This window comes from Ostrea edulis, chromosome 1, assembly GCF_947568905.1.
Source record: "Ostrea edulis chromosome 1, xbOstEdul1.1, whole genome shotgun sequence".
Lineage (NCBI taxonomy): Eukaryota > Metazoa > Mollusca > Bivalvia > Ostreida > Ostreidae > Ostrea > Ostrea edulis.
Genome location: NC_079164.1, coordinates 104889101 through 105033279, shown reverse-complemented (window position 1 = coordinate 105033279; position 144179 = coordinate 104889101). Strand labels below are relative to the sequence as shown.

At 35.8% G+C, this 144179-nt stretch overlaps 4 protein-coding genes across 17 annotated transcripts in view; 2 read left to right on the top strand and 2 right to left on the bottom strand.

Annotated features, from left to right (window-relative positions):
- LOC125668040 (chromodomain-helicase-DNA-binding protein 8-like) overlaps positions 1-22466 on the bottom strand; it is a 40639-nt gene extending 18173 nt beyond the window's left edge. For all 11 annotated transcript variants that reach the window (XM_056153151.1, XM_056153156.1, XM_056153154.1 and 8 more), the window contains exons 1-25: positions 22356-22466; positions 17906-20033; positions 17170-17795; positions 16972-17089; positions 15735-15863; positions 15302-15376; positions 15014-15096; positions 14334-14454; positions 13969-14190; positions 11702-12018; positions 11297-11528; positions 10357-10518; positions 9007-9087; positions 8630-8789; positions 8017-8224; positions 6750-6945; positions 6422-6583; positions 4936-5115; positions 4695-4805; positions 2249-2517; positions 1930-2017; positions 1720-1822; positions 1332-1500; positions 220-312; positions 18-118 (exon numbers count right to left, since the gene is read on the bottom strand). In XM_056153151.1, coding sequence (XP_056009126.1) covers positions 18-118; positions 220-312; positions 1332-1500; positions 1720-1822; positions 1930-2017; positions 2249-2517; positions 4695-4805; positions 4936-5115; positions 6422-6583; positions 6750-6945; positions 8017-8224; positions 8630-8789; positions 9007-9087; positions 10357-10518; positions 11297-11528; positions 11702-12018; positions 13969-14190; positions 14334-14454; positions 15014-15096; positions 15302-15376; positions 15735-15863; positions 16972-17089; positions 17170-17795; positions 17906-19927 — 6028 coding nt within the window. In that variant the 5' untranslated portion in view covers positions 19928-20033; positions 22356-22466. The remainder of the gene's footprint in view (positions 1-17; positions 119-219; positions 313-1331; positions 1501-1719; positions 1823-1929; positions 2018-2248; positions 2518-4694; positions 4806-4935; positions 5116-6421; positions 6584-6749; positions 6946-8016; positions 8225-8629; positions 8790-9006; positions 9088-10356; positions 10519-11296; positions 11529-11701; positions 12019-13968; positions 14191-14333; positions 14455-15013; positions 15097-15301; positions 15377-15734; positions 15864-16971; positions 17090-17169; positions 17796-17905; positions 20034-22355) is intronic.
- A 9882-nt stretch (positions 22467-32348) lies between these two features.
- LOC125668247 (pleckstrin homology domain-containing family G member 4B-like) lies at positions 32349-77978 on the bottom strand. 4 transcript variants are annotated; one of them, XM_048902121.2, is made up of 24 exons: positions 77576-77978; positions 71300-71482; positions 63968-64409; positions 57190-57372; positions 51811-51934; positions 51276-51375; positions 50848-50952; positions 50642-50758; positions 50181-50431; positions 49394-49532; positions 46198-46320; positions 42134-42328; positions 40706-41589; positions 39743-39904; positions 37058-37307; positions 36388-36477; positions 36058-36201; positions 35872-35949; positions 34973-35146; positions 34497-34674; positions 34281-34400; positions 33772-33948; positions 33204-33340; positions 32349-33099 (listed from the first exon to the last, which is right to left on the bottom strand). In XM_048902121.2, the coding sequence occupies exons 1-24, from the start codon at positions 77711-77713 to the stop codon at positions 33094-33096; spliced, it is 4500 nt and encodes a 1499-aa protein (XP_048758078.2). In that variant the 5' UTR covers positions 77714-77978; the 3' UTR covers positions 32349-33093. The 4 variants fall into 4 exon arrangements, with proteins under 4 accessions (XP_048758078.2, XP_048758067.2, XP_048758111.2 ...); XM_048902110.2 differs by lacking the exons at positions 63968-64409; positions 71300-71482; positions 77576-77978 and adding an exon at positions 58692-63070; XM_048902154.2 differs by lacking the exons at positions 63968-64409; positions 71300-71482; positions 77576-77978 and adding an exon at positions 58414-58431.
- A 35028-nt stretch (positions 77979-113006) lies between these two features.
- LOC125668267 (GTP-binding protein GEM-like) lies at positions 113007-115360 on the top strand. Its single transcript, XM_048902166.2, has 4 exons — positions 113007-113546; positions 113658-113746; positions 114460-114643; positions 114783-115360. Exons 1-4 carry the CDS (start codon positions 113099-113101, stop codon positions 115037-115039), a joined length of 978 nt encoding a protein of 325 aa, XP_048758123.2. The 5' UTR covers positions 113007-113098; the 3' UTR covers positions 115040-115360.
- A 26650-nt stretch (positions 115361-142010) lies between these two features.
- LOC130051302 (GTP-binding protein GEM-like) overlaps positions 142011-144179 on the top strand; it is a 3448-nt gene continuing 1279 nt past the window's right edge. Inside the window, exons 1-2 of the mRNA XM_056153149.1 lie at positions 142011-142542; positions 143340-143428. Of these exons, the coding sequence (XP_056009124.1) occupies positions 142107-142542; positions 143340-143428 (525 nt within the window). The 5' untranslated portion in view covers positions 142011-142106. The remainder of the gene's footprint in view (positions 142543-143339; positions 143429-144179) is intronic.

Here is a 144179-nt window from a genome sequence, read left to right as displayed (position 1 = left end):
TCTAGACTTGCCCTTACCATGCTTGTATACCCCAATCAGTAACGACTTGTCTGCTTCCTCATCCCACCAAGCAGTGGGTGGATCTCCGTCAGGGTCAGCCTGGGGTATCTCTATTTCACTGTAAAATTCTCAACATATTGAGCATGCAAATACTGAATACTTAAAATTGTTTATAGAAATGCAATTCCTAGGTAAAAGAATACACCCACTGTTACATACCTTGCCGTTAATCCCTGAGAAACTTTATCCGTGGCTTCAGAACCTATGATTTCTTCTTTCAGGTAGTATAATAATCTAACTCTGAGCAGCACTCTAGAAAAAAGAAAAAATGTAAATATTCAAACATATGTACAAACAATTATTGTTCCTAAAAATGTAGCCAACATGGACAGTTTACTCTTGGGCTACTTTAAGCATGTTTATCATGTTAAACTCCACAAGGTCTTTATCCTTAGTGTAATCTGAAAGTGCCCTAATAGTGCAAATGGAATGACTAAAGTATATAAATAAGTTTTTTCCCCTCACTAAATTGTCTGGCAAGCAAGAATCAGATTTCAAAAACTGCAATAATGCAAGATATGGACATAGTGTATTGCAGTACACAGATATATACAACTACACCTAAAACAATCTCCCGAATCCTGGTTAATAATACTTATCTCCCTTTACGCAATGTAACATTAATGACACTCTCTGCTATATTAACTGTAAAATTCGTGAGAAATGTTCTTTAAAGTAGAAAAAGTGGCACTAGGGGCAATAAACCCTACTACACTACACCTGATGATTTACATTTGTACTTATCTATCCCTTCAAAAGGGTAGGAGGAGTTAGACTAATTAAGTCCCACCTCCAACAGTGTAGGAGGAGTTAGACTAATTAAGTCCCACCTCCAACAGTGTAGGAGGAGTTAGACTAATTAAGTCCTATCTCCAACAGTATAGGAGGAGTTAGACTAATTAAGTCCCACCTCCAACAGTGTAGGAGGAATTAGACTAATTATGTCCCACCTACAACAGTGTAGGAGGAGTTAAGACTAATTAAGTCCCACCTCCAACAGTGTAGGAGGAGTTAGACTAAGTCCCACCTACATGTACTACAGCAGAAGGACCCAATCAAGACTGATCAATTTTCTGGCTTGTGAAATTAACTTTCTGATTTGCAATTTAAATCAAGACAAAAAGCACCCAGGGAAGAAACCTTTCTGTTCAGGAAGTGATCTTACTTGTTAGCATGTCTGTGTAAATGTTTCTAGTAGACTGTGTCTTGTAAACTTACTTGTTAGCATGTCTGTGTAAATGTTTCTAGTAGACTGCGTCTCGTAAACTTACTTGTTAGCATGTCTGTGTAAATGCTTCCGGTAGCCTGAGTCTCGTAAAACTACCTCCGGATCACAATTTTTCATTTTGTTATACTTAAACAGCTCACAACTGCTCTCCACCTTCCCCTCCTTTTTCTTGTTCTTGCCTTTCCTCCCTCTTGGTACAGGGGCAGATAATCCTACAATACATTACTCTGTTTTAGAAAATATGACACAACATATCAATTAGCTATAAATCTATTTACCACGTGTATCAAAAGAAATTAATAGTAAATTTAAACCCATTTATGGCTTCCATCAAAATTATATAACAGAATAAACTCTAGAACATTAGATTCTTGTACATGCATGAAGCCTCACTCAGCAAATGCATACCAGTCCCGAGAAAGAGAACTCACCTGAGTGGTTTTTCAGAGATCCATCGCTTGAGGGCGAGATCAAGTCCCAAATGAACTCTTTAATCTTTTCATCTCCCTTGTATTGTTGTAATGAATAAATCAGCTGTAAAGGAAATTAAAAGTACCTTTCTTACTATTAAATTCTTTTTTAAGTCAAGCAACTTTTGATTTTTTTTTTTTTTTTTTTTTTTTTTTTTTTATAAATCTTACCAATGCTCTTGAAATTGTCTCCACATCTTTCTCGACTAACATCTTCTTAAATTTTCCATGGGAAAGAATATCTCTCCATCTTCCCCACCTGTTAAAGAGCAAAATCTTAACAATGAAAAACAGCATTTTTGAAGTTGATATTTTTGTCAGCGTAAAGAAACTATCCTCAGTGATTTTGATGCAAGTTTGGTTTGTTTGATTAGGGTTTTAAGCTGAAACGGTGATATATCGGTTCTGAAGTTTAATCACTGTACAGTTTTGGATGCAAGTACATGTACATTTACATGAAAACACTTTAAAACCAGCAAAAACTCCTTACCCAAAGACTAGAAGGTTTTTCTCCACTTTGAAACAGTCCGATCTTCCATATCCCTCAGCATCATCTGCATCATAATCATCATCTGAGCCTCGTCTTCTTCTGCCTGGTCTTCCTCGCTTTTTCATCCCACTCCGTGTTTTGCGAGACTCATCGTCCTCGTCATCGCTATTACTGGAGGAGTCTAGCTCCGACATCTCCATCACGCCGTCATCATTTCCGTATCGAGTAGTCTGCTTCCTCTGCCTTGGTTCTTGTATAATCAGCTCGTTCTGCAAAAAAGCATGCCGTGAAACTTGTTTATTACAAATAGAAATAAAGTGAATTCATGGGATAGCTTTTTTAAAAAATACAGGGCATAATTATAATGCCAACATACAATCATGGAAATGAATTGCTAACAGTACCAATACAAGAACTTTGTGAGTCTATTACTGTCTAATGGTGTCTCTACATGAAAATAAAAAAACCAATGACACACTGTATACAGAAATCTGTTATACATATGTACATTGTACATCTGAATGCCATTAGGAAGATATGCAATTACCTTTGCCTACATTTTTTATGTACATGTATATTAATAAACAATAAGAAATTTGAACGGTGTTGTGTTTTCTTCATCTGTTAAATTAGGGCTATTCCAGAAATAAATGCATGGGGGGGGGGGGGGGGGGGGGGGGGGGGGGTCGGTAGGCACCTTTTGTATATACCAAGCACCCATAAAAAAAAATAAAAAATTACCCCAAAACTCATTTTACAATGACCCATCTAATAAAAAAAAAAACTAACCAGACCCACCACAAAAATATTTTTAAAAATGAAAACGGTACAAATCTCTCGAGGTTTTCGGGACAAACATTCTAGACAATGACGCGGTAATGCCTGTGCGACATTGTATCACAGTAGTTCTGAAGAAACGATGTCACATCAACAATCAAAGACATCTATGGCGGGAATGTTGGAAAGATTGGGAGTCCAAACGGTGTTATTATCATGAAATGGGTATGGATATGTTTTTCCACGAATTGTTCGTCTTCTAATGGAGCCTGCGCCCGGAGGCCTCTATATCACCATCACACCGACTGATAAATATAACGCATCGGTACCCTCGTATAAATCAACTAAGGTTTGCCTATTTTTATTAGAAAACGGAATACCTATTGGTTTCAAAATATTCCAAAAATCGATGCACTGTAAACTGTAATAATCTACAGAACAGAGTTCGCCGCCATCACATCCAAAGGGACCCTACTAAACGCGCCTCTAATTTGAAGAGTGCCGTAATGGAAAGTTATGCGCCGCAAAGAGCGACAACTCAAATAGTTCTATGTTACTTCCGATTTCCGATTTCGAAAGCACGTTTTCAATTTTCCCTCCCACGTTTTGTAACCAACACGACAAGAACGACAATAAAAATATTCTGAAAACTCAACACCCACGTGGCACAAAATAAAACAATAGAAACTACCCACTACCCATAATAAATATTTTTTTAACAGTCCAACCACGGACCAATTAAAATATGAAAAAATACGACCACCCACACAAAAAAATATCATTTGCCGCCCGACCCCCCCATTTGATCATTTCTGGAACAGCCCTTACTCAATATCTCCAACACAACAAAATTTCCCAAAATACAGTAAATCTTAAGGACCACAGAAATTCAGCATAAGCAGGATTTATTTTTAACTGAAGATATCTTAAACAACTTTACCTTAAATAATAATAATCAACAATGACATATCAAAATTTAGACATCCTGCAACCTTTTGTAAAATGAAATAATTCATTTTACATTTTCACAAAACTTAATAAAAGGTTTTTCCTGACACTTAGTAAAACTTTGTTTCCTTCATTTTGACCACAGTTCCGTATTAGGAAGTGTTTACTCCCCAGTGACAGCTAATGCTTCTTTAAATTGACGGATCACATAAGGAGCTCTTAATCTCCTTGCTGCCTAACATAACAAAGCCATTGGGACATAATATTTTATTTCCTTCCTTTGATATTTTTTAATTTTCAAGATCAAAGATATTTCAGACACTACTGTCTTTTTAATAAATGTATGCTATTTTAAATCTGCTGGTGGAGGGAGGGGAGACCTGGAGTCAAGATGTATATACTTGAAAATCAATAACAATCTGCAACTTTTTTTTTTTTTTTTTAAATCTCAACTATGAAAATCCAAAGGAATTTCCTTTCCATTATTTATCATGAAAATATTGAGCATCAATTTGTCAATGTCTTTAAATTTTACCTTTAGACTCCCTTCAATCAATCATCTGTCCATCAATATTTAAAATAATGACTTTTATATAAGGTGGAATGCATAAAAAATACTTTTCTTGTTCAATTCTCTTTTACATTCATTACAGTAAATGTACAAATCATGTTTCCAGAGTTTTGCAATGGTTGACAACAAACTTCAGGTTCATGCACGTACCTTGTGTTTGAGACCCTCCACATCAACATCTGCTTTCTTGGCCCACTTCTGCCAGAAATTTGGATCATTGATGTCAATATCAGTTCTGGTGCCTGACATAGAGAAGCTTGCCTGCAACACAAAAATCAGATATCCTACTACAATGATCCCCAACAAGACATTTCATGATACCTGAACGCTAAGACTAAAACATTAACATACACCAAGTCATCAGTGATACAATCTTCTGACGTATAATTACCTTGGCAAAGGTTGATCCCTTTCCTTCAGATTCGATCTGGATAACCTGAGTACGGCGTTGGAGAATCTGATCAATGTCTTCTTCACAGAATTCATCCCCAGCCTTGTCATCATCCATCAATGCTCCATAGGCTCCTTTACGTAACAACTCCTCTATCTCCTTCTTTGACATCTGAGCTTGCTGCAAATAAAGTTCAAATCCTTTTTCAATAAACAGTCTAAACTGGTATCTATAAGGTAACTGATTTCTAATAACACATGCCTTGCAACTTTTTTTCTCTTTCTGAAATTCATGCATATGCACTTTTTAATTTGCTTTCATTTTTTGCATGTTTAAAAAAAAGTGCGCACAGTAAACCACTTCCACTGATGAATTTTCATGAAAATGGAAATAATTCTCTTTCCTTAAATTTATAATCAAAGAAAAATTTCCCAGTATTGTATATCATTGTATCATCTATACAAGAAATTGGTGCAATATGAAGGAGTAGGTAGGATAAGGGCCTTATGTGGTCCCTATTTTAAAAAGTCAGCATAGACATAGACAAAACTAGATCATCATTAGTAAACTAGATCATGTCTATCTCAAAATCAGTAGTTTTAACATGACATATTCAAAGTTCACAGGAAGGTCAAAAAGTGCATACAAATTTCAAGATCCCTCATTTTGGCAAAAATTTGACAAGTTAGGGAGCATATGTTGCTTCAGAACGAGCACACACTTGCCTACCACTATAACTTTGCGGTGTACACTAGTATCCACTACAATTTTGTTATAAAAACAGTACACAAACAATGTTAGGATGTTTTCCAAACCAAATTATAAATTTTTCAAAAAAACATACCATTTTCTTCCTGAAACTCTCGAGTTTGCAAAAACCTATGATAATCCTCAGGCTTTAGTCACTTTGCATGTACATTAATGATAATATATTTCTACTAAGGCTATCATGTTGAAACAAGGTTTCACAATTCTGTTTTGGAATCTGAGTGAAAGGATGGGGGCCTAGCTTTCTCCATTTCATTCAGAAGGTATTGTTGGTTCATCTTTTTTATGACAGCAAATTTGTTGTCTTTGGGGCATCATGACACGACATACTACTGTCTGTACGGATTTAGTGTTACTCGTTCTCGTGGTTTAAAGTTTCAAATAGTTTGAAGCATAATCAATTTTTTTTTTATCTATACATGCATGTAAATCTTTAGTCCAAGGAAATGATTACTTAAGACTTGGATCTACAAAATTTGTTCCAAGAATAACTTCGGGCCCATCTTAGATGTGGTTTGTGTTAAGTTTAGTTCAAATTCAGCAAGCAGTACAGAAGGTTAAATATCTGAATAGTAAAACTAATGAAAACACACATAACACAGATCAACATGGATCTTTTGGCTCCTCTGACCTAAATATCTGATGTAAATATAATTGTATCAGTGGTCAGAAAATATTTTAAGCCTAAACTTGTTAATTTGAAACAAACACAACTTACTGGTGCAGTCTTATCTGAACCCATGGATTGCAAGACAGCTTTGTCCAGACCCAGCTTCAGAGAAGCCTTGTCAAACATTTCTCTCTCATAAGAGTTTCTTGTCACCAGACGGTAAACTTTGACTTCTTTTGTTTGTCCAATTCTATGACAACGGGCCTGAGCCTAAATTTAAAGAAAGCAATCATTCATTTACACATTGCCATGGACATTGTGAATGTGATTACATGGTATAAGTGATTAACTGACTAAAACAGTTAAATGATAAATGTAAAACTTCAATCCTAAGGCATAAACACACAGTGTGAAATGTGAAAGCTCATAAACTTACCTGTAAATCATTCTGAGGATTCCAATCCGAGTCATATATAATGACTGTATCAGCAGCTGTCAAGTTAATTCCCAGACCTCCAGCTCTGGTACACAGCAGGAAGACAAACCGGTCAGATTCTGGTTTAGAGAATCGATCAATGGCCTCTTGTCGGAGTTTTCCACAAATTCTACCATCCAAACGTTCAAACAGGTATCTGTGAACAGGCAAGTATTATATTATGTGTAAAATTCTTCTATACATTTCTTTATGTATTGTTCAGATGTAATTCTGCATCAGTTTCACCAAAATCATCAAACATGCAACAGACAGGAATACATGTATATATGAGTTGTAATTGTCATCATTTACAGAAGTTCATCTGAAACACGAAGGTATTTATTCTGGTTTAGAGAATCGATCAATGGCCTCTTGTCGTAGTTTCCCACAAATTCTACCATCCAAACGTTCAAACAGGTACAGTCAAACCTGTATTAAGAGACGGTCCAATGGAGAATGGAATAAAGGTCACATATGACAGGTGGTCTCTTAATACAAGTTGCCTATTTTCCGCAGTTAATGGATAAAATTTCGCAAATAATTTGTACAATGGAGAAAATGACTACATGTATATGGAATTTATCATTAAGAATATCAAGTACGGTTTTAATAGTTGTAAAATAAAATTAATAATACTGTGGTTAAAAATCTAGAATACAATGTGTTGTATCATAATTTACTATTCATCAAAAATTACATTTAATCTCTTTAAGAAGGATAAACTTTGCATGCATTTCATATTACACATTTACATGAGATTTAAAATTCATTTATGAGCTGCATGTAAATTTTCTAATGTATTGTTCAGATGTAATTCTGCATCAGTTTCACCAAAATCATCAAACATGCAACAGACAGGAATACATGTATATATGAGTTGGCTTGTAATTGTCATCATTTACAGAAGTTCATCTGAAACACGAAGGTATTTATAGTCTCAGAGATAATCCATTAAACTTCAGTTCCTCATTCTAAGCATAGATCTATATCAGGGTCTTCTCTTCTAATCACTTTATTAGGAATTACAAATTCAACTTTAATTTTTGCTAGAGCCTGAGGACGTGTCCGTGGACTTTCAGCTTTTAACTTTACTACATCCAAATTCAGTTTGCTGTGTCAAGGTCACAGATTCCTGCATTTCAGAGAAACCTGTATTGTCTCCCAATAACTGAAAAGACATTTTAGTACTTTATGCTTGAACATAATCCAAATTGAAAGAAATACTTACTGTCTGTTTACTAGATAATCCTCTAAAATGTCCAGGACTCGGATCATCTGAGAGAAGATCAGGACTTTGTGTCCCCCCTGCTTGAGTTTGGGGAGCAGCTTGTCCAGTAGCACCATCTTCCCGGATGACTGCACCATGAGATGGAACACACTCTCAAGATCACTTCCCTTTGTTTCCTTACTCTCATTTAGAATTTTGTCCTCAGCACCTGCAATATATCAAATTCATACAATTCAATTAAACATTTATTCTACAAAATTAAGAAATGTAGAATCACTTAATGGGATCAAATTATAGAAAGAGCAGCACATTCATCAGGTCTTGATTCTGAAGTTGAACAGCTGCTGCTCCTCTTAGTAGTTTTTCTATTGTTCACGGAAGATATGAATTCATGGATTTCTCCACACACCATATCAAGAAAGTAACATGAGTTAAACCCCCATGAAAACGAATTGATTTTACAGTTCACAATAATTTTGCTGTACATGTTTTATTCTAAAGACATATGCTGTAAATCTGCTGTATCTCTTGTTTATTCTACTTCAGTGTATATTTCCAACAACCTTCTTTACTATCAGCATTACATTATCACAGAATGATAACGAAACCTCACCTTTTATAAGATATGGGTGATTACAACACTTCCTCAACTCCATCATGGTATTAAGCAGGTTTGGAACATTAGCAGAAGAGCCCGTGCCTTTCGACAAGAACGTAAAGTTGCGCTCCAAAATTGCACGATAATATTTCTTCTGAATGTTTGTTAATTCCACCTACAAGAATCATTTTAAAATTCTCAGCAAATTCTACAAGATGATCCAGACAGCATGCATCTGATGCACAAGCATCATATCAATTCAAATAAAGCTGTAATTTCAAAAATCTTACAAACTTGTGTGTTACCCTCAATTATAGTCTTAATTTTTAATTTTTGTCAGTTTCAGGTTTGAAGCCCATCTTCCAAAAGCATGGGAGACTTGAATTCTTTACCTCTACAATGGTTTCCTCTTTGGCAGCCAGATTCTTTTCCACATCTTCCTTCAATCTTCTCAACATCATTGGTTTCAGGATCTGTAAAATACAAAAATACATGTCAAGTGTTAAGTGTGAAGACTTCTGGTACATATAAATTACTACAAAAGAAGACTGTGGAAGACAACATATCTCCACTTCATTACACAGGATGAGTAATGACATGCACTGAACAAACTGTATTTATAAAACACAAGAAAAGACCTCCATAGATGGAGGAGAGCACGAGTTAACATATTCATTTTCAGCAATTATTACAAAATATACAGGTAATGTAACAATTTAAAAGACATACATGCAAGTCCCTTCTCCAGTAAATCAGATATAAGCTTTTTTCAAATAGGAGATAAGTTTGTTCAGTGGTGAGCCACAATCATAAACTATGCCCTATGGGTTTGCGGTTCTGCCAAATTTTCTTTTAAAAAGAATACTCCCCATGTTTCTATGTAAATATTGAATCTCTCTTTTGGCCTATTCCCAGCCCGGGTGTTGTGATGTGAACAGGCCTATTCCCAGCCAGGGGGTTGTGATGTGAACAGGCCTATTCCCAGCCCGGGGGTTGTGATGTGAACAGGCCTATTCCCAGCCCGGGGGTTGTGATGTGAACAGGCCTATTTCCAGCCCAGGGGTTGTTATGTGAACAGGCCTATTCCCAGCCTGGGAGTTGTGATGTGAACAGGCCTATTCCCAGCCTGGGAGTTGTGATGTGAACAGGCCTATTTCCAGCCCGGGGGTTGTGATGTGAACAGGCCTATTCCTGGCCTGGGATGTGAACAAACTTAAATCTACATAACATGAATATTTCTGCATATCAACCTAACAAATTTCATTGTTGTGCTCTAAATCAGATTCTTGAGTAAAACTGCATTTAAATACAAAGCAATTTTTCTCTCTCTATCATCAAAGATGACCTTGAACAGTGTGAGCAGCATATCAGAAATAATTCATAGATTTATGTGAGTATCCTATACCTTTCATAAAGGATATATGAATAGCAATGTATTGAAAAGATTTGCTGACATCCCTATACAATTGTTCAAAGTATAGTGACTGCGTTTATAGTTCTTCTGTAGAAAAAAATATTAAAAATTCCGTTCTTTGTTCACAGATGCTGTCCAACTTATAATAGACGCCAATAGATCACACCAGTCTTTAAAGTGACATAAAAATGCAAGGTGAAAACATGGCCATATACCGAATAATGACCCATTGTCAACGATAAGGTCATAGGTGGGACATGATGGTATATGACAAGTTACCTTCTGGTGATGACCTGTTTTGAGAGATAAAGACATTGTCCTGACTTACAGCTTTCAGTTTTTCCACTTGATTATCTGTTTTGAGTTCTCCAAATTCTGCCATAAAGGCCTGAGTCGACTTGAATCTCTCTGGTTCCAGAAAGCTGAGGAGGCTGTGCAGTTCTTCTGTGTTGTTTTGTAGAGGAGTGCCAGATAACAGTACCTGGTGTTCCTAAAATCAACAAAGAGGAAACCGATACATGAATATAAAGACAAATCAATCACTAGGAAACTGACGAGTCAGAAACGGCCCCGCGAGGGTGCCTCATGGCAGGATGAAAGTCTTCCCAAGGAAACACAAGTGCTTGTGTGCCATACAAAGTGTTGATAGGCAGACAGAAATCTGAAACTTTACAGTGGTATGCCTAATCCAAACATTACCTTTGAATTCTATAAATATCTTATCAAGTAATCTCAAGTTATTGCATGTCATACAAAATGCTAAAATCTTAACATTAAACAAGATGTGTTTGGGAATACAATGTTGCCACTACAAGGCGGCAAAGTAATTCTAGCACCCAAAGAAAGGTCAAGAAATACACATGTGAAATATGAAAGCTCTATCACCATCCATTCAAAAGTTATGGCCAAGTTTTTGTATACAAATAGACTACCAAACAGATCAAAACTGATTAGGAGGCATAATTTTTTAAAATTTGAATCCTTTTAACTCTGTAAAGACAAAGCTGATAATCTGAAAATTGAAAGGAGTCTTCCTCTGCCTAATCTAAGTGATATGTATAAAATTTATGAAAATCTTCCCAAGAAACTAAAGTTACTGCATGCCATAGAAAGTGCTGACAGACAGTGATTAATATAGGCCACTTGTCTATGGCACGGCTTCAACAATATGACGAATCTTCTTATATGTATCATATGAAATACTAACACCCCCCCCCCCAAAAAAAAACCCCAACTGTTATATCAATTTGAAGAAAATAAGTCCTTACACAATCAAACATTCTTAATCCTTCCATTAACTTGCACTTTGCATTCTTCAGTCGATGAGCCTCATCAATAATCACCACTCTCCATTCGATGTCACTCAGTAGCTCACAATCAGAAATAATGACTTCGTAAGTTGTAATCAGAGCATGGAATTTAAACACATTCGGGATTCGTTGTCCTTTTCCATCTTTGTAAAACATTTCATAGGCCTGCAGCATGTTACGACTAGTAGAACTGTAAAAACAAAGCAAAACAAAAGTATGAATGCATTAATCTTATATTTATAATATTCTTCATCATTGGTATCAATAAACTTTTCATTTTATACCCAAGCATGTATCTATTCCACAGCAGTTTCTTTTCAAATCATATTCTTCACAGAAATTCATCTGATCTACAACGCCTACCTTCCATGGTACACAATGGCATTGATGTCTGTCCAAGTATCAAACTCTCTCTCCCAGTTTCCGAGTGTAGACAGTGGGACAACCACTAGAAACGGCCCTTTTATTCCAAACAACATGAGTTCGTTGAGGAAGGTGATACTTTGAATGGTCTTTCCCAGACCCATTTCGTCAGCAAGAATACAATTTTGGTGATTGTGCCAGCTGAACATCAGCCAATTCACTCCCTCCAGCTGATAGTCTCGCAAAGAGTTGCTATTTCTATACTCTCTGGAGCACTCCAGTTTCACCCACTCTTCTGGGGCACCTCTGGCTTTTATCTACAAATTAATCAAAAACTGTGCATTTTCTGAAGGTCGATCGATGAAACAAGAGGTGTACATTGCTCAACTGGGCACATATATTCCCCAACGTAGATCTTTAAACCCTCAGCAATATTTGGTCTTTACCTCAAGGACTATGATGTGAATTTTTTTTAATATACTGTACATAACGAGTCTTGCATATTTATTGTGTCCTTGTATTTCTTGACAGGACAATTTTTAAACAATTTCTCTACAATATATGTAGACCTAAAATGCTTATTAAAACAGTGTCACTTGTGACTAGAAAATTGATTTTGTAACAAAAAATAAAAGAAAGTTGGATTTTCACAACTGAGTAAATTTGGGTTGGGGAACGTCTTCATTATGATTGAGGTTGAGGTTCAGGTTATTTTTTAGGAGTCTCAGTCAAAATTACGTTTGAATAGACAGTTTCAATGAATGTGATAAAGTGTTGCAAGGATTTACAGTAGATTTAATGACAGTATAACATCAGAGCGATACAAAGAACTCGGGGGAACTTCAGCCCTCCAATGGCGATAAACAGATCAATGGTCATTCCGGTGAGCAGTGCAAAGCATAAAAGGACAGTAAATGCAGTGAATTGGATAAAGAATGATGTTCACAGTTATCTAGATCCAACAGTGGAATCTTTAATTGGTATTAGTAGCAGATCTTCCTATTGAGGATTATAAAATACATCCACGCATTGAACATTCATGTTTACAGCAACGTGCTGTAAAATAAGCAGGATGGTTGTAGGACATCCAGCTTTTACCAGAATAAATAATCACATGCATGTATAATGTAAAGCCATGGGACTTCAGTACATTTACTGCACATTTCTAATCTAGCACAATATCCACAGCCCTTGTCAAATTGATTTAATGATGACAAAAACATGGAAGAATGTTTTTCCTTGTTTCAGATATAATTCAGGTCTTATTTACGACGTGTTTTCAAAATGGCAAATAAAATATTCATGGACACCAAACTAAAAGTTTGAAATGTTGACAAATTTTAGGTCGCAATTTTGTAACATTATAGGAAGTGTCAGTGTGACTTGGAGCACTGTCCAATAGTAATGAACCACCACGGTGGCCGAGAGGTTAGAGCGTTCGCCCCGCATGCTGAAGGCCGGGGTTCGAATCCCGGCCGTGACAGACCAAAGTCGTTAAAACAGGTAGTGACAGTTCCATCGCCAAACTCTCGGTATCAGGTGTGAATGTAACGGATCCTCTGAGATGACCTTAAAACCTGATGACCCGTGTCACAGTAGGTGTGGCACGCTAAAAAACCCACACTGTTCAATGGCCGTAAGCGCCGAGTATAGGCTTAAATTTGAAGCCCTTCACCAGTCTTGGTGACATCTCCACATGAGTGAAAAATTCTCGAGCGAGATGTTAAGCAAGATACAATCAATCCAATAGTAATGGTTTTAACAAGTATTAATCAACAAATAAGGATGCTTACATATTAATACAAAAATAATACTCTTGGGGTATGTAAGGAGATTTGTAAAAACTTTCCGTATGTAATCTTTGTAAAACCCTATTGTCCCCCTTGTTCCATTGTCCGGGAGTCATTATCCGACCTAACTTTTTACTATACATAAGGATACTTGCATAATAATATTACAAATTGTACTATGTTCTATATATGATTTTTTCTTCATTATCTCCCCTTGAAGGGATGATGGTCCTTCAGTTGAATAAATCTGAAACCCCTTTAAGCAAGGATGCTTTGGACCAAGTTTGGTTGCAAATGGCTCAGATTTGGGTAAACTAAAATCACACTGATCCAATTATGAACAAGCCCCTCCATTATCATTTTCTGAATCCACATACTAAACTACTACTGCTATATCTTCAGAGGATTTCAACTACATGTCTATTTTCCATCAAGCAGCCATTAAACACCCCCCACCTTCTCTTCTTAACTATGTACCTCCACATCCTCTGGTGGTTCCCGGAGCTTGTAGAACAGCTCCACTTTGGCAGGGTCAACATCCTGCTGTAGTTCCCAGGTGGCATCTTCATATGGCAGCCCTCGCCACTTGACAAGAAAGTGAGTGATGTCTTCACCACCATTGGGGTCACTGATAGTTGACACGTCCAGGACTCGGTGTACCTCTGTGTAGTCAGGGTTAAATAGCTCGTCCTCATCCAACTACAAATATAGTTAGTTAGAGGTGTAACTTGATAACCGTGAGATATTAATGATATCCAATAGAATGTTGATAACTCATTTGATACATTAGCTAACTGTTGCATCGTGTAAGCTGAGACTGCCACGTTCTACTGATGCATTACCTCTGAGAACATGTGCTGGGTTTGAGATTTCTTCAAAAAGAATCGCTTAAGTTTCTGCTGGATTCGTTTATCTCCCCTCTCTAATTCTTCCGCTGTTTTCCACTCACAGTGCAAGTAGGAGCTGAAATCCAATAAAACTTGGTTTAAAATTGACTACAGCTTTGTATTTGCTAGTGGTAATTGTCATGGTATCTTGTCTTTACAGGGATCGAAAGCAACTTCTTTAAATACTAGCTCCTTTTAGCTAGTGGATTTTTAAAAAAAAAAAAAAAAAAACATTTCCCCTAACATTTCTTAAGTTGATTACTTTCAGTGTTTTTTAAAAGAAGTAATTAAATATTCATATAAATGCTTCTAGCTTCTAGTACGTATATAGATAATAAAGTGCAATAATAAGATTGAAACTATAAGTTCTTTCTTTATTTGAAATAAGTCAAAATCAGGAATTGCATGAATGTATTCCCCGTTAATATTGATGACTGTTCCATTTTCACCCATTTTTAAATTCAGCTTTTTAATATGTTCATTAAAAATAAATGTTTGGTTATATTCAGTGCAGTCAAAATTTCATGGTTTTGGTTTATAGTAAAAATAGCAAAAGCACAAATAAGGGCCAAATACAGAAAGCATCCTCTTTGGAAATAATAACATGAAACTTCCCTAGCACCTATGGTACTTACAAATTTTTGTATTTAACAAAGAACTCCTCCACCTCTTCCTCATTTGTAACATGTTGTTCCTCATTTTCCCCATCAACATCAATCTGGAAAAGTCACATTATCATGCAGTAAAAAACGTATGAACTTTTTATTACTTGAATACTAAACATCAGCTATAAACTTGAATACTAAACATCAGCTATAAACTTTAGCATCAAACATTTGCCTCTTGAGCATGTAGTCGTAATACATATAATTACATTCAGTTATTGTCTAAACAGCTGTTTTATTCATGCAATACTTGCTTACATCTCTGTCCATTTTTCTCATTCTACTTCCCAAAATTTTGTCCACAATCATGCTATTGTCCTCTTCTACGGTGTCCTACAACATTTCAAATAAAGTCCTCATTTCAAATGTAAAGAAAAAACACAAAATAAAGATTTTTCTTCTTCTCAAAATATAACGAAAATATTTCCCACGAGATTGATACTGTAAATCATCTTAAAGTCATAAAATATTTTGCTTATGTGATTCTTCTTGTGTTGGATTTATTAGATATGTAACTTTATTGAACTTTCGATTTTATCACCACCACTTAAATATACAAATTATTCATTGAGTGTATATGTGAACCTTATTTTTGCATCAAGACAACATAATGGATTTACCATTAGAACATCAAGTTCTAATGATAAGTACACATACATTTAACTATATAAAAAAAAACCTCTTTACATACAATTTTGACAGTGGCTGGCTGCTCTGTCAGAGCCTCTGGATCCAAATCTCTTGTATCCTCATCCGACAGATTTAAATCTACATCATCTAGGTATTTCTTCCTCTTGGTATTGCGTGCAGAACGGCGCTTCTGTGAAAACAACAAAAACAATCATCATAGCCAGGTTTAAACTGAACACTCACCAAATGCAATTACATATTTGTGTGTTCCAGTAAAATTGACAATGTATTCACCCACATCATGGCAAATAAATTACTTACAAGTTCTACCATCTTTGCCAGTGAAAATGTTTCATCATTATTATATATGGAATTTAGGCCAGTCATTTTCATATTCACTGATCTGAAGGATCAGTAAGAATTCTCAAGCAGCCAATAAAAATTTAAGTTGATGGCCCAAATGACCAGTGATTAAAAATAATTATTTCTAGCCCAGAATACTTTTCTCAGAAACCCCCAACTCCTTAAAATGGGGCAAGTTTTGGGAAAAGTAGTGTACCAGGAACCCTAGACTGGCAAATATGGGGACATAAATACTGGTTGTCCACTCAAAAATTATATTACTAAAAGTTTTCATGTGTCAATTTCACCTTAAAAATTATCTGATTCAAGCATCTACACATTGCAGATGTTAGGTAATTTAATCCACACGCAATTAAAAATTTATCATTCTAAATATTGTCCATGCTGTCCTGGGTCGACTCTCGTAAGTTTAGAAAAAAATATCAATAGTTGGATAAAATACAGGTAAAATGAAATAAAGTAAAAAAAATTCTTTTTTCATCAAAAATTTAAAGGATATAAAAATTGAAATATATCCAAGTGACTACACATATAACTTTGGGGGACATTAATAATTTTTCACTTGACAAATCCAATAGAACCATCATGAAAACTTGTACACTCTGTATTTGATTCTGGGCAATAAAGTTATCTGGTGGCATCTAAATTTGAAATTAAAGAAGTCCATATGGCTAACCTAAATTTTTACATGTAGTAAAGTTTAAACCTCAATACCAATAATGTACATGAATAAGAATATACTGAACTCAAGGCCTCAATCTTTCATGTAATGATATCATCAATTAAGGAGGTGTTGGTCTTCTTAATTTCTTGGTACATTTTAGGGGTAGGTACATGACACAATAGGTTAGTGACATTTTTTAAAGATAATTTTTAAGCATTATCAAAGACTGCCGGCCATGGCATGTACATAAAATGATAATTGATTTACTTACTTGAATTGAATCATCATCTATTTCCTCTGTTTCTGCCACCGCATGTTTCAGCTCTGGGTCCGATTCAGATGAGTCATGACGCTTTCTCTTCTTCTTTTTCAGGAAGGTAGCAGGTGGTCTAAAATATAAAAATATCATGAAAACTAGTCCAAAATTTTAAGAAACAATTTTTCAAAATCTTATTTAACAGAAACTTACTTTTTCTTCTTTTTAATGGGTGGTTTCACTTTTGCTTTAACCTTTTTCTTTTCCACTTTCTCTCCATCCATAGTGGATTCTCCTTGACTCTCTAGCTCCTGTGTCCCTTCACCACTGCTGAAATCTCCTTCTTTCTTTTCCTTCTTTGGAGTCTTTGGTTTTCGAACACGTTTTTTCTTTTTCTTAGAGTCTTCCTCATCCGCATTTTGAACATCATTGACTGTAGCTGGAATCTCACCAGACATCAGTTTTGGCACATCCCTTCCCTCTGCCTGAGCACGTGCAACAGCCTCTGCTACAATTTTGTCTGCTTTTTCTTGTTGCTTTTTTGCTTTCTTATTCTTCTTTGGTTTTTCAGCACTTCCTACATTGTTTTCACTGCCAAAGTCTTGTAAAGGAGGAAAAGTTGTGCCTGGTGGTGGTTGTATAAGCTGGGGTGCTGGCTGGGCAACACCACCTATCTGGAGCTGAACAACACTTGATGGAATGTTTCCCTGCTGTGCCCCTACAGATGGCATAGGGGCCATTCCTTGAGCCACATTGGAAGTTATAACATGAGGTAGATTGTTCACTGACTGAGGCACTTGGGGACTGATCATCTGAGGAGCCGCTTGGCTTCCCTGTGGCTGAAAGTAGTGTTAAGAAATTGTATCATGAATGTTGTATTATTGTTTGCATGTAATTTTCTCCGTTCAAAAATTAAGAATTCATGTAAATTTACAAAATTTAAGCATACCTGAAGAATAACTTGAACTTTTTGAGGAGAATGCATCACAGCATTTGACATCTGTTGCATCTGTTGTGGTTGCAACAACCTCTGGTGACTGGAAGTCACTATCAGGACATTTTGTGGGGGCTGGGGCTGATTAACATACATTGGTTGTCTTATCTGAAACACTTGTGTGTTTGAGGAAGGTTGCTGACTAACAGGTTGTTGCTGTTGAATTGTGGGCTGTTGTTGCATGGGAGGTTTTGTCTGTTGAACTTGGGGTTGTTGCTGCTGCAATGTGGGCAGCGGTTGCTGCATTACAACCTGTGGCTGCAATGTGGCCTGTGGTTGCATTAAAATTTGGGCCTGTTGATTAGGTTGTTGCTGTGGTTGTTGCACTGAAACCTGCATGCCATCATGACCCACTGGAGTAATATTAGTTTGGTTCTGTGGTGGTGGCTGGTGATGAGTCTGCTTAGACCCATTTGTTGGATATCCACTTTGTTGATCTGTTTGAGCTTTCTGTCTCTGTAGTTCTTGAGAAGCACGAAGAGAACGGATTTTTTCCTGAACCTCCAGCATTTTTTGTTGAGTTTGCTGTGTCTGTCCAGCTGCTTGCAGCTGATTTAACTGCTGCTGCAGGTACTGTATCTCACGTTCCATATTAGTCATTCTAACATTCCCAGGGTTTTTAACATTTGGACTACTGGGTCCTAGACCATTGGAATTTGGGAGAGGTGTGTTTACTTGACTATCATTTGAGAGTTGAAAGTTTGGCCCACTATTACTAACTGCTGGTTGGTGGAATGGACTAGACACGGGTGTGGACGCATTTGAACGAGGTCCAGTTGGCGATACTAATGGCTCCATCTGAACTGGAGCAGGTGCCCTAGGGTTGACTTGAGGCATGGAAGAATGCTCAGGAGTAGATGGGGGTCTTGGTGAGGGGGTTGTTGCTCTCTGTGTGGGCAAGGCAGGGTAGGATGGGCGATAGCTCTGGTTGGGACTCGTATTAAACTGTCCTGCGGCTTCTCCCGCCTTATTAGGTGTATTGCTTGACATCTGACCATAAGGAAACCTTTGATAACTACTTGTTTGAACATTATTCATTGGCTGTTGTTGCTGAAAACTGCCCTGATATTGTACAGCATGTTGCTGAGGAACCTGTTGAGAAGGGTTATTAAATCCAGGTATTCCCATGGTATTCTGCATTTGGAATGTTGGTTGCTTTTGCATGGGTAACTGTGACTGCTGAGGAGCCATGGACTGCATTGAGGTCTGCATGTGTCCTATGGAGCTATTCGGGCTAGATATTGGCACAGAGGGCATTTGATTTCTTTGACCCATATTCTGCATGTACATAGTTTGCTGAGTAGAGGATGGGGTACTTTGAAAGTTCTGAAAAAAATCGGATGCATTGGAGGATGGCAGTTGTGGAAAGTCACGATGAGGGAGATACTTGCCCTGTATCGCTTGTGAGGTGGGCATCAGCTGGGACTGCATCAGATTTTGAGATTGGTTTATGTAATGAGGACGACTAGGACTAGACTGACCAGCATTCCACTGAGGCATACTCTGAACTTGCATGTGTTGTTGAGGGGTTGGTAAACGAGGTCCAACTTGCTGTGCCCCATAATTTCCATATCCTCCACCCATATTTGGACCTTGTTGGCCTATATTGGGTTGGGAAGGTCTGAACTGCTGTTGTCTGTAAGTGGGCATCATTTGAGGCTGATTAGCAGGCATGCCACTATGAGGTGTGGTCATATTCATTTGCTGCAACTTCTGACTGGCATTAAACTGGTTGAAGCCATCATTTGGGAATGGTTCAGGTGCAGGAGTGGCTTGTTGGTATGGATTAAACTGGTTCCCTGATATGTCTGACATCTGAATGCCATATCCTTGCGATTGTTGTAATATCTGTTCACTTGCCATCCCCTGTCCCATAAAATTACTATCTATACTCTGTGCCCCTCCTGGACCAGTCAAGTCATCCAGAAAGCTTCCTCCATCTGCATCAAACAAGCTAAGCATGGGGTCATCTGCCATGCCTGTTTTTGTCTGTTATACAACGGTACAAACTACCTTGAGAAGAGGCATACGGTCCATTTTTTATTCATCTTTTCGATGTCATTCTGATTAGCATGATGAACATCTACAAAATAAAAAGACACATTTCTAAGCTGAGTTGAACCAAACAAAAAGCACACACACATTAAAAAGGAACAAGTCTACAAAAACACTCTCCTACACTTCACAAAAAATAAGGTCACATTCCTTGAAAATTTTGCATACTGACAGTCTGTACTGAAAAACTAAGTATAGTCTACCCAAAATATGAATCTGATTAGGGAATAACAAATAATGCTAATATTAACTTGTGCTAAATACACATAACATTGCCACAGATGTTGAAAACCATCCGTGTGGTAGTGCTGATCCATTCATAGATTATAATTGAAAATCAGTCAAATTCTTTTCTTCTTTTTTTTGTTATTTGGAAGATCAGAAACACTTGTTACAACAAGTGTGTATTCTGTAGTTTGATCTAACTCTCATATTGAACAAATGTTCTGTTTCATTAGCATCATTTAGTGAACCTTCTCAAACTTGGGTGGGTCTTCAAAAATGCCTGTATTATTACCAGTAATAACTTTAACTGATGAAAAAAATAACAATGGACTTGCTTCTATACATTATCATGGTAATTTATTCAATTGAAAAAAAAATAAACAATTGATTTGTATTTACAATTTATTCAAATGACACAGAAGAAGTATGAAACAGAAAATAGGTGTAGATCATTTTACCAGTCGTGGCTATTTGCATTTACATGGCTGACTAACGAAGGGAGTAACAAAATTCAGCGTGCACTGCTAGTTTCAGTCAGGTGCAGTGGCACTAGAACCTAATTTTTTTTTTATCAATGGAAATAAATCACTAGTCTTTACTTAGTTTTCTTGGCTGATGAAGATTGGATGCCCAACCATTGTCATAGCATTTTTTTGTGATAAACTTCCAGTAGCAATGTTTTCTTTTAAGTTGTATCATAACATTTCTTGTGAAATGAAAGTATACATCATCGATCAATTGACTTCCTGTGAAAATGGACATCAAATACTATTTGCAATGCAAATTATTTTCATTGACAAATACAGACTATGGTCCACTTACAACAGAATACTAAGTGGACCTTCTCAATTTTTGGTAGACTCCAGCCGTCGGTCTACCATTAGCGTTGCACCTTGTTGTAGTGAACCACACAGGTCCTACAAAACTTGTATAGAGTGCAGACCTGAATGCTCCACAGACCTTCTCATTAAGAATACCTCTGTATATGCAGAGTATATCATATTAATTAGAAACACTTTCCTTATTTCAGTCGAGAACTCTATAGATATTTATACAATCCAACTAAAAATATTGTTTCACAACATTATCCAAAACCTTTCGTTTTTCAAAATTCACATAAATTCATCTGTAAAAATTCATCCTATGATTCATGTCCTGAAATTCATATCATCGTGATTTTTTTTTTTAAAATATACTTTTCAAAGGACACAAAGTAGTATCAATATTTCCTTGTACAATTATTTTAAGGAATATGAAAATAATCAAACCAACATGCAAGATTTGTCTTACTCTGTTCATTAAAATGATTAATAGAACAACTTACATGTATATTTAGTTTTAATAAAGTTTCCTACGTATATTCATTTTTCACCAACTTATAATACTGGGCATGTATTTTACAAATCCAGGGTAAATATTTTTTTTTTCCCCCAAAAAGTTGGCGATATCATTATAGATGCAATGAAATTTTCACGTTTATTAATATATCTAGATTTCATATTTTTCTTGTAAAAAATCCAAATCTGGGGGCATCTATTTTTGTCAGAAGGGTTTTCCCTCAGCCAGGCATTTTACTATTTCCTTGCTCCTAAATGTGCCCCTTCCATTGATCATTCGAGCATGACATTTATATTAAAAATCATAAAAAATAAAATGATATGCTAGACAATTAAGACTATACTTAATAAACTCCTTGAAAAAATATGAACTAAAAATCCAAACTTCCCGATGAAATACTTAATGCATAGTATGTTTAGGTCATGTACAGAAAATAAGGGCCCAAGAGAGGGGAATTCTTCAGTCAGAATTTTTTGAGTTGGCACGTGCAACTCTTTTCTAGATAAAAACAAACGTCCACCTAGCTTTACTAACACTTATTATACTCATATTTTAACATAATAAATACATATCAAAAGCACCATCAGTCCAAAATAGCAAACTAGTTCTGGAAAGTTTTGTTTGAACGCCATTTCTGTTCGTAGTTTTTGTGAAATAACTGCCGAAGTAATAACACTGGACGAGATCAGTCACTTGGGACAAATACAAAAAAATGTACTCAAAAGAATACATGAGTGGCTGATGAAACAAAATAACATAAAATCAAATAATAAATATATCACATTACCTGTCTTTTTTGAAAAAATTCAACAAAAAATCTTGCGGATAGTTTTGTTCAGTTAGACCGCTTATAACCTCAACATCATGCATCGTATGAATAGCGATGTGGTTTTTCAAAGCGCGAATTTGATTGGCTAATGCCAAAAAGGTGTAAAGTAAAATGTTTCAATTTACGATACATCTATCGAATATATTCCGATTCAGATTTAGTCGAAAACTATCAAAGCCATATTAAACTAATATATTTATTCATAATCGTAAAATTTAACTTACTGTTTAATTTCCTTGCATTGTTTCGCTGCGCACAGTGTAAAGAATTCGACCAATCAGATTTATCGTTCTTTTTCTCCTTGGAACAATAGATTATAACCTCGAAAATGAGAAGCCAATCAAATCCTTTTCTCATGCACCAACTGCCCGGATGTATGGATCAATCTTACTATATTGATTAATTAGGCCTAATATGTCGCAAGTTTAGGTTATTAGAATTAAAGCGTCCCCATTTTGAAACACAACACCCCAAGTTTCATATTCATGAAAGCCTATTTGAAATAATTCGATAACAGTAAAGACTGATTAAAATAATTTGTAAGGCACAATAAATTGATCATGCAGAAAGCTGTTAAAATTAAACTTACGAAAGTTGTTATTACGACTTACAGTCCAAGTCGTTAAATAATGCAAGTAAAATTTCGATGTGATATTTTTGAGGAGTGAAAGTAGAAAAATTACTTGGTATTGATAACGATCATACTTTGTTAACATGACGAGAAATGTCAATTAGGCCCAGGGAGGTTAAGTTCAAAACATTGCTACAAATGAACATGACCAAGCTGTAGGGCATTGCGTGTCACAAACATATGTCTAATAAATTGTAACTTTTGATATATACAAGATGCGTCCTCATGCTTGGGTACTATCTTTTAAATAGTCCACGAAAAAGTGGTCTTGCATGTATCATAGGCGGATCTAGGAATTTGTGAAGGGGGGGGGGTCTAGCGTCTAGCACATTCAAGATCTTTTAAATATTAACATTTAATTTTGTAGATGGGCTATAAAATAGGTACTTTTCACAACTTATACTCCTACCCATTTGTTTGTGTACATAACATCTTAGGGAGACCTTAAGACATGTTTTATTCATGAACATGCTTAGTTTATTTACTACTTGTTTCCAAAGTTCTAGTAATTTTTTATCGCCACACACAGATCAAATTTTGGAACGAAAATTCTAAAAAAGAAAGCTGATTTAAAAGGCCGCCTAAGCCCCCAGAAGCTTTGGGGTAAATGGTGCAAAATCCTGGATTCTGGGCATTTCCTGGCACTTCTTTTCAATTTTTAATTTTCTATACTTCTCAAACAAAACTTTTATGTTACATATACTTTTTCAGAATTCTTTTAAAGTCACTTGTATCTGACGAAAATATTGTAAATATACATCGGTGTTTCATCTTATTTATCCTAAAATTAAATGAGATACTGGTATTGATAAATTTGAATGATGCATTTACATGTAAGTATCCACCTTTCATATAATTTTGACTCGAAGTCTCGTTAAAATATAATAACTCCTAAGCTTTTTGCTCCTCAGAAAAAGAGGGGGGGGGGTCCGGACCCCCTAAACCGCCCCGTCTGGATCCGCCCTTGTGTATATAGGCCTACTCTCATTCCAAGTATTACGTACACTAACTTTCATTCCACCTCGTACTTGAAACTCAAATTAGACAAAATTCATTCTTCCCACGCAGTTATAAAAATTTGGAATTATCTCCCTCTGTACACTGTGATGAGCAACTCAAGTGATTCGTTCAGTGCAGCTGTCCCAGCTTCGTCTCAGTAATATTAATTTCGTATTGTAGATAGCTTTAACCCTCAATTCATTTGTTGTTGTTTTATTTAATGGATCAAGCAAATGCTACCCACTTTACAAGCTATACATGTACATATAATCTTCAAAAAGTTGAAGGTGATCACTCATAGATCAAGTAAATATCAGGCCGTGGTGGATTTATGCAATTTTCAATTAAAGGGTGGGGAGAGGAGGTTGCGACCCAAGTTTGAACCTTTTCCGCCCCAAAAAGGGAGAATTTAAAAAAATTGTTTTTAAAAGTTAAGATATTCAATCAAAGAGGGGTTGTGCATCCCTCTAACCACCCCACCCCAACCCCCTTCTTAGACCAGCCATTGTTAAGGTTCGCACATATATATGCGCGGATCCACGAATTTTTTTTTTAAGAGGAGGGGGGTCCGATTTTACGATAAGAAATGACCCCCCCCCCACCCCCCCAAAAGGCAAATTAAAAAAATTGTTAAAATATTCAACCAAAGAGGGGGTGTACAACCCTCTACTACCCTAATCCCCTTTCTTAGATCACCCATTGTTAAGATTCGCATACATATGCGCGGATCCACGAATTTCTTTTCGGAGAAGGGGTCAAACTTTGGTAAGATAAAAAAAAAACTCTAAAAAGAAAATGAAAGGCTTAATTTAACCCAGATTGCTATTTAAAAAAGAAAAGGTCGAAACCGGAACAAGAGGCTCACAGGCCTTATTGGTCACCTTAGTATACATGTATTCACATTCAAGTGCTTTATTGACGATTACCAAACATGAGGCATACATCATAAATTAACATCATATACTAGTATATATATAATACACATTTTCAGATTAACCACAATTGTCCTGATTTCTCAATTCAGTGTACCTTAGATTAAAACACTCAATCAAATATTGACAAAAATGCTTTGTGAATGTATAATTTTCAGAATTCATGAGGCTTTTTATGGAATTTGCATTCAAATCGCCCATATGTTCTGAATATTTATTCCTTAAGTGATTTTATTTTGTACTAAATAATAGGAAGTGTTTCTCATCTTCAACTTCATTCAAGCAGAATTTGCAAAATCTATTAGATCGTGGAATTGGAGGTGGACAGTATCTCCCAACCTCAATATTGAGGGTGTGTGCACTTAGTCTTAGTTTAGTGAGTGGAGATCTGTAAGCTTTTGGTAATGTAAATTTCAAATATTATTGGTATATATCACAGCCTACACATGTATAGACCTGTCAGGGAGTCTCATATTTGCATTTAAGTCTCATCCTGGAGTCTTTCGTGCGCAGCTTTATGATCTCTCTAGATATGGACACAATTCACATTCAGTTAGTAGTTCGTCCTCCGATGTCGAAGATGACCATAATTTCAATGCTAATATCTGCATTGAGTATTGTAGGTTCGAAGATGGCTGACAAGTCCAGTCATCGCAAGTCCAGTCCTTCCACACTCCGGATGGAGCTGCTGTCGATGCTTTTCTCTCTTCTGTTTTGCCGATACGATTCTTCTCTTGTATCTTTACTACCATCTTCACGCTAGAGCGCCAGACATTTCGGTTTAAAACCAAGATTTTCCCCATGTGTCAGGTTCGATGTGAAACAGCTTGGTGGATACTTTCAGGGAGTCTTTGTACCGCTTTTTCTTGCCACCTCTGGAGAGTGAGCCATTTTCTAGCTCCTCGTACAAGAGCTGTTTTGGGATGTGGGTGTCATCCATTCTTCGAACATGACCAGCCCAGCAGCGTTAGCCTGACCGCAGCATGGTGTCGATGCTGTTCATGTTAGCACAGCTTGGAACCTTAGTATCTGGGATTTTGTCCTGCCACCTGATGCCCAAAAGTTTCCGTGGGCAGACTGTGTAGAAGTGGCTTACTTTCTTGCTGTGTCTCTGTTATACCGTCCAGGTCTCACTTCAGAGTAAGGTAGTCAGAACAACTGCTCTGTACACGCTGAACTTTGTAGCTGTGATATTGCCTCGGCGGCCCCATACAGACTGAGCTCGCCTAGACAGCTATGCGGGAGTTGACTTTGTCATAAATGTGGACGTTTCTGGATAAGGTGCTTTCAAGGTATGTAAACTTTTCCACAGGGTTGAGGCGCTCTGTGTATATTGTATATTGAAAACATTGTTAATAATGCGTATAAAAAACTTGGTTTGTTAAAAAAGTTAAAATTTGCTGTAGGAAGAAACACCTTATCAACAATGTATACAATTTTTATTAGACCTGTATTAGAATATGCCTCTGTAGTCTGGGATGGATGTGCGGGTTCAGTTAGAAAAAGTTCAGTTATTGGCTGCCAGGGTAGTAACTGGTCTTCCAATTTTCGCCTCAATAGATTCACTTTATTTTGAAACTGGATGGGAACCCCTTTCTGATAGAAGACAAACAGCTAAATTAACAAATATGTTTAAAATCCATAACAATTTAGTTCCCCAATATCTGAAAGAAATTTGCCCAAATATTCGCAGAAATTTATCATATGTTGTATATTATCATAATTGTACATTATAACTATATTATATTTTCTGTGGTACGACAATCTTTATTTGTACATGCATAGCATAATATATTTTGTATACGGGAGAGGTTGTCTAAGTTGCTAGAACTTGTGTAATCCCTTTGTATATTTATACAATAAAATATGTTCAAATCAAACCAAAGTTGTCACAAACATCTGGAAACCTGTTCAGTCTTTGTTGAGGCATTAATGACACAATCATCTGCAAAGAGAAGGTATCTCAGTCTTTTGAAATGAATCTTTCAAAGGGTGAAAATTGTCATCATCGAGAACGTGGGTCTGCATGCATCATGGAACTGACGTACCATCGTGATGAACCTTGGTGGGCAGCCACATGTTTCTATGATTAACCATAAACCAGTCCTGTTGACGGTATCGAGTGCTTTCGTGACATCATGACCATGCCATTAGTGTTTCTCATATATGACTGAGAGAAAAGAAGAATATTTTTCTAAGATTTAATACATTTTCACTAGAAAGCCGTATTGACCCCACCCTAGGGCCGAAATCCCTAATTCAGATTCACGATTTTCATAATTTAGGTGGAAATCTCCATGGACATCATAATCATGCATTTAGTTTCCCCCCACACGTCTGAGAGTAAAGAGGAATGTTTTTAAGATTTTAAAATACATTTTCACTAGAGAGTCATAATGGCCCCACCTTAGGGCCTAAACCCCTAACCCAGGGGCCGTGATTTTCACAACTACCGTAGGGAGCTTCATGGACATTATGAGCATGCATTGAAACTGTTCTCGCACATGTCTGAGAATAGAGAAGATTTTCTAAGATTTGATATACCGGGTACCTTTACTGTGTGGCCATATTGGTCCTACCTTAGAGACTGAACCAGGGGGCAATGAATTTCACAGTTTTGGTAAAGGGCTTCGTGGACATCATAAGGATGCATTTGGTTTTTCTCCAACATGTATGGGAATACAGAAGAGTTTTGAAAATTTGGCAGTTTTGGCCCCACCAATGAGGCCCTGGGCGAGCTAAGATGATAACTTTTACAATTTACATTCCTCTTATCCCAACGAGGCTTCACACCACAAAGGGTAACAATTGGCCTTGTACCGATAGTTTTCAAGAAAGGTTAAAAATGTGAAAATTTTAACGGACTTCGCACGTCGATGGACGAAGACCAACGATAATAGCTCACTTGAGTGACTCGGGTGACCTAAAAGGGCCCAATAGTGGGAAAATGTGTTTTCTTTTTGGATATTAAATGTTTGAGATGACGATTCAAGAATACAGCGATAAAACACATCCAATAGTTCACATTTTTTTTCTGCGCCGTAAATGGAGTGGGTTTATGTAATGTGAACCACAGAGGCTTGTCTTCCGGATTGGGGGGGGGGGGTGGGGGTGGAATATGAATCCTCTTCATAATCACCTTTGAGTTCGTTTTCTTAAACATGTCACACGTTTTGGTTGGCAATGAATACATCGTTTAAACTATACCCCCTGCAAGTAGTATAATATCATACGGGTCCTTTGGACGGACGGGACGTGTTACGACAGGCGTTGACACGATAAAGAACCCTAGCGCTAAGCATAGGTCTAGATTTATGATTTAAATCGAGGCAAGCTGCTGACAAACAAGTTGATGGTACAGGGATTTCAACAGTCTCGATTGAAGTCAGCATTTCGCAAATTCTATGGTCGTTATAACGATCTAGTTCGTCAACACAACCTATCATTGCGTCAAATGCTGTCTGACGTATTTCATACCGATTATTAGGCCGTTCTTGGCACACTGATTTTAACTACGAATAACTCCGTTTACCTGGTTAGGGTATAGGGATCACAGCGGATGTGACCGGTAAGCGCTTACGGCCATTGAGCAGTGACATCCGTTTTTAAGGTCATATCCCAGGACCCTTGACATTCACACCTTATGTCGAGCGTTTGGCGATGGAACTGTCACTATCTGTCGCGCCCGGGATTCGAACTTCCACATGCGGGCCGAACGCTCTAACCTCTAAGCCACCGCGGTGGTTGCTTTCTTAGATAAAATAAAATGAAACTAAATGGATATTTAGAATAAGCAGGTAGCCCTTTACCAAAATTGTAGATTTCGTGATCCCAGGGATAGGGGTTTTGGCATCAGAGTGGGGCCAAAATGGTAGGTGATTAAATGTGTTAACAATTTCTTGATAACTACCATTCCATTTCTTTTCAAGCTTGGTATGGCGCATCTTTGGGACAAGGAGTACATGAATTGTAAATTTCAGGACTCCTGCACCCCCGGGGCTTAAGGGATGGGGCAAAAACTGCTAAATGTTGACCGACCAATTTTCAAAAAAACAACACCAAACTTCTCTACAACCACATATATCTAAGAAAAACGAAAAGCATGGTGATATAGAACAGGAAGACCTCTTTTCGTGATCTCCGGGGTAGAGGTTCTGACTCCAGGAATGGGGCCAAGCTTAGTACATATAATGTATACGTGTAAAACATTTAAATAATATCGTCTTTGATGATATTGAAACTAAATTGAAACGAAATAAATATTTAGAAGTAAGTGGTCCTTTATTAAAATTTTAAATTTCATGATCCTAGAGGGTAAGGGTTTGGTTCCAGGGTGGAAACATTATTATAGTGATTAATGTCTCCATCGTATGGACCAGGAAAGTTTATATTCATATGAAAGCTTCCTGACATAGTGGGGATTCAAGTCTGTTAGAATCATGACCCGGGGGGGGGGGGGGGGGGGGCTACAATAGGGGATCCAAGGTTTACATAAAAATATACAATGTATAGCGAAAATCTTCTCGAGAACCACTGGGCCAGGAAAGTACAAATGTACATGAAAGCTTCCTGACATAGTGCAAATTTAAGTTTGTAAAATCATGGCTCCCGGAAGTAGGATCAAAGTTTTTCATACAAAAATACATGTATAGGGAAAATCATTAAAATTCTTCTTCTGAAGAATCACTGGACAAGAAGAGTTTACATTTAAACGAAAGCTTCCTGACAAAGTGCAGATTCAAGTTTGTTGAAATCATGACCCCCGAGGGTAGGATGGGGCCACAATAGGAGGTCAAAGTTTTACATGCGAATATATAGGGAAAATCTCAGTTTAGATATGGGCCAAGGTGACTCAGTTGAGCGATGTGGCCCATGGGCCTTTTGTTTTCTTTCATAACTTCGTGATTTTTTTTAATTTTTATTTTGGTTGTAATTTCGAGAAAATGTCAAGTTCGTAATTTTGATATCTTTTCTAATATTCTCAAAATATTTTCTCGAAATTTTTATATCTTTATTCGTAATTTCGATAGTTTTCTCACAATTTCTTCTATTTACAGGCAATTTTGTATGTATTTATTTAAGTTTAAGTTTAATTGTATTATATGAATGAAAATTAACAATAATGATAACAATATGGAGGTTTTTTCACATAAAAACAAGCATTTCCCCCTCTTGTTACTTATCTGCTTTCATGGAAACCTCTAAACCTTAACACACAATGTACAAAGATTTGTGTCCCAAGGGTCTGGCCTATTTCTGTCTCCTATATATGCCACGGGAAATTATATCGCTTAGATTCGAATTTACTAGTACTGTGCTACATGCAAGATGTTGACATGTGACTTATTTATGTCAATTTGCAAGATAATTATGTTGACATACAAATTACCAGTCTTCTTAGAGAATCTGATTTTAGTATTGGTAAATTTACTCCGCCTGCAGTAAATGTGCCGCAACAATACTATCGGTACATGTGCATGTATATTCCAATTGGCAATTGAGATCTAAAAACTTTTTAACATCAATATTCTTTTTTGTACAATTCCCAATAAAAATGCACACGTAGGGGAAAACAGTCGATATACAAAAGCCTTATTGTTTACGAGACCAGAAGTAGAATTTCAGGAGATAAAATACAAATATGTAATAATACCTTTTACTGCAGAAGTGTGGAAAGAGGCCCATAGGCCACATCGCTCACCTGAGTCACCTTGGCCCAGATTTTTCCTATAATATATTCGCACGTAAAACTTTGATCCCCTATGGTGGCTCCACCCTACCCCCGCAGGCCATGATTTTAACAAACTTGAATCTGCACTATGTCAGGAAGCTGCCATGTAAATTCAAACTTTTCTGGCCCAATGGTTCTGGAGAATATTTTTAAAGATATTTTCCATATATTCGCATGTAAAATGTTGGTCCCCTATTGTGGCTCCACCCTACCACCGGGTGCCATGATTTTGATAAATTTGAATCTCCATTATCTCAGAAAGCTTCCTTGTAAATTTGAAATTTTCTGGCCAAGTGCCTGCGAAAAAATTCCCTACCTAATTTTTGCATTATTGTGATTATCTCCCCTCTGAAGAGGCCATGACCCTTCATTTGAAAAAACTTGAATCCCCTTCACCCAAGGATGATGTGTACCAAATTTGATTGAAATTGGCTTGCTGGTTCTGGGAGATTTTAAAAAATTTGATTTTTGTTATTATCTCCCAATGGAGAAGGGCGTTGCCCATCATTTAAACTTGAACCTGTCCCAAAGTCAAAACCCTGGGGTTGCGAAAATTCAGTATTTTTTGTACATCCTTTCCCGCTTTTCCTAAATATGTAGTCAGTTTTTATACCATATCAGCAAACATAAAGAAGTCTTTCAAATGATACCGACAATAATTTTGGCCCCACCCTGGAAACAAAACTGTTACCCCCTGGAATCATGAAATTTACAATTTTGGAAAGACTGACCTTCTCCTTCTAAAAATCTATTTACACGTAGTTTCAATTTAGTATCAATAGCCGGGTTAGAATAGGTCCTCAGTACCCCCTTGCTTGTCGTAAGGGATGACTAAATGGGGCGGTCCTTCGGATGAAACCGCAAAAACCGAGGTCTCATGTCGCAGCAGGTGTGGCACGATAAAGAACCCTCCCTGCTCAATGGCCATAAGCGCCGAGCATAGGCCTAAATTTTGCAGCCCTTCATCGGCAGTGGTGACGTCTCCATATGAGTGAAATATTCTCCAGCGTTAAACAATATTCAATCAATCAATCAATTAATATCAATAGCATTAAGAAGATATCATTCAGTTTTGGCTCCACCTTGGGCTCAGAACCTCTACCCCAGGGATGAAAATTACAATTTTTGAAGAGGCCTTCTTACTATACATCAACATACATTTAGTTTTTCTTACACATGTGTGATTATAGAAAAGATTTTTGAAAATTGGTCAATTTTTACTTCGCCCTTAAGGCTCCAGGAGTCCTGAAATTTACAATCTATGCCCCCTTGTCCAAAAGATGCTTCATACCAAATTTGAAAAGTGGTATTTATCAAGAAGTTTAAAAAGTCTTATTGTACACACATTATTTTAAAAGAAATTAAAAATGTTCTACTGTTCACAAATTTAATAATGATCATTTTGGCCCCACCTTGATCCCAAAACTCCTACCCATTGTGAACGCAAGACGGACAACAACCAATTGCAATAGGTCACCTGAGTCTACTCAGGTGTAAACTCAGGTGACCTACCTAAAAATGTATGAGTGAATGGTATTAAATCATGTACATAACAAGAGAAAAAAGGAGTAGAACTTATCATTCATAGGGAAAGGCATGTACAACTTAGAAATGGACTGCACCGTAGTATGGAATCATAAAGAATACAAAATACAAGATATTTTTCAAATTTATTTCATAATAATTTCAATATACAAGATTAATTTGGCATTTGAAATACTATTAATTAACAATGCTAATCTCTGAATGTACAATATGTACAAATCACAATAAATAACAATGACCGCAGAAGCCTCAAGAAAGGTAGACCTCTTACATAGAAACGGACAGCATGGCAATGCAAAACAATAGGCAAATTCTTGTAATACTTAGATGTATGCTCAGTTAAAAAAATGGATGAGGTAGAAAAATATGAGTGAAATGCTGTTGATCCTGTTGCTAAAATTTGTTCATAAACACGAAAATAAAAAATGCTCCAAAAACAGATCTTTTTTTCTATGATAAATACAGCCTAAGTATATGACAAATCAATGGAAAAATGACAATAGCACCATGTCCAGCAGTATCCTTTGGTACAGAATGGATTCTCTTTATCTACTGATCCCATGTAAGCAAACAAGCAAATGCATGAAATCAAAAGTACCTGTTATTTACAAAGGTCATTTTCCCCCCAGGTACTTTTAAATTATACACATTATACACATTCTCAGATGGACAACCTTAAGCCACAAGTGAAAATTCGAAACCGGCAAAAGGAAATCCCTTCCTGATTATGCAGAGAAGCTACAATTGTTTGTTCCTGAAAATACAGCGTATTGCACATTGTGTGTGATTTGGAATTTCAAGCATCTTCATTCCTTTCTTATCCCATTCAACAAGAATACATTATGAGGGCAGTTTCAATTAAACCTGAAAATATAAAAAAAGTTTATACGTGAAATATGTCCAACTCACATCCTTTTAAAATGACATTTTCCAAACTATGGTATGGGTAATGCTTTTGTTATCCTTACATCTGTACTGATGGCATCGCTGAATAGATTGGGCTCATTGATGGCTGTCTGTCTGGTAAACACTAAGCCTCTCTCTGATTGGTCACATCTAGCTCCATGGTCCTCACCAGAAGAAATGTCTGTTCCTATGCCACTCTCTGAAAAATGAAATAGGATTTGAAAATGCCTTTGGAATGTATTAACTATTGCCAACATATGCGGACACAATGGTAAAAATCCATTTTGTTTGATAATTTCCTCTCTATATACACATGTCGTGATATGATTCTGTAAATCCCTTATACTTCATTGGACTTGTGAAAATCAGTGACAAAATTTTCATAAATATAAAAGTTGTATATATGTATCTCGAAAATAATCATGAGAATCCTATTTCAATGATAAGATGACATTAAAAATTTACAAAAAATTGAAGTTCTAGCTAATGAAAGACAATTTACAGTTATCTAAAATATCCTATGAAAAACTTTTGTGATACACATCATGATGAGTGCACCAATGTGGAACTAAAATACAGAACTCATAATCAAAGCAATACTTTTCCCTCTCAGAATTTCTCTTTATTTACCATTAGACAGATAATTGGTTCTGGAGCTGTCCTGGATTAGATGGTGGGGGTAGAAAGCCCCCGAATGGCTGCTGCTGGAGGAGGAGGTGCTGCTGACTGAGATAATGGAGTGGGGACGTTTGTTGTTCTGATGGATGTGATCAAAGGAAGATACAGCGATAGAATTCCGTGTACGAGCTGTAATATCATGCCAGAAATGTAGATATAAAATGAAAGATATCTCTGAACAGGATAGTCATTAAAAGACATGGACTGTGCACATTCATGCATACAGTTTGTAAATACATAGTACATTGATGCATACAATGTATATTTAATTCTATTGCACATTTCCTCAGTCAGTCATTACTGTAATCTAATAATCATAATAAGATTCATATACAGATGAACAGAGTATATCTTAAAATGAATATAGAAACACAGAAGACCAAACTATGTTATGTAGAGTACAACCGCTATATGTCTTAAACAAGGATTATATTAATGTGTAGTATCGATGAAAGACTTACACTGGAAGTTTCCAGATGCCACATTGATAAAGCGGTCATTAATCTGGTTGGCACTTGGTTTGATTTCCAAACAGGGTTTGTTTCCTATTCCCATTGTTGCCATCTCTGACATGTGCTTTTCTGTAAAAGTGAAAATGAAAGTTATTCCTGCATCCTTGTAACTAAAATTTACACTCTCTACAAGTGAAAAAGCTCCTCTGATGCTGTGATACCTACCCCTGTTTTTGATGGCTTGGTTCCAGAGGACTCGTGAGATTTCCTTCACCCAGTGGTGCCTAATGTCTGAACTCTGGGCCTGCAGAATGTAGCTGTCACCCTTTGACCTCTTACGGAACCAGATCTCAAACTTGTATCCTGTGTCACCATAGCTCTCTGTTAGCCCAACCTCAGCCATCTGTATAACAAAGAAATTCATTAAATTTACTGCTAAACATGTCATAATTTAAATCATTAAACCATATATATATATCACTAAAGGTTGACAATTTGGTAGGTTTAATAAAAGGTATAGAATTTAAGTGTATCATTGAAGGTAAAAAGGAGAGTGAAAATCTTTTAATGTCTCTTTTACTTTATGGCTGAAGAGTGCTTAATTTTTAAACCGCTTGTTCAGAAATATTTGGTAACAGTAACATGGTTGAGTGCTACACAGAAATCTCATCTTTTCTATGAGTATCAAAAGAGTTACCTACCTTCAAAGAGTACTTGTAAAGATAGCTGTCTGGCCCCCCATTTCTGCCCCTCCTAGTTTTACTGAATAGGATAAGGTCTTCAAAGAGGAAAACATGACGAAGGGATTTCCTTCTTCCCTGCCACACGATGAACTCGTCCTGTCGCAGTAATCTCCCCTGCTCTTGTAGATTTACCTACAAACCATACCACCCAATATTTTCAAACTGCTCAAATTGATGCTACATTTTAATTTCTGTATATCCTATGTGTAAATCAAGCAACTGAAGGCATTTTCAGTGAGTACATGTTCTAATTAACAAGAGGTCCACAGGTCATATTGGTTACCTCTGTACCACTAGCCCTAAGGGCTATGAAATCTATGATAATTTTCTTGTTCTGCATATCTGAGCTAAATCTCATATTCAGCAGCAGCATAAAACAAAATATGTTCTTACAACACAAATGCCCCGAAAGTGTCCATATTGATGAAAGACTTTACATATGTTATATTAACACTATATTAGTAATTTGGACGAGTGAAAACTCTAGGGTTGCGAAGTTCACATTTTCGGTACATCCTTGTTTGCACTTCCTGAATGTGCATTTAAATTTGTACAGTATCGGCAAAATCAAATGTGCATTTAAATTTATACAGTATCGGCAAAATCGAATGATAAAAGACAAAAATCATTACAATTTTGGTAGAGGCCTTCCTGTTCTACAGAACTATACATTTAGTTTTTCTTATAGATGTGCAGTTGTAGAGAAGATTTTCAAAAATTGGTGGATTTTTCAGTTTTTGCCCTGTCCCTAAGGCCCTATGGGGTGCAGGAGTCCTGAAATGTACTATCTATATCCCCCTTGTCCAAAAGAGTGATCAGGTGACCTAAAAATTAAATATTCTTTTGAAATGTCTTACATCACAATCTTTCAGAGAATCCATTGCAAGGAGATCATTTCCATGGCGAAGTTGGAACTTGACCATTTGTTCTGCTGCCTGAAATCCGAGAAAAAGATACAGTGAAACAAAACACAATAGAACTTAATTCAACTCAAATGAAAGATACAGTCCTACGGTTCATTATTTTCAAAGCTAGAGACTAACCCTGAGATCCTGGAATTCTTGGTCTGATGGGGGACACTCCTTCATGATCTGTTTCAGCAGAAGAGCATACTTGCCCATCCTTTGAACCGGCTTCAGCAGGTAACTGGCTAAATCCATCTTGTCTCCCAACTTGGCTTGTTTGTCCTTTAATTCGAAAAAGTAGAATACATGTCTTACATGTTACATTTCTAAATGACCACACTACAGTTGATCCAATGACTAATACTTGTTCACTGTACCAAATATCACAGACACTCATTCTAAATGCATAAAACAACCTATTTAATACAATTTAAAGTATTTATATAAAAAGAAATGAGAGTGTTTTACCTTAAAGAACATTTTCCCATATTCTGCCATCAACAAGTCTGACTTTGGTTTGTTCTTGTTATAGAGTGCATAAAGGTAAAACTGTGACTCCTGTACCAATAAAAAAAAAATCTCTTAAAACGTGTAAAAATTAGCTTGAGTGTTTACAAGGGTATGGCCAAACTCCATGGTCAAGAGGGTCAAAAGTTTAAATACAAAGAGAACAAGAACTACATATGTAAAATATGAAAGTGCTAGCACTAATGGTTCAAAAATGATGGTCAAGGTTAAAGTTTTCCAAAAGTAAATCAAACTCAAAGGTCAAGGTAAAACAATTCTGCTACCTAAAGAAAGGTCTTGTCACAAGGAATACACATGAAAAATATGAAAGTTCCATCGCCGTCCATTCAAAAGTGAGGGCCAAGGTTAAAGTTTTTCAAAAGTAGGTCAGACTCCAAGGTCAAGATGTCAAACAGTTTGCTACCTAAAGAAAGGTCTTGTCAGAAGAAATACAAATGTGAAATATGAAAGCCTTATCACAATCCATTCAAAAGTTATGGCGAAGGTTAAAGTTTTTGTGGATAAATAGACAGATCTACAGACTATATGCCCCTGAATCTCCCATTACAGAGGCATAAGAAGAAAAGCGGGCACTGCCTCTGTACTTCAGTGTATACAGTAATTCACTTACATGCATGAGGAAATAGTTGGAGATCTGGAAGGGGTTTCTCTCGCACCGTTCTACCTCCCTAAGGAAGTACCGAGAGTGGAACTGATAAATCTTTTCAATGTTCCCAAAGATAATGCTGCCCTTCCCCCTCAAAGCCTGTGGTACATCAGGGCGCTGTAGTTCAGGGAGGTAATACTCTATCACATATTGCAAGGACAGGACATAGTCTCTCTCTGTTTGTATCATCTCTCTCATGATGTGGGATAGAGTCCTAGATAAATATAAACAGATCAGTATATCTAGTGTGTTGTTGCTGATGATTGATTGATATGATTTTTGCTGTTTTCCGCCACACTCAACAATTTTTCAGTTATATGGTGGCGCCCAGTTTTTATTGGTGGAAGAGAGAACCCAGATACAATGTACCTGGGAAGAGACCACCGACCTTCCGAAAGTAAACTGGGAAACTTTCTCATTTACCGGCGTGAGCGGGATTTGAACCCACGCCAACCAGAGGTGAGAGGCTGTGTGATTTTGAGCACGATACTTTAACCACTCAGGCTTGGAGGCCACATTGTCGCTGATGAAGAATATGGTAAGACCCTTTTTCTCATAAGAAGCACATAAATATGGTTTCTTTATAGGATGTTTTTGATTTCAATATAATACATGTACTATCATAGAAAGAGAAAATAAATGTAAATATGTTTTTAAATTATTTAGATTTGAATGTGCAGGCTTACTGTATAGCAATGCCTATATGTCTAATGGCTGAACCATAAAAATCAAAATTGCACACACTGCTGGGAATAAATTTACATGTATGAACAAAATTCTGCAAGGACTCATTGCGGTTTGGGGCCTCAAAATTCTTTTATAGGGAGTATGTTTCCATAAAATGATTACATGTATCATGTTTGTAGGAAGTTTTATTCATACATAATACATACATAAATACAGCAGAGTTTACGATCACATTGTGACGTTACTTTATACGACGTCATGAAGAAGAAGGCTATGTCATGAACTAAGGATCCATCTTATTCCGTGATATGTCAAGAATTTTATTCAACAAATGTACACAATGATTTTTATTTGAAAAATTTAATTGACTCTCTCCAAAAGTTTGAATCAATTGTACGATTTGGATGACGATACCCATAACTGTATTTACATGTAATAATTGTAGAGCAATCCATGATATTCCTTCAATTTAACGATTCAGCATTTGGACTGTATCTTTACATTCAGATTAAATTGCATTGTTTTAATCTAAATTCAACATCATTTATGCACATGACACGTGGGTACATACACACTAAACAAGACTGCATGGATTAAGTGAAAAGAACATGAAATTCACTCAGAAGTGCTACATGCCTGATTTTCCCTGCCTAATAATTGATTATTTAATTTTCTAATGATGAACAAAGTAGTGAGTCTAAACAGTACCAAAGTCAATGACTTTATGACAGTGCATTAGCATATATGATACTGTCGGTTAAAGGTTTATATTGTTGTCAAAATAGGGAAAGGTGTAAAATATAATCAATACTTTGAATCCTAATATATCTGTATAGTAAAGCATTGAGTATGAAGAGAATTATTACATTAATCACCGGTAATTACGTAAATTAAAATTGGAAGAAGGATATCAAACAGTTGCAGTTTTGTACAGATGATTTCATTGTGGTCTGATTCTGCCCCTATTACTTTGCTCACGAATGTAATAACTTCCAATTCCAAAGGGCTGGGGGTTCAGACCCCCTCCCCCCATCTTATATCCGCACATCATTCAGATATATACATGTAGTTCTTTAGTGATGTTTTGTGAACATGTTAATAAGTGCTAAGTGAACTGTGGGTAGGATGGGTAGAGTGTTAATGCAGGAAAAGTCAAGTAAGAGAGGATGATTTTCACACATACCACAGGTGTGAAAATCATCCTCTCTTACTTGACTATGACATATGTATACATTAATTAACACCTGTAAGGTACACGTGAATCTAAGTAGAAATAGTAGAGTATTTGAAAAAATGTTTCAAATACAGTAATGCATTTTTCATTGATTTTAATAATTATCAAAGTATCCCTAACCCAGATGACTGTCGCTTATGGGGCACAGAAGTAAGATGATATGACTAACATATATATACATGTATAAATAATGCAAGGAAAGACATGTAAATATCATACATTGTCTCATTAAGTTGATGCTATGAATTCATCATTTGATGTGGTACTCATCGAGTATATTCTCTTTCATAAACCAAATGTAATGTAAACTTATGTAACAATAAGTACATATAACAACATTCGTATGCATGACGTGTATTTGCGTACTGTAAATATGCTATAAATGTGAACCTAAAAATAAGAAGTAACTGCATGTGGTCCACACAAAATCACCATCTTAATTTTTTGTATGTGAAATACTTACACATAGATGTTTTATGTGTAAAAATTTTAAATTGGTGATATTATGCGGACCTATATTCAAATATGTTAAAAAAAACCTAAATTTATGGATACATCTGGAAAAATGTGTTCCGTACGTATTTTGACTACGTCAATATAGTAGAAATGTAACACATTTTCAAAGTTTCGTTTTATTTTTGAGACAAGTTTTTGCAATGTAGAAATTTGATTCAACATGTACACCATTTTTGAAAAATTCACAGGGCCAAATATGATAATTAGCGTACCTTTTGCTTTTCTCTGCATTGGAAAGTTTAAGCTCAGAAACTGCTGGCATGGACGTGAGATGTGAGTTAACTGGAACTGGTGTCCATTGCCTGAGGGGTGGCGGCGGAGGGAGTGGCTGTTCTCCATCAGGACCTTGAGTCTCTGTTTCCTCTTCAGGGAGGCTACAAAAGGCAACATAATATGAAGCAAACAACCTTGTGCGCAAAATTTCAATATGGAAAGTAAATTTAATAACAATTTGAAAATTCTTTCATCTGGAATGCAGTATGGACAAATTGTTTTTCTTAGTTTTCCATGAAAATCTTCTATCTAGCAATAAAAAAGAGCCACTTCAGTGAAAATTGAATGCTAATAACAACATGCAGAGAATCTCTCAGTAGCTAACACACCTAGAGATAACAGAATCTTACTAACCTCTTATATCTGTGGTATAAAGATCAATAAAGAAAAAAAAAAACCCATGCCTATTCCAACAGAGCAGAGAGAATTCTTGTTGTGATTTACTTGGGGAGCTGCCCTAACATTTTCTGATTGAATTTCGCTCAGTTTATAGCTGTTATGATTTTCTGTGATGATATCAAATGATTGGTAAACTTTGATGAAAATCACCTGCTGGCCGATTTTTTTCCTTTCTCTTCATGATTTTAACTTTTCTTTTTACGATTTTAGCTAACGTAGTTAATAGCACTGACACGAGATTATAATCATGATCATTTTACACTTCTATAATCCCAGCGCTGATATTTATATAAAAATCTACAAGTTTCATGAGGTATCCACTTCCCTATAATTACCACTATCCTCGGAAGTTGATGCAGACACTCTCACTTGAACAGGTTTAATAGATGAAATTAACAAACAACACAATTATCAGAGTTTTAAACAAAGCTCAATTTGTAGATGGAGATGACCTCCCTATTGGTAACAATTTCTTTATGAACAAAACTTCTAGAATTCCTTACCTGGACAAGCTGTCAGAACTGGCGGTAATCATACTGATGGGGCGTGGGTCCTGACTTTTACTCATTAAGGAATATTTGTGGTCAACAAGTTGGTCCTCTTCTTCCATAATAATATTGCCAGGTAAGGGAACAGTGGGGGTACGTTTGATGACCTTCTTCTGGGGTCGGCTATGTAAAGGAAGACTTGAGGTAGAGTAACCGGTGATGGGGGATACTAAATGGATGGGTGAAGATTTGTAATCATGACTTGGGGACGCACTGGCGGTATCACTTCCCGCCTCAGTGAGATCCTCCCGTGAAGATCCCTGGCGGGATTCAATCAGCGATTTAGGAAGAGCTGTCACAATACGGTCTGACATATCCTGGGTATAAAAGTCTTCCCGATGTAACTGGGACCTGAGGAAGCGTTCTGACACACTTTTGATTAGTTCGGGGTGGGGCCTCACTTGTCTGACAGGAGTACTGGAGGACTGAGGCTCCCACACTGACTCCTGGGGGACAGGGAATTTCCTGGAACTCACAACACTGGCTGCAGGAGATTGCTCCCTCACAAAGGATTTCCTGCTATCTGCTGGAGTATTCTCCCTTTGTTCCATTTCTAGTTTTTCTCTTGCACGTTTTAATGTACATTGCCGTAACGTTAATAATTTCTGTGTTTCATCACAGCGTTCCTTAGCCACACGACATTGTTCTAACAATTTGTCACTCTGTAGTTTTTCTGCCAGATCAAACATATATGTGAATGTTTCTGGTTTCATAACAGGATGATCTCGAAGATACAACTCTAAACTCCGTAACAACTTATCTAGTCCAGTTAGTGTCTCACAGTGTTCCATTTTCATACTCGCTACATACTTCATAGCATCTAAAGCCCACTCATAAGTCTACAAAATGAAAGTGATAATAGAATTTACATATGAAAATATCAACTGAATAGATTCATTAACACATAGAATTATTTTAAATATAATTTACACATTCTACAAAGTGCACTGAAGGTCAAAGGAAGGTACTTATCGCTTAGAAAATGTTTTCCAAAATTAGAACATACCACCATAGATTGTAAAACATAGATGTATTGATATTTTCTTACAAATCTTACAAAGGAAAAACAACTATAGGGAAAAGAAGTTCTAGTACATTTTATTGAATTTAGTGCATTTACAATCTATTTATGTTAATAGGCAACAGACTCAAAACTTACATATTTTAAAATCTAATTTTCCTTCTATAATAAAATTTCTTCAAATAATCTAATTAAAACAGTACTGAATTATCTCTTATTCAAATCCAAAATTAAATTATAAAAAATTATTATAGACTGATCTTTAAACCCTTCCTAACAGAACATTCCTCCTAATTCACCTTCTTAAATGAAAAAAACATATTTCAATTTCAGAGAGCCCCTCAATTAATTTCAACACTTACTTTATCTAGAAGCTGATAACACTTAGCAGTGTGCTCGATCTGCTCGCGAGTGTCCTCGAGTTTGGATGTAAAGGACTGTAGATGCTTCTTTAGAGTGCGAGCCAGTTCCTTGTAACCTGTGGCTTCATTGAAGCTTCCAGATTGAGCCAGCATACTAGCTTCATCCAACAGATCATTGCCCTTTTCTATGTGGGTCTGAAATCAATAAAAAACACTTCAGGATCTTCCCCAGACTATCCACAATTGAACAATGATTGCATTAATTTGTTAAGGAATACTTCGGGCAAACATCTCAATTTCTAATTTGATTAGAATGAAAATGGTCAGTTGGGATTAAAAAAAAAGGTTTTGGTGGAGCAAGTGGAAACTGCTTCTGGAAGTAGAGGTATATATTCTGAAAAAAATCCTTTGTAGACAATTTCTTTTTTCAATTTCTAAATCCCCCCCCCCCTCTACGGTATGTTCTTATATAATGTGTATGTTCCCTCAAGTTTGTCTTTCATTTGAATTGTGCATTTTTTGTCCTCAGGCATTGAAAATGATTTAGCTCTGTTCAGCTGATTAAAAGTTATTCAACTCTTGTTAAAGTAGCGACACTTACTGCATACAAACTTTTTTCAAAAATGAAAAACTAAATTAATATTTTTACAAGTAGAATGAATACAATTTACTGTATGGATTATAATTCCTCAATTAAGTCCAAAAATAGTGGGGATAATTTGTATAGAGTTATATAGGGACGGGCATTATATTTCAACTTTTGAACATCAAGTCTCTCTTTTGTATCAAATACCCTTAATTAAACCGCAAAGGATTTTATAAAAATGGGCAAAATTAAAACCATGCATGCAAAAAAAAACCCATAGTGTACAGATTTTTTCTCATCTATCATAATTGAGGAGTCAATTTACGCAGTAAGTTATAGCATTTAGTTCAGTTAAAATGATATATAGAGCATTTAGCTCTGTCAATAAAGCAATATAAAGTCAAGTCTCAGATATTTGAATCCTGTTATAATCAAATATTTTTCTCAAATTAACTTTATTTTTTATACTTATCAGAAACCTGTCCAAATTCAACACAAGGGTAAAGAGCTAAATATGAAAACTTATAAAACACTGGAACAACCTAGATTGTGTAAATTACTGCATCATTCATAATATCTAGTACTCCATGAATTTTACTTTCAGTTCAAAATCATTTAGAAAATGGTGACAAATTTGAATGATAAACATAACTCATTGTCATGCTCATGATCTCTAAACCACGGAAACCTTTAACCTAAATTTCATTAAAATCCAATTTCTTTATATTAATTCTTTGTTATTTTATATAACCTATCCTCTTCTACTTGGATGCATGGGTTGAAATATATTTCTTGGCTGAGTTTGGTTGCAATAAGTACAAATATAAAATTCCTAAAATATAAGGGACTTGGTAAATTTTCTATGATGTTCAAAAGTTGAAGAATATATTACCCCTCCCTACATACCACGGTAACTATATAATTTTTCCTCACTGTTTTGGACTTAATCAATTGAGGAATCATGTGTATAAGTTACATTTATTCCATACAGTAAATTGTATTAATTTTACCCCCCCCCCCCATAAATTTTTTAAGTTTTAATTTTTTTCATTTTTATAACAGATTTCTAGATTCTCATAGAATACCTGTAAACTTCACTATTTTCATTAATTACCTAATTCGAATAATCATAGAATAGACTAATTCCTCATTCAAAAACTGAAAAATTTCTTACCATTCCAAGGAATAAAATCCTAACTTTACACAATAAAAGTGGAAAAATAGAGAAAGACTTCTTAAACTTCTTTGCTATCCAATGTACATGAAGTTTTCCCATGACTTTTTAATTAACTTTCACAAACGAGAAGACTTCACAACAATTACTAGTTAAGTAACAAACAAATCCAGTGAATCAACACAAAACACTCATTGAAGTAAAACCAGCATCAGATCTAATTCAGACTGAGAATCCCCAGAAATGCATCCCTTGCTGCAAACTCTGCAGTGACTAATGCTATACATGCCTCACAGCTCAGCTAGAGCATTTCAAACAAAAATCTCAACTTATGAAAATCTTCTGGGCTTCTGTGTTTACCATGAAGATAATCAAGAACAGATGGAATCAGGATAGAATATTTAAACATCAAATGTCCTCCACCCTAACTGAAGTCCTATTTATTCAGCAGAGCAGACCAGTCTTGTGTAGGGGAGGGGCGTAATATAGCTATCTCTCACTGTGACCTCATACTAAGGATTTTAAGAGCCTAGCTAAGCTAGCGGCTCAGAAGATAAAGCAAGGATCAAGATGTGCCAGATTCTGCACCAGATTAGTTTTCACTCACAGATTGTGCTATAACACATTTTTTTGTACATAAACTTAATAGATTTCTGATGTAAAAACACCGGTATCTCTAAAAGCCCCCCCCCCCCCCCCCTTTTTTTTTTACTGACTGGAGATGCAGATTATAGAAATAGACAAAGATGTAAACAAATAAAAAACTTCTTATCTCTTGACAATAAACTCAGTTATATAACTTAACAGTCTGACTAATTATAAATTATCATATAGGCCTGTACTTTAGTCAGGTTGATAACTTTAGGTTTTTTTTTTTTTTTAATTCATTGAGAAAATTTTACATACCACCTAAGGTAAAAGTTTACTCACACAGTAATTTCTTGAAGAGGGCAATGAATTGCATGTCATACACTTCTTAATCTTTCATTCATTTTTTTGTTGTTAAATTGTAATCTGATGGTTAATTAGAATAATAGTTGATGGCTTGTTGTTTCCCTGTGATGAGTAATGGAGGACCCCACACTGACAGAATATTGCAGCTGTTTCACTTTGATCAGCAGGATTTGACAGACATGTATAAAACCTAGTAATCCTTGACTAGATCAAAATAAAATACAGAAAACATACGTTTCTTATGTTTTTACAGAAACTTTGAGATTGTGGAAATCACATCTGCTGGGTAAATCATGATGTAACATGTAAAACATACAACCAGTCTGCTAAAATGCTGAAATGATAAATATTGCTGGAAAATGGAGATGCTTTGCTTGTTGTGAGTTGCAATAAAATATGGTCACTTTCGCTTCAGAATTCTGCAAGATGTTCTTCTGATGCACAAACCCACTTCCAGACAGTTATAATAAACAATAAGCCATCAAAGGTAGCCTATTGCACAACTTACTGTGCTTATAGACCCAGGCTCGTGAGTAAACATCCATTTTTTTTTTTAAATTGAATGACATTTGAATTGTTCATAGCTGGGTATAATAACATGACCCTAGTTCCTCCAAAATAAGAAAAGATGTAAGCCCTATATAGTTACAAAGAACTTTATCTATAACAACAACAAAACAACAACTTTATCTATACAATTAAGATTGGTGCAAGGCAAACTATCATTGTGTCATTTAACAAGCACTTTACACTGTCCACTGTTCTATGATACAAAAAGGCCACAGCAGTATTTGGGACCACACATTCTATGGTCGTTATAGCAATCTAGTTTGTCAATACAACCTATCCTTGGGTCAAATGCTGTCATGACTTGTTTCATAACGATTGTTAGGCCATTCTTGGCACACTAATTTTGACTATGGATAATTCAATTTACCTGATCAAGATATTGGGCTCACGTGAACAAGATATAGGGCTCACGGCGGGTGTGACCGGTCGACAGGGGATGTTTACTCCTCCTAGGCTCCTGATCCCAACTCTGGTATATCCAGGGGTCTGTGTTTGCTCAACTCTCTATTTTGTATTGCTTACAGGAGTTATGAGATTGATCACTGTTTGTTATCTTCAGCTTTACAGGAGTTATGAGATTAATAACTGTTCGTTATCTTCACCTTTACAGGAGTTATGAGATTGATCACTGTTCGTTATCTTCACCTTTACAGGAGTTATGAGATTGATCACTGTTCATTATCTTCACCTTTACAGGAGTTATGAGATTAATTACTGTTCATTATCTTCACCTTTCACAAATGAAAATGAAAGTTGTCCTCACATTATAGGCAGACTTACCATTGCGCAGAAGTAGAATTTTTCAAACTCTTTCTGCTGTGTGCGGATGGCCTTTAGGTTGTCCCCAAGCTGAGTGTGTCTTTGTAGAAACTCCTCACCTGTCTTCTCAGTCCAAGTGATAATCTGCAAAAACATGTCACTCCAATAAACTCATGCAGGCATAAAGGTAGGATAGAGATTAGATGAGCCACGCTAAAAAATCTCTGCAATAAGCACAATATTGAAAAAAGGGGGGGGGGGGGGGGGGGGGGGGTAGGTGTTTGCGATGCTGTTTTAACCCACTACTAATAATAACATTTGTGTTTATCGTCATATCGTATAATACATATATATGATGGAAAATCATAACAATAAACATATGGAAGTAGTGCCAGTCACCAATAGAGAAGTATTAGAATGATTGTACTACTTCTGTTATCAATTTCTGCTTATACACACATCACACAACTCAGTGCAACTTGCACTGCAGATACTGGCTGTAAGAGGGGGTATAAGATTGTAATGAAGTCTCCTAAAACAATAATAAAGCATGTATTTCCAACCATTTTTGGGCCATTTCCTGTAATTTGATATCATAGATATGTCATTTTAGTATCTGCTTACAATGTTTGGTGAAAAAACAATCTTTTAGTATTTTATTTTGTTCTCAGAAACACTAATCAGCTTTATGATCAAGATTCATTTTTGGTATGCATAATATCAATAAAAACTGCAGAAAGAAAAAGGTATAAAAATCTGCACGGTTACATGTAAAAGCCCTTCATATGCTATAATGGTCGTGTATCTTAGGAACACAATTTTTCATTTTTGTTGAGAATACATCTTTTTCAAATAAATGTTTTTAAATCATCTATAAAAAAAATATGTCATCACATACAGCTTTTTATTTATTTCTTCATTTTAAAAAAAATTTCAAATACAGTGATGAGTTCACAATCCATAAACTAACTCACTGGAAATGTAGAAGGAACATCTTCTCCCCTCTCCTAATTATAGGCTACAGCTTCCATTATCTTACATACCCAAACAATAATTAGTTTGATCTCCCACTGGTCTACTCTCTGTGGATCAATACATCTCCTTTTCTGAACACTAAGCTACACATAACATTTATTTTCGCTGCCTTTCCTGCTCACATGTCTGAATGACACCTGTACCTGATAGTTACATGTTACAGGTGTTTCACTTCAAAGAAAACAGTTTCTGTAAATAACATATTAACTGGTACATATTGGAAGGCAAAAACTGCTAGTGGTGAGCAAGTTACCTCGCTGTTTGTTTTATTATCCTGACCTTTGACTGACCATGTTGTTTACTGTTGTAATTTTTTCAGTCTCTATTGAAGTAAGAAATGAGAATTTTTCCCCATCTGATACTGACAGCATGGCAGAGAGTATATGCATCATAGCTACATTTGTTTTAGAAATTTCTCAACATAACTTTCCAAAACCTTATATATTTGTAGGAGCTTGACAAAACCACCTTGATCTGTGTATATTTTCTGACAACAGTGTCTGATACAAAAATTTCCCATTAGTAACATCTTTGAAGCCTTCTTATCCTTCACCTGAATTATCAATCTATAGCACCTGGATTTCATCAGACAGTAACATACAATTCTATGCATGTGAAATTCACTATCTGTGGCAGGCCAGAGTAGCATCTTATGGTTTATCACGTGAGTTAATGACTGTACACGGTGGCCATGTGTCTGAGCCCTCTAATTGTGTGATATCTCACCAAGTTCATCACTGCATTCCCCAAGTTCTAGCTTCAGATAAAATCAGATATAATGAGGTCAGATGCAGATGAATTGATACCCAATTCAACATTTCTCATAATAATCACTTATTTACTAGGTTAAAGACGTCATAGAGAACTTAAACTCCAACTGACATGTTTTCATTATCTAGTATATTTCACATGCATTCTGTAATACATGACTGAATTATATCATGTTCATGCCTCTTTAAATCTTTTTACAAAAAATAAAATCCCCCTCTGGCAAGTTTATACTATTCAAATTATTCAAATAAAATCATGAATGAAACATTTACCTGGATTTAAAACACTCCTATGAAATTTAAAAATCCATTGAAAAATGAAAGTACATCTAATATATCTGCACCATTGAAATCCCTTAAATACTTCTGCCCTGAAAACAAACATCCTTTTGAGCTATCAATGTATATATTTCTCCTATCTTGCTTACCGTGCAATAACAAACCACAATTATCTCTCTGTAGGTGTCTGTCTATCTAAAGCATCACTCCATTGTGTTCGTTCCTGACGGTGTGATAATTGTACAACTTCAGGTGATTTTTCACAGGTGTTTGTTACATCTATACTCTTATTTCTATCCCATACTGCCATTTTCCTCACTTTTCAACAATTAGCCAAAATAACATTAATTTAATTTTCACCCTGCAGCCTGAAGCTATATTTTGCTGCTGGCTATTCTCGAATGCAGTGCTTCCTATTATAGGAACTATCTTTTTACATAAATCAATATTTCTCATTTTCCTGATTTGTCATTTATTAAGCCCCATCTCTTCCCCAAGTCAACAAGAGCACCCATTTCCTGGTGCAGAAACTGCAGAGAATCTAATTTTTTCATATTAAATATGACAAGGTAATATATAATCTAAAGACAGAAAAACAATTTTATCAGTCATATTCAATTTTCTTTTATTATAGCTGAATTAATTCTGACCCTCTTGGCTTTTGAAATTACATACTGTTAAACCTGAGAAACAAAGGGAAAACATTTTCAGAAGCCCTCAGGATTGAAAATAATCCAATTTGAAAGTCTTTATAGCTCAAGGTACGGTGTACTGAAGCTGTGCAGCATTTCGGTATACTAATTATCATCAAAGCTGTGTAGCAAACCCAAATAGTCTTCACTCTGTCTTTCTGTTTTTAATATACAAATAAATCTATTTTTGATCACATCATCAGGCAGAGGGGAAGCACCTTTGTGTCTGCCTTGTTGCTTTATTAATAAATTAATTCATCCATACCTTCCAATAAAGACCATGCATGAATTACAGAAATGAAGTGTAAAAGATGATTTAATAACAGATGAAATGGAGTCATCCTATATAAAAATGAATAGGGCAAATGTACTAAATATACATGTACTTGTACAGTACATATATTGGTAAGTATGATACTGTTGCCATTATTAAGTACAAACCTTTGTGCATTCTTCCTCAAACTCCCTGAGCTGCTGGCAGTGTTCAAGCTTTGAGAGGCGACTATCAGCTATGTGAACCAGTTTAACCATACTGCTGTTCAGACTGTCATATAGCCTGTTCACAGACTCCATCAGATCTCTGGGGGAACAAAAATTTCTGAACATCAGACAGAAGTACAGGTAGCAGGTTCATTAATTAGTACATTCTTTACATTCACCCAAAACACGCAATTAACTAATCCAATAAAGTGTGAACTGCTCATTATAAAGCATGTCCAAGCAGGTTCTATTGCAAGATCACAGGAAGTGTTAAATGTTCTTAATTAATAAAAAACAAACATGTTATACACTGTATTCCAAAAATCACCTGACACGCTACAGTGTCTATCTAAAACTATACAAATAAGGCATCTGCCTAATTCTGCCGAAGACCCCTGAATAGTGATTTAAATGTTGCTCTAATTTCATTTAAAAGTTTATATTTGCATGAGGTTTTATTTAAGAAAAGAACTTTAATCTGTATCACAAAAACAGAAACCTCACTGTCCATATGCCTTGTCAATATATGAACATGTACCTCTATATAATCAGATTATTTACTTTACATAATTGATATGATAACTATGGTGGATATTTTGAAAGAAAGCCATAATTACCTGTAAATTGAGAGGTCACAATGTCATAAAAATAATTTGAATCTAAAACTTTGGCAATCAATGAACTTCCCAAAGTTAATCTAAATTTTTTTTGTACACATAACCATTCTGTACTGCCCCCCTTAGCTCACCTGTAGTCCTCAGAATGCCCCATGTGGGGATCCATCCTTCGGAGGCAGTTGATGACCGACTCTCCCTCGTTCTGGAGGGATATCAGTCTTGGATCATTGAATGCTGCCTTCATGGTCTGCTCATGGTGCTCAATGAGTTGTGTGGATTCCTGAGCAGTAACTGGCATCACATGGGGTTCACTGAGCTCTTGCATGGTGACCATGAGGTATTTAGCTACACTCCTAATCTTGTTTATAAATGGATCCAATTCCTGTAGAGCAGTGAAAAAAATATTATGTCAATGTTTGCAAAAAATAAATAAATAAAAAATAACAAAACTTTGGAATATACCTGTATATGTACGCATTGATAATAAAATGTTCATTATTTTGCATGTGTTCAACTTTGTACACTTTTCAACAGAAAAACTTGCACCATAGATATACTAGGTATACTTTTTCTGTAATAGTAGAGGTCATACCAAATGAAATCGGATCCACTCCTCGTGATTATACATGTAAAGACCATCCAGATCTAACAGAAGCTGATCTAAGGGAATGAACTCTTGCAATAACGCTGGAGCCAGTAGAACATCCAACTGGAATAACATACCAAAATACAGTATCAAACCAAAAATTTTACACAGTGTTAAACATGAGTTATCCATCTTGAGAATGTAAGGCTTACTTTGAATGGAGTTTGAGAGTCGAATACTGGTGACATCTGCAGTAAAGGTTGGGTGTAAGTATCGGCTAAGAAATGTAGGACAGCTATTCCTCCCGGGCAGTTCCCCTACAAGAAATCGTCATACTTAATCTCCAGGACTACATACTGTAAATTCCTAATCATACACAAGAAATTTATTATCGTGTAATTTCGCGACGAGCATCACTAACGAAATAAAATTATTCACTTTTATTTTTATATTGCTAAAATACATGTAAAAAATCTTGATCAACAGAACACTTGTGAATTTATGTATACTCACGATTTGACATGTATGAGTCATTTCGCGATATAAAGTACTAACATTAAATAGGAATATACAGCAGTTTGTTGCAGTGGGTGCATGTATAAAGAAATTCAAAATTACAAGATTTTTGTGTGTGACTTACTTCAAATAGGTAGAGGCTTTCTAATAGAGTGTTGATAACAGAAGTTGTAGCTCCCTGTATCACGGCCACAATTGTTATACCCTTGGAACGAACTTCCTCCCTACAAATATGCATTCGAAATAAGGAAACAAAATCGAACTCCAAATGATTTGTCTAAAGTTTCATTTCTCACTACTGCTCTATACAAAAATAATACAACTACCAAAAATGTGGATATGTTCACATGTTGTTAATTATACAAAATACATGTGGGTTTACTAGTAATTACACAATGTCAGTATCATCAATTGGGAATAGTACACATAGGGTTGATCTACAAGAAAATCTTGTAATAATGTATCTAGTGTAAAAAACTCCCATGCGTAAATTTCCATATGTACAGTAGTTGTGGGGGGGGGGGGGGGGGGGGGGGGGGGGGGGAGGGGGGGAGGAGGGGTGTTATATAAAATAATCATTCTACCTTGATGATTTGAATATGTTTATGATCAGGAGGAGTCAATTTCATACATTAAGAGGCTATCATTTTACTCCTTACCTGGGAACATTCCTGTAGTACATTAGTAGCCTGGACAATTCAGCACTGGGCACCTGTTGGTTCTGCCAAAGGGAACTATTGGTGAAGATGAATACCACTGAACGCTCCTCAGAATCCCGACTGCCTGTTAAAACCAAACAAACTAGTCTGATAAAAGGTATAAGAAATGTACTTGAAGACTATACAAAACAATATTAATTGTAAACATAAAGTGGATATCATCCTGGGTATTCAATTTACCAGGCTTACATGTCTATATAGGCATATCAAACTACCGTACGACTAAACATGAAATGATCAAAGTATTCTTCAAAATATAAGACTTGAGTAAACAAATCCAAAATACTATTGATTTAGGTAAATTGTTTCCATAAAATAGGGTCAGTTAAGGATAGGAATAACAGCATGATTGTCAAATTGCTTCATTCATACATTAAACTTCAAAGCTACACTAGCTGACACACAAATGTTTTGGCAAATACATGTACGAGCAAAGTAAAAAAAAAAAAAATCAATTTAAAAGAAATTATTGGGTCAAATTTGAAATGAATATCAAAATATATTTTTTGTAAAGAATAAGGTCAAATCAACAAAGCATTTTATAAAAGATTCCAATTTAATGCTTTTCATAGTTATAAAATTTGAACAATTAAACCAGGTCATCAAGAAAACTAACTTAATTACAAAAATAAACAGCCTATCTGACACATCTTTTACAGCCAATTATACTGAGCTGTTTATCTATGAAAAATGGCGTAGCATGTAAACATAATTCAGAAACAAGTAATTCAAAATATCAACAAAGAACAAGATCAAAGGTAAAGAACTTGGCCAGTATCTTTCTCCCTGTCTAAAGGACAAAGTTTGAACAACATTGACCTCTAAATACGCAACTCTTTTTCTTTTCCTATCACGATATATTGATGTTTTTATCCCTCTCCTTTCAAAACAAGCAAAATACAAGACAACATGGCAGTCCGCTCCGAGACATGTTGACTAAAGAGTTCAATTTAACTGCCAAATACTGAAAATGTCTCAACGTTGCCAAAAATTTCAACCAATTAGATTGATTTTTAATGGATTACTTGATTAGAGTAGATAAATATAGACAATCTGGCTGATAGCACTGCTGAAACAATGTCTCTATGATTATGATCGTATGATATACTGTAGGTTAAAGATTTATCTTATACTTTACAAGGTCAACACAAGGAGTTGTAGCGACACAGACAACATTATGTAATTCAGGATCAACTTACAAATCTTTCAGTTTTAAGCACACTCAGGCACTACATTTGTAAATTTTGGAAAATAGGCTAGACCACAATTAAATCAACATTTGGAAATTCAAGGGCAGTAAAGTTTGCATACATAGTGTTATTCTTATTACCATTACCATTCTTCATATCTCCACCAAACATCAATTGACAGTGATTTTATCTATCTGCCATTGCTTGGTTCAATATGCATTCTTTTTTCCCCAAAAATGCATGTCTAGTGTGAATTACAGCAAGCAATTTAGTCATTACCACTCTCTGACACAGCTCCCAACAATCCTGTCAGTGTCTGCCAGACTTCCCTTAATCAGATCTCCCATACAGCTTCAGGAGACACAATTTTCTGCCTCATCTGCCTCAATCACACAGTTGATGGAGACCTGCACATGACCCTTTGTATCCTGGATTGACCCAGGCAGTCATGTGACCTCTGGTGGAGTCACACAGACCTAGCTGCTGCCACCTTGTTGCTGTGACATACTGGTACAGATGACTAATTTTAGAGTGTACACACCCTGTTGTTGCTGATAACATTTTGTTGTATAATGGAGTTTACAATAGAGGGTGTATAATCGCAGTCCTGCTGTGTTGGTCTTTTACATCAGCCTGCATGACTTACATCATTTTAATTCTTTCACACCAATTGTTAAATTTTAATTCTTTCACACCAATTGTTACATTTGAATAAGGAAGATGTATATTTCTCACATTATCACCAGTGTGAGATCAACTTTACCCATGTGAGATTTTTCTGTCTCCCACTGCTGCAACGTCATTTGATTGTGACGTCATATATTTTCTAAGATTTACATTACACGGTGAAGTAAAAATATTTTGCAGTGCTTACTTTAAATTTTAATGTAGTATACTTTCTGGTGGACAACCTTGGAAGTTTTAGTTTACACTTACAGTGTAAACCATTTTCGGGTATGCTCTTTACGCCTATCTAATTAGTTTTTGCATTGAAAATCAAATGAGGATTTTGATAATTTAAAATTTTCTCAAAGCTCCTAAATTTATGCACTAAACTGTAGGTAAAATGTGAGAAAAATAATCCTTCGTTATTTACTTGTGTGGGATAGGGAAATCCCACCTTTGAAACAAGATTCGCCGTCTAGGACGAGGCTCTCGGTGGAATTTCCCTATCCCACACTCGTACTAATGAAGGATTCTATTAGTATATGTACAAGAAAATTTGTTTTCCTATTAGTGAATGAAATATTTGGATACATACTACTGCAAATATAACAGACAATCAGTGTGTATAATCAGGTCCATCCGAAAATAGCTTACGGTGTAAAAATTAGTACCATTTCATCAGTAGAACCAGCAACAACCAATCATCACTGTTGGTTCTCATGAGTTAGATATTATATGCCATAAATATCTCCGAAATACACAACAATAATGTTCTATATAGACTATATATTCCAATAATTTACACCTAAAACAGAGTAATATTTGACATCCGGATAATAAGTGCCAATATCATTTGCTCAAAAGCTTCACTGTCAATAACTACCCCACACAATTCAACAGCCATTATTGACACTGGTCATTGTTCAGCTTGTCAGGATAAATATTTGTGATACAGGGAAGTTCTTCATAATTATTAGCCATCATTATCAGAATAAATCCACAGACTTCAACATATTTGTACAACATGTTACATATTTATCCTCGTTAAATTTACTTTCTGTGTGTGACTTTTGCTGAAACTGCATATATGTGATCATCATAACTTTCACAATCCACTATTTCTGTGACCAAAATATGAACTCTGAATCCATGAACCAGAACTGTAAAGTTCATTTAACAGTCAACAAAGATCATGTCACATTTTTATGTAAAATTTTGTCATTTGTGTTGGTTTGGAACAAAACGAAAATCCCTCAATAAGATGCTTTAGAAATTCAAATTTCTTGGGCTAAGAAATCAAAGGTAAATGTTTGCAATGTTGCCATGGGATCTGACTATTTAGTAGCATAAATTCTGGCACATGACACAATAGACAGGTTTTTTTGAATACATTAACAAGTATAGGAAGGGTGCTAGTCAGTATGGGGCACTAGGTATAACTTGTATGTGAACCAGGTTCAACATGGGGATTAGGGACAAATGAAAAATATGGACATCATTCCAATAGTAACAAATATTGTTCCTTCATTGTGTTTGTGTGTGTGTGTGTGTGTATATATATGTATATATCCAAATTGTGTTTTTAAAAAAAATCACAGTGTCCGGTATAAAATATTAAAAGAAATAGAATAAACAGTACACAAAGTTAAAAATTTAACGCAAGCGCTTTCATTTTATAATCCTCAGGCGTTACATTTTAAAATAGTTTTGAAATGGTTTGACGTCATAAAGGCGTCCTAACATTTCACGTACATAACGACGTCATAAACGAATGAAGGGAAAAGGATTTTACGTTAAGCATATTATGACGTCATAGATAATAACAGTAAACATATTTTACAGTAAGCTATTGAGAGCCGGTTTTAAAGTCTTAATAAAGTGTCTTTCTTTTTCTCGTCGGGAAATAGTATTTTCTGTATACAGTTTATAAAACGGAAATACACTGAATTGTCCGTGGCCACACACATCTATATGTTCACTAACTTTAATTTTTCTGTATTCGGGTGCTGAAATGTGTTGTTTATGAACTCGTATACGAGTTCGCAGAGTAGTTCCAGTTTCACCGATATAATGTTTTCCACAGCCAGCACATGTTATAACATAAATTAAATTTTTGGTGGAGCACGTCATATCTGAATTTACCGTAAATTCCTTGTTGTTAAATTCGAACGAACTTCCTTCCCTTAAGTATGGGCACGTTCCGCATCGCCGATCATCACATTTGGTAACGGTGAAAAAAAAATTGTTGGACTTTTCCTGAAAATTAGATTTACATAACAGTCTCCTAAGATTTTTCGGTTGTCTCTTGCTGTTGATAAAAGTATATTTCTTCATAATTTTCCCCATTTTTTCATCTGTTTTTAGTAGGTCGTTGAGTTGCCGAACGATAGGTGTAACATTAGAGAAAAATACAGAAAAATTAAAGTTAGTGAACATATAGATGTGTGTGGCCACGGACAATTCAGTGTATTTCCGTTTTATAAACTGTATACAGAAAATACTATTTCCCGACGAGAAAAAGAAAGACACTTTATTAAGACTTTAAAACCGGCTCTCAATAGCTTACTGTAAAATATGTTTACTGTTATTATCTATGACGTCATAATATGCTTAACGTAAAATCCTTTTCCCTTCATTCGTTTATGACGTCGTTATGTACGTGAAATGTTAGGACGCCTTTATGACGTCAAACCATTTCAAAACTATTTTAAAATGTAACGCCTGAGGATTATAAAATGAAAGCGCTTGCGTTAAATTTTTAACTTTGTGTACTGTTTATTCTATTTCTTTTAATATATGTATATATATATATATATATATATATAAAAGCACAAAAACCCAACAACACCCTACTTTCTTAAAGTGTCGGATCTGAGAAGATACAAGGCCAGTAAAGAAATTTTTTCAGTGCTTTTATATATATATATATATATATATATATATATATAGATAGATATAGATATATATATATATATAGAGAGAGAGAGAGAGAGAGAGAGATAGAGATAGAGAGATAGATAGATAGATAGATAGATAGATATTATATATATATATATATATATATTGATAAGAATAATAAAATGTAAAGTGTGATGTCCTGAAATGTCCTGATCTTTAGTAGGTAGTGACAAATGCTTGAAATCCTGAAGATATGGGCCGAGCATGTCATGAGAATGCGGAGATAGAGAAATGTGACATGAAGTGTGTGGTTCATACAGTGTAATGTAAGCACGACTCTGGGAATTAAAAATAACACCATTGAATTCACTGTTTTAATGTAAGCTCCTTAAAACGTGAACAAAAGCATTTCCCCAGATAATATTAAAATAGAAAACCAATATAATGTTTCCTATAAATTAGATGTTCTCATCTAACTGACAACAATTAAAATAAACTTTAAACCTACATAGAAAAATTATCATTAAGATAGACATAGTTTCCTGATCACTAGCCAATGCTTTACCTGGAAGGACAGCTATTCCTGAATTCAGAAGTTTATAATCCACATCCATAATAGTTTTGGGGGTATCTAGATTTCGATGTTTGTAGAAGCCTGGGCTCCTAGGACTACCGGGCCTCTGGCCTCCTCCCGGCCCTGGGCCTGGGGTGGCCCCTCCACCAGCAGAATTCATTGTCGAAATACCCTCTGTAACAACATGGAAAATCTGATGAAATAAGAACATCACAAAAAAGCACAGGTTTGATATGTCTCACAATCTATTCTTGGCAAACAGAAGATCAGGTTTGATTCAGAAACATGGTGGAATGTGAAAAAAATGCGCAAATGACAACAGCATGAGTTGTAGGAGATGTATGTGAATGTTTTCTCGTCTTGTCTGATACATTGGAAAAGATTCATACCCATTGTAAATTGTCGAGAGTTGAAATGAAATACTCTTGTTAAAAATACAATGTACATTACACCTGTAATTTAACGCTTTGAACAAAATAAAACTCAATATATCAAACCAATTTTCTTGACTGACCATTAAGAGAACAAGAATTTATTCAAATGTAAAAACATACCTATAAAGTCGCTGCCTTAAATCATTCTGTTTGACCAGTGACTCAAGCTAAGTAAACATGCAGGAAAACCATCCTGTTCAATCAAACTATCTGGTTTAACTGCACTGGGTAAAACTACTCAACATGCTTTTGAGATGTCATTCATAAACTGCACAGTGGAATAACAAGGTATCACACCTCTAAGGTCTGGATGTAATATGTAAATTTAGGTCCCTTGTCTATAAATATAAACACTGATATTGCACTGCTCCGCTAAAATGCAGGTATTTATGGCCAAAGTCTAAGTCTTAAGTGAAATACAGACGTGAATCATCATAACAAAGAAGACCGCCAAATTTCGATTTTTCTCACCTTTACCTGTGAAGCGACATTATAAATTGTTCCCATTTAGTCACGCAAAAGTCTTATTCAATATTTTGAATGTATACGTTGGATGTAGCACTTATGAGGTTAAAATGTTTGACATGACTAAATTGTTTTAAATCTTTGTAAATATTCATTGATTTTTCTTCTTACTTTAAATTCTATTTTAAGAATACTGTGTTTGTTCCACAGTATGGAGAACGTTATACGTCTTACTCAGTATTCCCATACTCCTAATAATTGTTCAACGTGACTTGATAGAGCAGGTGTATTTACAGGTAAATATTCGGTTTTTTACCTCTTCCGTTTCTCCTCCAACCAGGTGAAAAATGACATTTTTCTCCTAGTCAAGGTCATTAACACCAAAGCCAGCAGTATATAATTCTGAATGAAAAACGACTTGTCAGGCAGACTAAAGCTTTTTCATGATTTACATTATAAATTTTGATACTGAATTGTTGAACTAGAAGAATATAGTCTGTAATCTGGACGCTTTGAACCCTTAACTGCATTCAAAATCACTATTGCCTATACCATTTGTAGCTTGTCTCCAAAGAATATATCAATAATGCTTACCATTAGGGGTGGGTGCATCTTGGTTATATGCATCCATTTCATTATTTAACAAATCCAATTTAAAACTACAGAAATGTTCACAATTTGTCAGTAAATCTGCAAAACTTTGATGGTTTTTAACTATATCCCAAATCATTGATGGGTATTCATCCATGTTGTCTTTGTCCACACTAGCTTTCAAGAGTTGGTCATTCTCAGTGGTTGGGGAGATCTGAATGGCTCCCATTAAGCTTCTTTTCTCCAGATCTTGGTACTTTTGAACACCGATTAATTGTGTATGGTCCACATTTTCATCTTGCTTTAAGTCAGTCAATGCAGATGACTCGGACTTTTCCATCTCCTCTCCATTTTCTGAATGAATGCCATAATTAACCTTCAGAAATTGGCAATTAGATCTATCTTCATGACAATTTCCTTTGTCATGTTGTGATTCAATCACAGAAGTTCTTAAAGATGTTCCAACATTTTCATATGAGGGGGAACTTCTCTCCTCGGCATATACATTCCTACCCCCTTGCTCTGCTCTGGGACTGATACAGTCACAGGACAACACACCTGCATAACTAGCACCAGCTCCCATTGACTCTGATTCACAACTGCACAAGTTGTCATCTGCTGTGTTTGTGACCTTGTTACAACTACTTTCCTGGCTTTCATCAGCCAGAACATTGTTCTCATTACTGCTTTCATTATTTCTAGGCGGATTTTCAGAAGTACAGCAACTGCCAGATGTGTCTTTTGGGCTGGAGTTACCTCCCATGGTGAATTGTTCAGAGGGTAATTCCACTGGTAACAATGCTGAAGAAGGCTCCTGTTTATTTGGAGTGTTGTCTGCATCTGATAAACTCTGGCTAGATACATTTTCTATTGTGGGATCAGAGTCTGAACCAGCAGATGTTTTCTTATGCCTTGGTGTTTCACTGTCAGCACCAGTAATGTCCAAGTCAAAATCACTGTCAAAATCACTGACCTCTGACCCTGTATTAGAAAGGTCATCTGGGTTCAGGAGGTCATACATGTCCTGCTGACAGACTTGACAATTTTCATGAAAATCCCCACTGGTCTCGGACTCGGTACTAAACAGACTCCTATTATTGCCCACCGACTTTTCATCTGTTTTGCGAGACGCCACTTGATCCTCAGATTCAATATCACTCACATCTGAGTCTGTGAAAGGAAAGTGCTCCGAGTTTCGGGCACTGTGATATTCCGTAGGAGATGACAAGTTTGATTCAATACAATCTTTTGTGTCGGATATGTCCACATAATTCTCTACCGAGGAACTAGGGCTGACTTTCCGAGATGCCTTATCGACATCAGTTCCTTTAATGGCAGTCAATTCACTTTCAACCTGCTGTATATCACTTTCCTCCACTTCATTAATTTCAAAGTCAGCAATGATATTCCCCATGATGAATCCTATATATATATATATCTAGTAAGAGTAAAATGTGACGGGAATGGCTGAAACTGAGATAATAGTCAATTTGTTTTTCAGACAATAGATGACTCGTCCTACTTGTATTTCCATTCACCACAAAATAAGTAGAAATGATTTTCACAGATGGCACATTATCAAAACACTGGGAACTATGCATTAGCTGTTACAACTAAAAGATGATGTTTGTACATGACAGTGGAGGTATTTCTGTCATAAATCAGCAGGCTCTATATCTCCTCTTTTGAGAACAAGTCACTAGTTGTTGAATAATTCAGTCTAAGATAATCCCATTCCAATTGTAAAACAGCAAATTATATGCACAATTAGAGGACCATTTAATTAGCTTTTTCTTGGAACAAGCACAGAATCCTTGATAGATGATGTAACCGAGAGGCAGAGAGGCTGTATCTGAACTCCCATCACACCATTTCTTACACAGTTCCACCACTGCGCAAGTTGTTCACCTGGATTTTGCATGCACACAACTGTCAAGTTCTACCATCGTTTACTTATTCACTGGTTACACTGTTTTTCCCTGCGCTAAAATCACCGACGATGACCCTTACAAATTAAATGTCAGACAGTCACTCCACGTCCATTACTTCAGGTAGAGTGGTCAGGTGACATCCAAGCTAATCAGCTAAAATCTACTGTCTCTATTAAAGAAATTTTTTTTCATGATGTCGGAATAATAGTCGACCATGAGTAATCGACCAAGTATAATATAAACGCTTCATCCATCATACATAATAGTGTAGCTAGTCCTCTTACGTAATGTGAAATTGGTGTCACTTAGAAATGATGCTGCACAATAGAATCCTCATAACAGCTGGAGACTGTTCCACCATGGTTACTGGCTGTCCTCAGGAAAAAGCTACATTACATGTATTTCACACATAATTTCTCTGTTTCCGGAATTACACTTTATTTGTCATGAAAAATCAAAAGCTGCAGTAAATTGCTGCAATTCTGTACAGTTAATCTGGATGCTCAGCGGTTCTCCTAGCTTCTGAATGCATTGATTAATACTGCATGAAATCCATTAGGACTCCTCCCACAGATGTGTGATATTGACGATTAGGATAATCCTTGCCTTATCTCCTGGACAATTCTCCAAGTGTGGACAAATGGTGGGCACTACTACTCCTCATCCCACCACCCTAGGCTATATATATAATCAGGGAGCCGGACCAGAATCAATACCAGACCCACAGAATCAATAGAGGCCTCGGCACACGGTGTCATGGCAGGGGTGGTAACTCTATATAGTGCACATCTTAGTCTCTTTACCACATTCCACTCTATATAATCCCTGTGACCCTCTGGATTTGGGGATAAAATTGCTAATGGGATTATGTCTTGTGTGGTGATTGCCAGTTCTGATGATATGTAATCCAAAGCTTTAAAGCTTATATACTTAAGAACAATTAAATATGGTAATTAGAGATGTATTTTAATCTGACCTTAAAGGCAATTAAGTCGTTACTAATTCACATCTTTTTCAAAGATGAAATAATTCTACTGCGTTGCATTTGTTTAAATTTGAAGGACATTACAATTCTTATATACAAAACATTCACAGCCCTCATGTTCAGTCATCAAAATATTGAGACTCTACAGACATTAACAATCTTTTCAAGGGTGCACATACATTAACATTAATTCCATACCTGTCAGCAAATTTTCAGCAGCTACCACTTATGTTGAAATGATTCCCAAAATATTCGACAGAAAGATCCCCAGCCCATTTGACAGAGTAAGTCCTGACCATTGTCTACAGACAGGAACAAGTTCCCTATCCTGACAGTATGAAACAATTTGTAGTTCCCATACTTTAGGGCACAATGCATTCACTTAATCCCAAGATATGCAGGCTTGATAAGACTAGATAATAGTCTGATGTGATAACAATGGAAAGAGATTTGTTGGAATATCATAATAGACTAAATAACAGTGAATCAACTTGAATTTCACAAGAGCGTTTCTTTTCTTGTCCTTTATCTCTTCATTATCACACTAAGTGCATGCATTTGTAAAGGAAGATTACACCTGGAATACCTGCGTTTCCTGCGATGCAATTAATAGATCTAATAAAGTACATGTACCTACAGTGCTCCCTCCATATTTTGCCAAATTTTGTTCAAGACGAATTTGGGCAAGCGGGGGTGGCAATTAATATAACGAATTCACCATTGCTGACAATTCACTGAGCAGTCAAAGGAAATTAAATTCTGTAAATTTATTTGGGCTTTATTCTGAATAAACATTTAGATGATCTTGAGTTTAATTCAGCAATTATCATAGTAATTAACCTGATCATCTGGATACTTTGTCTAGACTTTCACACTACACTGCACTGCTCTCAGAGTGTAGGTGTGATTACTGAGGGATTATTATGGAGGGTAAACCATATAAAATTTAACCAATTTATGAATTTATAAATTGTTTGTGAAAATCAGTGGCATTAAGCATCATGTGGGGTTGGCATTAGAAGAGGGGTATTAACATGGAGACGGGGATGACGGCATTATAAGGGGGGGGGGGGGGGGGGTGTTGATATATTGAGGGAGTACTGTATACCTATGAAAATAACAGAATAAAAGTTTAATGAAATGTGAACTAAAACAAATAACTCTAGCTGTTAAGATAGTTTCCGAGCCATACCCATATTGAATATTGCCCCATATAGTAAAATCAACAAGAACAACAACAACAAAAAACAACCAAAAAACAAAACCCAAAAAAAAAAAACAAAAAAAAAAACCCCAATATACTTGTGTCCTTATACATATATTTACCCTATTGACTCTGTCCTTTCATGGACCTTTGATGGGAAATTTAACTTATAGTATTGTACACAACTGCCTGCATGTCCTAAATGAATTTCAATTTTAGCCAATCAAGGTCTCCCACTGTGCCATGGTATATCCCCTCCAGCTGTTGTTGTTTATTAGTCAAAAGCAAATACAGCTTATAGACATAGTATACAATGCTGGTGCAGACAGAATATCTGTCTCTTTGTTGACAGAACAGACATAAACTGACTTTGATCAGGCTAACTCTGACCTTTCACCTTTCTTACCTACACAGGGGGTATCCAATCAGAGAAAGTTATGGTCAGTGATCATTGTCATTATGTACCTCTAACTGAAATTTGATGGCTGTTTCATGGATTTGTAACAGGTATTTTATAAGTCCCTGGATGACAGCCTAATCACCAGCTGACCTAGTCTATCTATACCATGTCTAAATTGCAATTTAATAGGGTATTTTATAATCAGTGGGTAAACAAAGAATATATGCATTTTTATTTGCATTATTGTCGACAGCCAGGTATCAGTAAGTAAAGTAAGTGAAGGTATTCTGACATAATGTACTGGACAGCATTTAACTCTTCCCTTTGGTAGGCCTATAATTCCACTACCCTGCTGTTCATGGTCACTGTTTATACAGCTTTGTGTGATGTAATGCACACAATCATATGGTGTACCTGGGTGTTTCAACACTGAAATTTACACCACCCACAAGTACCTAGTTACCAGGTCAGAGAGTTGTAAAGAAACTGACAGTTTCACAAGACAGGGGGTAAGTTTACTCCAGCAAAGACAACATATTACCACTTGCTATCACATACCAACACAAAGCTGCCATTGTCAAGAAAAAATTCTTTTCTCATCATAGATATGCTTCATTCCAAATGTTGACAGTCAAGACATGCTACTTACCTGTTCACATTCCTGCAGTAAATGCACTCTTTTCACTTATTAAGCTATTGAAAATCAAGTGCTGCAAATTTCAGGTTACAAGTGCCTTTACAAAGAGAAGGGATACCAACCTGTGAGACAGAGGTAACTTGGACGGCTACCATTCCATATCCCTGTTTGGTTTTTCAACAAGTCTTTTATCATGCGATTTCTCTGACAGTCTTGGCAACCTTGGGTAGTCTCATCCCACTTAAGATGTTGCACATTGCCTTCAAACAGCACCAGGCACCTTTGCAACATACGACCCAGTTCTTCATCTGAACATGAACGTGTTCTATCCATTGCAAACAAAATTTCAATGTCTTTTTCACCGAGTGCTTCCTCGTGTACTCCAGATGGTGTTTTGTAACATACACCGAGACGAGGCTCACCCGAATTTAACACAGAAACATACACATAGAAATCTCCAACATTCAGAGAGTGTTCAGATAGCTTTCTCAGATGAATGACAATGTTCTCGTCATAGCATATTGGCCACAATACATGTTTCCCACACTGACACCACTCTTCATCCTGAAAGAAAAATCAAAGCAGAACATTTATATCAATATCAAAAGTGACAATGCAGTATCAGAAATAAAAACTGGACATAATCAAATGCTTTTATCTGAAAACCCCAATAATGTTGGAAAGCTTGAAATCCGTTTCTGCTTAAGTCAACTTTATGCTAAACTTTCTGATGTTTATCCTAGACTTACTGAAATTCAAAAGATATGAAAAAATACTCTGAAACTCTTAAATCAAAGCTGTAACAGCCAGGAGCATACTAAGGGCCACATACCCTTTTAAATTCCTGCTAAATGAGTTTTGTATCATAATGTCAACAACGAAGGAAAATTGATGCATCTGCTATTGCATGAGATAACATTCTGACAATCTGGGGTACACAGCAAAGGTGGAACATTCGCATGGAGCAATATCCATATTAAGTTCAAATTCAAAAATACATAATACAATTTGACATGGCAAAAATTCAAAACAATATACATAATCTTGATCAACAAGTTTCTTTTACATAGTTTTCATATTTTTCTCAAGCCTAGCTTAACCTGTTTTCTCAGAAAGATTACATGTATTACCAAAAGAACTGTTATGCAACATTAATTCAAAAGTTTACAAATCATTCACATCTATAATAAAATTAGTCTTAAAAATAGATTTAAGCTTAGATTGCACAAATAACTTCTCATGTGAAAAAACAATTTCTTCAATACACATTTGCTTCGAGATTTTATCACAACTTAATCTTCTTATTTTAAGGATAAATAAAATCAACACACAAAGTAGATAAAAGCATTGTCTCACTAAATAAACATGTGTATGTCCACACTTCCAAAATCCTCCAACACCAGCCTAAGAAACTAGTCACAGTAATAGGGAGACTTCAACTTTAAAAAAGTAGACTAATCCTAAAACCATCAAGCATAGCTCTCCTTCATTCATTAACTTCAAAAGATGCATTCACACTTGGCAACTCCATACAAGTTGATATTGTCAGGGGAAAATGGTCTGAATCAGCTATTTTTGTAACTTGCCAGGGTACATGTACTTGCACTTTCCTGTTTAATGAATGGATTCAGAGGGATTTTACAGAAAGTATTGTCCTATTTGTACAAAGTCCAAAAAATTCTAATATTCCCTTCCAGTTAGTTGAGGCACTCCTATCTGTAATTCCATCATTTGACTTTGTCCAGAACAAGGGATTAATCTAAAGTTCTTGCCTAATCTTACAAATTAACCCACTGTCCCAAACTATACACATACCAACTTCTTTTAATCTAACCTTGCACGCTTAGGAATGAAATATTTATTCCTCAGGTTTGGGCCACCTAATGTGACTGATTTTTCCTAATCCTATAAAAGATCTTTACACAAGAGAGAAAGTAAATGGTTTGTACTAAAATCACTTACATGTAAATGCTGCCTAATTATGTGTGAATGGTTAAAAAACAAAGGCATGAGAGATGAGGTCAATGATAGAAAGGCGTGGCTCATTGTCTTTTCTGTTTTTTGTGTCCAAAAAAACTGTTTGTAGATAACATATAGTAAAAGTAGACATTAGATACCAGTACTTGAGTACTGCAGTAGATCTATACTAAATATCAAAATTAAATTACAAATTCAATTATATGTGAACCAAAAATTTTACGAGACATTTAATGAAAGGGTTACCCATTTAGCGCTTGCACATTTATAAGCTGAACTTATTACTTATGATATTCACAAACTGATATACTAGTACACAATTTGAAACTTTGAAGATTACTCATGCTTACAATTCATAGAATATCACTTAATCACAATAATATAAACAATTTTTAATAAAAATACTTCATTAAAATTGCAGTGTGTCGATCACTGCCTAATTTTCAACCACATTTATCACGGTAAATGTTCGACAAGATTAAAAGGCAATTTGCAAATGTTTATGTACATTACAAGCTAAGGTCGTAACCTCTACCCAAACTGTACACATTTCTTTTACTTCAGATAATTGTTATACATACACAACAGTTAGAATGCACAGAGCTTTTAAAAAACGTCAAGTCTTACTTACAAAGTTGGATTGCAGCTACAAGTGCTAATATCACCAAAAAGCAAGTTGGTCCCATTCAAAATTTTTACAAAAGCGGTTTTCTGTAATAGCGTAATGGGGTGACCCTATTAAAAGCCTGAGAAAAGAGGTTTGCCCTCAAAAATACCATTGAAGTCATATATACACTGTGTGTACCTGAGCAGGTACAAGGCCCCTTACATATCAATAAAGATAGCAAGAACTGAGCTCTACTGGCACAGTTCACCTTTAAGTAAAGTTCGGGGAGTAGAAAATGAAACAGAACTTGTAATTTACATGAGCATAGCATTCATTTACATTAACATTACAGATACCATTTGTAAGCAAGTCATATTTATTCAATACACAAATAATCTAATTAATATCGGTACAGGGGTTATTGAAGCTATTGATCAGGTATTGATTGATAACAGAAGTGTCTTTATATATCAAAGAGTAGATGCAATCTAATGACCTGAAAAAATTAATATACAGTGACTCTTCTTTTAACTCTTATTAAAGTAAAATACATCCAAACACAAAGCAAAAGAATTGAAAGCAAAATTTTTTGTTTTACACAAATAAATGGAATCAAAATGAATTTATCTATCCTTAGCAATTGATTCAATGCATGTATATCTGGGTGAAATGCAATTAACTGCAAATTAAACATGTAAAATGATAATGTATAAAAAGGAGGAAAAATAGCTCTTAATGTCTATTACACTTGCCTACTCCGTTCAATACCCTGGGTATCAGCAAGAGATTAAATCTCTAAGAGACAGTCCGATCCTTGAATGCACACACCTGTAGATGAAACTGACCACCCTTCAGTAATCATTCACAAAAATTTCTACTATATCACTTTCAGGAGCCTTTGGCTTACTCCTTGTCAGTTTGAACAATCCTTGGAGGGACTGCTCTTGCAGGTCCATACACTACCGCAGAACAGTTCCATTCATGGAAATGGGTCACACCGTCAAAAACCTGTTCAAGCAGACAGTCTGACAAAGCAGGTCTGTCAATCATATATCAAAGCCCCTCTCTTATCATATGAAGCAGAGAACATACCTGCTTTTATACGGTCTCTTTATACCACCAATCTGCATATACTACCTCACTAGACGTTTCAAATACTTATATGGCCTTTATGCAAGAAGCTTAGCACAAAAGGCTAAAAACTGACTCTGTCAACAAACAATGATATAGCACAGCTTTTCACAAGAAGGGCTATCATTTGCTGCCTAATCCTATTACAAATAAAATATTGTTTAAACATATCATACATTAAAAAATTTCATGGAGGAGATTAAGAATCTTTTCTCTATAAATTTTGATTCAGTCATTCCTGAAAATATAGATACATGTACTATATATATCTATATAATACCTTTATTTGTGTGCAATTTGCTGAACTTTTATGTAAACGTCCAGGTAGTTTAATGTGTCAAAGGCTGTTGGATTGCATGTGCATGCTGAACAAATATTTTTTATTCATTCTCTGCAAGATGATGGAGAGAGAGAGAGAGAGAGAGAGAGAGAGAGAGAGAGAGAGAGAGAGAAATGCCATGCATTGCATTAATTCATAATAAAATTAAAATTCATGAAATTGGAAAGAAATTGTAAATAAAAAAAAAAAATACACATAATGTGAAACAATAATGATGTAACATATGTAAGTTAGGTATGTATTCAGAAATGCAAATTGAGAAGGAAAAAAATTGAAAAACAAAATTAGTGAAACTTCAGTTAGTTGAAATATGTACTATGAATTCCAAATGTTCATAGACTTACCAGTCTGTCACAAAATTATGTGCCTGAGAGATCCCAATCAGCTGCCAAAATGACATCATGACAAAAGTATGTTCCTGGTGTTACAATAACAATGGTAAATATTTGAAGACATTAGAACATAATCACTTTGAATGCCAATGTCAACATGCCTCTTTGACCTTCCCATAATAGATTAAGTGAAATAGACAGTGTATTGAAAAGAACATGAAAAGTAAAAGCTTGTTTTCAGAATTACATAACACCTTGAAAACTAACTATAGACAATTAAACATTTCCGAAATGATTTATCCCCCGCTGCATGTTAAGCCTCTTTGTAGCTGGTCAATATAAGCTTATCAAAGGAATTCTACAGTTTAGCACCTTGGTATACACCAATCTAGTTTACCTATATATAATTGGTTAAACATTATCATAGCCAAAAATGAAAGTCAACACACACACCCCAAAAAAAATTCTTATATTTATATACATATATATATATATATATATATATATATATATATATATATATATATGTCAATTACAATAGTAATGTACCAGAAATACTGAGATTTGTTTATCAAAGGTGGCACCCAACCTGTCAACAAACATCAAAATATGATAAAATAAAACTAAATAATCTGATACCAGAGTCTAAACAAACCACTCCCCCCCTTTTTCCCAATTACCACAAAACACTCTTCAAGTAACAAACAGAAGAATAAAATCCTTGACATAGACTGGTCAATTATTTCATTCTGTTATTAACGTCCAGACTTCTGGAGTGGAATGAGTAATTTGTTTGCTGGTCATCTCTCTACATGTTGTTTACTTGAGAACATGGTAACAGTAGGAGTTCCTGAGTGGACAGGGCCATGAGCCCTTGCTACAGAAGTGTGTAGCTGGTAGTCAAGACAAAAACCACCCCCAGTCTTATCAGAGATACCTAATTTACCACTCAAGTTTATCAACACCTATAAAAGTTCCTACTTTCCGCTTTATCTGCCTGAAAAGGAAAACGGGGGAGGGGAGTCTAAGAGAAGGACAATAGAGATAAGAGAGATGTGACTCAGGTCCTAAAAGCCTGATTTTCTCCCCTCTAAAATGTTTTTGTTTTCATGCTATTTTTAGTTATCTATGCAGGATGTCGTTTGAAGATTTTTTTTTTTTATAAATATACATATGTAAGCTTGTATTAATCTTCGAAGGCCAAGGATTCCTTATCATCTCGAGAAGAGGAGTATATTAAACCTTTAGCTAGTGTTGATCCCATGGGGATCCGGGTTAGAATTGGTTCTCAGTACCTCTTGCTTGTTGTAAGAGACAACTAAATGGGGTGGTCCTTTGGATGAGACCACAAAAACCAAGACCCAGTGTCGCAGCAGGTGTGGCACGATAAAGATCTCTCCCTGCTCAAAGGCTGTACGCGCCGAGCATAGGCCTGAATTTTGCAGCCCTTCACTGGCATTGGTGATGTCTCCATATGAGTGAGAGATTCACAAGTGGGACGTTAAACAATATACAATCAATCAGTTGGCTAGTGTTAACTATATTCTTCAAGACATAAAAAAATTGTTCAAAGCATTATGAAGGAAAAATAATTGATAATTTATAGGCTTTATTTATCAAAGCTGAAGACTATACCCAAATTATCCTTAATGTAATTATAATTGGTAATGAATAAGTTTAATAGCATTTCCTAGAAATTGGTCACATAAGAATACTCTCTAAATTGATTTGGTCATTCCTCTCTCATAAATTTTCAATACTTGGAGACTTGATGGAGTTTATCTAATGTTAGATGTAAGGATGGTCTTGACCTGATCGAATAACAAAATGTTAGGAGAGGTTAATTCTGTCAAGCGTAATTAAAAATTGTCCCTTGGGAAATCATGTGGTTCATATGTGAAATAAATTTCTTTTCTTCCATTATAGTGTTTCTATCTTGAGGTGGGTGACACTTGCATAGTCTAAGTATCTTATTGATGTGAAAACTGGCTGCTATTTACAGAAAACTCCAGATCAAAAAGAGAATTACAGTAAGACAAATGAACTTGCACAAAATCTTTCTACATCATGTGTGTTTGTCATGGAGAGAAGATTTGCAAAGTCTTGTAAAGCATGTTAAACTACTTTCATTACCTGAGAGAAGTCATAAAAAAAAAATCAGTTTGATTATGATCTCACTGCTGTACCTCCAAAGAAAAGAAATGATAAAACCCTCTGCAAACTTAAGATCATCTTAGATCTCAATCCAAACATCAAACATGTCTTATCAAATGTAGTAAACCTCCTCTCAATCATAATAGCTATTTACTTACTTCAATTTATTACCTACAAAACTTTCTATTACTTCTTGCCTGTTGCATGAAAAGACAAATTCTGACTGACAGAAAATTTCAATTTGATAGGATTTCTACAGTTAGATGTTATCATCTGAGCTTAAGTATGTATAAGGTGAATCCCTATGCAACATGATATCAAACAAACCACCCAAAACAGTGTATTTTTAGTTTTAAAAATGATTCAAAATACAGTGTTTCTATCTAAAGATGGTGACCAAGTCACGGAAGGAGATAATTTGATACACATTTGAATAGCTTGAAGTTTTCTTAATGAAACAAGCAGTAAAACAGTTCACTGGGTCAACTCAAATATTTCCGCCAATACACCACAATTCTAAATATCATGAATGTTTCTTGAGATTTGATACAGAAAACGGGGTGTCATGACAATGCTAAATTTTAGAATTGTTTTCATGCCATTTCATTGTGATATGGCTAATGAACAGCAGAGTTATCTTTCTTTGTATTCTGCTGTATGTAATTTTTATAAAACTTGAAAGTTCATGTGGTTTCTCTGCTTTGTAATATTATATATATATACAACACTATTTTGACTGAAGTTTTAATTTACAAAGTATGCCAAAACCTACGTTAAATATATCTAAGCCTAAACGTCTACATGTATACATAGAAATCTGTGTCATTGTGAAAAGAAACTGAAAATAAGCAGGACTGAATGATTTCAATCTAATTGCTGTATTTAGTAATACTTCACCCAGTACACACTTTACCTTTTTCAGTTTTTGAAACAGATCACACACTGGTGATATAAATGAAGACAAAAACTGAGCACAGTTGCCATGGTAGTCTTCTTCACACACTATTTTAGCTTCACATATGGCTGCTTCAGTGCAGGCTTGGTAATGCACTTCCAGGTGTCCTTGTAGATCTGTGTCAAGGTCAATCATTTTATCCTACAAAAAATCGGTAAGAGAGTACATATAGCCACACGTTTCTACAAAATTGCATAAATTCACCAATTTTGAAAATATAACAAATCTGCAAACGGAGCCAATCAAAAGTTAGTTGTCTTAAAGCAACAGAACACATTACGAAAACCAGTTATCCAGGCATGGGTGTCGTCTTAGCTTCAATAATGTAGCCCTCTCTGATTTTTTTCCCTCCGAAAATGTCACAATAAAAAAATTTTGTTTGTGTACAGCAGGTTGGAGTTTTTAAAATTATTTTGTGAATGTTCCTCACTCAAATGCTTGGCTATATATGGGAATGCAAAGGCCAGGTTCTTGAGATATGTGTATTGACATTGTATTTGATTGCACTAAATCCCTTTCACACATTCACGGATGAGACGCTGGATCATCCTGGATTGTCAATCTGTGATGGTCTGTGACAATCCATCATCACTGTGTACAAACCGTGTATGTGTCCGGTGTTGTCCTGGACCATCCAGCTAATGTTTTAAACATGTTTAATTGTTTTCACTGATTTTTCTGAAAGAAAATCCTCCGTAATGATCTGTATCGATACTGTGTACCTCCATGTATCAATCAAGAGGTCCACGTATCAACTGAAGTAACCATGTAAAGTCCGAGGTCATCCAACTACAAAACTTTTCTGCTGAAAAACATGGATGTCTACAGATTGTACATGGATAATTCCCAGTAACTACATGGACAGCTATAACACAGGGGAGAAAGACCATGATAATCCATGGTCATCCGCGTATCTCCGTAAAACTACAGTGGATGGTCTGGCAGAAACCGTGATCTTCCGTACGCTCAGTGATCACGCCAGCACCAACCGGGATTTTTTCCGGGGATGTATGGGTAGCTACCATGCTTATTCATAGGGAAATCAGCGTTTTCCGTGTCTGCATCGTAATAAGACCTTGTTGACACTGACATGAAGTCACAGAACCCAAAGATGCCGGATCACCCCGGATGACTAGAATTTTGCATCCGGCATCGACCTACTCCTTTTCCGTGAATTTGTGAAAGGGGCTTAAAGAAAATACTCGCATGTTACATGTCTAATTTAGGCACCTATCACTGGTCTTTTGGCAACTGCAAAAAGAATCCTTTAAAATCATTCTGTAACTTTGATCTTGACCCAATCAAGGTCAAACTTAGAGAATGGGCTGGATTCGAGAAGTACTCCTGTTAGAAAACCCTTTTCAAAGAGACAGGTTTCATAAAAAGTTAAGAGGAATTGGAGAAACTCTGGATGAGAACCAGAATAGAGAAATGCATGAAAGGCGAAGATAACGAACAGTGATCAATCTCATAACTCTTTTAAGCAATACAAAACAGAGAGTTGGGCAAACACGGACCCCTGTATATACCAGAGGTGGGATCAGGTGCCTAGGAGGAGTAAGCATCCCTGTTGAACAGTCACACCTGCTGTGAACCCTATATCTTGATCAGGTAAACGGAGTAATCAGTGTGCCAAGAATGGCTTAACAATCAGCATGAAACACGTCAGACAGCATTTGACCCAATGATAGGTTGTATTGGCAAAAATGCATGTAATCCAGTAATGAAGTCAACATTTAAATATGATGCTGTAAATCATGAAACTTACAGCAGTAGTTGTACCGGGTATATTTTGCGATCTTGCTATGTAAACCTATGTATTCAAGACAACAAATTAAGTTCTCACAAATGAAAAAGTCATTTACAGTAGTCACACCTCATAAACTTCAGAAACTGCTGTGATTTTTGAGAACATTTTGACATGCTGTTCATGCAAAAATGATGCCACTGACACTGATACTAATTCTCTCCATATTTTTGTCCTGGTGAGCTAAATGAACTATAAACCATGCATATATCAGCATAATTCCTACCTCAACTTATTGAATTATTCCTGTTTTTTCCTCCAGGTTTTATGCTCTAGCTGCTATTAATGTTCAATTAAAAATGGTATCCATGGCCTATATTTTAACTACAGAATATTTCTGCCAAAAACGAAACTGAGGGTAGTGAAATAACAATGTTGTTTACCTAACATAATGACCTTTATTCGATTTAGGCGACGTTATCATACATCATCATTAACAAACTTTACATTGTGTGCATGCAACCATGCTAAATTCCATTAGTTTCAAAGCAACAAAGTATGGGTGAAATATGCCTTAAATCCAATGTTAAAATAACTTTCTGATGATTCATTAGAAGTCCATCACAATAGAATTCTCAAAAACAGGACTGCAAAAATGAATGGGTTTTTAAGGAGAGCTTTATAATCTATTCTTATTTTAGAATATAGGAATTGCAACAATTAAACACACCTATATATGATTAATGTGCATGCAATTGTTTTCTTTAGAAAATAATTAGATATCATTAAGATTTCCATAATACAAGTAATAAGACATCATGCATTTCTATAACTTTATTGGGATGTGAAACTATATACCAATTTCATTTCACATTACAATGCATGCAGTTATAGCAATGGTGCCTTATTACTTAGTTAAAGTCCTTGAATTGTTACAAATAAATTGCATTACATGTAATACAATTAAATTGTGTGACATGATGAGTTGGTTTACATTACGTCCATTATAAGGGAAAATAGATACAAATGTAAATATAGAAATATGATAATAATTGTAACAGTAAATGCCATCTTATCACCAAGAAAGTGAGGAGGATTTTGTTTCTCAGAACTCAAAATTCTAAGTTCAAAAGGGGCATAACTCCAAGAAATTATTGAATCAGAATATGCACATCTACACAGTGTGTTCTTATTATTACAAAGTCTCACGATATTCTGTTGAGCTGTCTCAGAGGAGTTGCGCTGATCACAGGCACCTGAAGTGTGGATAGCTTGTATAGATCTTATGTACATACCCCCCCTCCCCTTTCTCGAATGAAATTAGTTTTATACAGGACGGGTGGGCTGAAAACAAACCCCTGTAACTTCGTTGCATGCGGTATAATGAAATCATTGACATACTTCATTTCCTTTTATCCATACTTTAAATTAAAAAAAATATATACATATTTACTCTAATCGTCGCAAACCACGGGCTATTGTTTCCTAATGAAACAATAACCCGTGGTTTGCGACGATGCATGACTTACTCTTTGATGTTCTGAGAGTATTCTGACGTCATAATTACTTTTTTATTGTGATGTCATAATGAAATGTGCACACATGACGCAAGAACGACGAAAGCAGTCGTGACTACTCGGCTATTTCCGTAACCGCCGATTTTTATTGAGAATGCATCCCCCCTTCTGAAATGGCAGCCAACAGTAATTCGATTTATTGGCTCCCTCCTCTTCTAAGGCACGCAGTAGTTGAACCCATGAATTAATTAAGCCATCTATTGAAGGATGACCCCCTTCCCCGATTTAGGATTTTGGGGTGTGAAGTACCTATTGCGGTTTTTTTGGGGTGGTGGTGGTTATTTTATTATTCCCATCTACTTAGATCTAGTTGTCAATATTTAGTCAACTTCTTCACCCCATTTGGAAAGGGTCTGGATATAATGCCACAATTCGCACATTCATTACAGTTTTAATTTATTATGATCTGTAAAACCTACAGGTCTCTTCGAGTCTTTGGTGATTGCAGTTTGTAATGAAACAGAGTATCTTTTACTGAAGAGTTTTGTCTGTATCCAGTTTTCTCAGTGTATGTGTTTGACCATAGATGTATAAATATACAACCCAACGAAATATTTTTCGTTGGTACACATTTTATTGAGTATAGGCCTACGGGAAAAATAAATATCTTTGTAAAGTAAAAAGGGGGTAAATCTGTACTTTAAAAGGTTTGAGCTGTTTCATCTTATTCATATATGTTCCACCAGCTTCATTCGTACATACAGTATAATTATTTTCTAAAGAGAGTTTGATTCCAGTCGAAAATGTAACAGTCAACAATTCGAATGCTGGTTGAATTTTCTTGAACTCCTATTGCAATTTCAAAGCCGTAGATCAGCCCCTGGAACTAACGGTTGATTTCTTCAAATTGCTAAGACATTTTAAAAGGAGGGATCGAGGAATGTTGCTATCAGGCAGTTCGATTGACAATGCCAGATACTACAGTTGTAGAGTACCTGACTAGAGATTCAGATAGCCCTGTGTAGAACCGGTCCGGTCTATTGCATTTTCTTCCTTTCTGCTATAAATACGTTTCTAATTATAAATTTCTAAATTAGTCAGATGTTACTCCTTGGCCATGGGACATGACTTTCACATTGGTAGAAGGCCAGACACTAATTCTAATAATGCAAACAGTTTTTCTACTGGATGTCCAGAAATACAGAAGATTTTCAAAGAAATATAATGTATTTTCAGAATGATCAACTTTTCGCCAACATGGGCCTCGATTTGGATTCCACGGATTAGATAGAGCTCATTGCGTGCTCAATATTATAATCATACCAACAGGTTGACTGCTAGATATCCAGAAGTAAAGACAACTTTTAAACATAATGCATCTTCAATATATGATGTTTACTCCTCCTAGGCACCTGATCCCATCGCTGGTGTATCCAGGGGTCCGTGTTTGCCCAACTATCTATTTTGTATTGCTTATAGGAGTTATGAGATTGATCACTGTTCGTTATCTTCGCCTTTCATGATCAACTTAACCCTACCTCGCCCCAGGACAAATGTTCTTTTTTACAGTTTTCAAAGAGGGTTCATTGCCCATTATAATCATGCAAACATTTTCCGCACATGATCAACTAATCTCCACCCTGGGGCCTAAATAATCATGTAAAGTTTGTCTGCTTTATGTCCAGCAGTAAAATTTTTCTATTGCATTTTCAATGCATAATGATAAATCTAGCCCCATCCTGGTATCTGAACTCTGGGGTCACGAATTTCACAATTTTGGTGGAAGACTCAATGCCAATTGCAATCATGGAAAAATGTGCAGAAGTACAAAGAAGGTTTTCAAAGATATAACGCATTTTAATATATGGCCAACTTAGCCCCGCCCTGTGGCATGAATCCCTTGGTAAAAGGTCCATTGCTTATTCTGATCAAGCTAATAGTTTGACTGCTTGATGTCTCTGAGTGAAGAAAAAACTTTTGAAGATTACATTAATTTTGATGTTTTTGGCCACACCCTTCAGGCCCCAGGGAGGTAGAGACCATGAAATTCACAAGTTTTGGACCAAAATTGTTTAACATCCAGAGAAGAAGCTGAAAATGTTAAAAAGTTTACGACCGACGCACGTCTAACGACAAGTGACCTGACAATGGACGACATGGTGCTTCAGAAACATTGTATGGGATGGACTAGGATCCGTGTGATTCTTAATTTACACTGTTCACTGAAGCTTAATTGATTTTACCACAAATCCCACAATTACAAAGAGTCCCCTGTTTGTCATTGAAAGGTCGAGATATCCTAACCATCTTTGGTAACATCCAAACACAAGGCTTATTTGCATCAACACAATTAAGGAATTGTCAGTTTGATGCCTTTAAAACCCAAACAAGACATTTCATGATTTTCATATACAAAGGAGCTGTGATCATTAAATATGTTGTGTCTTTTCCGCGCTTGAACATTAAATTCCTCCTCAGATGCAGCGTGGAAGATCTGTTTGAATTTTATGAGTTGAAAAATCGTAAAAACTAGTTTCAATATTTTTATAGTGTCGTCATGACTGATAAAAATATTTTAATTATTAGGATTATGTTGCCCAAGGCATTTATTATCGCTAGGCCCACTAAGATTGTTTTCATATAAACATGGTTAAAATTTATTGCATATAGATTTATCTAAACTGGTTTTAATTGTCTAGTTCATAATATTGATAAAAAAACACACACACACACACACCCCAAAAAAACCAAACCAACAAAAACAAACCCACCCCCTTAAAAAACACCCAGAAACAAAAACAAGAACATAAATCGTGTATACTCTCAGTATTTTATATATTCTTTTAAACTTCTATATGAATGCATTTATTATAATTACAGATTAAAGGAAAGGAACAGCGTGTCGGTAACCCACCATATTTATATAAAATCTAGATACACTGGTTCTCTTAGTAACATATAGTATACTACCTGCACCTGTTGTGATACAGGTCTCCCAAAAACTCGACTGGCAGTATTTGATATTCCATTTGAAAAATTTCGAATAATTCCATCGGAGCCGAAAATTTTCGATCGAAAAGTGGCCATTGTTTTTCGTCTGCGCGGCATATCATGGAATTTTCCCCCTCAATTATACACACACCTTTACATTTTCATTGCACTCCATGTAAGTCGGTATCAAGAACATCCTTTGATCCAGCGCAGTCGAGTCGTTACGCCGCATTTTAATTCACCTTTTCCGGTCCACGAAGTTTTAAGGTGACAGGATAATGTAGGTCTTGATAATAATACTGTACACTCCATAAAGAGCCCATATACATCATGTAATTCTAAAAGCTCTCCATACCCTTTCCTACCCACCAAACCCTTTCTGTTTTATCTAAAAAAAAAAAAAAAATCTTTAGGAATTTCTCGTGTAGCTTCTAGGCACTTGACATAGTAAAATGGTTCATTTTTTCGTGTAATTTAATGCGCAGGTGGGGGATTATTGGTTTATCCCTTCATTGCTGTAAAGATTTTAAGTAAAAAAATCTTATGGTTTACCAGAGAAAATGTTAATTAGGAGACAGGAGGAGAGAAAAGAAAACACACGTTTATTTGAATGCTTGCCCCGAGGCGTGTACAGTTTGTGTATTGCCACACCTGTAACAAGGATTTTAAATTATAAGTTGGAGACAGGATCGTATACTTAGGAGAGCAAAAGAAATCCCTTGTATATAAAATTATGTACATTCTGTGTATTTTTGTTAGAATTGTAATTTCTCACGGGTCTCTCGGTCCGTTAGTCCAAGGCATCGTATCGCGTTTCATACAGTTCTCACTGTGTAAACTTGCTCATGTACAGCGTGTCAAAATTCATCGTATTATGTCTAGGCACAATGACAGATGAGAACATACACGTAATCCCTGTAGATGATTTAGTGATACATCAGTGGCGGACATACAGGAAGAAGTCATCTTCTGTCATTTTAGGTGTCTGAAACCCCCCTTTTTAGGACGGAAAATTAACTAAGGTACCATCTTTGATCGCACACTCCCTTTGAATTTTTCTTCTTCTGAATCTGTCAATGTACATTGGAAAGACACCGAAGATATAACTGATGTGTTACAAAGTTTCTAGTTTCTCTTTCATTGTGGTGCATGCATATTTGACTAAAATCTAAGTTTGTAGCTGCACTTGATGCGGTGTAGACTATACAGAAAGAAGCTGTGACCGCTGTGTCGTCGCTGATCTGAAGATTTCCTCTAAAGGAGGAGAAATCTCCAATGCAAAAGACCCGTGAAAACCTTATAAACGCAACGTGGACGTAGTATCTTCCTCAAGAGGATTTTTGTTGTTGAACATTTTGAATAATCTATAATCTCACAAACATGTACTGAAACACAACACTTAAACAAATTCATTTCCAGAACTGGAGGAGTTATTCGGGAGTGTTTGCATATTCAAGGCTTGTTGACTAATTTCTTAATGATAACTACAACTGTTCCCCACACCCGATGTACAACAAAACCAAACTTCATCATTAAACAGAATACAATTACCATATACACTTTCATTGCTAATTGTGTTCAAGCCTATGGCCGTACTTACAGTGTATATTTCGACCACCAAACAATGGCAACTGACCTGATCGGTTGTTTTTTTTTTATTTAATTGTGTTATTAAGATGATGATTACGTAAGCAGTGGTGTTACGTTATTGTTTACACGAACTGAAGCAAATAATCAACACGATCTCCAAGTTCTGTCGTATGACGACCGTAACGAATAAGTTTAACGTTTTAATGAAGATCGCATGACTGTATTCTATGTATCGAACCATTCTTTGATGGAGGCTAGAATACATTTTTTAACATAAAAATAACCTTTATTTTGCATCATGGCATTCACGAACCTGACAATTTATTATATTTTATGATAAACAATTATGCTAAATCAAAGGAAGGCATGCTTTAAAAACAAATTAACTACTAAGGAGATACGGGGGCGGGGGGATTCATAATATGAAAAAATGCTATTCAAATACATGTAGATATAATACAATATAAATTCGGGATACATAACTAATAGTATAATAGGTAACACATATAAGTCATATGTTACATGTATTTTTTTTTATCCTCTTTACAACTGGTGTTTTATCTAAGGAAGGGGTCATGACCTTAAATTTGGCACCAATAGTTGTAAATATAGTCAATAATATCGATTTAATGTTACTTTTTTTTTATGTTGAGAGAAATGTGCTTTTTGTTTGGCTGCAACAGAACACATCAAGCCGCATACGGTTCGTTCTGAATTGTATTTAGAGCTTATAAAGGGATTTTATTCATGATCATATGTAACTCAGAGTAAAAACATTTTTATTCAAAAATAGACAATATATCTTGCAAAGAAAATAAGAGATTACATAAATAAATGGCTGTGGTTTATTTGACAGAAAATATCATTCAAATTGTCATTCTATTCGAAGGGGTACACACCCTCCCGAACCACCCCCTGTCTCTCCCGAGTATCAAATAAAGTATTCGGGATTTTATACAGCGCTTGTATCTCGGATTGACAACAAACCACCCCCACCCAAACTTTACGATCCAATGTTAGAGTTGTATAAAAAATAGCTCTGCAAGTCACATCCTTTTGGGATGGGATCTTTTCAATAATGCAACATTGGTTGGACCCCCGCCCCTGGAAAATGTTCTGGGTCTACCCCCTGATATTTCATACGCAGAGAGAGGTGGGGGTTAATACTATTGAAGTCATTGACTACATACAATATACAACTGTATAATTACGCTCACTGTAACTGAAAGGATATAAAAGAAATCGATCCACTACATTTATTTCATGATAATTTTGTTCTTTCATCAATACTTAATCAGCGCACAAATACAATAACTCAATTTTTCACAAAACTATAAATCATTCTGGTATATATTTGCGAATTCCAGGGGGTTGGGGGCTGGGTTCGGACCCTTCCCCTCTAGATCCCTGCATGGAAGACATCGAACTTACACCACTTTTAAGGTGTTTATTTTAATCGCCATCCTCAAAAGTAACGTCCACCATTGTTTTAAATCGTAAATGTAACCTTAGTGTATATATGTATATACATTTATTTGTATCTCATGTACCGGGGATCTGGTTTTCAGTGGAGGAAAAAAATTGAATAAAATTCTTACTGATCAGGTCAGTTCCCATTGTTTGATGACCGTAAAATATTCTACGGTCACTGGCCTACAAGTACACAGTGACCACTGATATGAGAGGGTGTAAAGAAACTAAATCAAGGATAAATTATCGCATTACATGTGCAAAATATTAATAACAGATATGACGAGAATAGTAATAATGGAAAACGACGACAAACAGAAAAAAACTGTGAACATTCCTCAGTATTATGTGATGGAACTTAAAGAAAGCAAAGTACATGTATTAGAAAACGAACCTAAGTTCTGCTTCAGTATTTCTGCATATTGTTTCGGTAATTGAAATGAAGGAGATATAATAAATGCACGTGTATACAGAAAAAGACGGTTCCAGGAGAATGTGCTAACAACACCTTTTTCTTAACAAAAAAACTAGACTTACCATTTAATCCCCTGACAGCTGTAACAATGGTCAATATCTCGGGCCTCTTTCCCCAGTAACAAATACCTGACCCAGGCCGGAAGATAGCCCACATATCAAGCATTCAATGGTTGTTCAGACGTGGGTGTTTAGAATTTTTCTGAATCCTTCGACTTAATAACAACAGTTTAGAGTGAAATACTTCTAAAATTTAGAAAGTTCATAAGCATGGCAGGTATAGGCATTGTCGCAAGACAACATATTTTTCCGATAGATGTACGCATTCTTTTTAATACTAGTATTTATTTTTTACACATTTGTGTAAAATATTCTAAAGATGCATATATATTGCTATGAAAGAAAACATGCTCCAAGCTGAAATAAAAGAAACACAAAACTCTGTCGCAATAATATGATATTGGACTAATTAAATATGTTATTAGACTAATATGACAATAGACTAATGCAGTCGTTATTGCATGAATAAAACATGTATCGTAAAGAAACATCAATCTCTAAACTTTTCCTTTTAAAGGTGTGAACTGTCACAACAGATAGAATTAAGACTTAGTGCTCATTTATTCATCATGGAGACGGGCATGCAGATATTGTAAACCAGTTATCCCGGAAGAAAACGAGTCATCGATGAAAACGAGCACGCTATATCGTAAATTATTTCATAAATTAAAAAATATACTTTACGGTCCTGTTTATGATAAGCTTTGATATCTTAACTAGGCATTATTCTGTGGTACTAATCCCATTAAAGAAATTGTCAATCCGGGTACACACACATAATTGCAGTATCACAAGCCGTTTGTATAAATATCGAAAGAAATGTTTTATACACAGAAAAGATTTTTTTTTTCTAATTTGAATTTGTATTACCAAGTCTTTGGATTTAAAGGTCATCTAGTTACACATTTTATACATATATATGGATTTTATCACACAAACACGACATATTCTCTGTTTTCGTACATGATCTCTGGTCATTTTCTATTGATTACACAATTTCTTGTTCTTTTATTTGCACAGATAATGCTATTAATAAAAAAGTAAGTAAATAGTTGATTAACCTGACATTATCACAATAATTAACCCAATTTTTACTTGAGTGTACAATAAACAAAACACCCGGCTCATCGGACCGACTTTGTTTTTGTGAATGTATTGCAACTTTGGTATTCTTAAATCAAACATTTTTGGCAAACCAGTTTTTCGACCCAGTCCCTGGTAAGTATCTTTTAGTCTATCTACAGAGAGGTTTTTCGTAGCTTGTCACTTTGAGTGTGGTAATTCTTTCCTTGAATGGTTGGGAGGATGGTCAACAAGATACTTGAAGAATAGACATGTTTTATATAGTTTTGATAAACATGGTCATCTCTTTACGATCACCAAAAGCGAAGGTACCATAACCTACTGCGCGTGTACCGGCGGTATCTTTTAATTACCATTTACCGCGCTGATTGTTAATCAAGGAAATGATGTAAACAATCTACATAATTCGTAATTCATAAATAATAACAGTACAACATTGCTTTAATGGGCAAGTAACTGTCATCAGGCTGTATCATTGATAAGCAGAATACCGATCACTAATAAAACATGGAGACCAAATGATATAATTCATATCCAAAAATGGGAAAAGTCACGAGGATGAAGATTTCAAGAGTATCACCACAGCAACGTTACACCGAGTGACAAAGTCAGACGTATTATTGTCTGCAAATATTCTGAAAATCCTATTCCGTATTGTCCTCGGATGTTTTATTTGGACATCATCTGCGCGTTTGCTTTCTTGTGATTAGTAGGAGTCAAACATAGATACACACGGACATTCCCATTATCAATTTGAGATATATTTAGAATGAACAGGACTTTCCTTTCCCTCAGATCATTGTTATAACTGACGTCATGCTCGCAAACAACCATAGTTTTGAGATTTTTCATTGACACAAAGAAAATATTAGTTTCTTTGATACAGTTAAAAAAAAATTGAATATAGTTTCATAACTTTTAAAAATCACATGCATGCAGTTCCTTTTTAGGACACTTACATAAATGACACGTGCAAACAAAATGTCGTGTACTTTTGTATACTTCTGTAGCAATTTTAAAATCCCCATGAAAAGTAGAGCAAAACGATTCCAAATAATGATCTTTTACAAAGAAAATGATTATTACAATATAATTCTCAAAATTTTCAGTCATCTTATCATTAATGATTGATTGTACAGGTTGCTTTGTTTTCAAAGTTAGTTGGAGAATACTTCATGTTATCATCGATTTCCTAAGGTAACATCACTCTCAAAGTCTTATGTCTGACCCAACCAGGATTCCAACTCAACCGGTTTGCCTTCTGTCCCGTGGGAAATAGTAAGGAAAGGGGTTTTAAACATGCTGTTGGAGAAAGTTTGACTAATCTATTACGTGGAATTTTGAAAATTTCTTAAAGTAAGTAGAAGGGGAATGTTGTCAAGAGAAAATACTTATTTTGCTCGTATTACGAAAAGGGATCTCGAAAGATTAATTTCCCATTGACACTAATTGGCTTTCGTAGGTTACATGCTTCATTAGTATTATTTGAAAGTATTGTAATCAACGCACAGAAAGCACTGACACAAAGCAAGTCTACTGAATTATCATGGAGGTGTACTTTTGATATTTGCGCAACAACTAAAAAAGAAAGAAGCACGCTAACTCTGGGTTCCCGCCTACATTTTCAACTCGTGCATTTTAAAAAAAAATTAAATACAAAATGGAATCCATAAGAAATTGATTATTAACTTTAATACCAGTGTTAATTATTTAATTGCTCTTAATTTCAACTCCTCAACTGATTAGGGTGTAGAAAAATATGTTCGTTGAAACCGGGCTTTAAAAATTGCTTCTTCTACAAAAATGGAAAACGCAAATATCAGTCATCCAAAAATTACTTTGTTAAACGCCACTCTGATTCCACGCACAAGTACTCTGAAGTTGAAAGAAAAACATGCTGGAGTTCCTCATTGACAATATCTTCGTGGTCTTTGGTTTGGGGATTAGGTCTTCCAACAGTCTGTTGGAATCCCCATGGGCACGAATTGTGCTCCTTTGTTAGCTGACATGTTTTTATATTCCCATGAAGCAGAAGTTATTCAAAAACTTCTACATGAGAAGAAAAAAATCTCTTGTTGTGGCGTTCAATTCGACATTTTAAAAGATATGTCGACAACGTATTATCTACGTATTAACAATAATAATTTTCATTCATATGTCGATTCGATATATCCCAGTGAACTCGAAATAAAAGACACCACAGAGTCTTCCACTTCTGTTTCATACTTAGATATTTTATTGAAAGTAGATATTAACAGCAAACTAACAACTCAACTTTATGACAAACGGGATGACTTCAGCTTCTCCATCGTCAACTTCCCATATTTATGTAGCAATATTCCATTATCACCTGCATATGGTGTTTATATCTCTCAACTGATTCGATACGCAAGAGCTTGTTCTGCTTATGGTCAGTTTTTAAATCGAAGCAGACTACTGACAAACAAGTTGATGGTGCTGGAGTTCCAACAGTCTCGTTTAAAGTCCGCATTTCGCAAATTCTATGGTTGTTATAATGACCTAATTTGCCTGTACAACCTATCATTGAGTCAAATGCTGTCTGACGTGTTTCATACCGATTGTTAGGCCGTTCTTGACACATTGATTTTGACTACAGGTAACGCCGTTCACTTGATCAAGATATACATTCATGTAGGGTTCATGGCGTGTGTGACCGGTCGATAGAGGATGGTTACTCCTCCAAGGCACCTGATACCACCTCTGGTATATCCAAGGGTCCGTATTTGCCCAACTCTCTATTTTGTATTGTATATAGGGGTTATGAGACTGATCACTGTTCGGTATCTTTACCTTTCATTATTGAGTAAACAAGAGTACCGCAAAAGGTACAATATACGCCCGTCGGACAGTGAAATTCAACCTGGAAGCATATTGTGCACTCTGAATTGATACAACACACATTCTGAATAGAAAAGCCTTAAAGTGGGTCATGGTGCACCAATCCATCTGACATGTCAACTGATCATGTATTTCTCCGGGAGTGAGGTTGGAGCAAAATGTTGGTACAATATCTATCTATGATGATAAAAACTCCAAGAAACCATTTGATCTACTTTTAACCCTTATGTAGGTCATGGTGCACCAATTAAGTTGAAATGTTTGATGACTAACTATCAGGGCAATATCTGTATCCATAATGAAAAAAGCCCGGAAAACTCTCTGACCTATTTTTAGTCCAAAAGTAGGTCAAGGATGGACCAATCCAGCTGAAATGCAAACTGAACTTGTAATCCTCCGAGAGGAAGCCTACCATTAAATATCAGGGCAATATCTGTATCCATAATGAAAAAAAAAAAATGCCCGGAAAACTGTTTGACCTACTTTTAATCCTCATGTAGGTCACGGACGGAGGGAGCAATCCAACTGAAATGCAAACTGAACTTGTATTCCTCTGAAAGGAAGCTTATGTGTAAATTTCAGGAAATATCTGTATCTGTAACGGAAAAAAGTCCGGAAAACTGTTTGACCTACTTATAGCCCTAAATTAGGCCAAGGATGGACCAATCCAGCTGAAATGCAAACTCACTCTTACAATTCTTGAGGGAGATATTGTGACCTTATTTCAAAGAAGTCCGGAAAACGGGATGAATGGACGGACAGCCAGCCTGCCAGCCGCACGGACAACGCCATAACATAATACGTCCCTCAAATGACGGGCTTATAAAAATGATTAAATTTTCTCTTTCATCTTTTTCTGCTTTCTAATTGTGATTTCTTTTTCTTAACAAAAAATATATTAACTTCTTATGCAGATTGATTCCTGTGAATAAGTATCAACTGATAAGTAAAACGTTTTTCGTGTTTTGAAGAGGGGCTCAGAAATACTAAGCATATATGTCAACATTTTTGAAAAGTCTAGGTAAGCTTCACATGAAATTTCACCCATAAATTGCACTTATAGCTTCCCATGTCAACATGCATGGAACCAAATAATATCTCTTTAGATTTTATGCATAATTTGAATTTTTATGTTCATTTCTCGAGTTTTAATAAATATCTAATAAAAAATGTTTAAAAGACTCACATAAATGTTCTAATTTTTAAAGAAAAGATATTTATTAAAATCTAAAACGTTACTTGTTTTTATATTTTTGATCTACAGATAAAATCTGAGTTGTTTAGGCATGTTTTTATTACATATTCATATTATGCATCAAATCACAGCAAAATTTTAACTCTATAATCTCTTATTTGCAAACAAAGCACCTTTTAGATCATTGCGGGAAAAGAATACAAAAAATTCATATCAAATTGATTGAGAGCTTGTATCACTCATTTGATGGTGAAATCATGCATCATAAGAGGTATTTTAACGAGCCATTTAATAAAATGTTCGTGTAATGAGCTACCTTAATTTTTTTTTATGATATTACGATATAAATCCTAAGATTTTCAAAAAGAAGTTTAAAACTTCGAACGTTCCTTGTGTAATGACATAGGTTTTAGCAAAATAAAAAAAAAAAAACTTTGTGCACGATAGAAATATGCACAGGAATTTTATTCATTGGATAAAATAAAATTTCTTGCAAACTATTAAAATACAATCGGATCACGCGCTCGTCCTTTTCCGTAACAGGTAACGGAAATAGCCGAGTAGTTACGATTGACTATTAATAGTGAAAAAGTTTATATTTTCCATAGATAGTATCTGTCATTATAGCTCTAGCCATAAGACTTTCATTGAATTATTTGCATGTTAAGATTTAAAAAATCAGTTTTAAATCACATTTTTATTCCAACCTAGAATAGCAACAGTTTCTGTTATAAACACATGTCCATGTATTGCAGTCTATTTTTAAAGGACAGTGACAAATTGTTCGTTCATATTATACTTTGCAAAATTAAGGCTTTCATATTCAGGAGCAAACTTCCATTGAAAAATAGTTTGGTTATTACCGATATCAAACTGTCTTTAACATGCATTCTGTTAAACTGATAATAGTCCCGCGGCAAAACATCTTAATCAAATGGCAAAAAAAAACCCACCCACCCCCCAAAAAAAAACCAAGAAAAAAAAAAAACACCAAAAAAAAAAAAAAACCACCAAAAAAAAAAAAAAACCCCACAAAACCACGAGTTGTAGAACTTTATTTATGGTAGTATCAGTCTATTTTCTTTCTATCTACAGTTTAAAGAAAAGTTAAAAATATTGCCAAAAGCCAGAATTTGTAATGGAAAGAAAATTTTAAATAATAAAGTCACACATTAATCTCGTTAGTATTTCTTGTGTTAATGAATCAATGAGCTACATTCCCTTAGGGCTCTACTAGGTGTCCTTTCCTTTTTACTATGCCCCCCCCCCCCTTTCTTTTAAAAAAGAAATCCATTCTGCAATTGATTTTAGTTTACAACGGAAACTAACTACATTATATTCTAATATCATCGTTTACGAGTTTCTCACCTTCTTAAGGATACTAGTAGATTTATTTGACGCTGCCTCAATCACATTATCGTTCATTCTGATTCAAGACGTTCTGTGACCACAGTATAATATACTGCATCCATTGACTTCGTGCCAATTATGATGACGTCAAAATCCTTATTGTGACGTTGCAATTGTTATTGTGACGTTGCATATCCTTATTATGACGAAAATCTCTATGGGATACCCCTTAGACTGCTACCATCGTAACTACTCGGCTATTTCCGGTAGCGGCCAAAGCCATGTTTGTTGATTATTGACAAAATGACAAAAAATGGCTTCACAGTACATAAACTAATATTATAATAAAATATATAAAAATACATTTTGCAATCTTCCACCACTACAAATGATCGATTTAAAATCATAGTAAGAACTTTGATACTTCCATTAATTTTACTAGAATCTTTTGAGTTTCCTTATAAAAAAACAAACCATGTAGTTAATGAATAATAGTAGTCAAAACTTTGATACTTTATAAAACAAAAAATAAATAAATAGAAAATACGGGGCTTCGTTTTTTGCGGTCTCATCCGAAGTATCGCCCCATTAAGTCGCCTCTTACGACAAGCAAGGGCTACTGAGGACCTAATTTAACACGGATCCCCACGGATCGTAAAACCGAGGTCCCGTGTTACAGCAGGTGTGGCACGATAAAGACCCCTCCCTGCTCAAAGGCCATAAGTGCTGACCACAGGCCTAAATTTTGCAGCCCTTCACCGGCAATGGTGACGTCTCCATATGAGTGAAAATTTTTCCAGCGGGACGTTAAATACAATCCGTTAAACATGAATAGATTCAACGATCAGTATCACATTGTCAAACTATGCGCAGAAAATTCTGCGGGTGTGGACTATAGAGTTTGAAAGGTTTACTGTTTAAAGTACTCCTATTAACGTGACTTTATAAGACTCCAAATGGATGAGCCCTATCCTATTTCCAGTACTTTAAATTCGGATATAATTCTACCTAGACTCCAGTCAATATAATTTTACATTCCTTATCTAGTGAAATCAATGTGAGTTTCAGAGGAAAAGCCATTACCCCAGGAAAGGATACTTATCTTTAAGAAGCCTACCTAAAGAAATTACTGTCTTATGCCCCCAAGACTCTGAAAACCCAGATGAGAGTGTGTAGCTTGTAGAAAAAAGATACCGCTGGGCATATGGAAGAACTCAGGTTAGAAGCTCTGGCTTACCCCCTCCCCCCCCCCCCCCCCCCCCAAGAAATTTGCCGTATTAAATAATAAATTAAGTATTAATGCATTCATACCATCCTCGGCTTATCCAGATGAATCATAAATGTTGAATTGCGAAAACGTCATGAGAAGATAGAAAACAGTATGGAAATCGTATTGAAGGATCGTCACATCTGGAATTGTTTCAGAAAAGGAAATGTCTTCCTTGACGTCCGTCTCAGATTCACTCGGGCCAATCCACCATTCTACATGACGACCAATGCAGAAAGCAGTGACAAAGACGTCATTCAAAGTATGATCTTTGGGGGTTAAATCGACTCCTACGATCACATATATCATCAATCAACACCTAATTACTCAAATGGCTAGATATGGAAGTGAAAACTTTCACGATTCTTACTGTAATACTCAATTGAAAATCACCGATCACCTGTTTCAATGTCAGATGCCAAAACTCATCGTCTTGAGCTTTGTTGAAAACGCTATGTTCAACGGCGATAATTCCAAAAATTCTTTCCATTTTCATAATCAGAGAGTTAAAAAAATTAGAAGTCAGTATCAGTGGAGAAAGGATTGAAGCACGTCCCCTGGAACATAATTTTATCGACGATCAGTATCTTAGATCGTACTGAATCTGTATAAAGGATAGGGGACTTAAGACAAGACTGGGCTTCGGCATTGGTCTTGAAGAGTATAAAAACGGTTACTCTATTATGTATGGGTTTCACGAAAGATGAAGAAGCTCAGGAATATAAATTTCATCTCATACAAGCAGGAAATTTGAGGTGGATGTATGGTTTGCAGATAACATGGCTACTCTCTTAAATTGTGTTGCGTACGCCGTATTCGCCAATTTGCTGAAATATGGTAACCCTGGAAAGGACCGTTTGTTTTTATGTACATGTATTTACTTCGGGTCTTTGTCCTGGCCTGCCTTAAGGCGAAGTGTCTGCTCTGGGTGGCCTGAGGTGGTAGAGACTGCCAATGGGTGGCGTCTCCTCCTCATGAGTCAATGATACGGCGGTCCGCCATTAAACCTACACAAGGGTTACACATTTCCATCCATGATCAGGTGTAGTGAGCAGCTACGACAACTTGGGCGTCCTATTAGGAGTTTATGGATGTGCCGGTCCCCTCATCCAGGTACACTGGGCATTGGATGGTGTCAACCAATGCCGATGTCCCCAATGGGGCGCCAGTAGACCCACACATTCCTAACAGGACGGTGGTGATCTGTAGAGAGTGGAGAGCGTAGGGAATGAAGGTCGCCTTGGAGGAGTGGAGGGTTCTGGGCTGGTTAGGGAAGAGGTTTGTCTCTTCTCTAGTGGTGGATCTACCGGTTTTGGTGGTGATGGTGGCGCTGGAGCCGTGACCTAGCTGGCAATGTCGGTCTTGTATCTGTTGGCGGTGCTGAAGGCTTACAGCCAGGTGATAGCCGTGGCGGCAAAAGGACCGGAGACCCGTGTCTCGACAGGCATGAGTTTTTCATGGACTATGAAAGTCTTAATACAAAGGTTTCTGGAAACAATGATATGTTCTACCATGGTTGAAGATCGGAATAATCGGATTTTTCGGGTTGGGTTGGTATTCATTCCCTTGGGTAAAGCATATGACTGATCCACCAATCATGGAACAGGTCAGAGGTTCATATAAGTTTTAGTCGTCAATCTCATTGTTGAACCAATCGTCGATAGGTCAAAAGTATAGATGAAAGATGAAGATAACGAACAGTGATAATTCTCACAAATCCCATAAGCAATACGAAATACAATTCCTACAAGCAATACAAAATAGATAGTTGGGCAAACACGGAGCCCTGGACACACCAGAGGTGGGATCAGGTGCCTAGGAGGAGTAAGCATCCCCTGTTGACCGGTCACACCCGCCGTGATCCCTATATCCTGATCAGGTAAACGGAGTTATCCGCAGTCAAAATCAGTGTGCCAAGAACGGCTTAACAATCGGTATGAAACACGTCAGACAGCATTTGATCCAATGCGAGGTTGTATTGACGAACTAGATCGTTATAACGACCATAGAATTTGCGAAATGCTGACTTCAATCAAGACTGTTGAAATCCCTGTACCATCAACTTGTTTGTAAGTAGCTTACCTCGATTTAAAAACTGACTATACCCAGAACAAGCTCTTGCATATCGAATCAGTTGAGATATAAAAACACCATATGCAGGTGATAATGGAATATTGCTACACAAATATGGGAAGTTGCCGATGGAGAAGCTGAAATCATCCCGTTTGTCATACAATTGAGTTGTCAGTTTGCCGTTAATGTCTACTTTCAATAAAATATCTAAGTATGAAACAGAAGTGGACGACTCTGTGGTGTCCTTTATTTCGAGCTCACATGGATATATCAAATCGACATATGAATGAAAGCTATCATTGTTAATAGACATCGATATATCTAAAAGTCGAATTGAAGGTCACAGCGAGAGATTTTTTCTTCTCACGTAGAAGTTTTTGAATAAATTCTGCTTCATATGAATATAAAAACAGGTCAGCTAACAAAGGAGCACAATTCGTTGGGCAAACACGGATTCCTTTAAAATTAATCCCCACCTCCTTACGTCAAGACCCAACTTCCTGACGTAATGGATCGCAGTGAAAAGGGTTAATTTAGTACCTGCCTTAAAACGACTTTCAACAAACAGCATATTTTCCCATCATTTATTGAAGTACAATGCACAAAATGTTCACAATACAACAATTTTCAGTTCTCTTTTTTCAAAGTTCTACAGAAGTTCACAATAATTGTTTTAAACATGTCCTCCAGTTCTCCTTTGTGATGTTCCATCTTCTTTTTCCTCATCAGAGGTTGTAAGATTTTCCCCGTCTCTTGAATACGGCGTTGAAATTGACATTGATTGAGAGCTAAAGTTATCCAAATACTTCAACGATATTCGGGAGGTAAAGGATAAATTATGTTCTTGTCCAGATTGAAAGTTACACGAGAATGCCGTCAGCAAATGTTAGGCTTAGTAAACCCTATTCGATCGTGATGGTTTTGATCTGCTGAAGAATCAGGTGAAATCGTTGCTCTTGATCTGTCATGCTGGGGAAAATTCTTCTGATGTTGTTCCATTTATCCATGCTAATTTATCCGGCCAGATCTCCTTCAATCTTCCGCCAGGTAATGCGTGACGACCAGTCGTCCTAGATTGGATTTCTCTATCAGTTCCAACTGGTAATGAAAAATACAGATACTCTTTAGGTAGAATGTACATGTCTAAAATTCTCCGTTTGAAAAAGACTAAGAGTAGTGCAAGGTTTACCTATAATACAAGATCACCTGGAAAGTTTGGATTTTCTCTCTTACCGCATGGCAATGAAAACATCCTTCCCATGCGAGCGCGAGTCTTGTGTGCTAGGTTAACGATATATTTTACAAACCATTTTAATGAAGAGACTTCAATATGCAATCATCTGAGAAATTACAAAATCCAGGAAGATATCTGCTTCTATATTTTGTATTGTTTATAGGAGTTAGGAGATTGATCACTGTTCGTTATCTTCACCTTTATAGGAGTTAGGAGATTGGTCACTGTTCGTTATCTTCGCCTTTCATATGACGGCTCTTATGTCGATTTAGCAACGAGCACTTCTCAGCATGTTGTTTCCACTGTAAAAAGAAAACGTTCAGGACAAACAACAGTGGAAAAAAACCCGGTAAACTAAGAGAGTTTATCCCTTGGCATATAAAATCTGTGTTAACAGTAAAAAAACAACCAAAAAACCAACAACCGAAGTGTACGTGTGGGTATTTTATCCCAACAGCTGAAGAAGAAACAGCATTCAAAGATTGTACTTGCGAGAGCTGTCACCCGGAATTGTATGAATGGATGCGATTTACTGGAAATTGTTTAACAGAGAAGCCTCATGATTTGAGTAAAGCCATTGCCGAGGAATTTCCTTAAGCGAATCCATATAACAGCTATAGGACAGCAATTTATCCTTAGGAACCAGATCGAGGGATGAACTCCTGTCTTATCCGAGCTCAATGGGACTACGGTAAAGGAAATTTAAACCGCATAACATTGTATAGAGACATATCAGAACGAGAAAAGTGGTTCAAACACCACTTGGAGAAAATAGGGTACTTCACAAGGCTTACGCTTTCCATTGCAGGACCGGATGTTGATTATACGGAGAAAATTGGACTCATTAGAGAAAATTGGACTCGTTAGAGACAAAATATTAAAAATAGAATTTTCGACGTTGTAATAGTGTTCTCTTTTCTAAAACTTTGGTTGCTCAGAAAAGTGCCGTTGATCTTGTTTAGGGATAAACCGCTGCTTTTCTCCTTCGTGGTTGAACATATAAACGATTAACCGACTTCATACCTACATAGGGACGTTGTTCATCCTCTAATTCCACATCCCACCGGTCGCGGTAGCTCAGTGGTACAGCTTTCGCTTCGTAACCGGGAGGTCGTGAGTTCGAGCCCCACTCGTTCCATGACCTAAGACGTAAGAATACGTAGTGATTGCTCCTTCGTCAAACGCTCGGCATTTAGAAGTGAGAGTCACTGGTCTTTCGGATATGACCTTAAAAACAAAAGTCCCGTGTCGCAGCAGGCGTTAGCACGATTGATAACCCGCACTGCTACGGCCCTGAGGTTTAAGTAGGTACTTCACCTACAGCTGGTGACGTCTCAATATGAGTGACAAATTCTCGACGGGACGTAAAATCAATCAATCGATCGATTCCGCATCCCAATCCTTCCTATCTAGTTACCATTCTTCCAGAATAATGACAAAGAACATATCAATCAGTGACGTCATGCGCTCTGCGATGTGAGTGTGCACTCAGTGATTGTATTTTTAGAAATATACCCGGTAATAAACAAATAAGGTGAAAATGGTCATGAAAAAACCTAGATGTAGGGTGTTCTCTTAGAAAAATTAAGCAGAAAAACTTAAAATGATGAACTTTGTGAAATTCCATCTGGAACTTCTATTGTTACTGTGTTTAATCTTATTCGTGTATTATATAAAAAGATGAAGATAACGAACAGTGATCAATCTCATAACTCCTATAAAGGTGAAGATAACGAACAGTGATCAATCTCATAACTCCTATAAAGGTGAAGTTAACGAACAGTGATCAATCTCATAACTCCTATAAAGGTGAAGATAACGAACAGTGATCAATCTCATAACTCCTATAAAGGTGAAGATAACGAACAGTGATCAATCTCATAACTCCTATAAAGGTGAAGTTAACGAACAGTGATCAATCTCATAACTCTTATAAAGGTGAAGATAACGAACAGTGATCAATCTCATAACTCCTATAAAGGTGAAGATAACGAACAGTGATCAATCTCATAACTCCTATAAAGGTGAAGTTAACGAACAGTGATCAATCTCATAACTCCTATAAAGGTGAAGATAACGAACAGTGATCAATCTCATAACTCCTATAAAGGTGAAGTTAACGAACAGTGATCAATCTCATAACTCCTATAAAGGTGAAGTTAACGAACAGTAATCAATCTCATAACTCCTATAAAGGTGAAGTTAACGAACAGTGATCAATCTCATAACTCCTATAAAGGTGAAGATAACGAACAGTGATCAATCTCATAACTCCTATAAAGGTGAAGATAACGAACAGTGGTCAATCTCATAACTCCTGTAAAGGTGAAGATAACGAACAGTGGTCAATCTCATAACTCCTATAAAGGTGAAGATAACGAACAGTGGTCAATCTCATAACTCCTATAAAGGTGAAGATAACGAACAGTGATCAATCTCATAACTCCTATAAAGGTGAAGATAACGAACAGTGATCAATATCACAAGTCCTATAAAGGTGAAGTTAACGAACAGTGGTCAATATCACAAGTCCTATAAAGGTGAAGATAACGAACAGTGATCAATCTCATAACTCCTATAAAGGTGAAGATAACGAACAGTGGTCAATCTCATAACTCCTATAAAGGTGAAGATAACGAACAGTGGTCAATCTCATAACTCCTATAAAGGTGAAGTTAACGAACAGTGGTCATTCTCATAACTCCTATAAGCAAAACAAAATAAAGAGTTGGGCAAACACGGATCCCTGGACACACCAGAGGTGGGATCAGGTGCCTAGGAGAAGTAAGCATCCACTGCCGACCGGTCACACCCACCGTGAGCCCTGTATCTTGATCAGGCCTATGCTTATATAATCTTAAAATTGTATTTTCATGTCATGTTGAGACACATATTTCGTTTTTATTGTGTTCTTGTATCTTCATATTAGACAATGGTCTTGAATTGCATTACTCCATAAATAAAAGGGTCTTAAAAATGTATCATATCTTCTGTTACCTTTTTATTCCCATGGGGATCCGGGTAAGAATAGGTCCTCAGTATCCCCTTGCTTGTCGTAAGAGGGACTAAATGGGGCGGTCCTTCGGATGAGACCGCAAAAACTGAGGCCCTGTGTCACAGCAGGTGTGGCACAATAAAGATCCCTTCCTGCTCAAAGACCATAAGTGCCGAGTATAGGCCTAGATTTTGCAGCCCTTCACCGGCAATGGTGACGTCTCCATTTGAGTGATATATTCTCAAATGGGACGTTAAACAAAATTTTGAATCCGCCACTGGTACGATATGCTGAAAAATTCTCACATAAGGACATTTGGTGTCTGATGAAAAATGAATATGATTTCTCAAGTAAGAAAAAAAAAATTTACATTATTTTGTATTTAGAACCGAGTAACTTTTCTTATGTCACATTAAACAGAAATAAGTTTTCAGTTTTAATAAATTTATCTTATCTCCCCAATAAAGGCTAGGAATGTGAAGATTAGTTTGTCGAACTCCGTCAGTAACTGGGCGAGTTAAAACAAACAATGGCCGATATGAGCCGTCAAAACATACGTACGAGTGATTGTGTTTTGTCTTGAGATTTGTACAATCAAGAATATGATTGAGAATGACTTGGACATCTGGTTGGCAGCTGAGCTGTGCGCTGTTTCTGATCCTCCCTGGTCGCCAAAGCCTTACCCAGCTGTCTAATACTGCACACGTCTTTCCGTTAATTGTGTAATCATTAGGAAAGGTACAGTGTAGATGTTGCGTGCAATTACACATTTGTTAGTATTATGCTACTTTTTTGTTTAAATATAAACACTGTTCTACGTTTTGCTTATCATTCTTGAAAACTATTTATGCACTTTTTTCTTTGTAATTATGAGTATATGTACATGAATTGGTTAATGTTTTGTCATACACTGGACCTCTACAGAAGAAAATAAAATAGGAATGAATGAAATCAAAGTTATTGCAGAAACGCATGTAATCGGCGACTGCGTACGTGCAGATTTCGTTCTACATGTTTGTCCAATCTATACAGACAAACTGAAAACTGCGTGAATGTCAGGCGTTACAATACAATGGTACCAGTTTTAGTCGTAAGGAGGGTTTCACACCTATTGGACCATTTCTGTTTTAGTTCATTTAAAAACAAAATTAAGCGTATTTCTAATGGAAATTCTCAACGCAACCTCTAAACGATCTTCTTTTGTTATAATCGTTTTGTTTTTACAGACGTCTTTAGTTTCAGTATCCACAAAATGAGGAATCTACACCAGCACTAGACCTAATAATTGTTCATCGTTCTACGCATGTAGCTTTTGATTCGCCTGATGATGTGCTTTGAAGTGTCTGTTCCCCTAAAACATCAAGTTCATTTGCCGACTGAATAACGCATGAAGCATCAAGACCTTACATCTGTGTAGGTTGGTTGTGTATTGGTTAACGCCCCTCTTGAGAATTTTAAACTCATATGGAGACGTCACCAATGCTGGTGAAGGGCTGCAAAATTTAGGCCTATGCTCGGCGCTTACGGCCTTTGAGCAGGGAGGGATGTTTATCGTGCCACACCTGCTGTGACACGGGACCCCGGTTTTTACAGTCTCATCCGAAGGACCGCCCCATTTAGTCGCATCTTACGACAAGCAAGGGGTACTGAAGACCTATTATAACTCGGATCCCCAGGGGACCAGAATCTCGGTGATGTTATAGGACAATGACAGCATGTCGTAATGCCCCCAAATCAATTATTGATATCACAATGTAAATGATTCATATCTCACAAGCACGATAATTTGTAGGACATCAAATATGCTATTGATGGAAGAAATGAATTTCATTTTGGAAATATACATGAGGGTATGAACTGCATGAGACGCTTTATGTCTGCCTAATTCATGAAAACTATGCCGGGATGAAGAGTTACAGTTCATACCGACATATATTTTCAAAACTGAAATTTATTTTTTTAAATTTCTTTTGGCACACTGTTTTCCCTAAAATAGCTCTAAAACTTCATTGTTATTTCGGATTTCAAACATTTCGGTTGACTATCACTGAAGAGACATTATTTGTCGAAATGCTCATCTGGTGCATCAAAATTGGTACCGTATAAGTTTTACATTTACATTTCTTTCGGAGAATTCCCAGATATGATTATAGTCGTGTACTATATTTATCAAAATTCATATGCACATAGTTCACATTCATGAGGAATAGACTGTCATTTCAATTGGTAAAGACATCGAAGGCAGAAATGTTGGAAATGTAGGTATATAATCTATATCCAAGTAGAAGTAATTTTTGTTAATTATGATGCAGTAACTCGAAACCGATGTGCGTTATTCTATTTGTTTGCACTCCCATACAGTGTACTAACATATCAGATGTAAAAATAAAGTGGATTAAATGCTGCATGACTACAGATAACGTTGTAGTTTCAGATGTAGTGTTTTATGATCCGAATGAAGAACGCTAGCTTCCTAGTTGTTGAGCACAAACACTCAGTGCTATAACGGTGTAGAAAATTTCTCAATGTCCAAACACATTATACAATTATTACTTAAACCCATCCATTTTAAATTTTTATGTCCATTCAAATTTTGAAAGGATTTGGAAAGAACTACATTTTTTGGCAGAAGGTTTGAATTATCAAAAGGTCTAAATCTGCACGATTTTACCATTTCTGTTTTATCCAATCCATCGCATACACCTAGACCTGTATTTCAGTATTGTATCGCATACACCTAGACCTGTATTTCAGTAACTTATGATACAAGTAGTGGAAACTTCTTTATAAAATTTGAAAAACGTCCACTTTTTTTAGTTCTATATCAAATTCTAAAGTAAGACTTTTTATCTTATGAGCAATTTTAAAAAACTGGCAATATATATGGTATGTTCTTATAAACTCCCAAATTTTATACGATAATTTTTTTGGCGTATTTTGAGTGCATAAAGGTAATTTCATTAAACTTTAGATATTGTTAGAAGATATGAGTATGTTATAATGTGATGTAATGGTTGATAATGTTTTGTTGACATCAAGAGACAAAACTAGTAAAGTGTTAAAGTGTAAAAGGGTTAACTTTGTCATTCTGTAGCTCAATAGCAAGCCTACAACCACATAGTCAATTGTAATTCAAAAACACTTTCAAAAAGTTGACAATACGACAAAATTCTGGGAAATTGCTACGATGTGAAGTTTTTTCCTGCCGATTTGCATTTTTTTATGATTTAGAAATTTAGTTCCAAGAGTTGCTGTTCTTTGCTGGGGATTTCATCCAGCACATGGTCTTGGTGACCTTGTAGGTTATGCCTTTGTTTTGACGAGCGTTCAGATGCAAGCCATTAAAACGTCGCATCATCTTCATGAGAGTTCGAAATACATCTCGTTTGGCTAATTGAACAAAAAATTCAAATTGCCATTAGGCATATCCAAGGATGCCATAACTGTTTATTGCCAAAGTTTAACAGGGCTTGATATGTTTACACGATTTGAAGAATATTGACCCGTTCAGTTTGTTTTGAATATTAACTTACAATGTAGGTGTATTTTTTATGATCTAGCGGTCCATCACATTGGAATCGGATTGCAATTAACTATTCTAGATAGATTATATAGATATTTATGTATTATTTGATACTTTGAAATTTACCGCTTTATCCGTACACGTACGTGAAATTGACGAGGCCTATGACACAAAAGAGTTCTATCTGTGTAGTGGCGGGGGGTGGGGGTGGGGTACTCTTTAGTTTTATTGTGGAATGAAACACAAAGTTTGCAATGTAATTTTAGTCTGTAAATATTCATTATTATCAGTTTGAATGTTTCTTTAAATCAGACAAATGTTACACTTTAAGGATACTGATTATAAAACCCCGATATGAGACAAAATCAAACGGATAGAAACCTAAATTCAAGCAGTTAGGGGGGGGGGGGGGTTAAAAACTTTCATGTTTCCGTCGTCCGACATCATACACACAACACTTTTTTTAAAAAGGAATTTTACTTCTATAATTTACATTAAAAGTGACATGTACTCTTCGAGTTGTGAATCCCGTGGGGATCCGGGTTACAATAGGTCCTCAGTACCCCTTACTTGTCGTAAGAGGGGACTAAATAGGGCGGTCGTTCGGATGAAACCTCTAAAACCGAGGCCCCGTGTCACAGCATGTGTTTCACGATAAAGATCTCTCCCTGCTCAAAGGTCGTAGGCGCCGAGCATAGGCCTAAATTTTGCAGCCCTTCTCCGGCAATGGTGACGTCTCCATGTGAGTTAAAGGTTCTCGAGCGGGATGTTAAAAACCAACCAACGACCAATTTGTGAATAAACAATATAAAACAGGCGCGTAGCTGCCTATACGCAAGTACGCGACTCAAATGATGTGTACGCAATCGCGTACTTACGACAAAGATCTTTCTCTATCTATCTCAAATTTTGAGATAGATAGATAGAGCTCTTTGCCGTTAAAATATTTGTGCCTAAAGAATAACTGCATTATATAGTCCCGGTTTATAATTTAATCAGCATCATAATGTCCATTCAATCAAATTTAAAGTGCTTTTTGAATTTCAAATCATTAACATCATGTCGAATATCACTAATGTACATCGTATATGTACATGTAGTAGACGGATTAGGATATTCTTTGTAATCAGTAACATTTCCCATATATTTACCAGTCGAAAACAACGAGAGAAAAAAATTACTAAATGACTGTAAAGTCAGTCCAAGTACACATGGTGAGTTTGCATACTAAAGCACTCTAGAAAATAATTTCGTGAATTCTTTTGGGTTTGGAAATTGACAAGAAACTCTGTTTCTATGCAAAGAAAGTCGGTGATTTAATTGCTAAAACCCAGGAGTTTCCGGAGGCTTCGTCCCCAGGGCCCCCACCAGGGCTTTGCCCCGGACCCAGGGGGGGGGGGGGGCTCAAGGCGGCCCCCAAACCCTTTGCCATACTTTGCGTACACTTCAGTTTCTTTCGGTTACGCGCCAGTAAAAAGGTTTTAATCGATTTGGACAAACAATTATCATAGTTTTAAGGGAGTGGTGGGGGATCCTTGGTGAAAACTGTGAAGTTAGTTTTTGTCAGACATTGAATTCTTGATCTTGTCTCTACACAATACAAAATTTTGTCTTACTGAAAATTATATAGATCTTTTGAATTCAAAATATATAATGAACTAAGGAAATAGTTTTTACAAAATTAGTATGACAATATCTTGAACTATTCAGAGAGTCTCAACTTCAAAGAAACAAAGATAGTAAATTTTAAATACTAATAAAGAACTCTTTTTCGCTGGCTTTGGGGGTTCGCTATAACCGTGTTTTACGGTATACGGGTTGTTAAAGACGTGATATAATTGATTATGTTTACAATAATTAAAATGCTTGTAAAAGAAGGAACAGTTATCAAAAGATTTATACACATGGGAACCACGGAAATAATGCTTTTGATGGTGCATCATTTTCTTACTTTATCTTTACAACTAAAATCTACGATGTAGTAAGTCGGCACACAATATATTTTCTTTTTGAAAATACATGAGGACATGAATTGGGACGTTTCACACGCATATTTCATGAAGCGCGTTAGTGTATTTATGTATTCTCAAAAATGATATTTATTTCTCATATTTACATTGTACATGTGCTTTCATTTCTCTTGGAATCCTCAGCCATAAACACAAGTTACATGTATATCTAAGATTCTTACGCGCACTGTTTACCACTACAGCGCGTTCATGAAGAAATGGCTATGGTTAACACATTGGAAACGTTAACATACAGTTTTGTACTTCATGTAACATGGTATACGTTTTGAGAGAAATAAATAAACTTAAACCTTGCATTTGATTTATAAGAAATGAGTTTGATATGTTCATGTATTTGTTAAAATTTTTGTTGATATAAAAACTGTCCATCCGCCACCATCTGCTCTAGGTACTTTGTAAAACACGTGCTGGAAACAGATTTAACATGATTGGCTTTTTTCTCTGATTAAACAAAGAAACATTTCATTTTCTTGTCAATTCTGGAAAGTGTTAAAATCATAACCTCCGATTGGCTATGATTGTATGCGCCTAGCTTCCATTCCTGAATTACATTAACGAATTTAATTACATGTACAGGTAATTACAATGATTACAATCCTCAAACACCTCTATATTAATTCACTATAGTTAATTCTCAAATTGTTAGAGATGTATAAAATATCCCCTGATATTTTTAGCCAATTACAAAATCATAGAACATTTATGAATGAGTACACGTGATGCTTATTCAAGTGATTTATTGGCGTATAAGAATTCAAGGAATTATGTGTACATGAGTGCATTTCACACCGGTATTCCTCACGTGAACATTATTCACGTTTCATTATTACACAGAAAGTGAATGTACTATGGCGGCTTTCCCCAGCCATGTACTCAACTCTAATCTATTGATCTAGAAATAATCTGCAACGAGATGACGTCATTCAGAAATCTGATCGCAAGTCTATTAAAGCACTGAGTACAGAGAGCTCGTCTGATCTATTCCTTTTCTTTATGTGCATTGTGCTAACTTCCTCTTTGTAGAATGCAGAGTTAGGGACTATATTAATGTAACTGCAACTAATGTTTCTTGGAGGCATAAATTTCATCAATATTGAAAATACGGAGTTTAGTAGTATATAATAGGAATTGAACCTGCTCTTAAACCGTTATATTGGTCATTAGAGGTCATTTAGCAGGGCCGTAAATTAACCTTCAATTTGGAGGAGGCAGGAAATTAGGCGGGGGCCTGGGCGGCCCCCAGACGCTGAGCACATTTTGTGCACACTGAACACGTTTCGTGCAAAATCCTTAATTCTAGGGCCTTCTAAGATGTTACTTGACTAACTCATTCTAAAAGAAAGATTTGGAATGCTTTTTAAGGGAGGTATCATGTTCTTAGTTATTGGAAACAACATAAATTCTAATGAACTTTAAATTTTAATTTTTTTTGGCTCAAAAGTTGGAGGAGGCAGCTGCCTCCTCCGCCTCCATGTAATTTACGGCCCTGTTTAGAGGTCACTTGCGGAGTCGGTAACAAGCTTGTTATAGGTGTAGTAGATGTAAGTTTCATCATTAAAGAATATACAGGATCTGCTAGCAATAAACTTTTGGTCACTCTTTTGAAAAAAACCTTTGGTTCCGGGAGACGTAATGTGAAGTTTGAGAATTTGTAGTTTGTAATTCTTAAAAAGATTTCATCTGAATAAACTTTTGATACACTACGATGATGATGTTTGTACATTGACATGACAAATTGTCTTTCTATAAAAGAAAGCTTTTAATGAGTTTTCCTATATCATTCGGTTTATACTAGTATTTCTTGATATACCTTTAAACCCCTGTTATGACCTTGACCTAGACCCTGTGCTGAACATAAGGACACATTTCTATTGATTTGTAGCCTTGTTGATTTCTGTCTATTTCCAAAGATCAAAAGTGGTTCTCACGGCTTTGTTCGTTTATGGTGATCAACTTCATACTGAATCAGATGCAAAACGGACGAGGTCGGTATTGCAAGAATTTCTAAACGATCGCCATATTCCACGCTATTGATTAGCCTCGAATTGTTCGGTATGATCAAATACTTATTTACTAATAATTTCGGTGATTAGAAGTTTATGGCTTCCGTCAACTCAAATCAAGGCTCTCCACTTAATTCGTGTTGGGAGCCAAAGATTTGCCATGACATCATAACCAACGTTTGATGTTCCTTCGAGAATTTTTTTTTACTCTAATCTAGACGTCACTAGCTGTAGGTGAAGTGCCACAAATTTGGACCTTTATTTAATATTCAACTATCATGATCAATAATAAATATTAAGAATCCAGACTTGCCAGTATCAAAACGGAATCATTATAAAAAGAAGGAAAACTATTATGCGGCGTTTCCGATAGGGTTATCTTACCCTGACGCTAACTGCTATCCAATCAAAATATGCTTAAAATATAACTCATCAAATATCATTCGTCATCATAAAATCATTTGCTTCATAAATTACATGTGAAATTTTTTGAAACTGTAAAAAAAAACTATTCGAGTGAAAAGGTATAAAGTTGTGGGATTTTGTGTTCTAGCGGCATATTCTCATCAATAAAACTGTGGCGTGTCTCCTCCTGGTAACTGATATGAGAATATTTATTTCATATGAGAACCTGAAATTTTCAACACGTGAACTATGCTTCACGTTCCTTTCTTTAACAAAAGTGAATGTTCTATTGTAGTTTTCCCCTGTCTCTGCTTATATCTAATATCTTTACAGGAGGTTTATATAGGTACAATATCTTTACAGGAGGTTTATATAGGTACAGTATCTTTACAGGAGGTTTATATAGGTACAATATCTTTACAGGAGGTTTATATAGGTACAGTAGTTCTCCCCTGTCTCTGCTTATATCTAATATCTTTACAGGAGGTTTATATAGGTACAGTAGTTCTCCCCTGTCTCTGCTTATATCTAATATCTTTACAGGAGGTTTATATAGGTACAATATCTTTACAGGAGGTTTATATAGGTACAGTAGTTCTCCCCTGTCTCTGTTTATATCTAATATCTGTACAGGAGGTTTATATAGGTACAGTAGTTCTCCCCTGTCTCTGTTTATATCTAATATCTTTACAGGAGGTTTATATAGGTACAGTATCTTTACAGGGGGTTTATATAGGTACAGTAGTTCTCCCCTGTCTCTGCTTATATCTAATATCTGTACAGGAGGTTTATATAGGTACAGTATCTTTACAGGAGGTTTATATAGGTACAATATCTTTACAGGAGGTTTATATAGGTACAGTAGTTCTCCCCTGTCTCTGCTTATATCTAATATCTTTACAGGAGGTTTATATAGGTACAGTATCTTTACAGGAGGTTTATATAGGTACAGTATCTTTACAGGAGGTTTATATAGGTACAGTAGTTCTCCCCTGTCTCTGTTTATATCTAACATCTTTACAGGAGGTTTATATAGGTACAGTATCTTTACAGGAGGTTTATATAGGTACAATATCTGTACAGGAGGTTTATATAGGTACAGTAGTTTTCCCCTGTCTCTGTTTATATCTAATATCTTTACAGGAGGTTTATATAGGTAAAGTATCTTTACAGGAGGTTTATATAGGTACAGTATCTTTACAGGAGGTTTATATAGGTACAATATCTTTACAGGAGGTTTATATAGGTACAATATCTTTACAGGAGGTTTATATAGGTACAGTAGTTCTCCCCTGTCTCTGTTTATATCTAATATCTTTACAGGAGGTTTATATAGGTACAGTATCTTTACAGGAGGTTTATATAGGTACAGTAGTTCTCCCCTGTCTCTGCTTATATCTAATATCTTTACAGGAGGTTTATATAGGTACAGTAGTTCTCCCCTGTCTCTGTTTATATCTAATATCTTTACAGGAGGTTTATATAGGTACAGTATCTTTACAGGAGGTTTATATAGGTACAGTAGTTTTCCCCTGTCTCTGTTTATATCTAATATCTTTACAGGAGGTTTATATAGGTACAGTAGTTCTCCCCTGTCTCTGTTTATATCTAATATCTTTACAGGAGGTTTATATAGGTACAGTATCTTTACAGGAGGTTTATATAGGTACAGTAATTCTCCCCTGTCTCTGTTTATATCTAATATCTTTACAGGAGGTTTATATAGGTACAATATCTTTACAGGAGGTTTATATAGGTACAGTAGTTTTCCCCTGTCTCTGCTTATATCTAATATCTTTACAGGAGGTTTATATAGGTACAGTATATAAACTATTCGTATTTGTCATTCTTCTGTGTTCTTTACTAAATAGATTTACGCCGATCATAATGTCAATTACCTTTTTAATCAGTTAATCAATATGTTTAAGTGGCATTAACATTAGCCGTCTGTAACATTGTCAAAGATAGTAGGGTTAACACACTATCGATCTATCCATTGTTTGTACACACTGTAATGACCTACCGAATTTTCCTACTAGCCCCGCATCCACCCTCTCTCCTTTGTTTTTACTTCATTCATAACAGTCCACCTTTTGTATGATATTGAATTATTTTTTATATTAAATAATGATCACGCTGGTAAAAATCTTGGAGCAGTAGCGATCCCAGAAAAAAAAATTATACCCTGTCGTTTACAAACATGATAAATCACTTTGTGTTCTGTTTTCTTTGAGGATTGCATTCTCATATTATACCGAATTATATCATGCTTATATTTCTGCCAAACCAGAGATGCGTGGCGAGTGTAAGGTGAAATCTGAATAGCAAAAACGATACCCCAAAGACCAAACCACAAAAGTTCAGACACTAAGCACGTGAAGACTATACATCATCATTAAAAATAAGCGTACTTAAAAATACGGGTAGTGTTTTTGTCCTTTTGCATTTCTTCTATTTTAAAAGTTTTGATTTTTTTGGCTTGATGGAAACGACACATATCATCACCCCCCCCCCCCCCCCCCCACTTTGATTTCAGTTTGGACCCTCCTTGACACTATTTCCCTTAACACTTTTGATTACAGTTCGGACCCTCATTGACACTTCGAATTCAGTTTGAGCTCTCCTTGACACTTTACTCTCAGGTTGAACCCTACTTGATACTTCCATTGCAGTTTAAACCCCTCGACATTTTTATTACATTTTGAACCCTCCTTGGCACTCTGATTACAATTCGGCCCTCCCTTGACACTTTTGATTTCAGTTTGAACCTTCCTTAATACATCAATGAATTTAATTTGAATCCTCATTCATACTTTGATTATAGTTTGAACCCTCTTTGACATTTTGATTTCAGTTTGAACTCTTCTTTGATACTTTGATTTCAGTTTGAACCCTTCTTTGATACTTTGATTTGATTAGAACCCTCCTTGACAGTTTGGACCTTCCTTGGCACTTTGATAACAAATTGAATTATTCTTGACTCTTTGATTTCAGCTTGGAGCCTCCTTGACACGTTGGTTACAAATTGAACTCTCTTTCAGATTTGTAGACGTCGATGCCGATCAAAAGATATATAAGTATTTAAGATACATGCCAATGATATATACCTGAAACGTTGAGAATTTATTGAAATTATGAATTTATGTGGAATTCATTCATTGAACGGTTTCCATTGAGCATGTCGGTCCGATTTTCCTCTATCGTCTGCCTAAATTATAACACTTTAAAGTCTTTTTTTATACACCGAGTGAATGGTAATATACACGGAAATAGGCTGCTTGAATCGCCTGTTAAGAAAATCTTCCAAAAGAACTCTAAAAACGTCAGTGTAAATTGCAAAAAAAAAAAACAAAACAAAAAACAAAAAAAACAAACAAACAAAAAAAAAAAAAACCTAAGCGAGTTTCGTGTCGAGAATTATTTCTTATTGAAGAAGTAGAGTTCTAGCAACACTTTCAATAAAGGTGTTTTATCGTAAATACCTCCAAATGGATCAATGTTTAAACCCTGGGGATTGGGGTAATGTCATATTTTGTCATTTTTATTTTTATTTTAAAGGTACTTTTATTATCTATTTAGAACAGCCATGTGATGACGTCATACCGAAGCGCATATTTGTCACCTCGTTCTGATACAAAATGTTCTCATGTAAACACAAAATAATTTCAAAAGGTTAAGTACAAAATTCTTTGGTTTAAAAATAGATTTTAAAGACTGCAATTCACATGCGCAAATGAGGGTATGATCTGCCGTAACAAACCCGCGATGTTCTATTCTGTTTGCAATATTAAAAAACATGACGTCATTGTGGTCAACTAGGTACAACAACATCGGTATATTAGATCACGGTGTCCTGACGTGTCTTCTTCTTTCAGCTGCCGTATGGAACTTCTGCTACATTCTGAGTAAATGATGAACAGTCTACAACATTGACTAGAAAAGCTGATTGGGATTCTGATTTCATGCTGATAAAGAGTTGTCGATGAATACTATGACGCATGCAAAGGAGAAACCCGTCCTCGTAAGTCATTCAAAAATAACACTTGGGAACAGTTTTTGAATTGACGGTGTACAATAACCTGTCATCGCAAGACAATAAAACCCAAGATTATTGGATAGCAGATGCTATGGACGTTCTGTGCAATGCAGTCAATGCATTCCTAGAATATAATCCCAAACCATGAAATAGTCTAAATCCAGGATGCAAATATTTATCTGGACATAATAGTTGACGATATTGATAAATGGATACTAGATATATAAAACCAAACTTGGAATGGATACTCTCGGAACAGTAAAGGTATTAATTTGAATATAAAACAATTAGAGAGTCACGGAGTAGAAATGTTTCTCTAACCACTGCTGTAATAAGACTAAGCAGTCAACAACGAATGAATGATTTTGCGGAAAATGGTCACGTTGCTTTTAAAGATATTCCATTATGTATGTCAATGCCTTCAATAAGAATAGATGCGTTCAGTTGGTTGTTATATGATTAGGAGGTAATTTGAGGTGAGTTGATTGATAGCATAGTTCCAATCACTGCACCTCTCTTTTCATTTTATTTTGAAAGCTCGTTAACTTCTTCATCATGAAAAATTAGAAATGCAAAGTAATGTCGGTTTGTATATCATTATGTTTTACGGTTACCTACAAAGATTACAAAGCTACTGGGTGGTGGATAATGACGGAGAGAGATATTCTCGGTCATCTTTTAGATTAGCATTGTGTGAGATTTCAACAACTTAGATCTAATGGTCAAAGCGAAATTTTTTAACTCTACTGGTGAGAGGAGGTAAATGCACTTATCACAATTTGACTTGAAATGTTTTGATTGGATCATAAAGTAAACTTATTAGTTATAATTTCTTTGATTCTTCTTTTTTGGTTGTAAATGTACATGGGTTTTAAAAATGAATGGAAACTGACTACTTGTATAAAACAATGGATACATGTATACACGTATTATTATTCTGGTTTGTTTGACTTCACTTTAGAATTTTTCACTCATATTGAGACATCACCAACTGTAGGTGAAACACCACAAATTGAGGCCTATGTTTAGTGCTAAGGACCGGAGAAGTTCGAGTTCTATAATGTACCCCCACCCCCGCCGCGACATTTAGTTTTAAGGTTATCACACGAAAGACCTATGACTATCACTTTGAAATGCCGAGTGTTTTGCGAAGGAGCAATCTCTGCCTACTTTGTTTTTTTCAAAGAATATACACTAATATGAAAGGTGAAGATAACGCGGTCACGAGCGGGACTCGAACCCCTGATCTTCCTGTTACGAAGCGAACGCTCTACCAATGAGCTACCGTGACCGGTTTGAAAATTATCGACAAAATATTGTTGTGTATATGTCCTTCTCAAAAACAGGAATACCATTTGCTTTACTCAGTTTTTGCATATAGATATTGTCAAGAGTATTTGATGTAATTATAAGACTTATAATATTATTGATTGATTTTTGTTTAACATCCCTCTTGGGAATTTTTCACTCATATGAAGACATCACCATTGTCGGTGACGGGCTACAAAATTTGGGCCTATGCTCGGCGCTTGTGGCCTTTGAGCAGGGAGGGATCTTTATCGTGCAACACCTTCTATGACACGGAACCTCGGTTTTGGCGTTCTCATCCGAAGGACCGCCCCATGTAGTCGCCTCTTACGACAAGCAAGGGGTACTAAGGACCTATACTAACCCGAATCCCCACGGGATAGGTCTACAATATTTAAAATTGAAAAAGTAGATTAGTATTTGAACATATTACGTTATCTTTTAGACTTTTAACAAGGTAAAAGGTAACATAATATGTTCGAACTCTGATGTACTTATTTTATTTTAGATATTGTACGTGGGTTGTTGTGTTCTTTTAAACACAGTTGACAAATCATGATAGTGGTACTGTTCACAACAGGAACTAGGTGTTTAGATTTTCACTTCCCATTATCCTACTTTTAGACATATATTTTCTAAACAAAGCAAAACATGATTTCATGTTTTCTCAAGATAAAAACTCCATGTAAACAGGATAGAAATTTTAAAAGGGAAATCTAAACTTCCTGTGTAAGAAGCATAAACTGTTTAGTGGGTGACAGCTGACTAATTACTTTCCGTGGGATGACAAAAACAAATCCAAGGTTTTATCCAGTATTCAACCGAGCATCACTTCAATACCGTAATCATCTGCTGCAGGAACAGTTCAATACCATTATAAATCAGATTTTCAGTGATCACCTTTAAATACAAGGGTTGACACAAAATATCGTCTTGAATCGGATCAATTTGTATACGAGCAAAAATTTCATGAATGTTGTTTGCTTTGAAAGAGTACCCCAGGGAAACAGCCTACCCTGGTTTATATTTAAATACATGGTAAAAATAGAGGGCTGTTATCTGAAAATAAATACTTTCGTTAAAAAAAAAATCTAATAAAATTCCTAGTATTTATAATATTTGTACTCAGAGGCATGATAATTGATCTTGCTGTGAGAGAACTCGGAACATACCTCAATGAATTAGTGAAGAAAAAACAAAGAAAATTTGTACTTAATTGTGTAAGTACAAAGAAAACAGATTTTGCAAATGCTTTGCTGTTTTTAGTCTTCTCCGCTTAAAAATGCATCGTCGAGTGTATTTGTTTTGTGTGTTTGTTTTACGTCATTCAACAATACACTCGTGTAGAGAGACGTCACCAGCTGTAGGTGAAGTGCCACACATTTTGACCTAGTCCATGGTGCTCAAGTCCGCAGCAACGAGGGCCTTTATCCTACCAACACCTACCGTGAAACGGGACCGTCGTTAAGGTCATATTCACTACGCCCGTGACTTTCACTCTTAATGCCTCTTTTAAATACCTGAGGTTTGACGGTCGTTAAGGTCATATTCACTACGCCCGTGACTTTCACTCTTAATGCCTCTTTTAAATACCTGAGGTTTGACGCGGCTACGGGATTGAGAATTGAACACGGGACTTCTCCGTTGCGAAGCGATCGACCTAACCGCTAGGCTACCACGTAGTGTCATGTGAAAATTACGCTGGTGATGTAGCAGATATTCTCGATAAAAAAGATGACGTCACTTAAAGTACTTTTGTATACGTATACTGTAAATGCGTAAATGTAATGTATATTGCATTCTTGGAATCTTTTGCATCCGTTGGGGGCCAATCTTCGTGGCTTGTCAATGTTTTGCAGTTCAATCTCGATGCGATTTTCAGGATCCGTGTAGTTTTTGCACAGTGAAACAGAGTATAAAATGTACATTTCATCGAGGTTTTAAATTCGTGAGAAAGGAGCGCCAACGTCAATTAAATCCCACGAAATGTAATTTGTAGATGCTTTATATTGAATAAATCGAATAAATTGTGCCTTTAGATCTGAGCATATATACTTATCATATGATGATACATGTATTGTAAATCTAAGGTGTAAATTTTGCACTTGCCTCCAGAGTTGTAACAATACTGTCATTTTTGTATTTGATTAAAAAAAATTGTTCTTATATCGATAATTGAAATTTAGCAACTCTAGATAAAAAAAGATCAAATCGAAAATTCTGAGTTAAACAATCTATTCAGTGATGTGATTTTCATTATATTCATTTCAAAAGAAAGGAGAAAAATAGCAGAAAAATACAATAACACGTGCTTGTGGCAGCAATGCTTTGATTCTATACAGCCTTTCTGTTCGAGTACAGAATTCAACATAGGCGTCATACAATCGTGGCCAGTTACATGACCTTTCTTTCGTGTATTTCAGTTTAACTATTCCATGTTTGTAATCAAACATAGACTATTATACCAACTCACAATCTCTTTGCCTAAACCTATCACAACCCCAACCCCCTGCTTTTGAACGGAATGGTTCCAGCAAGAGAAACCCAATTGAATTGATGTGATTTTCAGATGGCAAATTAGATGATGAAAGAATTAATCCGAAAATCGGCTTCCAGAGTCACGTGATAAATGATTAAGAAATCGAATAGCAACTAATTCACATAGCAGGATATACTTATATAGATACTAATATTTTGTCTTTAAATGGTGAATACATTTGAACTTCTCTCCTTCGTAAAGCAGATGTACATTGTAAACAGGAAGAGAAAATTATCAGTCATTTACGTAGAATGGTGATAATCGGCCTCATAAACATATTTTTCACTGTAATTTGTAAACAAGTTTTGCAGTACCATTTTACAATCATGGACCATGCAACCAATAACGGTAGAGGGAGCTGTATGTTTGCCTGTGAGCACAACGTTGTTGTCATGCATGCACGATAACTTTCATAACAACATTTACTTCCTGTGACATCAAAGTCGGCTTAATCTGAAACGAACGTTATGAAAATAACATAATCTATAATGCGTTATTAGAATTATTGATAAATTCTTTACATAGATCCTATAATACTGCTATAATTTTTTAATTTTCGCTTTCCAAATAGTTCTAAAATCTATTATTGGCAAGAGAAATATGCAAATGTCTACATTCAGTGAAGATGGAATTTTAAAATCATTTCCCATATGATTATATTTCCCATATCTTGATATGAAGACTACGAGAAAAATTACTATATATATTGGTATTATTTGTTCAACAATTTTAAAATCAGAACTAAGCTTTTTTTAGTGATCCTGTGAGGATAATGCACTGTACATTTCTTATTCTACATAAAAACAATGTTTTATTTGCGACAGAGACGACATTGTATCTTCAGTTTGGAGAGAACCCCGGACCTCTGGATCGTCAGTCCAGTCCTCTTTCCGATCACAATCGTTCACCAACTAGCCAACACTAGTAGGATACTATACATATTGCTCTATCGATCGATCGATCGATCGAGAGACAGAGATCCCCGATACCCCAGAGTCTCAACTTCACTGGGACGAAGTTCTTGGAAGCAATCATTCTAACCCGCAAGAGAGTACCCCGACTCCACGCTGCTCGCCAAATGTTATTGAGCCTCTGCTGAAGATTTGACACAACAGTCCAGAGGTATTGGGTTCACTCCACATCTGAGTCACAATACAACAGCTTTGCAAATACTGCAACTATACAATGTACCAGGTGAAGTTTTTACTCACCAGCCTACTGCGCTGGTGAGTGCAAATAAAAGAAGCAACACGATTCTTCAAAACCCTATCGTGAAAATAGAATACAAAATTACTGCATTTTAGCGTTAAAATCTATCGAACGTTAACATACAATTATATCAAAATTATGCATAAAGTACTGGTTGATCACCTTTCGTGTAATAGAAGATTTGTATAGTCCAAACTAACCCATTATCACCCAAACTGTTTACTAAACATTACATATACGTAAGAAATAATCAATTTGCACAAAATATAAATCTCTTCAATAGAAAAAAATACATTGTTTACGAAAAAAGCTTCAATTCCTCTCATATGATTTTGTTTCGTAAAAGGGATAAAATGTCATTGAAGATGTTAAATGCTTACGTTAGAAAAAATGCATTATAAGCTGTACACAGGTAATGACATCATTTTCGAGTGATTTCTGAATTTCGCAAATGTTATACGTAAAATTATATTTTTCTTTACACTGTAGTGGCGCATTAAGGATAGAAACCCGAGCCAGCGCGCCTTCTGTTACTCGTGAAATCGGCCTTGATGAGACAATATTGATAACGTTGCTATGATAAGCTGTCGATGAGGTACAGTTACTGCATCAGAAAAAAGGGGCGGGAACATATCATCTGATTGGTTGTCTATTAAAAGATCCAATGTTTACGTTATCCAAGCGGTTGCTGATGACTCACCTAAACGTGTATAAAGGTTGTAGAGCATAGTATCGATAGCATACAACGAATAGAGCCTTAGAGTATTGTAGTAGTGATTCTAATTTGATATATTCTAAAATGGAAACAAAATTCTTAACTGTGAACAGAGGACTTGGTGTCGAACGTGCATCTTCATTCAGCATGGAGAAACCAAGCATTTTGCAAGTACCCATTGAAGCCAGAAGAAGAAACAGTGTTCCGAATTCTACTTTTATGACAGAAATTTCAGACTCTCCAATGGAACGTGTAAGGTCTTTCAGCATTACTCCTAAAGGACTGCGAAACCGCGGAGACAAAATCAGAAGAAAAAGTACTCTGAGTATTGAGACGAATTCCAGTTATCAGAGCAATACCAGCCTACAGGAGAGCGAATCGAGACATACAGGGTGCAATAACTCTAATGACAGTCTCCATCCCGTGGAGACCGAGCGCTACATGGTGGCGGTCATTGGATCTGGTGGTGTAGGAATGAAAACGTTAAAAAGTCAGTTCACCACCTCGGAAGAACTGTGCATTAATAATTGTGGTAAGTGTTCATTCATACTTCCTAATTGAAAAGATAATTTCCTAATTGGTTGAAGTATTTGAAATAATTTTGTAATTAGTTGAATAATGGTGGTATTTCTGGTATTCATAGATGCTATGGAACCGAATGAAGAAGAGGTGTGCGTTAGTTTGGACGGAGAAGAATGTTTTTTGTCATTTGTGACGGAGGAAGATTTCATGGTAAATATACTTTTAATATATATTTTTGAGCAAAACTTAAAGTAAAACAAAATATGAAAAAAAAAATTAAATAAAACAAACTAGCTAGCTACATGAACACGAAAAAATAAATCATTTTGGAAATTACAATAACTTTACTTGGCCCAGACTGAAAAATTGGTTTAAATCTGCAGAAAATAAACTTATAACTTTTGTTCTTATCAAGATTTTTCGATGATTCATGTTAGTTGGTACCGACTTTATAATTTCCCAGGGATTTTTTATTGCACGTTTTGATAGTAACTCTTGACGTCACTATTCTTGAGTCAGATTTGTGACTCAGCCATCTGTCACCCTAAACTGAAAAAAAAATAATCGAACAGCGTGAGCAACAAGTGAATATGCATTTTCGTCACCAATCAATGCTAGATGATCAATATTCCTACGCGATTAATGAATATTGTCTCCACTCATTGACGTCTCGCTTGTGGAACAGCACTATCGTCTGTAGTTTTTCCAAAATGCTGTGTTCACACATAAAAACGACAAAAGGCAGATTGATCCAGTAATTGGAAGGAGATATATTTTGCACAACCAGCAAATTGAAAGGCCAATGAACCGCTGAAGATGACAGCTCTTTCCATTGATCTTGCACAAACTCTATTTTTGTCGTCTAGTAATTGACAACGTTAAAAGACACGGGATTGATGCTTTACTTCATTTTTCTTTTATAGATTCAAGGATCACGAGCTGCTGTTGACACAGTTGTAGTGGTCTTCTCGGTCATTGACGCCCAGTCCTACAAAAACGCCTCTAGAAAACTGCAATTTATTCGCCAGGATCTTCATTTTGACATACCCGTTTTCTTGGTGGCCAACAAAGTTGATTTAGCAAGAACACGAGTCGTATCAGAAAAAGGTGGGAACCAGTTACAATCCTTAATTTTTTATTTCAAAATTCAATTGAATTTTGTTTTTTTCCCCCACCTGTTTAGTGACCCTATTATTTCGGCTTTTCGCTTGTTAACTAATATTTTTTCTCTTTCTTCATTTTACAGAGGCAAGAAAACTTGCAGATAAATACAAATGCAAATACGTTGAGACATCAGTGGTTCTAAATCACAACATTGATGAACTCCTCGTCGGCATCGTTCGTCAGGTGCGATACCAACAAGGGGGGTTCTTGGTCTCCAACTCAACCGAAAGCATACCAAAGAATCGAAACAAAGTGGCTCGATTTACCAACATTCTTATTGATAAAATCATGAACATTGGACATAAGGAAATTCCTTGCACGAACCTCTTCGATGTTTGAGCTTCGTTAAAACAAATAAGTTTTTGTGGACTGCCAAAGTCTATCAATTTGATACAGCTCAAGAATTTTTCAAGATGGAGGCCAATTCCTTTTACGGTTGCGTATGATTTGATGCCGTGAGGACAGGTTAATTGAATCCTCTCAAATCAGAAATCGAGCCAAAAGTCAATGGTGCTATTGACCAGTACTGTGCCTACATGTTGATGGGTATGTCAAGGAACCCTTGCCGATTAACTTAAAGACTTCTGTGATATATCATAATGTACTATATTTTCATACACATTATTCATTTTTTATAAATAAATGAAAAAATCTACTTGACACTGTCTTTGTTTGTGGTCATTTGTTTAAAATAGTTTATATAGAATCTTGAAAAAGTTGTTGCAAACGGTCAATGACTTAAATTTGATGGTGTGTCCAGGGGTCCGTGTTTGCCCAACTATCTATTTTGTATTGCTTGTAGGAGTTATGAGATTGATCACTGTTCGTTATCTTCACCTTGCATAAGTATGTTAATCATAAAAGATTGGCAAATTATCTAATTGTAAGAAGATGGGCGAATTTTTATTGCAGAGCATGTTAAACTTTCAAAGAAATATAAATTAACTTCGAACTTTCAGTCTCTTGGAATGCGCATAATTAAAAAAATTACAATTTGTTGGTGCTCTCGTCAAAAGTTTTTGAGTGAAACTTATTTTTTGCTCGAATCAATCCTATTAACCTAATTACAATCGTTAGTAGGTTCACATTACATTGACACTCGCACAATGTGCCTAAACTATATTCATCTATAAATACAAATTCTAGAAGCTCTGCATTTTAATTTTGTGAAATAAACTGCTCGTCAAAAAATAAATACACAAGTAGAATAAAGGAGAATGCATTCAGAAATAAAAAGGACATGTGTTCACTATATATGTGTGTTTAATTTTTGTATCTGGTGGAATATAAATCTGCACTTTAATTCACTATATATTTGTTTAATTTTTGTATCTGGTGGAATATAAATCTGCACTTTAATTCACTATATATTTGTTTAATTTTTGTATCTGGTGGAATATAAATCTGCACTTTAATTCACTATATATTTGTTTAATTTTTGTATCTGGTGGAATATAAATCTGCACTTTAATTCACTATATATTTGTTTAATTTTTGTATCTGGTGGAATATAAATCTGCACTTTAATTCACTATATATTTGTTTAATTTTTGTATCTGGTGGAATATAAATCTGCACTTTAATTCACTATATATTTGTTTAATTTTTGTATCTGGTGGAATATAAATCTGCACTTTAATTCACTATATATTTGCTTAATTTTTGTGCCTGATGGAGAATAAATCTGCACTTTAATTCGCTGATAAGATGTGATATAATAAGGTTTGGACGCAAGGCGTTACAGTCTTTGTATAAGGAAACAGCTGAATGCAATTTACTTTGTTTTTTAATTCAGCCTCAGATAGAAGATACGCCATATCTTACTGAATGCGCTCTGTTATAAGCGTTTATATAATCTTAGCGTAAACCTAAATATATAATAAACCTGTATAGTATACAGATGATTACTTACAACAAAAAGTCCATCACTGCCAAATGTAACAGATGTATATATCGCAGATGTTTATTAAAGACACCCACCAAAAAGATCAAGGAAGATAATGCGAGGAATATTACGTGTGCATATTGTTAGGGAATCAATGCTTTCACGCGCCATGTGTTCCACGAAGTCAGATTAAAAAGTGTAGGATACGGTAGGGGCAGTACCCACTCTTTGTTTTCTCCAACCTTGGAACAATGGTGTTGGCAACATAAGCTGAAAGATGGCAGAATGCAGTATATTAGGATTTTAAGAAAAGCCTCATGGATCACACCGTGTGATTTATGAACTACATATACATGTACATATATCGTTTAGGGGCCTTCAATGGAGGTTGAGAGTGTATTCTTGTAATGTGTCCCTCTTAACTACATTGCAGCAATGTGTTAATTGTATTTCACTGACTGTAAACATTGTGAACAATGTGTATGGATCTCGTATTAAAACGTGATTTTTACTACTACGAGACAGAGACGAAAAATAACAGTTTTGGATGATCTGTAATGCATACAGTGTATTCACAAAACTTAAGTAGAAAAAATAAGTATATCCCAAATCAGACAAAATAAAGTGGGGGTAGGGGATGATCATGATCGAAGCCCCAAGTGTCTGTGGTTCTAACGGCTGGGAATTCCGACAAAAATGAAAGTAGGATGTAGATATAAAAAATAAATTTCAATTTTGAAAATGCATGAGGGACTCCATCGTTTCACATCGGCATATTTTCCGGGTATCATGAAGTCAGCTGGCGTGAAGCGTTGCAGTTCATACCCTCATTTTCAAAAATGTAACATTTCTTAAATAAAATTTGAGAAATTATTGCTACGTGAAAGGCTGCATACGGTACTTTAGTGAAAATCTTACTGAATAATTCTTGAAATGATATAAAATGGTCATCTGTAGCATTAATGACATGTGCAACAATTTATTTTTTCTGAGAACGTTAAATGATTAATAGAATCCTGCTTTAGTAAGAGTTTGGGATTGGGAAATTCCATTGAGGAGACACGATTCGCAGTCTAGGACGAGGCTAATCTCAGCGAGATTCGTCGAGGCTGGATATTTGGACTGACGCCTCTTCCGAATCTCAGACCAGTGTCACATAAAGTGATTCGGGAAATCTTGCCTGAACTTCGGCCGCTTGTTGCGATTAAAATGGGTTAAATTGAATTTCTTGTCCGCTTCAACTTTTCGCCCTAGACATCCTATTAACTCCCTATCACAATGAAACATGAATTTCTTACCTTTACAAGTAATTCAAGTTGGCTATTTTCGAAGCCATTGCAAACGGCTACCATTTCATATTTTACCTTCTCAACACTGAAGAGTTCCGATAGTTTAGTACGCCTTCAAATAGATCGATTAAATATTACACAGTTTTCTTTTTATTGCTTTTAATTTTTATGCTTAAATGCTTTGTACAAAGTAATTGTCAACCAGTAAGTTCTGTATTTTCAATCATAGTACAAATTGTCATGAAGTAGTATATCGGAACTCTCCAGTGTTGAGAAGGTAAAATATGAAATGGTGGCCGTTTGCAATGGCTTCGAAAATAGCCAACTTGAATTACTGTGGGATTTACACATTGTAAAGGTAAGAAATGCAAGTTTCATTGTGATAGGGAGTTAATAGGATGTCTAAGGCGAGAAGTTGAAGCGGACAAGAAATTCAATTTAACCCATTTTAATCGTAACAAGCGGCCGAAGTTCAGGCAAGATTTCCCGAATCACTTTATGTGACACTGGTCTGAGATTTGGAAGAGGCGTCAGTCCAAATATTCAGCCTCGACGAATCTCGCTGAGATTAGGACGAGGCTTGCCCCGTGGTAGAATTTCCCTATTAGTTCAGTGGTAGAGCGTTCGCTTCGTAACCGGGAAGTCATGAGTTCGAGCCCCGCTTGTGACATGGCCGCGTCAAACCTAAGACGTTAAAATAGGTAGTGATAGCTCCTTCGCCAAACGCTCGGCATATATAGAAGTCAGAATCACGTTTTTTTTTATATGACCTTAAAATCGGAGGCCCCGTGTCACGACTGGCGTTGGCACGATAAAGAATCCTCACTTCTACGACCATGAGCGCTAAGCATACAGTGTAGGTCTAAATTTGTGATACTTCACCTACAGCTGGTAACGTTTCAATATGAGTGAAAAATTCTCAACGGGACGTATAACAATCAGTCAATTAATGAAGCATTATTTTTTCACATTTTATATACAGTATAGTATATTAATACGTCAGTTTCGAGATAAGAACTGTCCTGTGTAGGAGGTACATTTAGTAGAACGTTGAGGGACTAAGTGGGACAGAGTGAACCTACCGTCAGTGAGGAAGACGATAAAATGTATTAAAAGCGGCTTCTCTTTAAATATTTAAATGTTGGAAATACAAAATACTATTGAAAGAAATGTTTTACAAAAGCAGAAACATAAAAACAATGTCATATTTGAAAGTAATATCCTGGATATGATACCTACGACCAACAAAATTACGTAATATAATAAGAATTCCATGTATTTAATTACTCCCTGAATACTTATCACTTACTTAGTTTATGTATCAGTTGAATTCGGACGATGAAACAGCGTATGAGAGACTTACTGAGTACATTCACTTAAGCAGTGATGAATATTCATCCCACTCCCGCATGTAAACAAGTTGTTTCGCGCCTTTCTATGTACGAGAGTTCTTCAAAGGGAAATCACTCGAAACCGGCGTATTCAGGAGCTTTCAGAAGATTTAAATCATCAAAATCCTCATTCAAACTTAACCTAATTAGACAGGTAGAAAAAGTACACGCGAAAATGGTTTACACTTTTTTGTAAAGTAAAAAAAATCCAAGGCTACATGTATCCCCCAGAAAGCTGTATCAAATCGAAAATTGAAGAATCCAATACAAAATATTTTACTTCTACATGTAACGTAAATCATAGAAAATTCATGACGTCATAATCAATGACGTCATAGCAGTGCACGACAGAATGTCTTACCCGGGTATTGTCGGTCTCGCACTGGTGATAATGTGAGAAATTTCACATAACGCAATTCAACAAAATCTATATCTGTATGACGTTCAGCGTGGTCAAATTTCAACTTCAGATAGCATTATAACTACGGTGAATTCCCATGAAGACAATAGGTTAAGGTATCACACCGGTAATTATTTTCACTATATATTACTATAGAGGAAAACAATCATTAAAAATCAGTTAATCACAGAATTGATGCCGAATAACGCAGTCAGACACGTTCTATGTTACCTATCTCGTCTGCCGACAACAGAAAAACAACACCCTACGCGTCATTTTCGAAAATAAATTACCCGCAAACAAGACTACCCTCAAATCCACGTGTTTTTCACATGTGTGTAAGCAGCCGGAGTGCACCTCAGGAAGTAGCCTCAGCTACCTATAGCAAATAGTTCCTTTGTATACACTTGGTTATTTCTACAAAATACACAAAATTTCCTAATCAGGGGTACAAAAATTAAGAGAAAAGAAGAAGAGGAAATGAGAAAAATCGCGCAAGGAAAAAAATATTTCTCTGGAACTTCTAAGTTCATTTTGATTGGACAATTACCGGTGTGATACCTTAAGCACTGCGATACATGAAACACAGGAAAAGGGCCATACGATCTATAGCTGCTAGTATATCAACCCGAAATAAAATGTTACTGCGAATATAAATGACGCTTGCTCTCGGAAATGAGATTCCCTATGCTTTTCATGAGACCTTTAGTAAACATAAAAGGATAAGATATCACTGGCTGTCGCACGTAAGACCAGCAGGAATCCGCGTGGTCCTGGTAGTTAATTGGCGTTAAAATCTGACGGAATATCCGTTTACTGGAGCATCACGAAAGGTGATGTCCATATTCTAAATGAAGCTGACCTATAGCTGGCAGATGGATCTCGTATGTAGAATACCGAAGGAAGAATCTGGTCTCATGAATACCTACAATCATTGCAGGAATTGATTCATCTCTTGTAAAATCTGAATGGTTCCCTAGATGCTTCTGTGGGTCATTCTGATAATTTTGGTTTTCAGGTGGATTTTTTTTTTTTACATGAAAAACATAGTTTTAATGGATTTAACAATGTCACATTAAACAGAATATACGAAAACTCCGCTATATTATACGTTTGGTATGTTATTGTATGAAGATGAAGTCTCGGCCAATCAAAAGGTATGGCGGTTGTATTGGAATTCCACTCGGCACACATCGGCCGATACATCTAGAACGTTCGATGAAGGGTACCGTAATCGGCCGAGGTTAGCCGAGTGCTGGAATTCGGATCGCTCCAAAATAATCCTTATTGGGAACTTTGTATCAAGTATGGGGTCGTTCTAGAGAATAGGTAGAATTTGTGTCGAATCACTTGAGGAATAGGCATATAAGCACCAATTTCTGTAAAGATGAATTACATATTCAGATTAATAAATATGCATTAATTCTGAAGAAGATGATTAAAATGTAACTATTGAGATATGTATACCAACAACGAAACCGACAGCCGTGAAGTGCAGCCCACTAGTTCACAAAGCAATGGCCTTCATCCCTTTCATTCATTCAATAAGCTAATGAATTAATATCCATTATTTGAGATTTGATATAAGCAGTTCATGATCAACTTTCTATCGAATTGGAAATATATTACCCACTCTTTAAATTGCTACAATTGTATGTGACTATTATATGTCCATGTAAACGAAGAATTGCGAGTAATTTGATATATTGAATGAAAAATATTTTAATCATTAAATGGTTAAGTTCGATCTCGACGTGAAATTGGAGACTGCCTTATGCTAGAAGTAAAACTATCTATACGTTGAAAATATTTTGCATCAGTCACGGCCTTTCTAATTACAAAGTAGTCGCTATTGACATTAAAAAGAAAACGATATTTTCATCATTCATTAAACTTAAAACTCTCCAAAAATATCTTTCGATTGACTTGGATAGTGACGGACACGGCAACTATGGTCTCAAAATGAGCGACAGATTGCTTGATATCGAACGAGCAAAAATAAAATTATGAAGAAACCAAAGGTTCAAAGGTTCACATCCCTAGGAACAGTTTGCGATAACACAAAGGTTAAGCCGGGGCAGCAATTTTGTATAACATGCTAGGCTGTTTTTGCAATAAAACAACAAATCTTTACAAGAGAAGAAACATAAATATATTAGCACACGCTGAGAAAACCTAACTGTTGTAATTTTTTGTCGTTAGCAAATATGATAAGAGGGAAAAAATCACAAAACCGGAATAGTTAAAGTCGCGGACATTGAATAATTTATGAGCATGGTACCAAGAGGTTTGGCCGTTCACCTTTGAAAACTCTTCAAAGACACCGGTTCTATGAAGACAAATGGTTGATCAACAATGTACCCATGTTGTTATTGGTAATATCTAAATATTGAGAACTTCCTTAAATGTTGCAGCATGTTTGTAATGAGATAATTCCAAGGTGTATAGATGTAATTCTATCGGATTTAATTTTGTATCATCAGAACACAACATCATATAAAATCGCGGCTATCGCAAGAAAACAAGCTCTTGTAGTTGAATGTAGCGATATGGCTTGATGATGACAAAAAATATTAGTAGTTCCAGGCATACATTTTTATCAAACATCCTGAAACAGACGAAATGTGTTTAATTTTCTCTAAATTTCTTATTATGAATTTCAAGTATTTTGCATCTGAATTTAATATATGCAATGAACCCTATTTCATACAGATATTTTGCAAGTCTCGCAATGAGATTTAGTTATTTTTTAAATGAAAACCAGGAAACAGACCCCGCATGCAAGGTTGGACGTGCAGCTTTATCAACGGATATCTTTAAAACAGACTCACTTTGTTAAAGTCATGCTCCAATCAATTGATATGGGGCCGCATTTTGTTTTAGTTAGATCCGCGCCCGTGTTCTTACAAGGTACAATGTAGGTAATCGATATCCTAAGATGTCATCTTAATTCAAAATGATACAATACACCCCATCCCAACCCCTTTTTTTAAGACAGGCAGCTATTTTTGTGGCATTTTACATCTTTTGATTCCTACCGTATTACAAATATTTTGTATCTTGCACATAATATGGTGCCAAATTGATACCTCTCTCTCTCTCTCTCTCTCTCTCTCTCTCTCTCTCTCTCATATTGTATATACTACAACTGTATATTTTTATTGCGTCATTTACATAATAGATGGCAAGTTTCAATTCAAATGGTATTGGGTTTTTACCTGCTTCAAGCAACAGCAAAGTCTCCTTTGCAATGTTTCTAACGTTGGAATATAAATGATTAAATACACAGCATATAATACCTCACTGTCCTAGTGACAATGGACAAAGCACAGCATAAACTTTATGTCTCTCTCTATCGAATCATATTTGATCTATAAACCAAGGTTGATAGCAATAATTAAAGACATGGAATATTTGCTGTGAAATATGTATGCAATGTCTGGTATGACGTAATTGAACATGGAGTTAGCATCTTTACCTTCATCTGCTTTACTTTGATGAATAAAACTGTCAAGGGTTTCTACACAAGTGTCTATCTTTTTGCACCCAGATACAATATCCTACTACTTGATTGCCAGTGTCGCTTAATAAATGCATATTTTCATTATCAAATGAACCCTTTGTTCATCCTATAAAAGAACTTTGATGTTTGATGACAATTTAGCCGTAGATAGACGAGATAACCGCGTTGTATTAATTACGTCTATTTAGTGAATGAATCAGCACTTCGATAAAGGTTAAACAACATTCTCGTTGAAATTCTGACTCCCTTAACGTTCATCAAGTGTAAAATATTAATTATTAATCAGTCTTTAATCAACACAATAAAGATATGAGTGTGCCATTGTATATTTCATCATTCTATGACAAACATTTGTTTTCCTATATTTTCCTATAAACATTTAAACGATGACGTGTTTAAGATTTAAAAAATTTAGCGAAATTGATTTTTGTTGCTCTTTTAACACATTCGTCGCTAGCGACATCACAGGACTTCTTAGCTGGTTAGTAATAATGTTTTGTACCTGAGTCACCCTAGATTCAATCTACATAGTTCTAAACCATGCGGTACATGTAGACATACAAATGTTTCCTTTTCTTCTGGTCTTAGCTTAAGTCCGTAATCTACGTGACGACCCCCTTTCAATTTCAACATAACAAGAAAACGTGATGTTAAAAGAGAAAAACTAGAGAAGACAAGAGGCGTAAAAAAGCGGAATACCCCCCCCCCCCCCGCCCGCAAATCAACACATTCATAAACGCGACATTGAACCTCATGCCTTTCATGCCGTGCGCACGCAAGCACGTCTCCCCTCCACCCCGTGCTTTGCCATATCCCCTTTGTGAGGAGGTAATTGATAAGTGTAGATTTATTCCCAGTATATCAATTCACTGAAAGAGAAATTAAATTGCTGATGTATATTAATATACATGTACAATGAATTTTAGCATTAAAATGGAATTTTACAGTGTCTTTCGCAGTCTGCACTTGGAATCTTCATGCAGGATTTTTCTTGTCTTTAAATGTGTTAAAGGTTTCAATATCTAAAACACTGGCGGATAATGGAACTCATCCAACTGTTTTTGTCGCTTTGTATTCTGAAAGGTTTTAGTTGCAAATGAAAATAAAATTGGAAACCACTTAATTTATCAAAGACACGGTTGTTTCCTCTGCCGTGGGTCTCGTGTTTGTTCTCTATCACCAGTGTGATATATTGTCTTATTTTGCTTCCACACAGATGACAAGCACCTGAAATTAGACTGTGCTGCTTCTCCTGTTTACCTCTAGGAATCCAAAAATAACCAGTTATCAGCATACGCGTTATCTCGTTAATGGATTGAAATTTTAACACTGGTAATTCAAAACACAACATAAGGAAATCACTCTTCACGGTGGCTTACAAGTCCTTCAACCTTGCCGTTGACTGGAGGCAATGATAAAACGCAAGGAGGACTACAGGAGCTCATTAGCAAGAAACATAAAGGCAATTAGAATACAAGCAACCTGTTCTAAAGTCTCAACCATTGCACTTCAGTATTGTAGTTGGGCTTGATTACCTTATTACTCGAGCGCTGGAGTTAGCACATCTCACGCTGTACTGGCAACAGGTTTGTTAATAGAAACTTAAGTAGTCTACTTTGTCTACGAATTTCAGAGATCAAAGAAGGTCACGGCTAAAGGCAAATCCAAAACAAATCGGGGCATTATAATGTCTTACTGTATTCAATTTCTTTGTAAAAATAGATTGTGATCCAGATTTATAACAACCACATGGGACGGAAAGCTTTAGGTGCATTGTAACAACAATGATAATAGACCTTGCATGTATCGTAATAATGTAATATCTGACTGTATTGAAATACAGATTCTAAAGAAATAATTAGTGTTCATTGATTCGATTATTTCATTGTAGTTTTACTTTTTATAAACCAGAACATAAAACAAAACAACATAAATCGTGATGAACTGGGCGTGTGATGAACTGGGCGTGTGTGATGAACTGGGCGTGTGTGATGAACTGAGTGTGTGTGTGATGAACTGGGCCCGTGATGAACTGGGCGTGTGTGATGTACTGGGCCTGTGATGAACTGGGCGTGTGATGAACTGGGCGTGTGAGTTGCATTTCGACTTAAAAAGTGTGGTTAAATAGAGGACTACGAATTATGTTCACATATTGCGTAAACATAGTCATTAAATTTAAAAATTCAACTGAAACAACCATGGCCACATAGACATGCAAAAGATGAAAAGGCTAAAAATATACGTTTGTGGGAGGGTCTGACTACAGGTTCTCCAGTAGTGAGGACGATGAAGATATTTATCTGCAGACAATGGACCAGACAGAAAGCAAGCCGTCTTATCTTCCAGATAAAACTTTTTAGAATAAATTTTATTGTGCATGATTGGAAAAATATGATAAAAGGATTTCAAATCCAATACGATGCGTCATATCAGCATGGTCTATCTTACCAATATATCGATACAGAGATGGAATCGCTTACATGCAGTTGTTTTCCTAGAAATAGCACTTATTCTGTTTTTGATACCGATATCTTAACATTTGCAAGAACTTTGATTCTTCTGTATTTTAAAAAAAAAAAAGAAAATAATTTTCATGATGTCAATTTTGGTGGATTACTAATACCTAGGTTTAGCAATTATGTTGTGATGTAGTTTTGTAAAAATGGGTTCTTTGAAAAAAAGTATAAAATTGTAGTGCGTTGAAATTTTTTCTTCAACCATTATGAGAATGCATGCATTATATTTTCGGACATGACCAAACTGTAAAACGTTTTGTAAAGTACACGAATAGTCTGTGTCGCATAGGTGTGTATTGGGTGAGTATATGAAACCATATTCTATGAAACAATATTTGATGGTTTTGTACCTTAAAATATGCAAATGACAAGTATAATAGTCATCTCACTAAGATAATAACTAATATAACAGTACCGATACTAGTATAATAGTACTGACACTAGTATAATAGTACTGACACTAGTATAACATTACCGACACTAGTATAATAGTACTGACACGAGTATAATAGTACTGACACGAGTATAATAGTACTGACAGTACTGACACGAGTATAATAGTACTGACACTAGTATAATAGTACTGAAACTATTATAATAGTACTGACACTAGTATAATAGTACTGACACGAGTATAATAGTACTGACACTAGTATAATAGTACTGAAACTGGTATAACAGTACTGACACTAGTATAACAGTACTGAAACTATTATAATAGTACCTACACTAGTATAACAGTACTGACACTAATATAATAGTACCTACACTAGTATAACAGTACTGACACTAGTATAACGGTATTGACACTAGTATAACAGTACTAACACTAGTATAACGGTACTGACATTAGTATAACGGTACTAACACTAGTATAACAGTACTGACACTAGTATAACAGTACCGACACTAGTATATCGGTACTGACACTAGTATAACAGTACTGACACTAGTATAACAGTACCGACACTAGTATAACGGTACTAACACTAGTATAACAGTACTGACACTAGTTTAACGGTATTGACACTAGTATAACAGTACCTACACTAGTATAACAGTACTGACACTAGTATAACAGTACTAACACTAGTATAACGGTACTGACATTAGTATAACAGTACTGACACTAGTATAACAGTACCGACACTAGTATAACAGTACTTCCATTAGTATAACGGTACTGACACTAGTATAACAGTTCTGGCACTAGTATAACAGTACTGAAACTAATATAATAGTACCGACACTAGTATAACAGTACTGACTCTAGTATAACAGTAATGACACTAGTATAACAGTAATGACACTAGTATAATTGTACTTTCACTAGTATAACAGTACTGACACTAGTTGAACAGTACTGACACTAGTATAATAGTAATGACACTAGTATAATAGTACTGACACTAGTATAACAGTACTGACACTAGTATAATAGTACCGACACTAGTATAATGGTACTGACACTATTATAACAATACTGACACTAGTATAACAGTACCGACACTACTATAACAGTACCAACACTAGTATAACAGTACTGACACTAGTATAATAGTACTGACACTAGTATAATAGTACTGACACTAGTATAACAGTACCGACACTAGTATAATAGTACTGACACTAGTATAATAGTACTGACACTAGTATAACATTACCGACACTAGTATAATAGTACTGAAACTAGTATAACAGTACCTACACTAGTATAACAGTACTGACACTAGTATAATAGTACTGATACAGTGTACTAGGACAATAATACTGACACTAGTATAATAGTACTGACAGTACTGAAACTAGTATAAAAGTACCGACACTAGTATAACAGTACTGAAACTAGTATAACAGTATTGACAATAGTATAATAGTACTGACACTAGTATAACAGTACTGAAACTAATATAACAGTACTGACACTAGTATAATAATACTTTCACTAGTATAACAGTACTGATACTAGTAGAACGGTATTGACACTAGTATAACGGTACTGACACTAGTATAACAGTACCGACACTAGTATAACGGTACTAACACTAGTATAACAGTGATGACACTATATAACATTACCGACATTAGTATAACGGTACTGACACTAGTATAACAGTACTGACACTAATATAACAGTACTTACACTAGTATAACAGTGATGACACTATATAACATTACCGACACTAGTATAATGGTACTGACACTATAATAACAATACTGACACTAGTATAATGGTATTGAGACTAGTATAATAGTGCCGACACTAGTATAACGGTACTGACACTATTATAACAGTACTGACACTAGTTTAACGGCACTGATACTAGTATAACAGTACTGACACTAGTATAACAGTACGGACACTAATATAACAGTACCGACACTAGTATAACGGTATTGACACTAGTATGACAGTACGGACACTAGTATAACAGTACCGACACTAGTATAACAGTACTGACACTAGTATAACAGTACCAACACTAGTATAATAGTACTAACACTGCTCTACTTTTGTGTCAACTCTGGGAATGCCAACACCCCTTATTTTTCAGATACACATCTATGAATGTTTTACGTTATGCTTTTGTCCATAAATTCATTGCTCTAGTTTGGGAAGATTGGGGACCTAAGATTCTAATTTTTCTTGATACCAAAAAATCCCAACAACTTGAAATGGCTAGAATTACCTCAAAGTGCTACTGTCTATTCGCTTAATATTGATTTATGTACAGCATACTAGGATTAGACTGCAGACAGAGCCTATACCAGCCTTCTCCTGAGATACAAGGCTAGGGTTAGACTGCAGACAGAGCCTATACCAGCCTTCTCCTGAGATACAAGGCTAGGATTAGACGGCAGACAGAGTCTATATCACCCTTCTCCTGAGATACAAGGCTAGGATTAGACAGAGCCTATACCAGCCTTCTCCTGAGATACAAGGCTAAGATTAGACGGCAGGCAGAGCCTATACCAGCCTTCTACTGAGATACAAGGCTAAAATTAGAGGCAGACAGTGTTTATACCAGCCTTCTCCTGAGATACAAGGCTAGGTTTAGACAGAACCAATACCAGCCTTCTCCTGAGATACAAGGCTAGGTTTAGACAGAACCAATACCAGCCTTCTCCTGAGATACAAGGCTAGGTTTAGACAGAACCAATACCAGCCTTCTCCTGAGATACAAGGATAGGATTAGACAGAACCAATACCAGCCTTCTCCTGAGATACAAGGCTAGGTTTAGACAGAACCAATACCAGCCTTCTCCTGAGATACAAGGATAGGATTAGACAGAGCCTATACCAGCCTTCTCCTGAGATACAAGTCACCAATACACTTAGTTACAATTATTAAAGTATAACAGAGATCAACATAGCAGCATGTAATAGGAAATATAACTAACATCAATGGAATAAAATATACACATTTTGATCTGTCGTCTGACTTCTTGTATTAATAGAGGTTTAGATTTTGCGGTGTCTTTTTGCATCATTTTTTTCGCTACAAGACATAGCCTATATTATATCTCCCTCCCTTTTCTTAGAGAGTATGTTCCCTTGCTTTATAGATAAAGGGAAAAGAGTATGATTAATTTCCTATAGATTCAACACAATTCATTTCCCATAGATTCAGCACAATTCATATCCCATAAATTCAGCACAATTCATTTCCCATAGATTCAACACAATTCATTTCCCATAGATTCAACACAATTCATTTCCCATAAATTCAACACAATTCATTTCCCATAGAATCAATACAATTCATTTCCCATAGAATCAACACGATTCATTTCCCATAGCTTCAGCACAATTCATTTCCCATAAATTCAGCACAATTCATTTCCGATAGAATCAGCACGATTCATTTCCCACAGAATCAACACAAACATTCGCTCTCTCATTATTTTACTATATTGATTTGAGACAAATACTCACCAGTGTTTGAACGCTGATGAAACACCACTAAAATATATTGGACCCCGTTACTTTTATGTTAATTTCCTGTCATTCGTCGAGTTTATGTACTAAAATATCATTCCTAGAATTCATTTAATCCTACTTCTTTCAATTCGAGATAATTTCACTCTCGACTTTGACCAATTGCCTTACACCTTGACATTATGAGTCTACTCTATTTTTAGTAAGAACGTTCGGTATAAACATCCGAGGGTTTGGTATTCTCTTTCATTGAGCTTAAATTCGATCAGAATCACTGACCGTACACAGAAACCAAAAGAAACTTTCATATCAATAACGTTTAGAAGCTATTTTTAATCGATAATCGAAGTGCTAATCAAATATGTAGTACCTGTGCATATCGATGTAATACCGGTGTATATCGATATGACTTTTCAACACTTTACACAACCATTCCTCTCGATAAATTAAAGACTAGACTTATTGACATCATAGGCTGTTGCATCTTCAGTAAAAACGGAAAAAGGAAATATTCCTATCTAGTGATCAGTCATTTAAATACTTTGTTAAACACCACCACTCTGAATGTACATACAAGTACTCTGAAGTTGATAATAAAAAGATGCTGGAGTTTCTCATTGACAATATGTTCATGGTCTTAGGTAATCAGATCTTTCAACAGTCTGCTGGAATTCCCATGGGCACGAATTTTTATCCCCTATTAAATGGCCTGTTTTTGATTTCTTACGAGGTAGAAATTATTTAAAAGTTTCCACACGAGAAAAGAAATTCTTGCTGCGACCTTCATCTCGACATTTAGATATATCGACGTTTTATCTATTAAAGATAACCATTTTCATTCACATGTCGATTTGATACATTCCAGTGAATTCGATTTAAAAGACATCATGCGTCTTCCACATTAACTCCATACGTACATATTTTATAAAACATATAGATGTTGACGGCAAACTAACAACTCAAATTTTATGACAAACGGGATGACTTCAGCCATTCCACCGTCAACTATATTCATGTCGCAATATTCCATTATCACCTGTACATGATGTTTATGTCTCTCAACTGATTCGATACGCAAGAACTTGTTCTGCGTACGATCAATTTTAAATTTGAGGCAGGCTACTGACAAATAGGTTTATGTTACAGGGGTTTCAATAATTTCATTTAAAATCAGCATGTCGCAAATTATATGGTAGTTACAACGATCTAATTTACCAATACAGCCTGGCATATGGTCAAATGCTGTTTGCAATTAAGAATTAGTAATTTTGAATCATAAATTAGAAATCGAAATTACATATTTCATTGAGCCAATGATGTAGAGAAGCATGATTTCAGTAGATGGTCAATGACAAACCTACAAGACATACCACGTGACTGTCGCTTCGCCTCGGCAGACTTGATTTCAACGAATCTATAATATTAGTAACTGACAGAATAGGGCTCACAGCAAATGTGATTATCTAGCTCGTATTTTTCATCAAGAATGGAAAAAATTGAAAAATGATGTAAAAATGTAAAAACTTCAATTCAGTATATTCCAAATTAAAAGAAAAAATAGAAACGTTACGTTTAAAATAGCTCTTATCTTAACTGAGAGAGCCTCCAGTCTTAAGAAAATGTCAGTCGACGAGGCGGAAAATGAGCGCCTATTATTCAAATAGCCAATTATATCAAAGGTCTCATCTATTATATCAAATGTCTCATCTGTCATAAGATCGAAACAATTGTGCAATTAAATCCCTTCTTAACTTGCTTTAATATATCTTTAAATGCTGGTAGAATTAAAACCCCAAATTACTTTTACTTAAGAACCAGATTAGGGCAAACTTTCCACTCCAAATACAGATCTTAATCTTCACAATTATTCAATTCGCCTCTTTATATGTAGCGAAGTTGAGAGTACTGGCCATTTCGTTTTACAATGTAACGTATATTTCTGAGTTAGGATCAATACAATTATGACATTATCTGAAAGTGAAAATAATACCATTTTGTATCTAGGCCAAGTCCAGAAATTTCTTGTTTGAGGGTAAAAGCTATGAGCTTACCTAGGTGTGTTGTTTTACCCTATATATCTGTATGTACATGTGTACACCAGGGTGTTAATAAAACCTGTGTTTGTTCATATCTTTCTTATGACTTACCTCAACAACATCATACCTTAACATTGATGTCTAGTTTATGTAATTCGTTACGTATCAAAACCTGTGTTTTATAATTGTTTCAGAACACAATTCCCGTGTTTCTTTCTTTTCCCTTTTTTCTTTATCGTTGTTTATATGACAGTGTTGTTGTTGTAATTGGAAATTTCAACCACCTCTCTCTTGTAAAATGGCGAGAGTGATTTTGGCTTGTTTTCCCATCTTTTATACATTTAGTTTGTTTGTAAACAATAAACAATCACCAATTACTGAATAGCATATTGTTTAAGTAAAATAGAAACAGAATTGAATCCCTTTTGAATTGAACATTTAACTTCGCAAGGGGTCTCCATGGAATTACCATCAATATATTTCTGTGATTTTCATTGGTTTGTATTATGTATCTTTGACAAAAGATGTTTATACAATTTATATTCATCAAAATGAAAAAAATATTGTTTCGAAATCCACATGATACTTGTAGAGAATTTCTGCTTGATTTTCTTTGCATCCTAATAAAAACTTTTCCTTTGGTATTTTCCTTTCGCCTTGCCGGTCATACGTAGATAAGGGAAAAAGCATTTAGTTATCAGTCAGTGGCTAGAAAGCAAAAATCAAGGTAAGATAACATTATATAAACTCAATGTACAGTGTGCCCGTTGGCAAACAACAAGCCGAGATGCAAGGGTTTTGTCAGCTAAATGCATTTGCTTTCTCTGATAACCAGATCTCCTTGAATGTATACATTATATGGCATTCCCCCGATATCACAGATTGGGAAAACAAGTACAATAGATGCATATTGTTTTGAACCATTTGTCTGTCCAGTAATTTATAATTAGGAATTAGGAAAAAATACCGTTTTGAACTATAAAAGACAGATATATGTCATACGTCGATTCGATATACCCCACTGAACTCGAGAAATAAGACACCACAGCGTCTTCCATATCTATTTCAAATTTCCATATTTTATTGAATAATGAATATAGATGTTAAAAGCAAACTAACAACTCAACTTTATGGCAAGTGATATTACTTCAGCTTCTCCATTGTCAACTTTCCCTATTTCTGTACAAGTATTCCACTATCACTTGCACAATTTTTTTCTCTCTCTCAATTCACACATTTTATGGTCGTTAAAATGGTCTAATTTGCAAATACAACTTCTCATTAGGTTGAATTCTGTCTGACGTGTTAAGTCGTTCGTTACATACTGATTTTGACTACGGGCCATTCCATTTACCTGACCAAGATGAAGGGTTCACGGCGGGTGTGACCGGTCAACAGGAGATGCTTACTCCTCCTAGGCACCAGATCCCACCTCTGATGTTTCCAAGGATCTGTGTTTGTCCTACTATTAATTTTGTATAATTCTTTAATGGGAAGTATGAGATTGATCACTATTCATTATGTTCACTTTTTCATATTTCATATCTGTTGAAATAACTCGGTCATACTCAAAGCTTTATTTCTTGAAAAAATATAAACATCTTGTATCAGGGTCAAAATGTCAACATTTGATTTGCTGCACGGTAAATTTGGCCACGGTTGTGAGTGCAGTGTTTCATAAAAACATCTTGATGCTTGTTGTTTGAGGAAGTCACTGTATATATAGATATAATACAAAGCGCTGTAAAATTCATTGCTCCTCACATAATGAATGATTTGAATGACGTTAGGTTTAGGATAGGGGATTTTAATAGCAATTTATTTCTATTTCAAGGGATTATTCCAAATATACATTGTTCAAAGTAAACTGTTATCTCCGTTGATAGTCAGTAAAGTCTTTGCTTAGTCTTATTAATTAGCGCAGTAGTGATGATAAACTAAATATAGGAAACCCATATCACGTTATTGATCCACACACAGGTACAAGGTTACAATAGTCAACATCCACGTGTAATGCATTTATATTAAATGACTGCTACTGAAAGCAGGACTTTGAAATTAAATTTTCTTGCTTATCATTCTCCCAGGCAATAGGATGAAAGCAAGTCAAAATTTCCGTTTATGTTTATTTCGTCAGACGCTGTCATACAGCTTTCTCTGAAATTTTTGGATGAAGGTCAGATGTTCGCTGTTCATCGTATACACAAATGCTTTTTTTTTTTGCACGATGCTTTGCTTTTGAAGGATATATCTATACCACATGGCTGGCGCACAAGGGTATTCAAAACCTTTTATAGCAAATAGGCCTTAAATGATTCAGTTAAAATGGTTAATACGTGTAATTCAATATTTGGTTTATAGCACAGGGTTTTAAAAACAAGAGGCCCATGAGCCACCAATCTCACCTGAATCACCCTGGTCTTCCTGTTCGTCAGAAGATTCCAACTAACATTTTTTTTTACCCTTTTCATTCCCAGAAAGAACCATATGATGACCCACCTAAGCCAAATGGGATCATGATTTAACCCCAACTCAAATGGGGATGACCTATATTCCCCTATATCCATGTATCAAATAAAATTTTATTCCCAATTTTAGCCCCACCCTAACCCCATGAACCATATCTTTAAAAATATTTCTTTTAAAATCCTTCCCTTGTGCATTCTCATGTAAAACTTTGAATCCGTATTGTAGCCCAAACCCACCCCCAGGGCATTGATTTGAAGAAACTAGAATCTGCACTACCCGTGATTCTTGCATATTGATATGACTAATCCTTGTCCTACTGCTCTTGAGAATAAGATTTTTAAAAGATTTATTCTTGTGTAAAACTTAACCCCCTCATGATGCCAGGATTTAGATAAACTTGAATTTGAACTACCCGAGGATATTTGTATACAAATATCAGTAATCATGACCTTGCTACTATTCAGGAGAATATATCTAAAGTTTTTCCTGATATATGTCCAATTAATGTAAACTCTATTGTGGCCCCACCTTACACTTAGGGATATTGATTTAAAGAAATTTGAATCTGCAATACCTGAGGATGCCTGCCTATCAATATAATCATAGCCTAGCTGTTCATAGGAAGAGTTTAACTTTGATCGCCTATTGTGGTATCGCCTAACCTCTGGGACACAGGGAACTGTATCGAACCAAGCGATACAATTGTCTGTGCTCTGGGAGCCACAACTTTGACAAACTTGGCTCTGCACTTCAGGTGATGCTTGCTTGATATGAATAAACATGGCCCTGTTGCTTTTGAGAAAAAGATTTTACAAGTTTTCCCCAATATATTCTAATATAAAACTTTGATCCCATATTGTGGCCCCATCCTACCCATCGCAGTCATGATTTCAAGAAACTTGAATCTGCAGTACCTAAGAATTCTTGAATATGAATACGACTTCTCAATGCCCTGTTGATCTTCAGAAGAATTTAGAAGTTTGTTCCGTATATATTCCCATTTACATGTAAAACTTTTATCCTCTCTTAAGTTTACATCCTCCCCCCCAGGGGCCATGATTTGCACAATTATGAATCTACATTCAGTAAAGACGCTTTCACGTGGAGTTATTTTCTTATTGATACATGGTTCTTGAGAAGAAGATTTATAAATCATTTCCCCTTTGAAAGGGTTGTAGCCATTCCTTTTGAATAATTTTAAATCGCCTTAACCCAGGAATGCTTTATGACATGTGGTTATGGAGACGAACTAAGAAATGTGTAACGTTTAGATACGGATGGACAGACAGACGTCAGACGACACATGATCACAAAGCCTCACTTCAGGTTATATCTCAATTGATCTAATAAGTACTCATGGCTCTGCTGTTTATGAGAAAATGTTTGTGGTATCATCCAATCCCCCGTGACCATGATTTAAGTAAATTTAAATCTGCATTTAATTTACCTAAGGATGCTTGCATAGTAATGAAAAGGTGAATATAACGAACAGGGATCAATCTCATAACTCCTATAAAGAATACAAAATAAAAAGTTGGGCAAACACGGACCCTGAATAAACCAGAGGTGGGATCAGGTGTCTAGGAGGAGTAAGCATTCCTTGTCGACCTGGCACACCCGCAATGGGCCCTACATCTTGATCAGGTTAACGGAGTTCAGTGTGCCAAGAACGACATAGCAATTGGTATGAAACACGTCAGACAGCATTTGACCCAATGACAGGTAATATTGGGAAACTAAATCGTTATAACGACCATAGAATTTGCGAAATGCTGACTTTAAAAGAGGTTGTTGAAAACCTGTAACATCAACACGTTTGTTAGTAGTCTGCCTAGAGCTATTCAAAATTTATGATGTGTCAATGTATTTTGAATTTCATTTGGAAGAGGTTACGTCCCTTGAAAATTTTCAACTCATTTAGATACATAACCAACTGTAGGTGAAGTGACACACATCTAGACAAATTGAAGATGCTCAGGACAACTTTGCAGCGAGGTTATTTAACACGTCAACGCCTACCATGACGCAACACCTCGGTTCCCTTCTCATTTCGAGCGCTCACTGAGCGGTTCTACGGAATTAATGTATTTTGACGTTACCTCGTTATTTTAAGCATAACGTCAATAAGTTTAATCATAGAAATATTTACAAAATAATGTGATGTTGCAGGGGTCAGCATTTCGCAAATTCTATGGTCGTTATAATGTTCTGGCAAGTAAAAGCTATCACTGGGTCGCATACCAATTGCTAGGTCGTTCTTTACATACTGAATTTGACTACGTATTACTCCGTTTACTTCATCAATATATAGGGTTCACAGCGGGTATGATCGGTCAACAGGGGATGCTTACCTACGCACCTAATCCACCTCTGGTGTGTCTAAGGATCTGTATTTGCTCCTCTTCAAAATTCTTTATAGGGTCTATGAGATTTATCACTGTTTGTTATCTTTAGTTGTTCATTCAAACGTCATATATGGATGATATTTCCTATGCATCGATTTCCGCAAAATAATTGAATAAAAAAGGGGATATAAAATATGTTGTTGTTGTTGTTGTTTTTAGAATACTGATAACCATCACGTCATCGACGCTGCCTGGTAAATTAAGGCAATGTTTTAGGCACATGACATCGAGCTACAATTGTCATCGACACTGCCTGGTAAATTAAGGCAATGTTTTAGGCACATGACGTCGAGCTACAATTGTCATCGACGCTGCATGGTAAATTAAGGCAATGTTTTAGGCACATGACAACGAGCTACAATTTCTCTTCTACGTGTAATCTTATCATGTAAATTCAATGAAATTCTGAAACATCAAGTGATTGTAGTTTTAGATTTCTTCTTTAGTTAACTGTTTAAATTAGGTGTTTTAGAATATATCGTCACATCGGTGCATGCAACGAAATGCGCACACCTATTATTACGATGTTTTTAGATTAAGTCTGGTATGTACTTTTGTAGTAAACTGCAACATTAATAACAAGATACGCATGAAACCGTGTACTCTGTGATTACAATTCACAATACAATTAACCATTGTTTGCCGTTGTTATCTAGTTAAAATCACTGTTGAGTATCAAAGGCTAGTTGCATGTTTTTATGAAGGACGTATCATTTCTCCATCTTTAAATAATCTCCAAGTCTTGTGATTTGCGTCAAAAAGAAATCACACCATTTGTCATTCCCTCAAACTGTCACTGATTTTTAAAAAGACAATTAAATGTGTTTTTGTTTATGAGTGCGTTATTACTTGTTAGCTTTATATAGCGGGGCGCTCATTCATTGATGTTGTCATCCACGAGAAATATGTTTCATACAGTGGCTGTAACACCCCATCTCTCCATGGTTGAATATTTTATACAAAATGGAAAATGGTCATTTGTTTTGGTCATTTTGGATCCCCCTTTCGGAGGGAGAGTACAAACGTGGATCACACACCCCTGAAATTTTTATGGCACCGTCTCCCCTCTCCCTCTATGAATGAAGCGTTTTGTGTGTACAATGTACACTTTATAGAGGTTAGAAGTAAAACATACAAATTTTGCGATCTTCACTTTCAGTTTATAGTATCATGGCTGCTATTGACCACCGAGCACTCTACCGTACACTGCAATCGTCACTGTTTCCAAATTGCTGGAGTTCAGTAAACTCCTAGACAGATAATTACACACTTAATAGCGAAACATGCTAACCCTCGCCTCATTATCCGTGCTCATTATCTATTCAACTTTTGTTTACTCTTGCTATTGGTTCACTCTGAAACCGTACACGATGACAAAAAGAAGGGAAGGCTAATTAACCTTTTCCTGTACACGTTACCTAATGATCTACCTAATCACACAAACCAGGTGTGAAGGGAAATACTAGACGGTTCTACCATAATTGTGAAGAGAATTCCGTAATGCCCCATTGGTATCAACTTTCTCTTTCTATACATCCATCGCATTATGTGTGAAAGTACAGCATATTGATACATGCATCACCTGATATAGCATGATGGACACTGCGTGTCAAGTATTTATTTGATTTGTATTGCTCCTGAGAGGTGGAGCCTTATTAGGTATTGGTAAATTGGTTATTAGTTGTATTATAAAACGTCTATTTTCAAAATCAGGAAAGGCGGTATTTAAAGTTCTTAAACAAACTTTAGACAAGAAATAACATCAAAGCATGAGCGACCAATTCATTCTCACAAGCACATTAATCAAATGTCTGAAAATTTATTCTTAGTGTTTTAAACATAGCACTGTATCATATAAATAATCATAACAATATACTTACATTTTCAATGTTTATATATATATATATATATATAATATATAGTGTTATAATATTCATTTCCTCGTGAATGTGTTGCAGTTTTAACAATGCGCGTATGAATCTTGATAAATATTGTACGTCTATTTTAACGTACAGGAATTCCGACAGAAATGAAACTAGAATGTAAATATAAAACTAAAACACATGAGATTACATGTATGGACTGTGATGCTTAATGAAGCGCGTTAAAAATAAAATCCATTTCTTGAATGTAAATAAAACTAAGTCATGATTAAAACATTACATACAAATTTTCAGACATTTGATAAAATGAATTGGTCGGTCTTGTTTCGTTGTTATTTCTCATCTAAAGTTTCTTGAACTTTATTGAATTTCATTTGCTCTCAGTGATACACACATGCTTCATTCACTTGCGAAGACGTGTATACATGCACTAATGTACCTGCATCTGTCTTTCTGCAATTCCGCAAGATATTTCAGAAAGAAACAGTAAAGTCTGAGAAAAGGTGGACCTTGAGCCAGGAAATAATTGCTGTAGATAAGCAGCCGAGTTTGTAAGAGACATTGGCTCTCACGGAGGTGTGATTTTCCATTAACAGTTACAGATGGTATAGTAAGATATGTAAACAAAGGTGTATAATTTTCTTTACGTCATGTTTATAAACACATTTCAGTGTACGTGTGAAGAGCAGCATACAAGATTGACTTGGGAATCCCCGGGTTTATCCCCGTTACCTACCTGCATATTACATCTCCCATCCATCATCCGTCACTCTCACAGAAAAACAACAAATAGATTATTTGTAACTTTTTACACACTTCTTGTTTTGCCCTTGTGCTGGTAATTCCTCAGTGAACGTGATCATTTACCGCATTCTCTGATGTTCGCAACTTTTTTTTGTCATTCTTGGGTACTTTACGAGTCAATCTAGTGGTGTGTGGTTGACCGAAATTTTCAAGAATATCAATTTGTAGGCAAGAAAAGTTATACAAGGCGACTTGAAATATCTATTTTGCTAATTTTGTTAAAGAAGCAAGAATGAAATGGTTTAATCACTTGGATACATCATTTCTTGAGAAATTTCTCTTGTATTGAAATTATTCATCAAATCGTTTCTTGGACAGACTGACTATTGAGAAATATTGTTACAGTCTACTCCGGATATAATGAAATTCAGGGGACCGACCTGAATTCTTCATTATATCCAAAGTTCAATATAACCAATGCTGAAATACACAAATATTGCTACTGGGGAGGGGGGGGGGGGTAATTTAACTTCAATATAATAGATAGTTCAATGTAACCGACTTCAATATAAGTGGAGTGGATTGTATATATAAAAATACTACCTTACGTAACATTAAGTTATTGCTGACCAACCCTCTCTCGGGGACAACCTTGTTTATACGTGCAAACCTATAAACTTATAGTACCAGACAGTGGTCGTAATTAACTCAGATGTTTGTGTGTTTGTCGGCTGGTAAATTGGCAATGGTTTGGTTTTATCGGTCGTCTAGTAAACATAGTCATTGCTTCAGAGTACTTACCAAATCATTTAGAACTCGTTAACCCTAACGATTGTTATATTGAGGTGCACTAAGTACTAACGCAAAGCCAATGGCTATGGGAAATGCGTAGTATGCAAATTTAAAATACATGTACAATGTATATGTACAAATGTACTGCATATCTTATGTTAAACAGTTCCTACTATTCAGTAAGTATTGACACTGACAGTCAAAATGTAAAATCACAGTTTGCATCAGAAGTAGGAAACTCGTGTTTATAACAGTCCTGCTGCTTCTAGAGCCAGGCCAGCAATCCATATTTTACATTTCAAATGTGTCGTCTGTGAAGCATGATGACACTTTAAGATTATTTTCCTGCTGTCCGTCTGTACGATCGTCTATCTGTCACACTTTATGACGTCAGAACTGTCAGAAATAGAAATCAAATATTTACTTAATGCTGTATATTCCGCTTTAAACAGTTTATTTTTTTATGATGGAAACCAGACAAAAAATTTGTCAGTATGATAAACAATATGAACTACTAATTTCTGACAAATTCGGCAAATTATTACAATTGATATCAATAGAGACACACATTTCTCTGGTATTAACGAAGTACTGGTTTATTCAATACAAAGGAAAAACGACGGTTTTCTAATGAATTGACGTTAACGGGAAAACTATCATAAGAAACATGGTCAGATAGCAATTTGTTTTAACAATATGTTGTCGTATTCAATAACTTCATCGCTCAAAGCTCAAAATTCCTGACGTGTTTTTTTTCTATCGCTGAATGTATCAAATATCTACCAACAGGTCATCCACGATTTTGAGTTGCCATATTGTGTACTTTCTAAAAGATTGTGACGTCACGGGATGATATATGCTTCAAACTGAGGCGTTTATTATCCGACCCGGAGTGTTAATAAATAGCGAGATTACTTTTTAATCCAATCGAGTTAAATAGTATAATTTTCCAAAAATCATACATGGCTTACATATCTTGATGAAGAAAAAACCCCAAACAAACCAAAAACCAAAACAAATGGATTTATTCGTAATCTCTAATAAATATGGTCTGAATAATGACAACGTTAACCCGTCCTTAATATACACTGTAATGAAGAACCTGTAATATAATACCGCTAGAATCGAGTAAGGCAAACTGTAACCTAAAATGATCTGTACATTGCCCCGACCCTGTAGGTTATGATGCTAATAACGACATCTGTAAATTCTTCCCATGTAATACACCTAATACATGTATTTATCATACGTATCAAGTTATATATCACGAGCTTATCAACTAATCAATACAGCTGACCTTATAGTTTAGCTATTTTTCTCATTTTCTCTACCCCCCCCCCCCCCACCAATTAAATCAGTTGAAAAGATTGTATGAAATGGACTTTATTTACCCCTACCCCCACCCGCGCCTCTAAAAAGACTCAATTTTTGGGAGCAAAATTTACTTTAGAAAATTGCTGATGATCCTAAGAAATGTACCACCTTTTTTGAACTTAGGATTAAAACGATGAGTACTTTTTGTAATATTTCGCTTTCCTCAAACACACAGTGTGCATTAGCGAACATGGTTTATATTTAACCTACATTATCATAGTACATATACATCTCTATAAGACAAGTCAATGGCAGAGAGAGAAAAAATAAATCGTCAAATTACATTATGAAAAGCAGTTCCTGTATAATTCAACAGAAACAAATGTTCAATGATGTGGTATGATATATACATGTAGAATTGTAGCAATGATATAATATCGAGTTTGAAACTTGGGGAAACCTTTTAAATATCTGAATATGACAGTGAAATATAAACAATTTGAAGCTAACACAATGTAAGGACAATATATATGTATACATATAATTTTAAACAATTTTCTCAGAGTAACGTTTATTTCACATCAGATTTATAATTTTTGATGATAAATGGGGTTTTTTTTGCAGCCACCGACATACCTTTATATCCTTTAACCCCCGCTGTGACTAATTGTATCATCTTTGGCAAAAAATGATCAGACGTAAGTTATGATGCAGCACAGATTTTATGAGTCAGCTATTCAGAGAGAGACAGAGAGAGAGGGGGTATATATAACTTCTAAGAAGTAAACAGAACGTATTCACTAAAACAGAGTTGAAACAATGTTCTCAGCCATGGAACAGCTGGAAAAGATGCATTATCAGGAGACCTTGATTAAGAAATCACAAACAGTTGAGAGATCTTCTTCCCTTCGTATTGAAAGACCAACTTCATTGGTCCTTAGGCCGCATGTAAAACGAAGGAACAGTTTACCAAGTCCTGCGGTTATTGAATCCATTGCGCAGATACCGAGTTTGGAAAGAGTACGATCGTTTAGTCTCACAAGAGACGGACTGAAAAACTGTGGAGACAAATTCAGGCGACGCAGTACTTATAGTGAAGGCCAGGAAACATGTTCCACGGGAGCAACGTCATCAATAGAAAGCATCTGTCAGAAAGAGCAATTAAGGGTGGCCATCATTGGGTCCAAAGGTGTCGGAAAGAAATCTCTCATAAATCAATTTGCAACTTCGGAGGAACTGTACATAAACAATAAAGGTAATTTAGGTAAAACAAAAGCTTTAATATCTAAACGATATTTCTACAAAATTGTATTTGTTGGTTTTTCATATTATTTTATTCAGGTATAAGATATCAAAGAATGTGATGATTATAGATTTAAAATAACAAATTGAAACCTGACATAACCTGTAGCACTATGCAGTTAAAGAATAAGTAACTGTATGAATAACATGACATATGATGATATAATAACCCAAGGATAGCCCATAAAAGCTTAAATTAGTCTAAAGCTTAAATTAGTCTATTTCCAATGGGGTGTTTATATTTATTTAAGATATGATATATTGTATATCTTTTAACACCCCGCTCAAGAAATTTTTACTCATATAGAGACGTCACCATTGCTGGTGAAGGGGTGTAAAATTTAGGCCTATGCTCGGCGCGTACGGCTTTTGAGCAGGGAGGGATCTTTATCGTGCCACACATGCTGCGACACGGGGCCTCGTTTTGTTCTTGTTTTTTTTTTTTTTTTTTTTTTGCGGTCTTACCTGAAAGACCGCCCCATTTCGTCGCCTATTGCGACAAGCAAGGGGTTCTGAGGACCTATTCTAATCCGAATCCCTATTGGGATACTTCTAGGAATGGCCTGTGTATATAAATCTATGTAAATCTTTAGTAGCGGTTAACTCGTCCACTGGAGATGACCCGTCACAGAAGGACAGAAATAATCTATAATTAAATTATAAAGTTACTGAAAATATCAGAACGTTATTGGCTTCTTAGATTTTAGATTGTGATCTCCTTTACTTACACATGACTGCATACTTCTCTAGATGTAACGAGCAGGGATGGAGAAGAAATATGTGTCGTGATGGACGATCAGGAGTCGTGTGTGATGTTTGTTGATGAAACAGAATTAGCGGTAAGACGTAATTAGCGTAATATTATATACTTTATTACGATACGGCTACCATATAACAAAACGTGATAAAAATGACATAATAGAATGCCTACCGTTGCGCAAACAAGAAATGTTGTGAAGAACATATCAGTCACTGTGCGATACAGATTTCTTAGATGACCTGCATTTAGAATTCCTGTCGGTCTCTGTAGGAAATTTATAGACCATAATCGTGATGTAGTTCTGGACTTCATATCAAAAAGAACTATAAGTAGACATCATACGTGTTTAAGGTGGGAAAATTAACTTGATATACAAAGGACAGGCTATACTTATATCATCAGTAAAGCTATTTGTCATGCTGTTTATTTGAATTTACCAGATAATCCTTAAATACCCAAGAAAAATTAAATTCCCAGGATTACCTTCACTTTTCCATTAATTAACTACGCACAAAAGTAAAAAAAAATAATGTATTTTTCATGGAGAACAGACACTGGCCAGGGCCGTAAATTACATGGAGGCGGAGGAGTCAGCTGCCTCCTCCAACTTTTGAGCCAAAAAAATTAAAATTTAAAGTTCATTAGAATTTATGTTGTTTCCAATAACTAAGAACATGATACCTCCCTTAAAAAGCATTCCAAATCTTTCTTTTAGAATGAGTTAGTCAAGTAACATCTTAGAAGGCCCTAGAATCAAGGATTTTGCACGAAACGTGTTCAGTGTGCACAAAATGTGCTCAGCGTCTGGGGGCCTGGGCGGCCCCCAGACC

Coding starts and splice junctions, on each gene's coding strand:
- LOC125668247 (XM_048902110.2), bottom strand. CDS start 60,102: ATGGGGAATATCATTGCTGACTTTGAAATTAATGAAGTGGAGGAAAGT. Junction 57,373..58,691: donor AGATGCACCCACCCCTAATG/GTAAGCATTATT, acceptor ATGTTGTTACAG/AGGGTATTTCGACAATGAAT. Junction 34,401..34,496: donor CCAAGCCATCAAAAACAGGG/GTAGGTATCACA, acceptor TCACTTTTACAG/AAAAGCACATGTCAGAGATG.
- LOC125668267 (XM_048902166.2), top strand. CDS start 113,099: ATGGAAACAAAATTCTTAACTGTGAACAGAGGACTTGGTGTCGAACGT. Junction 113,547..113,657: donor ACTGTGCATTAATAATTGTG/GTAAGTGTTCAT, acceptor TGGTATTCATAG/ATGCTATGGAACCGAATGAA. Junction 114,644..114,782: donor ACGAGTCGTATCAGAAAAAG/GTGGGAACCAGT, acceptor TTCATTTTACAG/AGGCAAGAAAACTTGCAGAT.